General features: G+C 43.0%; 1 protein-coding gene across 1 annotated transcript; it reads left to right on the forward strand.

The window, feature by feature from the left end:
* The first annotated feature begins 1,282 nt into the window (after positions 1-1,282).
* LOC120941254 (carbonic anhydrase 2-like) lies at positions 1,283-58,696 on the forward strand. Its single transcript, XM_040354568.1, has 8 exons — positions 1,283-1,374; positions 3,355-3,547; positions 4,712-4,909; positions 43,549-43,667; positions 46,679-46,771; positions 52,491-52,553; positions 54,837-54,992; positions 57,981-58,696. Exons 2-8 carry the CDS (start codon positions 3,514-3,516, stop codon positions 58,098-58,100), a joined length of 783 nt encoding a protein of 260 aa, XP_040210502.1. The 5' UTR covers positions 1,283-1,374; positions 3,355-3,513; the 3' UTR covers positions 58,101-58,696.
* The last annotated feature ends 85,483 nt before the right edge of the window (positions 58,697-144,179 follow it).

Genomic DNA, 144,179 nt, shown 5'->3' on the forward strand with positions numbered 1-144,179 from the left:
TTATAATAATAATTTAAAACCTGTATAATAATAATAATATTATAATAATAATAATAATAATAATAATAATAATAATATTATTAATAATAATAATCCTATATTATATAAATAATAATATAAATCTTGTATAATAATAATAATAATAATAATAATAATAATAATAATACAAATCATGTATAATAATAATAATAATAATAATAATAATAATAATAATAATATAAATCCTGAATAATAATAATAATAATAATAATAATAATAATAATAATCATAATAATAATAATAATAATAATAATAATAATAATAATAATAATAATATAAATCCTGTATAATAATAATAATAATAATAATAATAATAATAATAATATAAATCCTGTATTATAATAATAATAATAATAATAATAATAATATACATCTTGTATAATAATAATAATATAAATCCTGTATTATAATAATAATATATATCCGGCATTATAATAATAATAATAATAATAATAATAATAATAATAATAATAATAATAATAATAATAATAATAATATAAATCCTGTATAATAATAATAATAATAATAATAATAATAATAATAATAATAATAATAATATATATCCGGCATTACAATAATAATAATAATAATAATAATAATAATAATAATAATAATAATAATAATAATATAAATCCTGTATTATTATAATAATAATAATAATAATATATATCCGGCATTATAATAATAATAATAATAATAATAATAATAATAATATAAATCCTGTATTATAATAATAATATAAATCCTGCATTACAATAATAATAATAATAATAATAATAATAATAATATAAATCCTGTATTATTATAATAATAATAATATAAATCCTGTATAATAATAATAATAATAATAATAATAATAATAATAATAATAATAATAATAATTATCATAATAATATTAATAATGAATTAAGCCTATTGTTTAAAAAAAAAAAAAAAAAACAAGGACGACCGTGGGAAAAAAAATGACCGTCCCATTTTAATAAAGCGTTCTGTTCTAACAGTCCAATCGAATACACAGAAGCTGTGATCACAGTTTATTGGAAGTAATGATCTGTGTAGTGTGGCTCCCATGAAGTGACTCTCTGTAGACGGTAGATGTAGACACTGAGCTACATACAGATGACATCTCAGAACACAACCAGGGGCCGCTATTCTACAATTTGCCCAGCAGGGGGCAGAAGACGACCAGCGATGGAATGTAATCCCATCCTAATTAATAATACAGATCACACAAACGCGGTTCCACGTCTCAGAGCAGCAAGGTCAATGTCTGATTTATGGCAATGCGTGAGATTTGGGATTATTTTTGGATCATGCCAAGCCAAGGGAGTAAAGGTAGGTGCATGGGAGAAGCTGGGGGTGATTAGGAGCTGGGGGGTGAGTTGTTTTGCTGCCTGTGGATGATGGTTTCATGCAAGTGTCTGAATGATTTCCCAATCCTAATGTGATCCGATGTTAACACGTTCTTGCAGTTATGTGATGGAGAGAGGAGAGGAGGAGCGCATGTTTACACAGTGGGTGAGACATGAGCTGTCAGATGCCATTGCTGTGTTAATTCTAGTGCCCATATGTAGCATGCAATCGTGTTGCTTCTAGGAAGTCTTACAACTCCTTGCTTTTTGGATGCAATGCATAGGACACCTTGTAACCCCTGCTCACTGGATGCAATGCATAGGACACCTTGTAACCCCTGCTCACTGGATGCAATGCATAGGGCACCTTGTAACCCCTGCTCACTGGATGCAATGCATAGGACACCTTGTAACCCCTGCTCACTGGATGCAATGCATAGGGCACCTTGTAACCCCTGCTCACTGGATGCAATGCATAGGACACCTTGTAACCCCTGCTCACTGGATGCAATGCATAGGGCACCTTGTAACCCATGCTCACTGGATGCAATGCTTAGGATACCTTATTGCCCCCTCTTCTTTGGATGTAATGCTTAGGATACCTTATTGCCCCCTCTTCTTTGGATGTAATGCTTAGGATACCTTATTGCCCCCTCTTCTTTGGATGTAATGCTTAGGATACCTTATTGCCCCCTCTTCTTTGGATGTAATGCTTAGGATACCTTATTGCCCCCTCTTCTTTGGATGTAATGATTAGGATACCTTCCTGCCCCCTCTTTTTTGGATGTAATGATTAGGATACCTTATTGCCCCTCTTCTTTGGATACAATGCCTAGGGCACCCCATACCCCCTGCTTTTTGGACAATAATGCTTAGAATACTTTTTAACCCCATTTTATTTTGATGGGATGCTTAAGATACCTTATAACCCCCTCTTCTTTTGATGGGATGCTTAGGATACCTTTTACCCCTCTGCTGAATCCATGCAATGCTTAGGGTACCTTATAACCCCTCTTGTTTGATGGGATGCTTAGGATACCTTATAACCCCCTCTTCTTTTGATGGGATACTTAGGATACCCTTTACCCCTCTGCTGAATCCATGCAATGCTTAGGATACCTTATAACCCCCTCTTCTTTTGATGGGATACTTAGGATACCCTCTTCTTTTGATGGGATACTTAGGATACATTTTACCCCTCTGCTGATCCCATGCAATGCTTAGGATACCTTACACCCCCTTTTCTTTGGATTCCTGCAAATGTCCTTCAAACACAGACTTCTGTAGCTCTTGAAGCCCACAAGGTGACCCTTGAGATCCGCTGCAGCTTTGTTTTTTTGGTGATCTTACAAAGTTGGTTGAGTATTCAAGAAGACCACATTAAATTACAAGGGACATCTCCATGATAAACCTACACTTGACCTTGAACATTCTACTTTATCTTGAGGGGGAAGAAGTGTTTCTGCATCTCCCAATGGAGTAGTCAACTCTAGATGCATGAAGGACTGAACAGTGCCAAGGTGGATCAGACCAAAGGACCAAGATTAGGATAATGTCTTGAATGAAGATTTAAATCTGGATCTGGATCTCCCAACCTTCTCTAATAAGACCTTCTTCTGTAAGTACTCTGTGTGTAAGGTTTGGATTTGCTGATAGTCTTCTTGCCTTACTGCAGTGTGCAAGGTGTAAGCATTATCCTTGGTGAGTTAGCTCTGCCGTTTGTAGCTTTATGTGTCACTGTTGACAGGATAAACTTGTCAGGTCTGGAGGAAGCTCAGTTTGTTATGGGTGCACGTGAATGGCCTCGCTGACTGTGTGTGGCGTGCATGTGTACTCTGTATACAGAAGTTAAAGATCACAAATGGGAGGAGTTCAGAAGAAGGGACAGTCAGTAGAGAACATCATCATCATCACCCTAAGGGAGACGAAGGGGTTATTTTTTATTCTCTCCGCCCTTTAACAGGCTGATCTCTGAGAGCCAAACCCACCTGCTGTGGTGTGTGTGAGATGGAGCTGGTGGGACCCTATAAAAGCCCTCAAGAAGAAGCCTGGTGGCTGACACTGACTCACCGGCATCCAGAAGAAGAACTTGACCAGCAGGAGCAGCAGAGAGCCTATAATCATGTCACACGCTTGGGGATATGGTCCTGACAATGGTGAGTGATGGGGACAGGTGGCCCCCCCTTTGCCTTGACACCTACTTACAAGCTCCTCTGGAATGGTCTTGGTATGCTAACTGGTGTCACGGTCACTTATTTAAACTAAACTATTTATACATAAACGAAAACACTTTTCCTTCTCGATATATAGGTCAAGAGCATTGGTGATTCCTGGAGAGATCACCCAGGGCTCTATTTTTGAATGTTGTACCTTCAGTATGGAATATCGTAGGATAGGAGTATCAGTTTCTCAGGCAGCCTCCTTGCCAGAAATAGAGTGCCCTGTTTTATTCATTATACTGGATTGCCTTTTCATTAACTTGTAGAGTCCCCTCTGGACTGCAGCAATAAGAAATTACACTAATTGCATCTGGAAATCTTTCAATGTAAAGATCACTTTATGTGACACTTAGGCTGGTAATTTGTTCTCCTACAAATAACGAGACACCGGACAGAATTTCTCATTACTTCCCTATATTATAGTATTAGGTGGAAAATATTTATCTTTCACAAAGAATATTTTTCCATGTTTTCTAAATATATAAATCACAATTAAACTAAAGAAAGAAAAAAATTCCAGTGTTTCATCGTGTTTGACCTTGACATCTCATCATAGGCAAGTTATTTTATAAATTCAAATTTATTAATAAAATGTCCCATTTACAGCATGATTTGGGCCAATTTTGGAACATTAATTGGTATTAATACGTGTAATCTTAGGCTTCCCCATTGAGGATTGTTTTTCCCATGCCGCAAAGTGCAGCAATGTCCTTTGAATGAGTTAATAATAGTGTGGACTGTCCGGTGTAGACTCTTGCAAATACAATATTAACTAAAACAGGTACTGATTAAACTTTGAATCCCGTTGCAACATGCTAACGTTTTCATTTAGTTTTGACCTTGAGAAACCTTGTCAGTTTTTATAGTACATTCCCGATCTCTCTTGGCCATTCGATCCCCAAGCTGATAGACCGAGGACCATTTCTACATAAATTCTATAAAATAAAGCTTTAAAGTAGTAGGATACCAATACGAGTTTATATTGTAAATCTTCCGTTACGTTCTTGTGCACTAAGAAAGAATGACGAGTTTGAAGATCTGAACATGAAATAACATTATTGTAAATTAACTTTCTTTTTTTCTTTTTTTTTTGGGATGTAGGACCCGACACTTGGCATCATTCCTTCCCTATCGCACTGGGTGAGACCCAGTCCCCTATTAACATTGTCACAAGCGAAGCCAAACATGACAGTTCACTTCATCCTTTGACCATTAACTATGATCCATCAACTGCCAAACTCATCATAAATAATGGCCATTCCTTCAACGTGGAGTTTGAGGATTCCGACGACAGATCAGGTCAGTTTTATTAGCAGGCAATGGGAATGTTATGGATCATTGACCTTTCTTGAGATTGCAATGGTTAGCATGAAATTGTAATGATGATAGGGCTGACATTCTGCATGTGATATTTAGGGTTTTAGCATGTACTAAATCTACACAAATAAAGAGGCTTATTTACTGGTGAGCTCCTGGTAGACTAGAAAAATTACATTTCACCCATTTATGTATTTTTACATAAAACTAATATAATTATCATAATTTATATCAGTCTTCTGCAATCCACTGCACTGCAGCACTCACAATAGGAGAAGAAGAGGCAGCACTCTGAGCCAGTCAGGGCTCTATAGCTTTATAATGCCGCGTACACACGCTCAGATTTTTCGCCAACAAATGTTCAATGTGAGCTTGTTGTCGGAAAAATCCAACCGTGTGTATGCATCGGACATTTGTTATTGGAAATTTCCAACAACAAATGTTTGAGAGCTGGTTCTCAAATTTTCCGACAACAAAAGTTGTGTGTAGCCAATTCCGACGCACAAAATTAGTACGAGACGGAATCGCTCGGTCTGGTAAAACTAGCGTTCGTAATGGAGATAACACATTCGTCACGCTGTTACGGACTGAAAAGCGACTACTAACACGACTGGTATTGAACTTCCCTTTAATAGTGCCGTCGTACGTGTTGTACGTGACCGCGTTCTTGGCGTTCTGAATTTCCGACAACATTTGTGCGACCGTGTGTATGCAAGACATGTTTGAGCCAACATCCCTTGGAAAAAAAATCCACGGTTTTGTTGTCGGAATTTCTAATCGTCTGTACGCAGCATAACAGTCAACAAGAGAGAAGAGTGATGACCTTATCAGTGTGCTGCATCTACTTCTTTGCCCATTCACAACATGTAAAGAAAAAAACGACTTACCTCCCCTTTGCTAAAGTTTTTAATCATATTACAGGTGTTGTTTTTTTAATCAAGCAAAGACTTTATGTAGAAAAGGTTTGTACAGGTTCAACATGGAATAGACATGTGCATGGCGAAAAAATGTTTTTAGTTTTGTTTAGATTCATTCATTTCATTAAATTGGGTTGATTTGTTCATTTCGTATTCGGAATTTTTTTTTTTTTTTTTTTTTTAATTTTCAAACTTACCGATTTTTTTTTAATTCAAAACGTTCAAACTGATAAATTTTTAATTGGTTGAAACTAAAATGTTATTACTTTTTTTCGATTTGAACGCGGCAAAGTGAACAAACAAAAGAAAAGTCTTCACCAAATGATTACAGAGACTCTATGGGGGTTATTTACCCAAGGCAAATCCACTTTGCACTGCAAGTGCCCTTGGAAGTGCAGTCGCTGTAGATCCGAGGGGGACATGCAACGAAAATAAAAAACAGCATTTTAGCTTGCACATGATTGGATGATAAAATCAGCAGAGCTTCCCCTAATTTCAGATCTTCCCCTCAGATCTACAGTCTTTTAGTGCAGAGTGGTATTGCCTTTAGTAAATCAACCCCTTTGAATCACCTTTGGCTTACCAAGAACAGCATTATTTCGAAATGGTACTCAAATAGCACACATAGGGGTAGATTTACTAAAGGCAAATAGGCTGTGCACCTTGCAAAGTGCAGTTGCTCCAGAGATTAATAAATGAGGTAAGGCTTCACTTTGCAAAAAGTACCCAATCAATTGCAAGGAAATAAAAATAAATATTATTTTTGCTTGCACATGATTGGATGTTGGAAGTCAGCAGGGCTTGTGCACATTTACCAAGCTCTGGAGCAACCGCACGTGAACAGTGCAACTGCACTTTGCAAAGGGCACAGGGGCAGATCCTCAAAGACATTACGCCGGCGTATCTGTTGATACGCCGCGTAATTTAAAATTTTGCGCGTCGTATCTTTTGGTTGGTATCCACCAAACAGATACGACGGCATCTGTGTTAGATCCGACAGGCGTACGCCTTAGTCGCATTTTGTTACGTCGTTTTTGTTCGGCTTTTTCCGGCGTATAGTTAAAGCTGCTATTTGGTGGCGTACTCAATGTTAAGTATGGCCGTCGTTTCCGCGTATAATTTTAAATATTCTACGTCGTTTGCGTAAGTCGTCCGTGAATGGGGCTGGACGCCTTTTACGTTCACGTCGAAAACACTGACGTCCTTGCGACGTCATTTGGAGCAATGCACCCTGGGAGTTTTGACGGACGGGGCATGCGCAGTTTGTTTGGCGCGGGGATGCGCTTCATTTAAATGAAACACGCCCCCTACTCGCCGCATTTGAATTCCGCGCCCTTACGCCGCGAGACATAGACTACGCCGCCGTAACTTACGGCGCAAATTTTTTCAGCATTCAAACCAAACCTGAATAAGTTACGGCGGCGTAGCGTATCTCCCATACGCTGCGCGGGTGCAGATCTTTGTGGATCTGCCCCACAGTCTTTTTGCCTTTAGACAATCAACCCTATACCTTTTCTGGATTTATGTTTATTTACATATTGGTTTCACCATCAAGATTGCCATCGTCATCATTGTTCCATGCTTCATATCTCACCTTACTGGCGAGGATTACACCTGATTGACGTCAGTAACCATTTACATGGACCCTTTTCTGAAGTGACTCATGACCACTTTTTATATTACTTTTTAGTATTGGAATACATTCATTGTCACTTGGTTTTTTCACGCATATTTTCTTGCTGCTGCAAGTATATTGTTTACACACCACTTTTCTTTATATATTTTGTGCACATTTGGTCGCACCACCATTTTTTGCACATGTCCACATCATGACCACACAGGTCTAGATTTATTCATTAGCGCAGCACAATTTTATATTTCAATCAACCCCATAGTCTTTGATTTCAGAAATATGTTTACAGTTCAAATTCAAATGGAATTCGATGTAAAATTCTAATTTGAATTAGAATTTTGGGAATTCAGACAAATTTCTACGCCCTAATTACACATGAGCTCTGAGGAAGGGGATGCGTCCGAAACTCGTCAACTTGCCGACATCGCCAACTGCTCGGTCATCCGTTGCCATGTTGATTGACCATCAGAGAGAGTCATGCGGAATTTCTTCTGTTTGTGAGTATTCATCTGGCTGTTTGGTTTCCTTTAATAAATCTTGCGTAATGCACCAGGCGTTTTTGCCCCCCTGTGAGTTCTTTTGCAGTTTCTAGTTGGATTCTCCTGTCTGGGGAGAGCTGCGCCGTTGAAGAATTTGCCTTTGAGATTGTATAGACTGTGCATCCATTCCTGACTGGTGACTAGCCTTTTGAGCGCTGGAGAAATAGTTTGTTCAGACATGAAATATGAACAAAGCATATCTCTCTATAGTGTGTACTTGTCTCTATCCAAAGCACTAAAGCCCTGTACACACGATCGGTTTGTCCGATGAAAACAGACCGATGGACTGTTTTCATCGGACAAACCGATCGTGTGTGGGCCCCATCGGTTTGTTTTCCATCGGTGAAAAAAAATAGAACATGTTTTAAATTGTTCCTATGGACAAAAAGCCGATAGAAAAAAACGATCGTCTGTGTGGAACTTCATCGGTCAAAAATCCACGCATGCTCAGAATCAAGTCGAGGCATGCTCGGAAGCATTGAACTTCATTTTTCTCAGCACGTCGTAGTGTTTTACGTCACCGCGTTGCACACGGTCGGATTTTTGACTGATGGTGTGTAGGCAAGACTGATAAAAGTCAGCTTCATCGGATATCCGACGAAAAAATCCATCGGATTAGATTCCATCAGATATCCGATCGTGTGTACGAGGCTTTATGTGTCTGCTGCCTGGTTCCACTTTATGTGTCTGCTGCCTGGTTCCTCTGCTATTTGCATGAGCAACTTCTGCCAAGTTTTCCTGAAACCAAGAGAAAAAAGGTGACAGGGGAGAGAGCTCCAGCAAACAGCCTGTGATTAGTGAGTTCAGCTGTCTGCCCCCTGCTTTCTGAAAGCTCAGATAAGCTGTATAAAGTCTGGACTTTGAATCCATGTAGAGGGCTGCCGGTAAACAGGTAAAACTTATGTAGGAGGATTTGTTTAATTTCTGCTCATCACTTTACTGGGTAAAAAGTTATGGTTTACAACCACTTTAAATAAAAAATACCACTGAGGGATTTTACTCTTTAGTCAAGTGTCTAGCAAGTAGTAATATATTAATGAGCCTGCCAGCTTGCTGTATATGCAGCAAAAAAAATAAAAATAAACAACAAAAAAAAACCATGCAGGGTCTGTGTTGTATCATCCATGTGAGTTAGCATGAGCTATCCAGAAAAATGTGAATGATTCTTGCTCTGTACCCTCTATACCTGTCAAATCTGGATCATGGAGTTACAGGTGCACACCTTTTCAAGGTCACTGCTGGCTTATCTGTAATAGATATGGTGTGCACACAAAAGTCATTCAAATCTGTATCCTGCTACCGTAATTTTACCTGCATTGTACACTACCTGTAGGGAAGCAAAACCTCGACACCGCAAATGACTTTCCATACTGCTTCGCCTGTTAAGTTCTCGCAGAGAAAACTGTTACCTGGAAAACATATTGCACAGGGATGTTTTAAGGTTTTACTGATGTTTTAATGAATACATGCCATTCATTTACTGTGTGTTTCTAGTACCCAGGGAATTTACAGGCTGAACAATGAATAAGCTAGATGCTCATAAAGTGTATTTGGATAGGAACTTCATTTGTGGGTGGATACTGTCACACTGGGGTTGATTTACTAAAGGCAAATGGACTGTGCGCTTTTGAAAGTGCAGTTGCACTCTGCAAGGGCAGTTGCTCCAGAGCTTAGTAAATGATGGAGAGCTCTGCTGACTTTCATCATCCAATCACGTGCAAGGAAAAATGCAAAAACAGCGTTTTTGCTGACACATGATTGGATGATGGAAGTCAGCAGAGCTCTCCATTATTTACTAAGCTCTGGAGCAAATGCCCTTGCTGAGTGCAACTGCACTTTCAAAATCTCACAGTGCATTTGCCTTTAGTAAATCAACCCCACTGAATCACATATTGGCAATGGAGACCTGGGCCAGTACTAGTAAGGTGTGTTGGGCTGGTGGCCCTTTGTGGAGATACTTCACCATTTAGAAATGGACCAGAGTAAGACCCACAGTCAGTAACGGCTGCTGGATGTTATCAATACCTGCCCATTTTTTTAACCTGATAACAACTTGTGGTCATAGGTGTGCGCACAGGGTTTGCCAGGTGTGCCCAGGCACACCATAATCACCCTGTGCAGCACACATTCCCTCTACTGCCCTGGCTCCCATCTTTCCCCCTGCAGCACTGCCAGCTTCCTCTCCTATCGGCTGTTGCTCGGATGTTTTATGAGTGGGGAAGGGGCCAGTAAATTTGTAATTTACCATCCCCTTCCCTTTCTGAATAAATATCGTGAGTGATCGGTAGCGTGTGTTTGTGCTTTGGGGTGCACACCCTAATGTAATAGGTTGCACACACCTATGCTTGTGGTATAGGGAAGTCTACCTGTGGCAACCTCCTTCCCAGCTCTGAGATGTCATGTGACTGAAGGATGAAAGTAGTAAAGAAAGCTGATGTTGGAAGATATAAAATGGTGTGTCACAAATAGGGATGAGTTTTGGTCCAAGCCATGTAGGAAGCTGTCAGTGCTGGGTCAATCAGATACAGGTGGGGTTTCCTCACAAAAGCCTCGTACACACGCTAAAGTAAAGTAAACCGAGCGTGTTTACGAGGCTTTGAGGTTTCTCGTCAAGAAAACTGCCCAGAATCTAGACGAGAAAAATAGAGAACCTGCTCTCTATTTTCTCGTCGTGAGATTCTCGGCAGTGTTTTCCTGCCGAGAAACCTTATCGTGTGTATACTTACCTTTGCATGGAAACCCGCGCATGCTCAAAATGACTTCAAAATAGCTTCCAAGGCATGGTGGCGACGGCATCGAATGTGACGAGCACGACAATGACGTCACCGCGTTCGTGCCATTCAAATAAACAACGGTTGTTTTGAATGGAGTGTGTGTAGCCGGCAAGAGATTCTTGCCAAGAATCTCGTCAGGAAAAACAACGTTTTTTCCTGACGAGATTCTGGGCCATGTGTACAGGGCTTAACTCATATAAAAATCCATTCGTAATAAGGAACTAACACACCCATTTTTCTGAGCTCTCCCCTTTTGGGGACTTAAAGTGGATGTAAACCCACTTTTGATGTCACAATGTAGAGAATAAGGCCCCGTACACACGTCCGAGGAACTCGACGGGCAAAACTCATTGTTTTGCTCGTCGAGTTCTGTGTGAAGCCGCCAAGGATCTCGGCGAGCCAACTTTCCTCATTGAACAACGAGGAAATAGAGAACATGTTCTCTATTTGGCTCGACGAGGAACTCGTCGGTTTCCTCGGCCGAAAGTGTACACACGCCGGGTTTCTCGGCAGAATTCAGCTCCGATCGAGTTTCTGGCTGAATTCTGCCGAGAAACTCGGTCGTGTGTACGGGGCCTCAGATTTCCTATCATCTGTGCCCAGTCTTGCCACACATAGTTAATCCAGTGAGCAATCCACTTGTATTGTTCAGTGAAAATGAACTGACTTCCAGATAAAAACCTGTCTAAATAAAAAGTCCTTTCCGTCCCCTTGCTTTGAGTGACAGGGTTTTTACATATCTCGTGCACTAGCTTGGACACATGCACATTCCTGGATGTTTATTATAATATGGGGGGTGATCCACTTCATTGTGAGAGGTAATGTATGTCACTCGAAGCAAGGGGACGGAAAGGACTTTTTATTTAGACAGGTTTTTATCTGGAAGTCTATTAATTTTCACTGAACAATAAAAGAGGATTGCTCAGAGCTGGATTAACTCTGTGTGGCAAGACTGGGCACAGATGATAGGAAATCTTATTCTCTACATTCTGACATAACAAAAAAAATACATCCACTTTAATATTGCGAATCTCCTTCCAAGATGTCGCTGTCTGGGACTTAAGTAATGTTTCCTTCTGGCAAAGAAAAAAACAATGTAGTTAGATTGGTAAACGTGTATCTCAGAACATTGCAGAGCGTCACACATCAGTGATAGACAAAACTGTAATTATAATAGAAACGGTGTATTTCTCACTGAACGCGATTGGTATGTGAAGCTTTTGTAATACGGCTTTTATAACAGCTTGATAGTTCCCCAGATAGATATAGTGGATGCAATAAAGCAAGAAGTAAATGATTGTGCTAATTGTTTTCCCTATGGTGGAGGGGAATTTAAACCTGGGCAAGTGTAAAAAAAAGTGAGCGTGTAGGAAACCCCCCTGCGTCAGATCACAGCGCTCAGACACAAGCATCTAGATGGTGAGGAATGGTGCTGCAATAAAACCAACTACCAGAGTGTTTCATTGCACAGCTTATTACAGTTAGTTATGTTCGCTGTACAGGATATGCTCCCGTTGAGAGGTTTTAATAAAAACATGTCATAAGAAGAGAGTTTACCATGTGAGTGATGTTGCCTATGTTAGTTAATGAGCGATCTTGCCAATGTAAAGTTTGTTTTATCTGAAATGTTCATTTTATGGGCCCTTGTAGATAGGGGTTGTTTGTCAAACGCTGCCTTTTGCATTAAAATGTATGCGTTCAAATGCAATTTGTAGCCAAAAGCTGCATTTGACCTTCTTTCAAAGGCATATTAATAGGACCTGCTGCCTCCAAAGAAGCGCAAAGGAAAGCAGGTCTAATGCAGAACTTTCCCTTTCCTCTGAACTTTCATCCACACTTCACCATTATGCGTGCCGGGACCCTTCGGGGTAAGACTGCGCTATATTAAGATACCTCTCAACTCAACTCAACCATTGAAGTACTGTATATGGAATACTGATTACCTGCATTTGACATGTTGTCAAATGCAGTAAAACAATGTTGTCTACATGACACATAGCTCCCAACTGATTCCAAGGGACTGTCCCTGATTTTGTCCCTCTCATTAGTCTCTCATTTTGGTCTGATTTATATAGTTGTATGTAAAATGCACTTTTTATCTTTCAAAAAGTGTTTCCCAGAGCTAAACCTTTCATCCAATTTCTAAATTGCTGCATTTGTAAATTTCAAAAGCCAATATAAAGGAATAGTAGTGGTAAAAAAAAAAGCACCTGTAGCTTTAATTAACCATTTTTGGGGGTTAATTCTTCTTTAAGAGGGTATGTCCAATGCCTACATATGTTTGCTAGTAGGTGTCCCTCATTCCTATCTCAAAATGTTGGGAGGTATGCATGACATGATCTGGAATGGATCTCTTCAAGCTCAGCAATGCTCAAATCTTATGCAAAAAGAAGAGAAGGTGCGCCAATCTAAGTGCAGCAGCATAAGAAGTTTAATGGAAATATATGTATCACACAGCCAAATGGCTACTCACATAATGTAAGAAATCAAAGGCATGTATAGGGCGATCTGGTCTGGTGTCACTGTGGAGTCCAGATATAAATGACAGCGATCTCTATCCCAGACAAAATCTTCGGCAAACAGATCTGATGAAACAGCGGATGCTGAGAAACGCAAGGATTTTATATGGGATAGAAATCGCTGTCATTTGCATCTGGACTCCACAGTGACACCGGACCACATCGCCCTATACATGCCTTTGATTTCTTACATTATGTGAGTAGCCATTTGGCTGTGTTATACATATATTTCTATTAAACTTCTTATGCTGCTGCACTTAGATTGGCGCACCTTCTCTTCTTTTTTCATACATTCCAGAGCCTGCTTCTGTATCTATGGTAGCTGCCGCTAGTGCTTTCTCTACCCGTGTACAATATTGGACTATTTATTGGACTATACAATTTATTGTATTGCCTATCCAGTTTATTTTAGTTATTGTTATTATTATTTATACCCTAATAATCTTGCGCTATCCTACGATTTTTACTGTCGATGCTCAAATCTTAAAGGGTCAGTAAAGGAAAAAATGTTTTACATTTAAAATAACAAACATGTTATACTTACCTCCGCTGTCCCAATCCACGTCTTCCCTCGGCGGCTGTCTCTGGTCCTCCCCGCAATTACTCACCACAGTCATGCGACAGCTTGCATGGTGGTCAGTAATTGCGGGCGCGCTCCCGTGATACAGCGAGCGGCCATAGCATAGATTGCATTAAGGTGAACATTTTTTTTTCTTAACAACTCCTTTAAGCTGGTCAAAGAGGGGCCAAAGGGTTGTTTGAAGAAAAAAAAACAGATTCCCCTATCCACACAAGCCAGGTGCTATTGTAGAATACACTGATCGAATGAAAATATCCCAACATCCCGTTCAACAAAAGTTGATTGTTAGATTGAGAAAAATTGAGTCTCCCAACGAGAAAAATAAGAGCATGTTCCACGACAGGTTTCTCAGCGAAAAACATACACACGACCGTTTTCCTCTGCAAAAAAGCTCTGCCAGCTCTGCCAGCACGAAAACGGTCGTGTGTACGAGGCATTATAAATGAAAAACATTTTTTTTTGGCTGCTTTTCACCTGTATTGATAAAGATTAATGTTTTCGTTGATTTTCATGGTGCCAGCCTTTCCCTTTTTTTCATCTACTTGACCAGCTTCAAGCAGATTTTGAATTCCCACAGGCCTGTATTAGAATGCAGAACCTGTTTGATGTGAACTAAATAGCCTGTTGGCACAGGCCCTAATGCAAGTGTATCTGCTAGAACAAAATGTGAGAAAGAATCAGACAGTGAAGTTTGTAAGTGTGTATTCATGGAAGACAACCTTCACTGCAGGTGATAGGGGCAGATTAAGGGAAACCAGAATAGAGAGAATATTGAGGCTGTTATTTCTTATCGGGTTTTCTTAAAATTCTAGTTCTTAGGTTGTCCTGCTGATTCAGAGCCAACAGGGCTTTCGGAGGCACTGTCCTGGAATGAATATGAAGCTCTGGAGTTCTGCATGATTGTTCTGGGTCAAAGACTTAGAAAGCCCCTGAGTTAGAGTGGGAGGCTGGCGACTGCAGATCCCTGTGCTTATCTACAGGTCCCCTTCAATAGCCGGATAGGTCCCCTTCGATAGCTGGATAGGTCCCCTGCAATAACTGGATAGGTCCCCTTCAATAGCTGGATAGGTCCCCTTCAATAGCTAGATAGGTCCCCTTCGATAGCTGGATAGGTCCCCTTCAATAGCTGGATAGGTCCCCTTCAATAGCTGGATAGGTCCCCTTCAATAGCTGGATAGGTCCCCTTTGATAGCTGGACAGGTCCCCTTCAATAGCCGGATAGGTCCCCTTTGATAGCTGGATAGGTCCCTTTCAATAGCTGGATAGGTCCCCTTCGATAGCTTGACAGGTTCCCTTCAATAGCTGGATAGGTCCCCTTCGATTGCTGGATAGGTCCCCTTCGATAGCTGGACAGGTCCCCTTCAATAGCTGGATAGGTCCCCTTCAATAGCTGGATAGGTCCCCTTTGATAGCTGGATAGGTCCCCTTCGATAGCTGGATAGGTCCCCTTCAATAGCTGGATAGGTCCCCTTCAATAGCTGGATAGGTCCCCTTCAATAGCTGGATAGGTCCCCTTCAATAGCTGGACAGGTCCTCTTCGATAGCTGGACAGGTCCTCTTCGATAGGATGTGATGGTTAGAATTCTCTAGGCCAAAGACTTTTTGCTTTGGTAATTGGGGTTTATAGGTTGGGAATTCTGTATACCTGTTCATTGGATACCTAACAAATTACAACTTCTTATCACTAATGTCGCTTGCTTGCCTTTCCATAATAGGTTCCTTGTGCGTCACCGGCCTGTAAGATTTATTTTACATTGAAGTAGCTTCTTCAGTAAATCAAAGAAAAACTCATCTCTCTCTATCTTTGTTTGCATTTCCCAGGATGGCTAAATTGTCATGGGAAATATATTACATGATGGATTATGATGAGTGTTGTGGATATGGTGGCCAAACTATGTGGGAAGTGACTGTAAATGAGTAGCTAGGCTGTGATGACTGCCAGGGGCGTGCGTTTTATAGTGATATTAGTGAATTATCTGGGTTATATTGATAAGATATCAAAGTAAGGGGCATGTATTCAATTAATTTAGCTAAAATGTTATTGAAAATTAATACCGTGTATACAGTTCTTAAATATCTGTCTTGGTCTGTGTAAGATGCCATGTTTTTCTAATCAGTTTGTATGCAACTGAATTATTTATTGCATGCACATTTAGATTAATGAATATAAAAGCCAAATGAAATAAAGAGTAAAGGCTGAGCTTCAGGCAGGTATCAAGAAGAATGAAATTATGCAGTTGTGTATTCCTTTAAAAATAGCTAGTTGTGTTTTTTTCTATAATGCTATCGCTAACATAGGGGGTTATGTCGTTCCAAGGTGCCCAAAAAATACCTGTTTTCTACACTGTACAGATTAACCACTTAACCCCCAGACCATATTGCTGCCCAAAGACCAGAGCACTTTTTGCGATTCAGCACTGCGTCGCTTTAACTGACAATTGCGCAGTCGTGCGACGGGGCTCCCAAACAAAATTGGCGTCCTTTTTTTCCCACAAATAAAGCTTTCTTTTAGTGGTATTTGATCACCTCTGCGGTTTTTAGTTTTTGCGCTATAAACAAAAATAGAGCGACAATTTTGAAAAAAAATTATATTTTTTACTTTTTGCTATAATAAATATCCCCCAAAAATATATAAAAAAACATTTTTTTTCTCAGTTTAGGCCGATACGTATTCTTCTACATATTTTTGGTAAAAAAAATCGCAATAAGCGTTTATTGATTGGTTTGCGCAAAAGTTATAGCGTTTACAAAATAGGGGGTATTTTTATGGCATTTTTATTAATATTTTTTTTACTAGTAATGGCGGCGATCAGCGTTCTTTCTTTTCTGTACTGCGACATTATGGCGGACACTTCGGACACTTTTGACACATTTTTGGGACCATTGGCATTTTTATAGCGATCAGTGCTATAAAAATGCATTGGATTACTATGAAAATGCCACTGGCAGTGAAGGGGTTAACCCTAGGGGGCGGGTAAGGGGTTAAGTATGTTCCCTGGGTGTGTTCTTACTGTAGGGGGGGTGGCCTCACTAGGGGAAATCACTGATCTTCTGTTCATACATTTTATGAACAGAAGATCAGCATTTCTCCCCCTGACAGGATCGTGAGCTGTGTGTTTACACACACAGCTCCCGTTCCCCGCTCTGTAACGAGCGATCGAGTGTGCCCGGCGGCGATCGAGCCTGCCAGGCACGGGAGGCGGGGGCGAGCGGGGGGTGCGCGCGCGTGCGCCCCTAGTGGCCTCCGCGAGAGCCGACGTTATACTACGTGCTCTCGCGCAGGGGAGCCGACTTGGCGGCGTAATATGACGGTGGGCGGTCTGCAAGCAGTTAAACTGCCCATGTGTATGAAGCCTAATGGGTTAATTTACTAAAGGCAAATTGCTATGCATTTCACTTTGCAAAGTGCAGTTGCTCCAGAGCTTAGTAAATGAGGTAAAGCTTCAATTGGATTGTACCCAATTACATACATGATTTCTTTTTTTAAAAACAGCATTTTTGCTTGCACATGATTGGATGATTTATTAAACCAACCTAAAAGTCTGTTTTTATGCCTGGTAGGTCTGTCCTAAACATTTAATTAGTGTCCTATTACTGAGTTTGGATTGAGTTTTACTTTTGTATTCAGTTTATGAGAAAATATAATTTATAGAAAACATTTATTATACAGTATTGCAGCTTACCAATTCTTTTTCCTTATTTTTATATCCATTTATTTTTGGCAAAGAGAATACAGGAACGATCAACAGAAAGTGCAATGACTGCATTAGCTTTATTTTTTGGAAATATTTCATTTATTTTCACCTAGTGATCCTGTCAGTAAGCCTGTGTTTTTTTAACAGAACAAGCTGCCCGGCAGATGTAGCAGTTACAGGGTTGAGACAAACCATTTAACACTGATAGGGGTGTTTAAAATGGACAGCTTTTCTTTATTCTTTTTTCTTTATGTAAAACCTTTATCCTGAAAGGAAAAAAACCCTGCTGTAACTGTCTATAAATTGTCAGATGGAGTCTGGCTTCAATTTGTCAGTGTATATAAATCTGTAGGGGCACACAGTGATCAGTAGTGCGCTGTCCCTGGGACACAGCGCATCACTGATCCCGGTAAAGAGCCAATGATGAGGCTCTCTACCCATGTGATCAGCTGTGTAGACAGCTAATCACATGTAAACAAGCAACTTCCGGTTATCGGCATTCCTTTTCTCACTTTGCCAGCGTGTGAGGAGAGCCAATCAGCAGCATTTCCTCACAGGGGAGATATGCACAGACAATCAGGGCACTGATTATCAGTGCAGCCCCAACAGTGCCCAGCAGTGATACCAATCAATGCCCATCAGTAATGCCAATCAGTGGCCATCAGTGATGTCAGTCAGTGCTGCCTTTAGTGCCTATTCATCAGTGCCCATAAGTGTCACCAATCAGTGCCCATAAGTGCCGCCTATCCATGCTACCTGTCAGTGTCCATAAGTGCCACCTACCAGTGACCATCAGTCTCCGTTAGTGCTGCTTATCAATGCTCATCAGTGCTGCTTATCAGTGCCCATAAGTGCCAAATATTAGTGCTGCTCATCAGTACTGCATATCAGTGCTGCATATTAGTACCTCCTCATCAGTGCCACCTGAGTGCCCTTTAGTGCCGTCTCATCAGTGCAGCCTGATGCAGCGTTTCTCAACTCCAGTCCTCAAGGCGCCCCAACAGGTCATGTTTTTAGGATTTCCCTCAGATGAAATGGCTGTGGTAATTACAAGGCAGTGAAACTGATCAAATCACCTGTGCAAAATAATGGAAAGCCTGAAAACATGACCTGTTGGGGCGCCTTGAGGACTGGAGTTGAGAAACACAGATCTAAATGCCCATTAGTGAAGGAGAAAAATTACTTATTTACTGCAACATTTTATAACAGAAACTAAGAAAACTATTTATTTATTTTCGGTCTTTTCAACAAATAAAAAACCCAGTGGTGATTAACCACTTAACCACCAGCCGCCGTCATATAACGGCGGCAAAGTGGTTGCTTAACTGGGGGTCGCCGTTATTTAACGGCGCCCACCAGAAGCAGTAATGCGCGCCGCCTCGGGCGCGCACACTGAAAATTCTGTGCGCGCCGGGTCTATGAGACCCGGCGCTACACAGATCTCGGTAATTGACCGACAACCGCGGTCTTTTACCATGTGATCGCGCCGTCCAATGACGGCGCGATCACAGGTAAACAAACCGGCGTCATTTGATGACGCCGGTTCCTCCCTCCTCTCGCTGTACCGATCGGTACAGTGTGAGAGGAGAGCGCGGATGGCAGCAGCAGTGTGGGATAGATCTGTGACTATTGCAGTCACAGATCCATCCATCCCTGCTCAGCCATCCCTGCAATACTCTGCCTTCCCTGTGCAATACTCTGCAATGCTCTGCCTTCCCTGCGCAATTACTCTGCAATACCCCCTGCGCAATAATCTGCAATACTCTGCAAAAACCCCGCGCAATACTCTGCAAAAACCCCGCGCAATACTCTGCAAAAACCCCGCGCAATACTCTGCAAAAACCCTGCGCAATACTCTGCAAAAACCCCGCGCAATACTCTGCAAAAACCCCGCGCAATACTCTGCAAAAACCCCGCGCAATACTCTGCAAAAACCCCGCGCAATACTCTGAAATACCCCCGCGCAATACTCTGCAATACCCCCGCGCAATACTCTGCAATACCCCCGCGCAATACTCTGCAGTACCCCCTGCCAGTACTCTGCAGTACCCCTTGCGCAATACTCTGCAGTACCCCCGCACAATACTCTGAAATACCCCCCGCGCAATACTCTGCAGTACCCCCGCGCAATACTCTGCAATACCCCCCGCGCAATACTCTGCAATACCCCCCGCGCAATACTCTGCAATACCCCCCGCGCAATACTCTGCAATACCCCCCGCGCAATACTCTGCAATACCCTCCACACAATACTCTGCAATACCCTCCACACAATACTCTGCAATACCCCCGCACCAATACTTTGCAATACCCCCCGCACAATACTCTGCAATACCTCCCGCACAATACTCTGCAATACCCCCGCACCAATACTCTGCAATACCCCCGCACCAATACTCTGCAATACCCCCGCACCAATACTCTGCAATACCCTCCGCACCATACTCTGCATTACCCTCCGCACCATACTCTGCAATACCCCCCACACAATACTCTGCAATACCCCCGCACCAATACTCTGCAATACCCCCGCACCAATACTCTGCAATACCCCCGCACCAATACTCTGCAATACCCCCGCACCAATACTCTGCAATACCCTCCGCACCATACTCTGCATTACCCTCCGCACCATACTCTGCAATACCCCCCACACAATACTCTGCAATACCCCCCACACAATACTCTGCAATACCCCCGCACCAATACTCTGCAATACCCTCCGCACCATACTCTGCAATACCCTCCGTACCATACTCTGCAATACCCCCCACACAATACTCTGCAATACCCCCGCACAATACTCTGCAATACCCCCCACACAATACTCTGCAATACCCCCCACACAATACTCTGCAATACCCCCCACACAATACTCTGCAATACCCCCGCACCAATACTTTGCAATACCCCGGCCAATACTTTGCAATACCCCGGCCAATACTTTGCAATACCCCCGCACCAATACTTTGCAATACCACCGCACCAATACTCTGCAATACCCCGGCCAATACTCTGCAATACCCAGAAAATACTCTGGGGGAAAAAAATGTGTTTTAACCACTTCCCGCCCACGTCATATGAGGTCCTTGACTTTGTGCAGGGATATCTAAATGATGCCTGCAGCTACAGGCATCATTCAGATATCATTTTTTTCAGCCAGCGATTCTCTACACCATAAGAACGATCATGGCGGCTGTTCCGCCTCTTGATCGTTCTTACGGGAGGCAAAAGTGGACGTCCCCACTCCCTTCGCCCTCCGGTGCTTCTTCTGACTCACCACTGCGATCGAAGCCAGGATCGTTTTTTTTTTTTTGTTTTTTTTCAGGCTTCCCAGCCTAGAGGTGAGATGTGGGGTCTTATTGACCCCACATCTCACTGTAAAGAGGACCTGTCATGCTATATTCCTATTACAAGGGATGTTTCCATTCCTTGTAATTGGAATAAAAGTGATCAAAACATTTATTTTTGGGGAAAAACGTGTCAAACTAAAATAAATAAAGTAAAATGAACAATAAAAATAAAAAATAAATATTTAAAGCGCCCCTGTTCCCGCGTGCGTATACAGAAGCGAATGTGCACGTAAGTCCCGCCCACATATGAAAACGGTGTTCAAACCACACATGTGGGGTATCGCTGCGAACGTTAGAGCGAGAGCAATCATTTTGGCCCCAGACCTCCTCTGTAACTAAAAACATGTAACCAGTAAAAACATTTAAAACGTCACCTATGGGGATTTTTAAGTAGCGAAGTTTGGCGCCATTCCACAAGCGTGTGCAATATTGAAGGGTGACATGTTGGGTATCTATTTACTCGGCGTAACTTCATCTTTCATATTATGCAAAAACATTGGGCTAACTTTAATGTTTTTTTTTTTAAAAAGCACAAAACTGTTTTATTTCCCAAAAAAATGCGTTCGAAAAATTGCTGTGCAAATGCCATGCGCGATAAAAAGTTGCAACGACCGCCATTGTATTCTCTAGGGTCTTTGCTAAAAAAGCATATATAATGTTTTGGGGTTCTATGTAATTTTCTATCAAATAAATGATGATTTTTACATGTAGGAGAGAAATGTCAGAACTGGTCTGGGTGCTCCAGAACGCCTGATGGTGCTCCCTGCATGTCGGGCCTCTGTATGTGGCCACGCTGTGTAAAAGTCTCACACATGTGGTATCGCCATACTCGGGAGGAATAGCAGAATGTGTTTTGGGGTGTATTTTGTGGTATGAATATGCTGTGTGCGAGAAATAACCTGCTAATATGAAACTTTTGTGGAAAAAAAATAAAAATAAAAAAAACCTTGATTTTGCAAAGAATTGTGGGAAAAAATTACAACTTCAAAAAACTCACCATGCCTCTTTCTAAATACCTTGGAATGTCTTCTTTCCAAAAAGGGGTCATTTGGGGGGTATTTGTACTTTTCTGGCATGTTAGGGTCTCAAGAAATGAGAAAGGCCGTCAGTACTTCAGATGTGATCAAATTGATCAATTTTCAGTAATTGGTACCATAGCTTGTAGACCCTATAACTTTCACCCAGACTAAATAATAACCCAATTTTTTTTTTTTTTAACCAAAGATATGTAGCAGTATACATTTTAGGCCAAATTTATGAAGAAAAATTCATTTTTTGCAAAATTTTATAATAGAAATGAAAAAAAAATCATTTTTTTTACAAAATTTTCGTTCTTTTTTCATTATTAGCGGAAAAAATAAAAACCGCAGAGGTGATCAAATACCACCAAAAGAAAGCTCTATTTGTGGGAAAAAAAGGACAAAAATTTCATTTGGTTACAGTGTTGTATGACTGAGTTATTGTCATTCAAAATGTGAGAGCACCGAAAGCTGAAAATTGGTCTGGTTATTAAGGGTGTTTAAGTGCCCAGTTGTCAAGTGGTTAAATACCACCAAAAGAAAGCTCTATGGGATTTGATTTACTAAAGGAAAATCGACTGTGCACTTTGTAAAGTGCAGTTGCATTCTGTAAGTGCAATTGCTACAGAGTTTAGTAAATGAGGTAAAACTTAATTTTGCAAAGAATACCCAATCACGTGCAAGGAAAATAAAAAAAAACTGAATTTTTGCTTGCACGTGATTGGATGATGACAGTCAGCGGAGCTTCTGCTCATTTATTAAGCTCTGAAGCAATTACACTTTCAGAGTACAATCCCTTTAGTAAATGAACCCCTATCTGTCTCAATTCTAAAAATGTAGTTTGGGTACATTGTCGCATGACCACGCAATTGCCATTCAAAGTGGGACAGCGCTAAAATCTGAAAATTGGCCTGGGCAGGATTGGAGGCAAGCACATTTCCAGCAGTTCTTTTTGTTTTTCACTTGCTCGTAATATTTTTAGTTTTGACAACTTTTATGAAAGTTCAGCTACTGTTCTCATTTCCTAGTTTATAGGAAAACAAAAATAAAACGAGTGCATGGCTTCAACAGTTTGGCTCCCTCTTGTTTCCTCCTCTTCTTTTTATATTTGCCTGTGACTTTTTCATCCCATAACAATGACGGCCTTGTCTGTGTTTATTTAACCATCCATTGTGTCTCTTCACATGTAGAACATTGTTAATCAGCTGTCAGATCTCGATTTGTCAAGTCACTAGGCTAGAACAAATGTCTGTGAATAATTCATAGAGCCTGATGTATGACATTTTGCTATTTTTGGCTGATGATATATTGTATCTTTTTATTTTATTTCATTAGTTGCCTTGTTGATGCTCTGAGCATACCAGTGACCTCATATACTGTACATCACAAATATCAGGGCTGTCTCCTTGTGATCATATGACAAAACCCCAATCCTTATTTTATTGGAGTTTTTTTATTTCATTCACTTGGGCTGAACAAACCGATTAAAGAAAATAAATAAAAAGAAAGTAACTGCACTTTTGTAATTAAGTGCGTGAATTAAAGGGGTATACTAGTATCAAAGAAATTGTGGGCATTCTTTATGCCATCATTTAGTCATAACTTGTAGGAACTGTGGGCAGGCCTGGATTTACTCCCTTTGCCGCACCAAGGCCGGGTCCTTCAATGCTGCCCCCGCCTGCGCAGTACAGGTGGCAACATTATCCGCCGGGGGACTTTTTCGGCAGGTCACTGGGAAGCAGGGGGGATGCTGCAGCCCAAAATTACATTGAGAACTGGGGGGGATGTTGCTGCCAAAAATGACATTGATCATTGGGGGGGGGGGGGGGGGGGGGGTGCTGCTGCCGAAAATTAAATTGAAAACCATCTCACCTCCTCTTCCCTCTGTTTTCTTTCCTCTCACCATCCGTGACATGACAGGGGGGGAAATGAAAGTGTCCTCTCCTGTCAGCTGCAGTGCCGCCCCTGCACCCACTGCCGCCCCAAGGCCTGGCCTTGTTGGCCTTGTCTGGAATCCGGCTCTAAATGTGGGCCAGATCCATGTGGCGGATCATATTTTTATGCAGGCGTAGCGTATCCTAGTAACGCTACGCCGCCGCAACTTTGAGAGGCAAATGCTGTATTCACAAAGCATTTGCCTCTAATGTTACGGTGGCGTAGCGTAATTCTCCCGGCGTCAGGGCGCGCAATTCAAATCTATGTGATGGTCGCGTGTTTTATGTTAATACGTCGTGACCCGACGTAAATTACGTTTTATTTTAACGGCGCCGTCCGTGGGGGTATCCCAGTGCGCATACTCGAAATTAAACCAGAACAAGCCAATGCTTACGACGGTGACGTCATTCTACGCAAATCCCTATTCGCGAAGGACTTACGCAAACGACGTAACATTTTCAAAATTCGACGCGGGAACGACGGCCATACTTAACATAGGATACGTATCGCCTCATATAGCAGGGGTAATTATACGCCGGAAAAAGCCGAATGCAAACGACATAAAAAAATGCGCCAGCCGGACGTACGTTCGTGGATCGCCGTATCTAGCTAATTTGCATACTCGACGCGGAATTTGACGGCCACCTAGCGGCCAGCAAACAAATGCACCTAAGATCCGACGGCATACTAAGACGTACTCCTGTCGGATCGAGCCCAGATTCCGTCGTATCTTGTTTTGTGGATACAAAACAGAGATACGACGCGGGGACTTTGAAATTACGCGGCGTATCCATAGATACGCCGGCGTAATTCGTTTGAGGATCTGGCCCTGTGCTTTTATATTTTGCTACTCATTTGAGGTAATTGGGGTTTATATGTTGTTGTTGTTGTTAGGGGGGCAGTGCACCCCCTAAAAACACAAACAATGTTTTTTAATGTGTAAAGAAATTAATTACTGCGCCACATATAAAAAGTGAGCTGCCAACACAACAATAAGACTGAACGTGAAAAGTGTATATAAAATAAAGTGTAGCGCTAATGATAAAAACCTGTAAAATGATTCCAGGAAGGTGGATCCAAACTTCTGGACAATGTGCGAAACCAATATATAGATACAAACTCATGAGCAGTGGACAAGATGAAAAGCAATATAAACTAATTGGCACCAGACGATCTAACTGATGTCAACTAGATACGTATATAAAGTGCACATAAAAGTGATGGTGTTTATATAGAAACAGGTTATAGTCAAACTGTATTAGGATATTACTATGATGTAATAATGAATGATCAGTTTACAAATAATAGACGTCAAACATGTAACATAATAGAATAAAACACAGTGATCAGTCCACAAGGTCAAATGATAACGAATGGTGATGGTAAGTCCATATGCATGGAACATCCCAACGAAATCACAATGATATCTTTAGATTAATGTCAGAATATTGGCGTATTTTAGTGACCAGACATTCAAGAGAATCTACGACACCCGGGATTCCAAGCCCAGTTGAAGTCCGATCGGACGAAACGCGTCGGTTTTTGCACTTGCAGAAGCTCCTTTTATTGCACATTCTTGCATGTTCATGTGATCACTTTTAATGTATGCATCTGCCATGATGTTAGTACCTTTTTTTTAAAATAAATTCCAGCTTTTTTTTGATCTATGCTATGTGGAGGCTTTTGTTTCTCTCTTTACCTGCATAAACCATCGTTTCCATTATAATCTGGAGAGTGGTGAGCGATTTCCAGCATTCCTGATTCCCACATCTGCTGATCGTTTGGAAAAAAGGTTGGAGTGTGTCTTCATCGATGTTCATTGGAGAGATTGCCTGCCTGCCATCCAGGCTCGTATCCACGCTTCTATCCATGCTTGTATGATTTACCGCCGCTGGCGTGTGGATCCACAACTCAGGGTAAGTGTACCAAATCCCCGGTGGAAGCACAATCCCGGGTGTCGTAGATTTTCTTGAATGTCTGGTCACTAAAATTCATCAATATTCTGTCATTAATCTAAAGATATCATTGTGATTTTGTTGGGACGTTCCATGCATATGGACTTACCATCACCATTCGTTGTCATTTGACCTTGTGGACTGATCACTGTGTTTTATTTTATTATGTTACATGTTTGACATCTATTATTTGTAAATTGATCATTCATTATTACATATCATATCCTAATACAGGTTGACTATCACCTGTTTGTGTTTCCTATATAAACACCATCACTTTTATGTGCACTTTAGATACATATTTTGTTGACATTGGTTAGATCGTCTGGTGCCAATTAGTTTATATTGCTTTTAATCTTGTCCACTGCTCATGAGTTTGTACCTATATATTGGATTCGCACATTGCCCAGAAGTTTGGATCCACCTTCATGGAATCCTTTTTCAGGTTTTTATCACTAGCACTACACTTTATTTTATATAATGTTTTTTTAATGGCAGAAGGCCATTCACTCCTGATGTTTTTAGAATCCTAGCAAAAGCATCTTCAGTACTGCTGCTAGATTTACCCAGAGGCACCCAAAGGTTTGATCGCATTTGCATAATGCACAATGATCTGTCTAAGTCAGGGGTCTCCAAACTGCGGCCCGAGGGCCAGATGTGGCCCTTTACTAGCCTTTATCCAGCCCTTGGGGCACTATTTCTCCCACTGTCACCAGCAATATGACACTATGTTTCCCACTAATACCAATGATGGGATTCTTTTCCTCCTACTAATACCAATAATGGGGCACTACTTCTACTGACCACCAACCCTGAGGCCTCGTACACACGACCGAGGAACTCGACCGGCTAAACACATAGTTTTGCTTGTCGAGTTCCTTGTTAGGCTGTCGAGGAACTCGACAAGCCAATTTTCTCCATTTCCGTCAAGGAAATAGAGAACATGCTCTTTTTTTGGCTCGATGAGTTCCTCGACAGTTTCCTCGTCGAAAAATGTACACACGACCAGTTTCCTCGGCAAAAAAAAAACCCAGCTAGTTTCTTGCTGGTTTTTGCCGAGAAACTCGGTCGTGTGTACGAGGCCTGAGGCCATATTTATTCTCACTGATGCTGGGCTTGGGACATTTTCTAACCCTGTTGGCCACAATCCAGCCCTCCTAAAGTCTGAAGGACAGTAGACTGGCCCTTTGTATGAAAAGTTTGGAGACCCCTGGTCTAAGTGATTATTGAAGCTACTGAACAGGGCTCCTGGGAATGACTGACTGGGAAGTCGAGGTGTCTTCTGGTCCAAGAGTATTCTGGCCATTCATTTTGGCTACTTGCTGTGAATAATCAATATACCAGTAAGATATTTTTTGGGTGCTTTAATAGGAAAGTATATATTTCTGCTAGTGGTGCAAATCCACATTTCCCAAAAATACCTATCCGGTTTACTACAAAAAGTAAGTTACAGCATCTCTTTAGTCACTCTATTCGTTTGACTGGAGTCTTTGAATATGATTTTTATTTATTTCATTTATTTATTTTGAGTTTGATTTGATTTTGAATTTGATTGAAGTCTTTGAATTTGATTGAAGTCTTTAAAGGTGATGGAATATAACAAAAATTAGAAAAGGCGAAAGTGGACATTAACGCCTAATAGTAATAGTAAAATAGTGAACTGATTGACTCCTGACCAAAACTACAGGTGGTGTTCCTGGAACCTACATTTAATATGCAAACTAGAATTATTTGAACTCGAGATGAGTCCACATCAAAAAACAAGCTTGTTCCTATACAGAGCCTCTTTTTTGATGTGGACTCATCTTGAGTTTTAAGATGGTGGACAAGCGCATTTTTAGATAGCAGGGTTGCACACAGATTTTTTTTTTAACTTAAATGGTTCATAATATTTTATTGAATAATGAAGCGCTGACATGGCAGCACGCTTTGCTGAGATTATGGGCTAATCACATCAGTCTCAGGCTATCACTAGTGACCTACAAAAGAACTAACAATCTAATATCTCTTGTACAGCCATACAAGGCCTAAGGTCAGTCTTGAGTGGAACTCACTGGTATGGTTTTTGGAAGTGGGAAAAAATGGATTACATAATATAATTTTACCTCAACTTAGCTTAACTGAAACTAGAAAATTGAATTATTGTCCCTTAGTACTATTATTGAACAGACTAATGGAATCTATGGAGAGACAGGGTTCTTGCTGCTTACAATGGAAAATAATATTGAAGATTTATTATCACACCAATTAGACTATATTTACTGCATGTGTTTAACTGTTTTCTTACTGCCTTATTGTTTGCATGGTATCTAATATAAATAATTATGATAGTTCTTATGTTTCCCAGTGGGGTATAGTACAATCACTCATTGGTTGATGGTGTGGCTGACCTTGCATCTGTTGAATTTTATTTAAGTGAGACAGTATAAAAGTCACTCTTTTAACCATTCTATGGTGCCTTCAAGGACTTTTTATTTCAGGACCGTGTCAATTTCTCAATGTTCATGGAATGTTTTACATCTGAATTAAAGCAGAGTTCCACCCAAAAGTGGAACTTCTGCTCATCGGATTCCCCCCCCCCCTCCGGTGCCACAATTAGCACTTTTCAGTGGGGGATGGGGGACAAGATACCCGTGACATCACCGGCTGCCGGGCCAGTAGGAGAGAGGATCGGGCCTCAAGCATGCGCAATAGGGTTCCCGGCGTGAAGCCGTAAGGCTACACTTCCGGGTACCCTTACCCGCAATGGCGGTGGCATCACCCGACAGCTGATGAAAACGTCAGCTGCGGGTGCTGACATTGCTGGACTCCAGGACGGGTAAGTGCCCTATTATTAAAAGTCAGGAGCTACAGTATGTGTAGCTGCTGGTTTTAATTTTTTTTTTTTTGGGGTAGAACACCGCTTTAACTTTTAAAAGTGCCTGCGCGGATGACTATTTAGGATTATTTTCAGCCAGGAGAAAATTCGATGATTAGAAATATATCCATTACCTTTACATATAGCAAGAACTTTACATCCTTGGCCTTCAATTTTTCTTGCTCACTCTGGTCGAAAACCGATTGTTGAAATGTACCCTTTAAAGTGGTAATAAACTCTGTTACACCACTTGTACCTACAGGAAAGCCTATAATAAGGCTTACTTGTAGGTACTGTGAATATCTCCTATACTTGCACAGTTTAGGAGATATTCAGAGTGCATGCAGTCGGTGGCATCACCGGCTTACAGTGCTGGAGCTTCAGAGCCAACGCCGGGTACGGCGGTTTCCACGCGCATGTGCAGGAGTGGTGTCATTGCGCAACCGACCACTCATGTAGCCAGAGGCCGCAAAAAAACGGAAAGAAGACAGAGGGAAGATGGAAGCCCTCTCAGCGGTGACATCGTGGCACTGGAGGGCCTCGTTCTAAGATACGTTTTTCATAATGTGCTAGTATGTGATGCATACTAGCACAATATTCCATTGCATTTCTTTAACTCCTAGTTGAACAAATGTTCTGAAAATTACATATTTCAAATGAAGCCCTACAGGTGTACGGCTAGCTTTAGAGCTCCCTAGAAGTGAGTTGTGTTAAGCCCCGATGGACTTTTTCCATCGGAAATTCCGACCGTGTGTATGCCCCATCTGACTTTTTTCCGAGGAATTCCATCGGAGTTTAGATAGAGAACATGTTCTCTTTGACTCCGATGGAGTAAATAAAGGGAATCTTTGCTTAGGAATCTGTGTAGACTTCTTCTTCTGGTCTCTTTATAGCAGGGGTGCCCAACCAGTGGCCCGCGGAGCCCTCTGATGTGGCCCGCGACCTCCTGTTCTGGGATGGCTGGTTGGCAAGCCCAGATTGCAGGTTGCCGACCTGCCAGCTCAGAGCATCAGTGTTGTGAATGAAGCCGGCAGTAGAGGCAGCAAGTGGCTTTTCAGAAAGTGCACCACACCTGCAGGATATAATAGAGGTCTATGGCAAAATGCAGCTAACTTTCAGTGTAAAAGCAGCATTAGGCCCCTTTCACACAAATGGTCCAACCCAATCGGACCCTCTATTCACCTCTATGGAGCAGAAGATGTAAGACTTTTTGTCCATTTACACCCTGCCTTCCTTGAATCCGATTTGCTAAAAAAACAGAAGTGGATCTGTCCCCTTCCATCTGATTGGATCAGATGGCCCAGAAAGTAGATTGGGCTGTGCCTGTGTCTGCTTTGCATATGCAGAGTGGACACAGACCTGTCATCTGCCCACTCCGCTCATTGTGGCCCGCGACTGGTTACTAAGTCGCTTAAGTGGCCCTCGGCCTTCAAAAGGTTGGGCACCCCTGCTTTATAGTGACCTAGAAAGGATTAGCATGATCCTTTTCCATGGAGAGTCTCCACTTTTAGTTGTCCCTGGAAAACATATGTCCCTGACACAGCCCCTGGCTACCAGTGGTGTAGCGTACATGTTTTACTGCACCAGTGCCAATCCATCGGTTTTACTGTGCAGATGACAATTTAAAATGAAGCTGTTGGAGCCATTTGCACCTTTTTTCCTAATGCCGTCAATACATTTCTCATAACTGTGCATGCATATTTTGGTGCCTCTGTCTTTACTCCTTGAATGTCTGCTCCTTGTTCCAAAAGTCTCAGGCCTCGTACACACGACCGAGTTTCTCGGCAAAAACCAGCAAGAAACTTGCTGGGAGATATTTTTTTGCCGAGGAAACCGGTCGTGTGTACATTTTCGTCGAGGAAACTGAAACTCGACGAGCCAAAAAGAGAGCAAGTTCTTTATTTCCTCGACGGGAATGGAGAAACTTGCCTTGTCGAGTTCCTCGACAGCCTAACAAGGAACTTGACGAGGGAAACTATGTGTTTCGCCCGTCAGGTTCCTTGGTTGTGTGTACGAGGCTTGAGACGAACTGTCTGAAGAAATTAAAACAGAGGGTGTGCGTTTGTGGGTGTGGCTACAAAGGAGGTGTGTGTTATTTAAGGGGGGGAAGTGGGTGTGGTCAATAAGGTGTCCTTGCATTTCGTTTTGAAAATCTGGTAACCTTTCCCAATTTTTGGCTTTTCAATTTAAAAAGTGAACAGTCTCTAGCCCTTAGCAAATATCATTCACACCTCAATTATATACACATCCAACCATCTACTATGGGCCTATTACATATCCAATATGACATCCAGGGTTGGTGAACAAACATGAATAAGAACGTCCAAAAAAACAGTGTGGAATCCATAGCAACCCAGAACAGCCAATCAGAACTCAGTTAGTAACTAATACATTCGTTTTGATTATTTGGAACAAGTATAACACGTTTGAATTGCTCTTTAGATTTTTAAATAGGCCAGACGTGGAGAAGTGTGCCTGGGTAGACAGAATTACTTGGTGCTCTCTAACAATATCAGTGCATTATGCTGTTGCATAACCCGTTTAACCTCTATTTTGTCAGATGGCCAAAACATTGTTCTTCAAAGTCCGGCTAAAATATTAGATAGATATTCATCAAGAATAATCCTGGCTGCTGCCTGCATTCTACATTGTCACTGTATAGGAAGGGCAATGAAAAGGATGGCTTATTTATCTGGCTGTGGAATTCATTCCCTTGCTGCATCTGCTCATGTGAACTATCAGGCCCCGTACACACGACCGAGTTTCTCGGCAGAATTCAGCCAGAAACTTGGTCAGAGCTGGATTCTGCCGAGAAACTCGGCCGTGTGTACACTTTTCAGCGAGGAACCCGTCGAGGAACTCGTCGGGCCGAAAAGAGAACATGTTCTCTATTTCCTCGTTGTTCAATGAGGAAAGTCGGCCCGCCAAGCTCCTCGGCGGCTTCCACAATGAACTCGCCGAGGAACTCGATGTGTTTGGCACGTCGAGTTCCTCGGTCGTGTGTACGGGGCACTTTAAAGGGTCACTAAAGGAAAAACATTTTTTAGCTGAAATGACTGTTTACAGGACATAGAGATATAATAGTTAACTGATTCCTTTTAAAAATGATTAAAAATAGATAAAAAACAATCATATAATGTGCCTGCAGTGTAGTTTCGTTTTTGCTGTTGTTTGCTGGTTCTCTGATGTACAGAGAGCCACTAGAGGGCAGTCAGCCAATAGAGAGCAGTGATACTTTGTCTAAAACTCCTCAGCACCAATCCAGTTTCGTTTTACACACAGCTCCTTGATTAGTGACCACCGTGAGAAATCTCCCAGTACTGTGGTTATCAGGAAACAGGCAACCAGGAAGTGTCCAGAACAGAGAGGATTTACAGCAACATCAAAGCAAAAACGAACAATGAGCACATGAAACCAGGACTGCAGTAAGGTAAAGGAAGCTATTTAGCTAAAAAAAAAAATTCCTTTAGTGACCCTTTAAAGTGGGCCATCAATTGGTCAAATTTTAGTTAGTCAGGGACTCATTTTTAGTTAGTCCTATTTAGGAAATAACACTACTTGACTAATAAAAATAAAAATAAAACATTTTAAGTAGTATTAAACCAAAAACAAACATGCAATATATTGCAGCTTACAAGTTCTTAGATGTGGCAGCTGTAATATTTTTTTTTTTTTATGCTTTCTTTTCAATTTTTATTGGGTACAGCCAGTAGTAGTTTTGGGTTTAAAGTGATAGTAAACTTTTTTTTTTTTAATTACTGTTCTCTGCAATGCTTTGAACAGAGCAGGCCCAATCCTCTTCTTCTAGGGTCCCCTGCCGACGCTCCATATCCCTTCTCTTCGGCGAGTGCCCCCATGGTAACCTCCTTCCCGTGGGGGCCATTGCGCGTGCTTGTTGCCGAGCTTTTCTGTCCACATCTATTGACACAGAGTGGGCGTCTCGGCCCCACCCCCACCACCTTCCTTGTCACATCATTTTATTGACAGCAGTGGGAGCCATTGTCTATTGGTGCTATAAGTGTGCCCAATGAGGAGGGAGGCAGCGGCGAGACCAACTGCTCTTGTGCACATTGCTGGATCAGATCGGGCTCAGGTAAGAAAAGGGGGGAGCTGGGGGGTTCCTGCAGCACAGAAGATTTTTTACCTTAAAGGAGAAGTACAGCCAAAGCTTGTTTTACTGTACTTCTGCTGAGGATCACAGGAGTGCAGTTAATTCTGCACTCCTGTAACTCATTTTCAGCAGACAGTGGGCTGAAGCCTGTTGTCGGCTGATGTTACAGAGCCGATTGTGACAGTAAAGTCGGGATCCACCCACATGCCTGGACCAGCACCTGGCTTAGTCTTTTAGTGAGCTGCTCCCGCCCCATCTACAGCCCATCACTCCAGTGAGCGGAGGGCACCAGCTCTTTGATCAGGGAGTGCTGAGAACCGAGCGATCATCGGTCATTGATCGCTCGGTTCTCAGTCTTAGAGCCAGCGCGGGACAGATGCAGCATCGGACCGATGCTGCTTTCACCTAGGTAAGTATCACTCTTAAAAAAACCAAAAACATACTTATCTTTTAAAGCATAGAATGCATTAAAGTAAAAAAAAAAAAAATTAAAGTAAGGCTTATTTTTTTTTTAAATAACAAACATATCATACTTACCTCGACTGTGCAGTTTGTTTTGCACAGAGTGGCCCTGATCCTCGACTTCTGGGGTCCCCCGGCGGTGCAGGTAGCTCCTCCCCACATAATCCCCTAGGCTAGGAGAAGCGCTTTCCCAGGGAATTACCTTGCATGCGCACTCCCGAGACCAGCATTTGCGTCCATAGACGCAGAATGCTGGACTCGGCGCCCACGTCATTGGATTTGATTGACAGCAGTGGGAGCCAATGGCTGCACTGCTATCAATTAATCCAATCAAGAGCCGAGACAACGGGCAGAGGAGAAGAACGTTTCTCCGGCGAAGGAATTACGGGACACGGGGGATTAAAATGGGGGTGCTGGGGGCTGATCACTGTCATAGGATGCATTAAGGTGAAAAAACATGAGGGTTTACAACCCCTTTAAGACTTTAGAACCTCTTTAATACCGCTTTAATTATGCATTATTGAATTAAACCCTGCATTCATTTGTGTTGTGCATATCTGCTTGTATACAAGAAGTATGGATTGCAGGCTGCACAGGAAAATTCTACCGATTTCTCTTTATCAGAGCTCTTGACAGCTAATTGAAAGTTCAAAGTGTATTATCCTTAAGCTAATTTTCAGATGAATGGTATCCTTGGAGAACCTTTGGTGGGCTCAACAGTGTGTTGTCAATACTAGAATGCTCACTTCCATTCCGTGTGCAGAGAACCATATGAACACTAATTACCATAATTGCTATTTATATATATTTTTTTGTTCCTCATTTTATTAAAATGTTATCAAAAAAATACGGTAACTATAGACATAGCACTAAATATAAAATGTAAGATTATAGATTTTAAAACTTAGATGGGCCGTAGTATTTGATTTTAGAAGAAAATCATTTCCACCTGGTTTGTTTTGCATGACAAGGAACAATAGGTACAAGCTTGTACGTGACTGCCGGTATCGGAGCAGCTTATTCAAACAATAAGGTGTTATCTGCTGGTACAGGCGGTGCACTGACACAAATAATAGTTCAGTTGTTGGGCTATCACCAGACAGACACATTTATGCCGAACCTAGCTTAGAGCTTTACATAAGCTCAGAAAAAAAAAGATTATTTCACATTTAGAATAGATAATTTCCACTAGCTATAATAAAGCTGTCATAAAATATATTGTACATTATAGATCACAACTACTAGACACAGCTTATACTTTGACGATTGACTGACAGAGGGCAAGAAAGTACAATTACAAAGCATTGCTTGGTATTTGTGATTGCCAGTCATCTGTAGGTGAAGGCTTTGGGTCACAACTTTTGCTTTAGATTATGACTTTTACACCAAGGAGACATCTTTCTATATTTGGGTCTTCTTTTGACACCAAGTTCTCCAAATACTAAAGATATTTAGTTATAGAAAACCAGGGCTTTTTTTCAGCGGGAACGCGGGGAAACGCAGTTCCGGCACCTCCAGAACTGAATGTATGTAATGGCAAGGGGTGCCGGTGGGTGCTGGAGGGTCAATTGATGATGGCTGCTATTGCTATTGTTGCTGGAGAGGATCTATTTTTGCTAAAGAAGAGGGCCTGGGGAGTTCTTCTGTTGCTCAAGGGGGATCTATGGTTGCTAGGATGGGTCTTATGTTGCAGTCGTTGCTGGGAGGGTTGTACTGTTGAGGGAGGGGTCTCTGTTGTTGGCTGCTGGAGGATCTATTTATGTTGGCTACTGGGGAATATATTGTTGCTAGAAAGCATCTGATTTTGCAGGGGGGGTCTATAGTTGCTGGGGATGTCCACTGTTGCTGATGGGGGATCTATTGTTGCTAGGGGTGGGTCTTATGCCGCAAGGAGGTCAATCTTTGCTGGGAGGATCTACTGTTAAAGGAGGGGTCTAATGTTGCTGGCTGCTGGAGGGACTGTTGATGCAGGCTGTTGGGAGTTCATTGTTGCTGTAGTGGATCTATTGTGCGCTGGGGTGTCCATTGTTGCTTGATCTATTTTATGTCTTTCTTGTTATCATTAACAGATTTCATACAACATACTTAACACCACAAAATGATACTTGGTTCTGTATTCTCTAAAAGGTGCATGTTGCTCAGAGGTGGGTAGGGGGTGGAGTCAAGGGGCAACTCAGACAGGTGGAGTTCCTGCACCTATTCTCTGAGAAAAAAAGCCCTGTAGAAAGCCATTATTAAAACTGAGAAATTGCCTTAAATATGTAATTGACATGTATAGGAACCAAAGGATAGGCAAAAACAGGTAAATGTCTCGCCACGCTAACAGATATTACTTATCACGAGCAGCCAAAACCAACACTAGTAGTTAGTGGTGCAGACAATGATGTCCTGACCTCAGCTCCCCTTACGCTGTTGCTCCAGATAACCTTAAAGCAGTTGTAAAGGAAATTTTTCTTCACCTTAATGCAATCTATGCATTAAGGCAAAAAAACATCTGATGTTGCCGCCCGAGCATCATCTCGTTGCATGTGGTTACAGATGGGGCAATTCCACAGGAGTAGACAGCCTTTTTGGTGATTGTGCCACTGGCCATCTATCACCCATGGCAGAATGGCCCATATAACATCTTCTTGTAAAGCTAGCTGTGCACATAAAGATTTCATCCATAGATTCTATTCCATAGTGCAGGGATATGCAATTAGCGGACCTCCAGCTGTTGCAGAACTACAAATCCCATGAGGCATTGCAAGACTCTGAGGCCCCGTACACACGACCAGTTTCCTCTGCAGAATTCAGCTTCCGACCGAGTTTCTGGCTGAATTCTGCCGAGAAACCCGGCCGTGTGTACACTTTCGGCCGAGGAAGCCGACGAGGAGCTCGACGAGGAAATAGAGAACATGTTCTCTATTTTCTCGTTGTTCTATGGGAGCTCTCGCCACGCCGAGCTCCTCAGCGGCTTCAGTGCTGAACTGGCCGAGGAACTCGATGTGTTTGGCACGTCGAGTTCCTCGGCCGTGTGTACGAGGCTTCACAGCCACAAGACTGGCACCCAGAGGCAGAGGCATGATGGGACTTGTAGTTTTGCAACAGCTGAAGGTCCGCTAATTGCATATCATATAGCCATAGTGGATGGACAACTCTCCTGCTGCTGGCTATTTTATTCTGACATCTGGTACCCTGGGCTGCAATAGTGACTGCAGCTGATTGGCTGCAGTCATTGTTTGGCCGGCCTGTTTAGAAAGTTTGGAGACCCCTACTCTAGAGTAACTGCACTTTGCAAAATCTATTTGCTTTTAGTAAATCAAGCCTTTTTTGTACTCCCAATCCTTACGCTACATTCGCCTCTGTGCCAGGATCCTTTGCACCAAAACTAGTCTTCCAGTGCCACAAGATACCATCACAGGTCGTAAAGTAAAGGTCCACTGTTATGTCTCACCCACGACATCTCATTTTTTGTCGAGAGATAAACCTGTAGCACAGCTAAAACTGGCATTGCAGTTCATACATGCATATTTAATGGTGTTTATTCTGCTAAGTCAACCTAGGCGGTAGCAAAACAGTAATCCTGCTATTATGCACCAGTGGGAACATTTATTTTATACTCTCAGAGGTTTTAAGACAAACTAATATGGTGGGTCTACCTTTAGAATTAATTACCGTATTTATCGGCGTATACCACGCACAGGCGTATAACACGCACCCTAACTTTAAGAGGGAAGTTTCAGGAATTTTATGTAAAACCTTTTCCAAAAAGGAAAAAAAAAACAGTTGCAGTAATTCCTCTCTGTCAATCCCTCCACTGGCTTCCGCTCACCCAACGAATTAAATTCAAAATACTAACAACTACCTACAAAGCCATCCACAACTCTACCCCCAGCTACATTACTGACCAAGTCTAAAAATACCAACCTAATCGTTCTCTTCGTTCTTCTCAAGACCTCCTGCTCTCTAGCTCTCTCATCATCTGCTCCCATGCTCACCTCCAGGACTTTTCCAGAGCCTCTCCAAGCCTTTGGAACTCCTTACCCTAATTTGTCCGTCTATCTCCTACTCTATTAGCTTTGAGGCCACGTACACACCACCGGATCTCCGCTGGAAATGATCCGCCGGATCGTTTCCAGCGGAGATTCCTCCTCCAGATTTGGATCCGATGGCGTGTACACACCATCGGATCCAAATCCGTGCGGAATTCATCCGCGGTGACGTGTCGCGCCGTCGCCGCGACGTGCGCGACGCTGGAAGGTAAGTACTTCCACGCATGCGTCGAATCATTACGGCGCATGCGAGGGAGGGGAGCGGACGGATTGATCCGGTGAGTCTGTACAGACCACCGGATCAATCCGCTGGAGCCGATTCAAGCGGATAGATTTCTTAGCATGCTAAGAAATTTATATCCGCTTGAAATCGATCGGCCCGAGGAATCTCCGCGGATAAATATCCGCTAGGCCGTACAGACGACCGGATTTGTCCGCTGGAACTGATCCGCGGATCAATCCCAGCGGATAGATCCGGTCGTGTGTACGGGGCCTCAGACAATCCCTGAAAACCCTCCTCTTCACAGAAGCCTTTCCTACCCACACCTAACAACTGTATTTTCATTTTGTCCATCTGATCATCCTCCACAGCTACAGATTTGTTCCACTTGACCCTCCCTTCTAGATTGTAAGCTCTAACAAGCACGACCCTCTGATCCCTCCTGTATTGAATTGTATTGTAACTGTACTGTCTTCCCTGGTGTTGTATAGCGCTGCGCAAACTGCTGGCGCTATATAAATTCTGTATTATAATAATAATAATAATAAAGTGTGAACTGGAGTTTGACTTCAATTTGTTAGTGTATTTAAATCTGCTAGTACATCTACCACTACACAACCCCCAGACTGACAATGTTGCTGTCCAAATGCGCCCCAAGTGCTCCTTCATTCAGAGTAAGAAAACTCAAATACAGGAGATGCGTCACTGGCCAGATCACCAGGTAAAAACATAGGTAAAAGCCTAAGAAAAGTAATGCAGCCACCACATCTATTGATTGGTAAGCTCTCATATATATATAACATTTTTGGTTTCGGGTTTAATATCGCTTTAAGTAAAATACAAACAATACAAACAATTTTTTGGGGCTTAAAAAAACACTAGTTTCCTTGGCAGAAAAAAAAACCTCATATAGAGCGTTTTTGTACAGGAGAGCTCAGGAGCTTTTCCACGCGTTTAGGACCATTCAACGTTGTTTTCTGCCAGAAAAAAAATGCTTTAAAAAGCGCAAAACAAACGTTTTGAGCTTAAAATATGCCTCTAAGGCTGCTTTCACATTGCAGCGTGGAGCCGCGGTGACGGTATAGCCGCGCTATTTGTAGCGCGGCTATACCGTCGTGTTTACCGCGATGTTCGGGCGCTAGCGGTGAGGTTTTAACCCCCGCTAGCGGCCGAAAAAGGGCGGTATTATCGCGGTATTACCGCGCTTTCCCATTGATTTCAATGGGAAGGCGCGGTATAGGAGCGGTGAACACACCGCTCCTATACCGCGGTAAAGATGCGGCTAGCAGGACTTTTGGAGCGCTCCTGCTAGCGCACCGCTTCAGTGTGAAAGCCTTCAGGCTTTCACATTGAACACTACGGGGCATGATTTTTCATGCGGTATAGCAGCGCTATTTTTAGCGCTGTACCGCATGAAAAACGCCCCAATGTGAAAGGGGCCTAAACGCCCTAATGTGGACACACAGGGGTTGACTTACTAAAGGCAAATAGACTGTGCACTCTGCAAGTGCAGTTGCCCCAGATCTTAGTAAATGATCAAAAACTCTGCTGACTTCCACCATCCAATCATGTGCAAGCAAAAATTCTTTTTTTTTTGTTTACTTGCATGTAATTGGGTATTATTTGCAAAGTGATGATTTACTTCATTTACTAAGCTTTGGAGCAACGTTGCAAAGTGCAGAGTCTGTTTGCCTTTAGTAAATCAACCCCATAGGATAACATTGAGCGGCTTCTACATGTAAAATGAAAACTCCTATAGAAGCAATGTTTTTTTTAAGCCCAGGGCGCATGGACTCTTAATATAAATTGATGTGATCCTGAAATGTGTGTTCCGTACCGATATGCTGTTTTCTTGGTGTGGCTGGGTAGGACTTGTGTCTGTCATGTTAATGCACTACAAAGATACAGTAATCTTTTAAATATTCACTACTCATTGCTGGGAGTAGCACCTTACGCCATAAACAAGCAGCTTACTACTCTGTAGAACACACGAGGCACAAAGTATTATTGTGATTGCCCCATTCATTTTTGACTTGTGTAAGTATTCAGTAGCAACCAGTCATAACTCACCTAATAAAACTTCAATAAACAAAAGGAACATTGTGAATCTTGGCATTTGCTGCACGTTATTGTGGCAGTTTGCTTTGGCTTACTATACTGTACAGCCAAATATTTGGGAACTACTGACCATCAAACTCATATGAGCTTGTAGGATAGGGTGACCAGACATCCCCAGTTTCAGGGGACAGTCCCCTGATTGAGGACACTGTCCCCGGACCAAGTCTGTCCCTGGTTTTGTCCCCGGATTGGATTTAATAGGGGCAGGGGCAATTTCAAAGACAGACAGTGTAGAATTAAAATAAAAAAATTAGAATTACACACCCCGCTCCGCCGTGCCTACTAGCATAGGGGGGTTGTATTTTTCCCATTATCTGTGCCCCCTTCTGATGATCATGTGCTGGTCGGAGCGGAGGGAAAATTTCTTTAGTTTCGGGTGCATGCCCATCCAGCTCCGCTCGCATGTTCTTCTGCCTTGGCTTAAATCCTGGCCAGCCACCCGCCTATCTCCTTGCCTTCCCTGGCGGAGTGATCTTCCTCCGCTCCCCATCCAGTAGTAGCCGGGGCCCGAAGAGTAAGACTTGAGAGGCTGTGAGGCAGGCGGCGACGGGCAGAGAGTCGCTGATTGCCGCTATTACTAGTAAAGAAAAAATATGTCCCCGGATTTCATTTTAAAATCTGGTCACCTTATTGTAGGACATCCCATTCCCATGGGCATTAATCGGGGGTTGGCCTGCAGCGGTAACAAGCTCCACTAGTGGGAAGGATACAATTTTTGAGAGCGTCTGTGAGAATTTGTGCCTATTTTGCCAAAAGTGCATTTGGGAGGTCAGCTACGGATGTTGGATGAGAACACCTGGATTACAATTGGTGTTCGAATTCATCCCAAAGTTGAGGGTTCTATACAGGCCATTGAGTTCTATTTCACTAAATGGGTAAAACCAGCGCTGGCTAAGTACACTGGAGCACAGGTATGCTGAACCACACACTGGGGGTTATTTACGAAAGGCCAGTCCACTTTGTACTACAAGTGCAAAGTGCAGTCGCTGTAGATCCGAAGGGGACATGCAAGGAAGATAAAAAACAGCATTTTAGCTTGCACATGATTGGATGATAAAATCAGAAGAGCTTCCCCTCATTTCAGATCTACCCACTCAGATCTAAAGCGACTGTACTTCCAAGTACACTTTCAGTGCAATTTCAAGTGCACTTTGCACTTGTAGTGCAAAGTGGATTTGCCTTTCATAAATAACCCCCATTGGGTCTTCTCCAAACTGTCGCTACAAAGTTGAGAGCACGCAGGAGGAGGATACTTTGTATGCTGTGGCATTGAAAGTACCCTTTATTAGATACACCTAAACTCAACAAAAAGGGTTGTTCACATTCGTTTTGACAGACTTTAGTATAAATAATACTGAATGGTTTCATCTCTGTGCTTCTAAGCAGTAAATCCATTTTTATAACACATACAATATTTTATGACACAATATTTAAAAAAAAAAATCGAAAGTCTATTAGGCCCATTTCACACGGGCGACATGCACCACCAACACCTGCTATACAGAGGGTGTACATGTACCACCAACATCTGCTATACAGAGGGTGTACATGAGCCACCAACACCTGCTATACGGAGGTTGTACATGAGCCACCAACACCTGCTATATAGAGGGTGTACATGAGCCACCAACACCTGCTATACAGAGGGTGTACATGAGCCACCAACACCTGCTATACACAGGGTGTACATGCACCAACACCTGCTATACAGAGGGTGTACATGTACCACCAACACCTGCTATACGGAGGTTGTACATGAGCCACCAACACCTGCTATACAGAGGGTGTACATGAGCCACCAACACCTGCTATACAGAGGGTGTACATGAGCCACCAACACCTGCTATACACAGGGTGTACATGCACCAACACCTGCTATATAGAGGGTGTACATGTACCACCAACACCTGCTATTCACAGGGTGTACATGAGCCACCAACACCTGCTATACAGAGGGTGTACATGAGCCACCAACACCTGCTATACAGAGGGTGTACATGTACCACCAACACCTGCTATACACAGGGTGTACATGCACCAACACCTGCTATACAGAGGGTGTACATGCACCACCAACACCTGCTATAAAGAGGATGTACATAAGCCACCAACACCTGCTATATAGAGGGTGTACATGTACCACCAACACCTGCTATACAGAGGGCGTACATGTACCACCAACACCTGCTATACAGAGGGTGTACATGTACCACCAACACCTGCTATACAGAGGGCGTACATGTACCACCAACACCTGCTATACAGAGGGTGTACATGTACCACCAACACCTGCTATACAGAGGATGTACATGTACCACCAACACCTGCTATACAGAGGGTGTATATGAGCCACCAACACCTGCTATATAGAGGGTGTACATGAGCCACCAACACCTGCTATACAGAGGGTGTACATGAGCCACCAACACCTGCTATATAGAGGGTGTACATGAGCCACCAACACCTGCTATACAGAGGGTGTATATGCACCATAAACACCTGCTATACAGAGGGTGTACATGCACCACCAACACCTTCTATACAGAGGGTGTACATGCACCAACACCTGCTATACAGAGGATGTACATGTACCACCAACACCTGCTATACAGAGGGTGTACATGAGCCACCAACACCTGCTATACAGAGGGTGTACATGTACCACCAACACCTGCTATACAGAGGGTGTATATGAGCCACCAACACCTGCTATACAGAGGGTGTACATGAGCCACCAACACCTGCTATACAGAGGGTGTACATGCACCACCAACACCTGCTATACAGAGGGTGTATATGAGCCACCAACACCTGCTATACAGAGGGTGTATATGAGCCACCAACACCTGCTATACAGAGGGTGTACATTTGCTATACAGAGGGTGTACATAAGCCACCAACACCTGCTATACAGAGGATTTTAAAAGGGATAGAATGGCACATGGTGGTAAATTGGTAATGCAGAATAACACACATTCTCAAAGCAGTAAACAATAAAACGCAGATACATGCAGATGTATACAGTCGATGTGAACCAAACCTTGAACTCCTGCTTTAAGCAGTTTGGTAATTTTTGAGACACACCCTGGGGGGGCATTTGTACTTCATATTCATAGCTGCTTATTACCCCAGTCTGACCTGCCTATGATATACAGTATTCATAGGGAGATATTCTGAGTATTGCTAGGTATGTGAATTTGGAAGCACAGGCCGACTCTTCACCTCCTCCCCAAGGAAAAACCCTAACAATGTATTTAAGAAGATTGCCTAGAGACTCGTGTCACAATTCATTTGACTAATTGGGAACGACTCATTAGCCAGCAGTCAACTTGAAAGGTATAGACGCTTATTGGGTCAATGGTCTCTTAAAGCGGTTGTAAACCGCATAAACTTTTTTTTTTTCCCCCCAAACCTGCAATGCAAAAGGCATAATAGGCTAGTATGCATCGCATACTAGCCTATTATGAAATACTTACCTCGGAACGAGGTGTGTACCACTTACCTGGTCCACGCCGAGCAGGATGTCATCTTGCTCCGGCGTGTCTTCCGGGTATCGCCGCTCCAGCGCTGTGATTGGCTGGAGCGGCGATGACGTCACTCCCGCGCGTGCGCGCGGGAGATTTAAAATCGGCAGGGTCCGGCGATGCCGGTCCTTCAGCCGTGGAGTCCCCCCTGCGCATGCGCCGCCCGCATTGCGGGGGTAATATCTCCTAAACCGTGCAGGTTTAGGAGATATTATCCTTACCTACAGGTAAGCCATGTTGTAGGCTTACCTGTAGGTAAAAGTCCAAATAGTGGGTTTACAACCACTTTAAGTGTTTATTAAAAGAACTTGAGGATATGGATTTCCTTTGGCACAGATAAGTAGGCACTAATCTGTTGTTTGTTCTGAAATTACAGTGCTAAAAGGTGGGGCTCTGCATGGCACCTACAGACTGAAACAATTCCACTTTCACTGGGGATCCTGCGACGGGCAAGGCTCTGAGCATACTGTGGATGGAGTGAAATATGAGGCAGAGGTAAGCTAGCATTGTCATTTCTCAGCTGACTGCAAACTGTCAATGAATGATGGGAATGCTTTAGCATTAATGTGATAAAACACACACTATGTATATCCTTTTAAAGTTAAGGTATGGCCTACAGCTTACAGAATACATTAGTTCAAAATGCAATTTGAGATAATTGGGTGACTGCATCCACAGGTTTTAGTTTTAGACAATATTGGCATTGGTTAGAACCCGCATCAGGTTGATTTTTCTTTGTCTGTAGTCATTAAAAAATATTTTCCCTCACTTCCTGTGTGGTCACCGAAACAGGAAGCTTAACAAATCTCTCCAATGGAGCACAGACAGTAATAAATCATTGTTAAAGGCATGGTCCACCTTTTAAGCCACATTTCTTTTTACATCTCAGTAGATAACTAATATGTAAATGTCACATTTCCCAACCCCCTACATACCTGAATTGCGAAATGCTATCCCTGGCACATCCATACGGACCTGGGGCTATGGAACAGTTTGCAGGAGTCCTGCGCCCATGATGCACTGGTCTTGGTTGCAATGCTCTGCAGGCTTCATTTTAAAATTTGAATAAATGCATGTTTTAATAACGTGCATGCATTTATTACATGTTTTGGCTGGAGTTGGGATTTAAGGCTTTAAGAGGAACTGACGTCTGCTTACATCATTTAAAAAAAAAAAAATCATCTTTGGCATTCTGAAGCTTCCCTCCAACCACTTTGCATATAATTTTATATATATATTGTGATTCTGTACTTGCCAAATATGCTGCAGAAATCTCCCTCCACTAAGTCTGGCTGCAGCCATTTTAACTGTGGGCAGCTGAAGCTGCTGCCTGTTCACTTCCTGGATTTACACAGACACATATAGAGGCACACCTCCAGCTCTGCAGCCCTGCAGCTCTTATTGGCAGCTCTATTGGCCCTATATATGACCCACCCCCCCCCCCCTCCTGGCAGTAGCCTCGTACACACGCACGGTTTTCTCGGCAAGAACCAGCAAGAAATCTGCTGGCAGAGCTTTCTTGCCGAGTAAACCGTGCGTGTGTACGAGGCTTTGAGGTTTCTCGTCAAGAAAACTGCCCAGAATCTACATGAGAAAAATAGAGAACCTGCTTTCTATTTTCTCGTCGTGATTCTTGGCAGTGTTTTCCTGTCGAGAAACCCGAGCGTCTGTATACTTACCTGTCGCCGTGGAAACCCACGCATGCTCGAAATGACTTTGACGCATGCGCGGTAGCTTCCAAGGCATGGGTAGGGTGAAGCAAGATGGTGACGACGGCATCGAATGTGACGAGCGCGTGCTAGTCGTAGTCGATGACGTCACCGCGTTTGTGCCATTCAAGAGAAAGGCGGTTCTTTTGAATGGAGTGTCTATACACTCGGCCGGCAAGAGATTCTTGCCAGGAATCTCATCAGGAAAAACTTTTTTCCTGACGATAATCTGGGCCGTGTGTACAGAGCTTGACTCTCACGAGAGTGAGAGGGAGAAATGTGCATGATGTCATAAGCCTAGGCCAGTGATGGCGAACCTTGGCACCCCAGATGTTTTGGAACTACATTTCCCATGATGCTCCACTACACTACAGAGTGCATGAGAATCATGGTAAATGTAGTCACTGGCCTAGGCTAATGACCAGACAAGAAACAGGAAGTGGGCTGAATAAGGTATTTACTGGCAGAAAACATTTTTTTGCTATCCAAAGTTAAAACAAGGGCAGAGGATTTAAAAGATGGAAAGTTGAAAAAAATACTGAAGAGCCACTTTAACCCAAAAAGTGCACCCAAACTGGGGATAGGTATAAATGGAATATTCCACAGAATTACCTTTGATATTTTTTTCCAAGCCCACTTCATCCCAAGCTGATATTTCAGAATTAAGAAAGCCACAGTTATCTCACCCTTCCGATCCAAGAGAAATCAGGAGCCATCACTTGATTCAGCTTTTTGGTTGTGTATTTCGGTGGGTCTTTTCTTTGTTTTTATAGCTTGCAAATACCTCTTCATGACAGAAAAAGTACTTGCAAATGTTGGGCCAGATTCACATAGATCTCCGGCGGCGTAACGTATCTCATTTACGTTACACCGCCACAAGTTTTACGGGCAAGTGCTTGATTTACAAAGCACTTGCCTGTAAAGTTGCAGCGGCGTAGCGTAAAGTCCACCGGCGCAAGCCCGCCTAATTCAAATGATGTAGGGGGCGTGGATCATTTAAATTAGGCGCGTTCCTGCGCCGATCGTACTGCGCATGCTCCGTCTCGAAATTTCCCGCCGTGCTTTGCGCGAAATTACGTCGCAGCGACGTCGTTTTTAGAACCTTGACGTGACTTACGTCCATTCCTATTCACGGACGACTTACGCGAAAAAAAAATTTCACATTTCGACGCGGGAACGATGGCCATACTTTAACATGGCATGTCTATCTATACGCCACAAATTAGCAGCTTTAACTTTACGCCGGAAAAAGCCGACTACAGACGACGAATGCGACGACCGCGCGTACGTTCGTGGATCGACGGAAATAGCTAATTTGCATACCCGACGCTGAAAACGACGCGAACTCCACCCAGCGGGCGCCAAAGTATTGCATCTAAGATCCGAAGGCGTACGAAGCCATATGCCTGTCGGATCTTACCCAAATGCCGTCGTATCTTGGTTTGAGAATACAAACTAAAGATACGACGCGGATAATTTGAAAGTACACCGGCGTATCAGTAGATACGCCGGCGTACTTCTTCTGTGGATCTGCCCTGTTATGTCCATCATGTGAAATAAAGGCCTGGGGAATCATTTCTGCAAACTGCCCAGATTTAGCAATGTGAGATTTAGGATTTTCGGGGCTAATGAACTAAAGCTCCCAGGAGGCCCTCTAGCAATTATTATGTGTGATTATTATGTATGGTTTGTTAGCAGTCTACAGGTTGCCAATACACGTTTTAATCTTCCTTTTATCCGTATTAGTGCTAATGATTTTCTAAAATGGTGTCTCATTTATTTATCCCTTATTGGCAGCTTCACTTGGTGCACTGGAATACTAAATATGACAGTTTTGGTGAAGCCGTTAAGCACTGCGATGGTCTCGCCGTAGTTGGTGTCTTTCTAAGTGTAAGTAATACGTTTGGGTTTATTTATTTAAATACAACATTTGACTTACTTGAAGAGGTGCCCATGGCTTCCTTTTGCTCCATTGTACTTCCTAAACTGGCCATACATATACAGATTTATGCAGGGGGAACTTGGGGGAACTCAGTTCCACCACCTCTGGCTCAGACCCTTTGGTGCCTGCTCACCACAATCACTTGTAAAACACAGAAGTCTGGTTTCTGTGTTTACAAGTGACAACTCTACACTCTGTGTGTAACCACCTGAACTCTACACTCTGGCCCAGATTCTTGTAGAATGGCGTATCTCCTGCGGCGGCGTAACGTATCCGATTTACGTTATGCCGCCGCAACTTACACGGGCAAGTGCTGTATGCTCAAAGCACTTGCTCCGTAAGTTGCGGCGGCGTAGCGTAAATTGGCCGGCGTAAGCCCGCCTAATTCAAATGTGGAAGGGGGGGCGTGTTTTATGCTAAACTACTGTGACCCGACGTGATTGACATTTTTCACAGACGGCGCATGCGCCGTCCGTGGAAATCTCCCAGTGTGCATTGCTCCTAATACGCCGCAATGGCGTATTAAGCCCCGTACACACGGCCGAGGAACTCGACGTGCCAAACACATCGAGTTCCTCGGCGTGTTCAGTCCTGGAGCCGCCGAGGAGCTTGGCGGGCCGAGTTCTCCCATAGAACAACGAGGAAATAGAGAACATGTTCTCTAATTCCTCGCCGAGGTCCTCGTCGGCTTCCTCGGCCGAAAGTGTGCACACGGCCGGGTTTCTCGGCAGAATTCAGCTCTGAACCGAGTTTCTGGCTGAATTCTGCCGAGAAACTCGGTTGTGTGTACGGGGCCTTAGTTTTGACGTGGACGTAAATTACGTCCAGCTCCATTCACGGACGAGTTACGCAAACGACGTAACTTTTTTAAATTTCGACGCGGGAACGACGGCCATACTTGCGCCTCATATAGCAGGGGCAACTATACGCCGGGAAAAGCCTAACGTAAACGTCGTAACTTTACTGCGTCGGCCGCGCGTACATTCGGGAATTCGCGTATCTAGCTAATTTGCATACTCGACGCGGAAATCGACAGAAGCGCCACCTAGCGGGCAAAAAAAAAATTGCAGTTTAGATCCGACGGCGTAAGAGACTTACGCCTGTCGGATCTAATGGATATCTATGCGTAACTGATTCTAAGAATCAATCGCATAGATACGACGGGCCAGATTAGGACTTACGACGGCGTACATGGCGCTGCGCCGTCGTAAGTCCTTTGAGAATCTGGGCCTCTGTATGTAATGCAATCCTGGTATTTAATGCCCCTTTGAATGGGGTCGTGGTTGAGTTCCTGCACCTATTTTTTGAGGAAAAAAGCTCTGTTATTTATGTATTTTTAGTCCCAGCTTTACACTGTATACATACTTTGTGTTAATGTAACAGAATGCCCCTCCACTGTGATATCTGGGAGGCATGTAAGGAATGTGGTTGTATTCCCGACCCATTTCTGCCATAATAAAATCAAGTTGAGTTTGTGTAATATGTATACGGCTTGCATATTTTATAAACAGTAGTGGAGGAAATCATAGTTGTAAACCGCAGTTCTATGCCAATTCACTGCTGCATAACAGTTTACAGTACACTCCAGTTAATGTAGGTATACACAGTAGTTGTATTGTAAATAAATCATTGCAGAAATACATACATCAGTGTCCTGGTCAGGGGTCAGGCTCGGAGACCAGTAGCTATAGCAGTAGATGGGCTTCCACCAACCAACTGAATAAGCACGCAAACAGGTCATCCTGGCGGATGGCGCAGGCTCATCCGAGGTGCAGGGTCTAAGTATTTACCGGTATTTACCAGAGCTTCTGATGATGGAGATTGGTTTTGCTGCATTAGTACCAGGTCAAAGTCCTCATGCTCGCCCCCACCTGGAGGTCAGCAGACTGGGTCTAATAGCAGACATAGCAGGTAAGGATCAAGCAGAAACGTAGTCAGTAAACAAGCCAGAGGTCGGTAACAAGTGGTTGCAGGTTGGAATCAAGTGGAAGCATACTGGAGAAATGTGGTAGTGGAGATAAGGACAGCTGCAAGCTCGCAAAGAATCAGGCCCCGTACACACGACCGAGTTTCTCGGCAGAATTCAGCCAGAAACTCGGTCGGAGCTGAATTCTGGCGAGAAACTCGGTCGTGTGTACACTTTTCAGCGAGGAAGCCGACAAGGAATTTGTCGGGCCGAAAAGAGAACATGTTCTCTATTTTCTCGTTAGTCAATGGGAAAAGTCGGCCCGCCGAGTTCCTCGGCGGCTTCCACACTGAACTCGACGCGGAACTCGATGTGTTTGGCACGTCGAGTTCCTCGGTCGTGTGTACAGGGCCTCAAGATATCAGCTGGAGAGAGCACAATATTCCGGCAAACATTGCCAAAGGTAGTTGAAGGTCATAGGTGTGCGCAGGGGTGTGCCAGGTGTGCCTGGGCACACCCTAATCCTGGGGTTGGCAACCCGTCAATCGTGATCTACCTACTGATCGTGGGCAGGTGACAGGTAAACCGCGATCCTTCCTTGCCGATCCCCAGAATCTGGACAAGAAGGGCAGCAGGGCTGGGATACAGTGGAACCGATCTGTAATTTCCTCCTGCAGCAGCTGAAAGTAGGCTTCTCCTCCTCTCCCTCTCCCCATCATTCAGCTGCTACAGGAAAATACAGGGGATCGGTACCAATATATGCCACCTCCGCCACCCCTTTTGCCCCTGTTCATCTTCTTTCTGCTGCCCGGATTCCCCTTGCTCCACTCCAATGTTTGAGGTGCACACCTTAATGCAATAGGCTGCGCACGTCTATGGCCCCGTACACACGTCCAAGGAACTCGACGGGCAAAACACATCGTTTTGCCCGTCAAGTTCCTTGTGAAGCCGCCGAGGATCTCGGCGAGCCGAAATTTGCCATTGAACAACGAGGAAATAGAGAACATGTTCTCTATTTCCTCGCCGAGGTCCTCGTCGGCTTCCTCGGCCGAAAGTGTACACACGGCCGGGTTTCTCGGCAGAATTCAGCTCTGAACCGAGTTTCTGGCTGAATTCTGCCGAGAAACTCGGTCGTGTGTACGGGGCCTATGTTGAAGGTATATTCAGTTCCTAACTTTTCCTGTATTTACACCCATCATTTTGCTCATTTATTAGTTAGTGGATCTGTTCCTCGTATTAAAGGAGCCGTAGGTTTGCGTGAAAGGGGCCGTGCGTGACTTTTAAAGGAAAATGTAAGATTTGCTTATACGTTTGGCTTTTTAGATCTCTGGATCTAATGATCACTTTGATATACAGTTTCTACTGAAGGTAACCTCTGTTTTAATTTTTTTATATCATACGCTCAGATTGAATTGCCCAGGTTAACTTAAAATACAAGTGTCATATTATCAGGGGAAAGGTACAATGCCAATCAAATGAAAATCGAATTTTTATTCTTAAAGTATCATTTGCTACATGTTAACTGTTTGTCTCTTATGAAGTATGTATAATAAAAAGGCAGGTGTACATTGACCTTCCCTTTTCATTGTATAGTATGTGTACAGTGCAAGCAGTAAGCAATTCTACTGAGTAGTGTGTAAGCAGATCTTGGTTTTTCTTGTGTAGACTAAATTGGTGTCACCTTCCCTGGTGTTTGTAGACTAAACAGTCCAGCAGCAATCCCTGCCCCTCCCGATCTGTTCCTGCCATGGGAGAAACACATTAACTTTCTATGAATGCTTAAGAAGCTATTTATACCTTGTTAATCTCTGCTTTTTAAGGTTAGTGAGGCATTATGCCAGTGGTTCTCAACCTTCTAGTGCTGTGACCCCTTGATAACATTTCCCAAGTTGTGGGGACCCCTAACGGTAAAATCATTTTTGTAGCATGCTTTTTTGGGCACCCAAGGCAAGACAAGTAATTTGCGCCCCTAACCCACAGACATTTAACGCTACCTGAGTCCTTTTTCTTGGCAACTATAATCACAGGTAGTGTTACTTACTGTGTCTCCGGCTTCACTGTGTCTCTGTGGTGTCTCGTAGCAGTGACACCTATGCCGAAATCAGGGGATAGGGTCTCCTCCAGCTCCTCCCACTTCACTTTCCTCACTAGTCAGCTGACCTCTAGTCTTTGCCCCCCAGCCATGCCGTGAGCGGGCAGCCACGGGCTCCAGCAACAGCCCAGCTGGGCGGCCACAGAATCCAGGGATAGCCCTGCTGGGTGGCGGCTGGGAGAGTGGTGTGGGCTTCAGGAACAGCCCAGGATTCGGTGACCCCTGGGAAATCATTATTTCGACCCCCCAGGGGGTCCCGACCCCCAGGTTGAGAACCACTGCATTATGCAATACATTACTGTGCAGTTACCTGTAGAATATGTAGAATGTCGAGCCATAGATGGACAGATCACTTCCTAAGAATGCTGGCTAGGGAGAGATCTCTCCATTCTTGATGGTAGTGCATGTATAGTGGGTGATGGTGGTGCATGTACACCCTCTGTATAGTGGGTGATTGTGGCGCATGTACACCCTCTATATAGCAGATATTGGTGGTGCATGTACACCCTCTGTATAGTGGGTGATTGTGGCGCATGTACACCCTCTATATAGCAGATATTGGTGGTGCATGTACACCCTCTGTATAGCAGGTGATGGTGGTGCATGTACACCCTCTGTATAGTGGGTGATGGTGGTGCATGTACACTTCTGTATTGCAACCTCTGTATAGTGGGTGTTGGTGATGCATTTACACCCTCTGTATAGCAGATATTGGTGGTGCATGTACGCCTTCTATATAGCAGGTATGGGTAGTGCATGCATGTACACCCTCTGTATAGCAGGTGTTGGTGGTGAATGTACACCCTCTGTATAGCAGGTGTTTATGGTGCATGTGCACCCTCTGTATATCAGGTGTTGGTGGTGCATGTGCACCCTCTGTATATCAGGTGTTGGTGGTGCATGTGCACCCTCTGTATAGCAGGTGTTGGTGGTGCATGTACACCCTCTGTATAGCAGGTGTTGGTGGTGCATGTACACCCTCTGTATAGCAGGTGTTGGTGGCGCATGTACACCCTCTGTATAGCAGGTGTTGGCAGAGCCTGTACGCGGTGATGCTATTGTTGGCAGTGCATGAATGTACAGCAGGTGTTGATGGTGACTATATACTGTCTGTATAGAAATCATTGGTGGTGCATGTATAATCTATTCATAGCAGGTGTTAGTGATACATGTATACCCTAGACATAGTAGGTGGTAATGGTGCTTGTTCAACACCCTTATATCAGGTATTGGTGGGGCATGCACGCCCTCTGTATGCTTGTGGTGCATGTTTAACCTCTTTTTAGCAGACATTGGTGGTGCGTGTACATACTCTATATAGCAACCATTGGTGGTGCATGCACAACCTCTTAGTAGCAGATGTTGTTTGTACATGTACACCCTTGTTATAGCAGTTGTTGGTGTTGTATGTATGCTCTCACTATAATTCCTAGAAATCCTATAGCACATCCTATAGCACATTTAGTTTATATTAACATTTACGATGATCTAACAAGGATGCCAATAATTTTGATCACTTGATATGTCTTAATCAATATGCAAACTGTTTCACCCATGTGCAAAAGACATTATAATTATTTCTTTACTGAGAAGTTCATAAAATGTGTAGACTGTAAACTCTATATCAGCTTTTCTTACCACAGTCCTCATTCGTCTCTTCTTTATTCAGGTGGGAGAGGCCAGGCCACAGTTGCAAGCAGTGATTGATGCCTTACAATTAATTCCAACAAAGGTAATATCTACTGAGCTTTTCAAACATTGTTTAAGACAACAAGTGCCACCTGAATTCACATAGTTCCATGGTGACTTATATCATCTTATCTTACACTGCTACATGAACTATGCATAGTCATTGGAAATGGAATGGCAGTATAGGTTTCATGTCTATTGACAGTTTCTAAATAAAGTCAGTGTTTTCCAATCTGTAATTATGCATTTCAATTTCTTGACTCACAAGTGTATCAAGAGGCACCTGTGTTAAGCTACCAGTATAACAGTCCAATTGTAAGGAAACTCCCATTAAAGGGGTGGTTCCCCTAAAAATAAACTTTTTACATTGCATTTCCCACATTAATGCCAATTAGAATCGGCTGGTTTTATTAAAAAAAAACGTCCGTAAGTACCCTTTTGCTATAGACGTTCTCACCGCCACTTCCGGGTACGGTGGTGGGGATGGGCGTTCCTAATTGATGGACAGGCATCCGACCAACGCATACATTGCGTCACGAAATGCCGAAAGAAGCCGAACGTCGGTGCGCATGCGCCGTATAGAGCCGAACCGACGTTCGCCTTTTTTCGGCATCTCGTGACGCGATGTATGCGTCGGTCGGATGCCTGTCCATCAATTAGGAACGCCCATCCCCACCATCGTACCCGGAAGTGGCGGTGAGAACGCCTATAGCAAAACGGTACTTACGGACGTTTTTTTAAAATAAAACCAGCCGATTCTAATTGGCATTAATGTGGGAAATGCAATGTAAAAAGTTTATTTTTAGGGGAACCACCCATAAATTGAATAAATTATTAACTTTTTTGCCTCTGTTGGCAGACAACAGTTCATACCCTGCATTGCCCCTTTCCTCCCAATGAGGGTGTACAGTTGTAGGGACCAGCCATGTCACACTTACCACAAAGGATGGGGCTGAGCCTGAGGCCCCGTACACACGACCGAGTTTCTCGGCAGAATTCAGCCAGAAACTCGGTTCAGAGCTGAATTCTGCAGAGAAACCCGGCCGTGTGTACACTTTCGGCCGAGGAAGCCGACGAGGACCTCGGTGGGGAAATAGAGAACATGTTCTCTATTTCCTCGTTGTTCAATGGCAAAAGTCGGCCCGCCGAGTTCCTCGGCGGCTTCCACACTGAACTCGACGAGGAACTCGATGTGTTTGGCACGTCGAGTTCCTCGGTCGTGTGTACGGGGCCTTAGTGTTAATAAACCCAGGACCCTGCATTTACTATATCTGGTCTCCCACAGTACACAGAACATGGAAATGCAATTATTTTAGTAAATATGAACTGCTAAATACCTTTTCTCATCAGCAGTATATAGCAGTCTTGTGACTTCCATCAGTGTCCGGCCCAGCACTGGTTAAAGCTTGTAGAAGGAGCTTTTATTCTTCTCTGACAGTCCTATGAGGCCGCATGACCCCTGACTTTCTGCCTGGACAGTGCTGATTGGCCCTCTGATGATCACATACACGCTCCCAAAAAAAAAAAAAAATCTCTAGCAATGCACACCAAACTCTGTACTATTAGCAAATGGATTGGGGACATTAAAAGAAGGAGAGGATCAGAGAAGACAGGATTAAATATCATTTTTAATCAGTGAAGAGGATTAACCCCTTAGGTCCAATGGTGAGTATAACAAGCATGCTTTGCTGCCTATACAGACTGATTTTACTGTTGTGGGTTTAGTAACACTTTAACATCACTACAGCACATTTATGAAATGTCTCGTTACATTTCATATTTTCTTGGGATGGGCTTCCACTTAGAGGTGGGCGATTTTCTCCCCTAAAAAAATCAGCGATTTAAAAAAAAAAACTTGATTCACGATTTGAATCAAGTTGTTTTTTATGATGGACACCGCGCTGTGTCAGTGCCGATCCTGGGGTTCTGTCAAAGCTTAACTGAACAAGCTGAAGTTAGAAGCTGATTGGTTATCATGCACAGCTGCACCAGTTTTTGCACTCTCCCATTTTAGTAAATCAACCCCTATATTTTCTCTGTGTTGCCTATATTACAAATACTTCTGGATAGGACCTGCGGTGTCCAGCAAATACAGCTCAAAGCAAGGCAAGTCAAACACAGTCTCAATCAAATGTTATCTACACAGAAGATATGGGCTTCACATGTGCTTCAAATGCACATCCAACAACATAGGTTCACCAGTGTGAACCCTAAGAAGAGAAATACCTTAGGCTTCCACCCCTACACTGTATCGGTCTGACACCAATTCTATGTTTATGTTAAAAAAAAACAACAATAAAATACCAATAAACTTATTTTATTTCAGGGAAAAGAGGCTCCTTTCCATGACTTTGATCCTTCAGGGTTGCTTCCAAACTCTCGGGATTTTTGGACTTATCAAGGATCTCTGACGACTCCGCCACTGCTGCAGTGTGTAGTCTGGAATGTTCTAAGAGATCCAATCACTGTGAGCAGTGAACAGGTAGGTCTAGACCAACATTTTGGAGTTTAAAGTGATACTAAAGCTTCCTTTTTTTAATATAAAAATGACAAAGAGGAGATTAAGGGAGATCAACATGTACAAATATATAAGGTGTCTATATAGTGAACTTGGTGTTGAGTTAATAACTTTACGGTCAACACAAAAGAAAAGGGGGCACTTTTTACGTCTGGAGAAAAAGAGATTTCATCTCCAAATATGGAAAGGTTTCTTTACAGTAAGAGCTGTGAAGATGTGGAATAGACTCTCTCCAGAGATGGTTCTGGCAAGCTCAGTAGATTGCTTTAACAAAGGCCTGAATTATACAATATAATTGGGTACTAAGTTAATCCAGGGAAAATCCGATTGTCTTTGGAGGGATCAGGAAGGAATTTTTCCCCTGCTGTAGCAAATTGGAGCATGCTCTGATGGGGTTTTTCGCCTTCCTATGGATTAACCGTGGTTGTAGAATTGGGTATATTGGATTGTGCGATATTTTTTTATTTATTTACTTTATGGTTGAACTGGATGGACTTGTGTATTTTTTCAACCTGACTAACTATGTAACAAACATATCATACTTACCTCCACTGTGCAGCTCGTTTTGCACAGAGTGGCCCCGAACATCCTCTATTGGAGTCCCTCGGCAGCTCCCGTGGCTCCTCCCCGCATTAGATAACCCCCTAGGAGAAGCGCTCTCCCGAGGGGGTTACCTTGTGGGTGCGCTCCTGAATCATTCATTCTGCGTCCATAGACGCAGAGTATATGACTTGGCCCCGCCCCCTTGCTCCCGCGTCATTGGATTTGATGGACAGCAGTGGGAGCCAATAGCTGCGCTACTATCAATCTATCCAATCAAAGCCGGGACTCCGTGGAGAAAAGGACAGCGGGAACGCGCCGAGGAGATGATGGGGCTCAGGTAAGTAAAATGGGGGCAGGTGACTGCCAGGTGTTTTTTCACCCTATTGCATAGGATGCATTAAGGTGAAAAAACACAAACCTTTACAACGCCATTAAAGCTATCACAATGCAAAAAATGATCAGAGAATCTCAAATGCATCCAGTAACACTTTGTTGTCCAGATTTGGTGTTTTGCAGTTGTTTGTACAGTATATGTGACTAAAATTGTGGTGGGTTGGAAAATCAAATTTCTTAAAGACCTGTCCAAACGGAGGCAATTCAAACAGGACATATCCAGAAAATACATAAGCTTATGCATTGTGGTTACATCCTAGTGAGGTCTATCCGCTATAATAAGGATTATCTGTGAACTCCGCAAAGCCTTTGGAAAAAGGCAAAACTGATCTATCTCTGCCCTACCCCCCTACCGAGTACAGTTACTTAAGCTGGTGTTTATCCATTAAAAGTTCACAAACCACCGATATACCAATGTGAGAGTTTAAAATTTCATATCTGCCATGACTGTCAGTTTTCATGCAGAAGGGCCTCCTTTATCTTATAGCAACATCAGTATTTTTTAACCACCAGCATAGTCTGATTACAGTGTACATTTTTCTCTTGCATCAATGCAGATTAGACAGCTTTCATAACATTTTAAAATGAACCTGTCACATTTGTCAGTGCCCCATGCTTTACAGCCTGTTAAATCAGACCCTCCTAACAGGGGCCCTGATGTAAGAGGGGAATCTGATGGGGACCCTGATGTAAGAGGGAACTCTGATGGGGTCCCTGATCTAAAGGGGCACCGATCCAGGCCCTGATGTAAGGGGGACTCCAAAAATTGACTCTTATGTAAGCAGGGCACTGCTGGGTACCCTCATATATGGATGGCTTTGATATAAAGAGGGGCTCTGATGGGGACCCTCATGTAGGGAGGGGGGGTGGAATTCCTTAGACTGATTATGCTGTTACAGGGATACTGATGGGTACCTTGGTGCAGGGGGGGTTCTGATGCGGATCCTATTGCATGGGAGCTCTGATGGGGACCCTGGTATATTGTTAGGCCCCGTTCACACTGAGGCACTTCTAAACTGCCAGTAAAAACACTGAGCGCTTTTGAAGAGCTTTTCAGGTGCTTTTGAAGAACTTTCCATTCATTTCAATGGAGTTTTTCACCGCCCTGCCAGCACACTGCCCCAGTGTGAAAGCATTTATTGATTTTAATGGAAATAGGTTTTCGTTTTTTAGAGTGAAAGCGCATGAAAATCACCTCAGCGTGAAAGTAGTCTTATACTCTGATGTAATTGGGGGGGAGCACGACTTTGTTTTACTGAAGTTCTTTCTCTGTTTTGTGCCGATTCCTAAAAAGAGCCAAGTAAAACATAATTCATTTCTTCTGCCTTATAGATCTGATTTATTTCGACCTGCAAATATTTGTAAAATATGTGGCCCCTCATAGTCAAAAGTTTGGAGACCCCTTAGCCTTTTTATATTGTAGTACCAAATGTCAGTGTGAGGACACCAGCTGTCATTATACTCTTTTAATAGAGCCCCTGTTCATAATATTTCAATAGAATCAAACTTATATTCAGGGGCGGACTGACCATTGAGGCCCCCATGCCACTAGGGGGCCCCATCAGGGTTGCCAGGCTCAATAAAACCAGGGACAGTATGTAAAAATCTGTGTTTTTTTTTTTTACATCTGTCCCTGATATGTCCGAAACCGACATGCTTTTGATGTGAAAATCCTGAGATTTTAGCTGCCCTGCCTCTGCACTGCCATCTGTAAGCCCGGGGGGCCCCATAATCTTCTATTGCCTGGGGGCCCCATGAGTTGTCAGTCCGCCCCTGCTTATATTATATCTACTAATATGGGTACCCCAATAACCTATAATTATTTGATTTTGTTTGGGGTCCTAAACCTTGGAATTGGATGATATTTTGAAACTCCAGAATTTTTTGTGCTTTGTATATATGTGGCAACTATTAATAGCATGATCTTATTTTCATTTGATTTTCATAATACATGTTGCAGGTTTCTTATAACATCTCATTGCATTTAATCTCTCATGTTCTTCTTGCTCCGTCTAGCTGTCAGCACTCCGAGGCCTTTACTTTGACGATGAGCATGACAGTCCTTGCCACATGGTTGACAACTATCGCCCACCACAGCCACTGAAGGGTCGTCCCGTTCGAGCATCATTCCAATAGAAGGACAACCGCCCATCTGTATTGCAAATCTGCTTGCTAATGTTTAATTATCTCTCACTGTGTGCAAACTGGAAGCCCTTTCTTGCTCTATGCTGAAACTCTAATCCGCTGGCAAGTATTAGGATCTGATTAATGAAATGTGAAAGTCGAATGACAAAGGCAAATCATTTCTAATGTGAGGCGTTGCTTACAGCTTCACAGAGCCTAGCTTCTGCTTGTTTTCTTCTGAACAATGCTGCAATTACTATAGGAGAGGGGAACTAGTGTTCTGTAGATTCTTCTAGAATTATGTCTTAAAATGCAGATAAAAACTTGAATGAAGTACGTACATACACTGATATGTATTTTATAACGTGCACTAATGTGTGTTTTAAATTTTACCTATTCCAGAGAAAAATATATTGCTTTTAATAGAGTGTAAATATTTTAAAAATATATATATATATATAAAGAACAAATATATGACAGATATATATATATATATAAGAGAGAGTCTTATTGGTGCTAATTTTGCACAGTCTTAAATTTCCAAAATGAACTGAAAGAAACATGGAATTATAATTGTATTTTGGATACCATAATAAATACTAAAACTGCAAACTTGTGTAAAGTGGCTTTATTTTTCTAAAGTGATTGTAAATCTATTTTTTTTTTTTTAAATAATAAACATGTTATACTTACCTGTGACTTTGCACAGAGATACAAAAAATGTAAAGGGCACAAGGGCCTAGTGTGTTACTTTATTAAAGAACAAATTATCAGTACATACTCACAATGTCCAAAGGCTAAGACAGTATTATAGCCCGGGCTCAGGTGTTGTTTTCCACTAAGACCCCCCTAAGTGTCACTGTTTAACCAGCACTATGTTTGGTAGGGGAAAACCCATAGCAACCAATTAGATATCATTTCCTCTGGTCTTCATGACTGTGCTCTTCGCCGGCTCACATCCTACTTATCCCACCGCACCTCACAATGCTCCAATCCTCTTCCTTTCTCTGCTGGGGTCCCCCAAGGTTCTGTTCTTGGACCTCTCTTATTCTCCATCTACACCTCCTCTCTGGGTCAATTGATAGCCTCCCATGGCTTCCAATACCATTTCTATGCTGATGACACCCACATCTATCTCTCTACCCCCTCAGTTCAGCTCATCCTCACGCATCACTAATTTACTAACAGACACATCAGCTTGGATGTCACACCAGTTCCTCAAATTTAATATATCCAAAACAGAGCTCATAATATTTCCTCCCCCACTTGCTAGGTCCCCTGACTTCTCTGTGAGATTCCCCTCACGTGACCCCTACTTCCACCTTGATCTTCCCCCAAGGGATCATTAATTTACGGTGACGCATATGGCTTGTCACACTGTTTGTATTGCTTCTTATTGTCTATGTTGTTTTTGATGTCTCTTTAATTTTTTTGATACTATGTTAATAAATATATAATATTTATCATAATTGCTCTTTCTGAGTTTACCTACTCATCTTGTACCGCAACAGACCTACTTCTTCCCCCAGCTTTTTCTTTTGGATTTTGGGGTCCCTTAAGCCCCACTTCTATTCAAAATTTTTTTTTAGGATGATGGTACTACTAACAACAAGGCTAGACACTTTTTATTATGAGGTTAATAATTAATTCTCTGTCAAGATCGATGGCACAACTATCAACCTGTTTCTGCATGCCAAGGTGCTAGGTGTTGTTTATTCGGGACTCTGAACTCTCCTTTTGGCTCCGCATCCAATCACTGTTCAAAGCTTGCCTCCTCAACCTCCACAACATCTCCAAAATACGCCCGTTCCTAACCAGTGGCACTATAAAGCTTCTAATTCACATCCTGGTCATCTCTAGCCTTGAATACTGCAACTCCCTCCTCGCTGGCTAACCTTTACATTGGCTATCCCCTCATTTATTCCATTATAAATGCTGCCAGACTCATCCACGTTACCAACCATTTAGTGTCTGCTACTCCTCTTTGCTGATCCCTCCACTGGCCTCTGCTCACCCAACAAATTAAATTCAAAACTTACAAAGCCATCCACAACTCAGCCCCCAGTTACATCACTAACCTAGTCCTAAAATACCAACCAAATCATTATCTTTGTTCCTCCCAAGACCTCCTGCTCTCTAACTCCCACTAATCACCACCACTCATGCTCATCTCCAGGACTTTTTCTGAGCCTCTCCTAACCTATAGAACCACAACAAATACAGTCACTTCCAGCGCTAATAGGTCTTCCAAGGTGTGGCGTAAAAGATATATAAAATGGTGGTGTAAAAGGTATATATGGTATGCTAAAGCTAGGTGGATGCTGCCTTCCTTAGATGGGGTAATCTGAAGGGAACTACAAGAAAAACAGAAATAGAAGGCGTGCACACCTAGTGCATTACCAGCGCTAACGTGTTTCGGGGGCGCACACACTAGCCTAGCTCTGAGGGAAGGGGTGCACCCCCGAAACGCGTTAGCTGTACCCCGTGTTCTGTGCATGTCAATGCACTGTGTTTATGGCCTTTTGTCAGTTGCATTTTGTGAGTACCCACTTTTATACATTTTTTTTTTTATTATTAAATTATCTCTGGTAATGCACTAGGTGTGCTCACCTTCTATTTTTGTTTTTCTTGTAACATATAGAACCCCCTACCCCAATCTGTTTGACTATCTCCTACTCTGTCCACTTTTAGACAATCCCTGAAAAATCTTCTCAACAGAGAAGCCTATCCTGCCTCCATCTAACAACTGTATTTCAACTTCCTCCATCAGTTCATCCCCCACAATTATTACCTTTTGTATCACTTGACCCTCCCTCTTAGATTGTAAGCTCTAACTAGCAGGGCCCTCTGATTTCTCCCACATTAAATTGTATTGTAACTGCACTGTCTGCCCTCATGTTGTAAAGTGCTGCACAAACTGTTGGTGCTATATACTGTAAATCCTGTATAATAATAATTTCCTTTGCATTATACTGGTAGAAGCTAAAAATCTAATTGATTGGCATTACTATTCTTTATTTGTGATTTTTTACTTTACTGTGTTGCACTAACCCCACCTACCCTATAAAATTCTACTTATTACTTGAAGTGAATGTCATCTCCAGTATGTACAAAATATTCCCCATGTACATTCCAACTTCAACAAAGTTTTTAAAATGATTGTTATGCCTATTTTTCCAGATTGGCACCTTAAAGTGGGTGTAAACTTGATTCATGAAATTTGAGTTGGGCACACATATCTGCAGCTTTTTCTTATCTCTCTTTAAAAACCCTATGTCCCGTGTCTTTCTCCTGCCCCGCTCTTCTGTTTTCAGCATGAGAACGTCGGACAAGTTCTCTGACACAGGAGATAAATCAGCCTGAGTTTTGTGTTGAGGAGGATACTATAAAAAGATTAGCAGAGTGCTGAACGATTCAACAAACGGATCTGAAAGTCTCTACCTATGAGAAGAAGGTGTGTGTGCCCTTCCTCCAATCAGCTGTATTGGCTGAATGCCCAGGCTTCACTGCAGTGCTAACCAGAAAGAGAAAATCTAGTAACACGATCTGAACTCTCTAGAATATATAAAGCTGAAGACAGCAGATATACATTTAAAATATATGTAGGGAAATTTGTTTAATCTCTGTGTATCATCTGAGGCTGTTCACTTCACTGGGTATATGTGAGGGTTTACATCCACTTTAACTATAAATTCTAGAAGGCTAGGGGCATTGTAAAGCCCAATACTGATGGGCATCACAAAGGCTCATGGCCACCAGGGTCCATGCATTAAATACTGAAAATTACTCTACCCAGCATACTAAAGAAGAGAAGTTGTACTGTGTATGCATAATGTGCATACACACATATGTGTTCTTGTATCCATAAATACAGAATAAGAATGTGTACTAAGAATTACAATCAGTATACAGAATAAAGAGGGGTCTTTCTGTACAGCATCCATATATCCAGAATAATAAAAGCTCATAATATCACCTTGCGTACAGAACATAAGTGGTACTGCGAACCATCCTACATACATAATAAGGACAGATACTAAGCAGTTATATTTAAAAATTAAATAAAATAAAAAAAATACTAATAGTGGACATAAAAATAGAGGGCATAAATAATGTCTTTGTTTGAATGTTGAATATATTGTATAATGATGGTAAAAAAAAAAAATGAATTCGGGGAGTTAATAGCACACATAGGGGGAGATTATTATATTATATTATGGGAGACAAGTGAGGAGTACAAAATCCGGAGAAGCTGTGCATGGTAGCCAATCAGCTTCTAACTTCAGCTTGCTCAGTTAAGCTTTTAAAAATAAAAATAAAACAGGAAGTTAACTTTTTTCTGTAGAGTTGCACCAGATTTAGCACTCTCCCGCTTTAGTAAATCAACCCCATGTTGTGCTATGGCAGTGGTCATCAACCCTGTCCTCAGGGCCCACTAACAGGCCAGGTTTTATGTATTACCTTGGGGAGATGCAGACTGGAATACTGCAATCACTGAGCAGCAAATGATATCACCTGTGATGTATTTCAGTTATCTTGCAAACCTGGCCTTTTAGTGATCCCTGAGGACAGGGTTGATGACCATTGTGCTATGGTGAAACATGGGGAGAATATCAGTTATGTAGAGATAATAGTTGTCCCCTATACAGGGGGGACTAGAGAAAAATAAATTGCAAACCTTACAATACATGGGACACAAATGGTTAACTCTAACAATTGACAGTTTATTGCCTGTGCATTGTATACAATATTCAGGTAGCAAAGGGCCAGTTATGAAAATACATGGGCAACAAAGGGCTAATTATGGCAATATATGGATAAAAAATAGCCAAAAATTCCTCCTGTTACATCATAATTTCTCCAGGTATACAGAGCAAGAGATGCGGTATTGTGCAGAATTTATGCACGGAGTATCAATTGTACAAATTGTATCCAGTATATAGAAGAATAGGGGAAAACGAAAACCGCGCTACTACACAGATGATCCAAAGGCAGCAGCTAACGTGCGATACACACAATAGACAATAAGAAACAAAAAAGCTGCGCGGCTTTTTTGTTTCATATAGAAGAATAGATCTGTTTCTGTGCAAGAAGTGATACTGTGCAGGGACCATGTATCAAGAATAATTACAGGAAAATAGGATTACGCCAGTAGGAGGTTCCCCAGTGTTTGGGTTGTTCAGTTACTGCAGTTCGCAGAGCTTCAGGGGCCTCTTAGCAGTTTTAGCAGCTTTACAGGCACAGTGTGCCAAACCACCAGCCTGTCCCACTAGTTTCCTATAAAGTGTTGGTTCAGTGTGCAGGCCCTAGACCTGGATAGCAGCATTACACACTTTCTACAGAGACATTTTACTATGGTTGTCCAGATGTAATTAACATTCAGTCATGACTACAGCTTGGGGAAGTGCATCACAGGTGCGCAGGCACTTTAGTTGGTGCATTGGGCAAACTACCCGATCTCCCCTTCCAACTGACCCATGTTATTGATCACCACTTCTACCCTCAAACCAGCTGCTCACAGGACGCCCCCAGATATAGAACAAGCCTGAGTGTTAGTGAATCACCATGGGGCTTTACTATTATACCCAACCGGCTATGGTCTTCAAGCAATTGAATCCATTCTGTTGCAATTGATTACACTTAGTACTATGTGGAGGCAAATTATCTTTCTTCAATTCATTGATTGTGCAGAATGTTTCATCAACAGTAAACACAGTAGATCACTTCAGTGAAACATTCTGTTCAACTAGTAAAGTACTGTCCTAAAATCTCTAAGGCCCCGTACACACAAGAGGATATCCGCTGGAAACGGTCCGCTGGACCGTTTCCGGCGGATTTGGATCTGATGGCTGTACTCACCATCAGATCGAAATCCGCGAGGAATCCATCCGCGGTGACGTGTCGCGCCGTCGCTGCGACGATAACGCGGCGACATGCGCGACGCTGGAAGGTAAAGACTTCCACGCATGCGTCGAATCATTACGACGCATGCGAGGGAGGGGAGCGGACGGATTGATCCGGTGAGTCTGTACAGACCACCGGATCAATCCGTTGGACAGGATTCAAGCGGATAGATTTCTTAGCATGCTAAGAAATATTTATCCGCTTGAAATCCGTCGGCTGGATTTTTTTCCGCCGATAAATGTCCGCTCGGACGTACACACGACCGGATCTATCCGCTGGAACTGATCTGCGGATAAATCCCAGCGGATAGATCTGGTCGTGTGTACAAGGCCTAATAGTATTGATCCCACATACTGTATATGGATGGAACCCACAGCTATGGAAGAACAACTCACAGTTTGTAACTGGGCCCATCTAAGGATAGTCATAAAAAGAGGGGGTTTGCCGTTTGTGCCCACAATTATGTTCCCCATTCCTCTAAGGCCAAAGGCCTACCATTTGCTTCACTAGAGGTCTGAACTCTCCTCCATCTTGCTTTCTCCTTCACATTCAGACTCCTCCCTCTGATTCTGCATGGAACAAAGAAAATACTCATGGACATATCCCCCTCTTGCATGCCCATTGTACAGAACCAGAAAATCTTCTGTAGCCAGGAGCTGGCTATTATGCCTGCTATTCAAGGACAGTGTACAGCGTTGTTAATGTGCAGTTGTCTCCCTCTCGTGTTGGCTAAAGCCTCATACACACAGTCAGACTTCAAACAAACTTTTCCGTGGATTTTTGTTTGAAGGGCGTTGGCTGTGAATTTGGTATGCATACAGAAGGCAGGACTTTTTCAGCAAACTTTCCCAAAATCACATGTTTTTTCTGCTCTTTTCTGCTCTTTACCGCCACCCTTTGGTCAACTTCTGCTATTGTTGGTTGATTTTAACATTGGTTCTGAGCATGAATGTTTGTACTTTGGACTAAAGTCGGATGGACTTCTGTACACACAATAGGATTTTGCACCGTAGGACTTTTGTTGCCGAAAAGTTTGTCCGTTTGCAGACCGAACATTTGTCAGATGAAAACTGAAAAAGTTTGTCCGATCGAGCGTACACACGGTCGGATTTTTTTGAAAACCAGCTAATTTTAAAGTTTGTTGTCAAAAAGTCCGACCGTGTGTATGGGCCTTTAGACTCTCAGTGTCATTTCCTTTTAGACAAAACTTAGAGCAGAGCAAAGCATCGTGAGATGTGCAGTTCTGAATGCTGACGTTTTAATTCCAACAGGACTGGTCTGAACTACCACTACCAGATAGCTGAGGTGAGGAGAACAGAATGCTGGCAGAGGATATAAAAAGAAGGGTTTTTTTTTTTTAATTCCTTTTTATTGAATTTTTTTTCAAAGACATAACATACAAGACATACATTTCTTGGCACAACACCAAGTAAAACCTTCGGTCAACATGACCGGCAAAAACATGCTAACATAGTATCCTTGCCATCAACTGACAGCAGCCATACCAAAAGTGACCCCCTCCCCCCCCCCCCCCCCCATAAAAAGAAGGTTTGAGGCCTAGATCGCTCTCTTGGGATGCCAGCTTGGATCTGCCAGCAGGAGCTCTGTGTCAGTGTGAGCTGCTGCAAGTTTTGGCCTGCACAGCGGGGCATCCAGAGCGACCTCTGCAGGCAGCATCCCTTTTCACCTACAGCAGACCGGAGTCTGTTCCAGATCCTCCAGCAACACCTGCATTTCAGATACGAATAGGCCATGGCGTGGTGTGACAGGGTCAGACGCCATTCCCAGAGCCAGGGTTCAGAGGGAATTCCTGAAAGAGTCTTCATCATCACCTGCATTGCTGCCAGCAGCTTTTGTAACCAGTGTGGTGAGCGGGCATTTGCCCATTTAGATTCTGTAAGACACTGCATATAGACATCCCTTATTCAACTCAGTTTTCTGGTACTCTTGGTGCCAATGGAAGTTAGTTCACATGCTCTAACAAATACTGTATGCAGAAATCTATATCCTGTTCACACCAGCAATCTCATTGGATATAATAATATTCCAGCCATATAGAAAGAGTGTGAAGTAAAATAAAGATACACCATGTATCAGTCAAATTTGCTATACCCTATCATCAAGGAATACCCTATTCTTAATACGTCAAGGCTAGCTGAAGATTGCCGGATTCCCAGGAGTAACACTTCAACCCTTGTATTCTATCTTTATTTGTTCAAGTGACTAAAGTTGTTATTAGCACAAAGGGTCTGCTCTCACTTTCTCTGGAACTCTAGTTAAAGGATAAGAAAGGGGATGGTCGACACTCAGGATGACATCCAACATATTATTCCTTTATTAAATACTTGTACATAACTGTAAAATAGCATACATGTTTCGGACGTTAGTCCTTAGTCATAGCTAATGTGAGAAGGTTGCAGCACCTATACACTTGTATTCCTCTATTTAAAGGAGCCAACCAATTTAAACACAATAGTTTGTATAATGTTTGTCATATTGTTCTGATGTTAATGGCCTGTGGGTTTAGGAAACAGAAGGGAGTGAACCTGACAAAGTAAATTAAGTGTCAGTTCTCTACCCTTCTGCTGACCTGTTGGCATAGGTGACAGAAGCAGGGTCTGGCACAATTTGGATTATTTTGTATACTTTGCATCTCTCTTTACTACCAAAAGGGTACCAATTGCAAATAGTTTTCATAAACAGTAATATATCGTTAAAATAAAAATTCCTTTGTGATTTACAGTGTTATGTTTTACACTTTTATGTGTCCCTTTTACCACAGTAAACAAACTTGAACTGTTTCACTGGTATTGTGTAAGTTTCTTATTATTGGTGACAGTTGGTAAAAAAATGACTGAACCCAGGGTGTCAAAGGTGACGGAGGATTTGCAGGGTCGGGGGAACCAGTGGGGTATAGATTCTATACAAGGGTAGCTCTACACTTCCATACATACAGAAGAAAATAAGAACTGACATAAGGAAATTACCCCTATTGCACGGGGTAACAAGAAAAGGGATATGATTCTATTACCATAAATGCAGAGTATGAACTTATGCTGAGAATTACAAATACCAAGAGAAGCATATGTTGAATAGTGAAAGAAGTATACTTTGAATAATGAAAGAAACATACTTTGAATAGCAAACCAGTGATTCCAGTTATGTATAACAAGAAAAATGCCACTAAAAATAAACATGAAGAAAAAAAAGGGGGTGTTAGACCAAAAACAAAAATTTAATATATTGCAACTTAAGAGTCCTTAGATATGGTGCAATAGTTTTCTTTTCTTTTTTTTGGCTTTTTTTCCTTTTTTTTAATCTGGTGTTCTGGCCAGTAGTGCACCTGTTGTCTTAAGGTGTCCCCTAAGCAGCAGAAACATTTTTTTTGGCAGCAGCATTGTCAGTCTGAGGGCTCTGCATGAGTTCAAGAGGCAAAAGAATAGACCTGAACGGCCGCACACCGATACACCTTTATTGGCAGTTAAAATCTAAACAGTCAGTCTATACTGTGCAGAAGAAGGGATAAACAGCTTACGCGTTTCACATTATAGATTGGTGCTTAATCATAGCTAGTGTGGCATTGTTTGACTGTGTATATAAATAGCCAATCAAAAATGAATTTCCATTGAGATTACTTCCCCATACACAATCAAAACAAAATGGAGAACACATGGGGAGAGAGAGTTCAGAGGCCAGCACAGCAGGGGTCAAGTCCTGGGGAAAAAAGTGTGGGAACTCCCACCCAAGATCCACTCCCCCACCAAAAAAAAAAATGATGCGCTCATATGCATAATTACTAAACCACATGTTTTTTTTTTTTTTTCGAGTTATCGCGGGATTGAGAAAGAACTTTCTTTCTAAATCCCACGATGACTCGCGGCAGAGCTCTGTAATGTCTCCTAGGAACAATGACAAAAGCTCCCAGGAGACATTGCGGCATCGAGGAAGTGACACTACCCGATGAATCCATATACAGGAAGCGGCCAGTAACATAAAGGATTACTAAGGTTCGCCTGCCCCTGACAGTGACTCGAGCTGGGCATCGCCGCTTAGTGAAGGATTGGCTCGGGCCGCTCGGCTGCTCTAGTCCTGCAAAGGGAACTGCGTTCCTGCTGTGAAAGAAGTGCAGGGACTCCGTTCCCACACGTTCCCGCAGGACTTGAGCCCTGCAGCACAGGCATGCAAAATCTTATCAAAGGATGTTCACAGACTGCTGCCCTCCAAGAACATCTCCCACCCAGAGTTTTCAAACATATAGAATACTTTTATAATCACCTTAAACCATATGTAGATGAAAGCAGAAACCAAGTACATTTCATAGAATAAATTGAACTGATAATTTCACATATTTCCACAAATAATTGGTATGCAAATCTAGAACTGGTTAATACATAAATCATGAACCACAATTTTTTGGAAAGATGTATATATTCTAATGCATAATGAACGTCACGTACAATCACCATGGTTATATAAATATATATCCTATATTGAACCTGCAAAAATATACATACATATAAATGTCAATATAATAGTCCCCGCAATAAATGCAGGGTGCTAAAAGAAAAAAGAAAAACAAGGGGTGACTTCCGATCAATCCACATATAGATGAAAAGGCAGACTCTCAAACAGATGTAAAAAGAAGAAAAAGAGATCAGAAATAAGGTGAGAAATTCATGGGAGATGTAGAATGTGTGCATTTAAACCTATCTATAGTAGAAACTATCAATGCATTATTGCCTCTTCTATGTATTTTAGAATATTCAAGGAGTTCAAAGGATACAAAGATGCAATGAAAAAAATAAGAGAATAAATAAATAAAATAGATAAATAATAGAAAAGAGAAAAGATGGAAATGCCAAGAGATGTATTGGTCAAGTATAAATAATCTGTGTCTGCTAGCAAGCATGTTAAACTTGTCATTCGACAGATGGACTCTCAAGCAGCCAGGTTCACTTTTGCTGGACAGGTTTGTCTGCTAAAGGAAGCTAAAAAAAAACAAATGAATTTACTAGATCACAAAGCAGAAATAAAGGGAAAAAAAAAGCCTAAAAGAAGACATCACATCTTAGAATTGGTAATCTAAATAAGAGTATATTACATTATTGTTTTTTTGGGTTTAATATTTGGCTTTAATGTAACAAATTCCCCATTTTTGAAAATGTAACGTAAAAGATGTATATAAAGGAGACATGGCAATGAATCCATAGATTTCAGTTGTTGATAGTACTTCATCTTTTATTCTTAAGACACCCATGGTCTATTATTAGCCCAATCTTGCCCTTTGAGGGCTCAACTGGTCACTTCTTTAATCTTACTCTGATAGGGTTCTGTCCTTGTTTTTGGCTGACCTTATCTGGATAATTATTACTAATCCACATACATAGATTCCCCGTGTGACACTCTCTGTACCAAGGAAATAGCTTTTGGTTCCACGAAGCCTGTCTGCACACAGACTGTGCTGGGTCCATGGCTCAGTGTGACCTGTGAGAGATGCTGGTGAATCTATGGAGACTGATAATGTGCTGCAATTGCAAAGAGATGAGATATTGGATGGAATCCTGATTGGTGTTGGGCAATTGGCACAGCTGCATCTATGCTTTTAACAAGCAGTGACATGGGTCAAATTCATTTGAAAAGGACCTGTAAAATGGTATTTGTATTTAACTGTTCACAGAATTAAACCCAACTCCAGGAAATTACTCCCAACCTTTCCCATTCCCCTTAATCCGCTGAAAAATAAAACCTCTCCGAATGTCTATTTTTCTTACCAGAAGCCATGGTCAAGTGACAATCCTTCTCTCTTTTTTACTTTACTTTTTGTGGTCCTTCCGGGCATCCACATCACTGCCTGCATGATGTGGACACCTCCTATCAGTGGAGGTAACACTTCTAGTGACCAGATCCTCGCTCATAGGCTGCAGACTGAGGTAGCAATTCACAAAGGCAATTGGGGGACCAGTGCCTGAGGCCTCGTACACACAAAAAACAGCAAGAACCTTGTTGGGAGATATTTTTTTGCCGAGGAAACTGGTCGTGTGTACATTTTCGTTGAGGAAACTGTCGAGAACCTCATCAAGCCAAAAAGAGAGCAAGTTCTCTATTTTCTCGACGGGGTGTCTCAATTTGGCTCGTCGAGTTCCTCGACGGGCTGGTTTTCGACGAGAAACTCGAACATCTGTATGCTAAGAAACCCGCGCTTGCTCAGATTAAAGTATGAGACGGGAGTAAAAGTAGCATTTGTAATGGAGATAACACATTTTTCACGCTGTAACAGACTGAAAAGTGCAAATCGTCTCTTACCAAACTTTTATTTAACACGCAAATACATGAAATTAGCAAAAGCAGTCCCAAGAGTTTAGCCAGTGGAATCGAACTTCCCCTGCCGTTGTATGTGTTGTATGTCACCGCGTTTGAGAACAAGGAGATTTTGGCTTGACAGTGGGCCGGATTCAAGAAGCAATTGCGCCTGTCTAACCATAGGTTACACAGCGCAATTGCTTACTTGCCCCGGCGTAACGAGTGCTCCTGATTCAGGAACCGCGTTACGCCGACTGCAGCCTAAGATCTGCGCGGCATAAGGCTCTTATGCCCGCATATCTTATGCTGCATTCTTGCGGTGGACGCTAGGTGGCGTTCACGTTGTGCTCAGTGTATAGTATGCAAATTGCATACTAACACCAATTCACAACGTTGCGCGAGCCCTGCGTACGCAATTTACGTCGCTTACGTACGGCGGTTTTCGCGCAAGGCTGCCCCTGCTATTAGCAGGGGCAGCCCATGTTACGTATACCCGTCGTTCCCGCGTCGCGAAATTCGAATTTTACGTACTTTGCGTAAGTGAATCGTGAATGGCGCTGGACGCCATTCACGTTCACTTTGAAGCAAATGACGTCCTTGCGACGTCATTTGCGGCAATGCACGTCGGGAAAGTTTCCCGACGGAGCATGCGCGCTACGATCGGCGCAGGAACGCGCCTAATTTAAAGGATTCCCGCCCCCTACGGGATCATTTAAATTGCGTGCTCTAGCGCCGGGCATTTTGCCGGCGCGCCCGCGCAATTCACGGAGCTTCTGCTCCGTGAATCAAGGGGGCAAAAACGTTGCCCTGCGCCTCCGTAAATAATGGGCAATTCTACCTGAATCCGGCCCAGTGTGTACGCAAAGCAAGCTTGTCGAGTTCCTCGACAAGCCTAAGGCCTCGTACACACGACCGAACATGTCCGCTGAAACTGGTCTGTCGGACCAGTTTCAGCAGACATGTTCGGTCATGTGTAGGGCCGACCGGACAATTTTCTGGCCGACCGGACAGGTTTCCAGCGGACAACTGTTTCTTAGCATGCTAAGAAACATGTCCGCTGGAAGCCTGTCCGCCGGACATGTCCGATGGTCAGTACGACTCATCGGACATGTCCGCTGGCCCAAGAACCCGCGCATCGCGTCAAAGTGATTCGACGCATGCGTGGAAGCATTGAATTTCTGGGTTCGCGCACGTCGCAGTGACGTCGCCGCGTCGTCACCGCGTATTCTGTCCACGTGGAATTTGGTCTGATGGTGTGTACAGCCATCAGACCAAATGATCCCAGCAGACATGTCCGATGAAAACGGTCCGCGAACCGTTTTTATTGGACATGTTGGGTCGTCTTTACGAGGCCTAACAAGGAACTCGACGAGGAAAACTATGTGTTTCGCCCGTCGAGTTTCTCGGTCGTATGTACGAGGCCTGAGAAGTAACAAGCAGGATAAAATGCCCGGTCCCCAGGGCAGGAAATTAGCTGGGCTCATAGAGAAAACAGTGACTTTGATCCATTACACCGAGGGATGGCGTAGGAAGAGTGTTTAGAATCAAGACTGAGAAGTAAGGTAATTAATGCACAATTCACTATTAAAGCAGAGGTCCAGCCAAAAATGGAACTTCCGCTTTAGGGGAAGGTGACCCCCTGACATGCCACATTTGTTTTTAAGATACATACATCCAAAACAATTAAATCAAGAAAGATATAATGGATCAATTACCAATCTATAAATATATACTACACAAATAATATGTAATCATATGAACGAAAAAAGTATTATCTACCTGGCTGGATGCCCCTGGAACAAGGATTTCACTGCCTTGGAGCCTGGAGTCACGTTTATACAGAGGCTTTACTTGACCTGTAGGGGCCTTTGTCTAAGGTGAGAGGCTGGGGCAAACCACTGGCGCACTACGGATGATGGAAGCATTTGGATTTACTGGATTCCATTTTTGCACAAACACTTTATTTATGAACTTTGAGATTAGACAGTTTCATCACATTTATTCACTTTGGAATTGTTGCACTTTATTGTATATGAAGAAAACATGATGTATTAATTTATTGGTTGAGTTTAGTTGCACATTAAGCATTTGTTCATTTGATATATTACTGTGTTTGAAGATACATCACATTACACATTGAGTAAGCGCCGCATTATTCATTATATTACTAGTTGTTGCTGGAAAAGATTGTTGAGGGAAGGGGTCTATTGTTGCTGATGAGATCTAAGGTTGATGGTGGGGGAACCTACTGTTGCTGGGGTGGCTCTTATATTGTTGGGAGGGTCAGTTGTTGCTGGGAGAGATCTACTGTTGAGAGAGGGGTCCATTGTTGCTGAGGAGGTCTATTGTTGCTGGTGGGGGACCTACTGTTGCCAGGGATGGGTCTTATAATGCTGGGGGGGGGGGGGTCAGTTAGTGCTGGAAAAGATCTATTGATGCTGGAAGGGTACCTACTGTTGCTGGTGGATCAGTTGTTGCTGGAAGAAACCTACTGTTGAGGGAGGTGTCCATTGTTGCTAATGAGGTCTATTGTTGCTGGGGGTGGACAATATATTGCTGGGGGGGGGGGGGTCAGTTGTTGCTGGGAGAGATCTGCTGCTGAGGGAGAGGTCTATTGATGCTGGCTGTGGTGAGATCTTTTGTTGCTAGGGGGGACATTTTGTTGTGGGTGGTACATTGTTGTTAGGTAAATCTATTGTTTATGGTGGTAGAGGGGGGGGGGTATTGTTACTGGCTGTAGGGGATCTATTTTACTGCTTTTCTTGTCACCATTACCAAATTCCATACACATTACTTTGCACCACAAAATTATATGTATTTCTGTATTCTGTAAAAGGGCACTACTGAGAGGTGGGTAAGGGGTGGAACCAATGGATGGTGCTCGGAGGTGGGTAAGGGCAGAGAAAAGGGTTGACTCAGAAAGGGGTAGTTCCTGCACCTATTCTCTGAGAACAAAATCCCTGGGTATGACAGTTTATACATGTAGCACATTTTCATTTATTATTCTATGAACGGACTGCTGAGGGTACTTGCTGAAATAACCCACCTCAGTGACTGATCTTTATTGTTTGAAGTCTCGGGACGTCAGGCTTCACACAAGTGCTATGAAAACTAGATTTGATGTGTTAGCCATGCATGCTGAAAAACTGTCAGTTCAGACTTCCAGAAGACAGCCGTGATGAGCAAAACCCACTATAAGGCAGTGTTTATTTATGGAAATTCCACGTGTCCATTACTGTCCACAGCTGATAAGCCCCGGCTGTCTGAATAGGCTAATGACTTACTCATTGTTTTTGCCCATGGCACACAGTCATCTCGTGTATATAATGAACTCATTACTGTGCATACAGTATAGATCTGTAATATACAGGGAGTAAAGACAATCTATATCACTGCTCATAGAAAGTAGGGCAGATTTCAGTAAAATGGAGCATGACAACTGTATAGGAACTAACGTGGTGTTAAACCCAAAAGCAAACATTCATTATATTGCAGCCAATTCTTAGATGTAATGGCTCCATTAATTTCCTTTTATAGGTTTCTTGCACACCCTTCTACATTTACCACGGCCGCAGAAAAATGCAAAACGCAGCAAAATTGCGTTCCAATTTTGGTTTTCCTGTGCTTTGTGTTTTTCCACGACCGGCAGTCAAAGCGTTCCTATCCAGAATGACCGCCATTCGTCCACATTCAGGAGAGGGGGGTTGAACTCACCTAACCGTAGCAGCTCCTAAACTCTGCTAACGTGTTTTATTTTTGGGGTAGGGCTTGCAATTTAATCCCCAGTATGAACAGCGTAAAAGTGTTTGCAAACTAACCGTGTCACATACCTTCTCACAGCGCCGCTCTGCGCTTCCATGTCCCGCCTGATCGGTCTTCCCTGACACAAACACTGCAGAGGGAGGGGGGCCCGAGATCCCCTGATGACAGCTGGCAGAAGAGGAGAGCAGTGGGGATCAGCTGAGCGTGGCTCGGTGCTTCTATGACCCACCTGAGCTCTTCTACCAGCTCTGAGCTTTGCAGGGGTGGGGCTGAAATCCCCCGCTGATAGCTGGGAGAGGGGGGGACTCCAGCAGCAATATAAAGGACTCCAGCAGCCCACAGACAGCCTAAACTAGGGCTTATTTTCAGGGTAGGGCTTCTATTGCAGCCCTCCTGGAAATTTGGGGTAAGTCTTATTTTCAGGTAGGTCTTACTTTCGGGGAAACACGGTAGAAGCCTATACAAGGTTTTTTACCCTTTCATGCCTAAGCCTATTTCTGACATTTGTTGCTTACCAGTTTAAGTGGCTGTAAACCCCTTTAACCCAATTTAACTTACAGGTAAGCCTAGATTAAGGCTTACCTGTAGGTGCAACAAATATCTCCCAAACCTAAAAGGTTTAGGAAATATTTGCAGAAAAGACAGGCACCGATGTCTACGGCGCAGGCGCCGTAGACATCGGGCGCAGGCTCACTGAGCGCACTCATGGCATTAGTGGTGGCACCCGCGTGCATGACATCATCGCTGCTCTGGCCAATCACATCGCCGGAGCAGTGATACCCGGAAGTCACTCCGGGTATCAAGGAGGAGGAGGTGTCCGAGGACGGCTGCGGGAGCTTTCATCTCAGGTAAGTGATTCAAAATGAGTTAGTATGCTATGCATACTAGCTCATTATGCCTTTGTCTTGCAGGGTTTTTTTTTTTAAAGAGGGTTTACTTCCTCTTTAAAATCTGTATTTTTTTGCTAGAAAATTACTTAGAACCCCCAAACTATATATATATATATATATATATATATATATATATATATATATATATATATATATATATATATTAGCAGAGAGTCTAAAACAGGGCTGCCCAACCTTTTGAAGAGCAAGGGCCACTTGGTAACTGGTCACGGGCCACAATTAGCGGAGGGGGTGGATAGCAGGTCCATGTCCACTCTGCATATGCCGGATCGGATTGGAGGTAGGACACAAGTTGGTTTACGTCTGCCACTCCTTGGAGGTGAATGGAGCGTCCAATTGGGTCAGACTGACCGTGTGAAAGGGGCCCATGGCTGCTTTCACAATGATGCGCTGTGGTTTACCCACACTGTGGGGGCAACGCAGTGTACCTTTGGCTTTTCTGCACTTTGCAATTGACTTCTATTATATTCTGCAGGTTTGGTGCACTTTCAGAAAGCTCACCAAACTTGCAGGTAATAACAGAAGTCTATGGCTCAGTGCATGTAACCCACAGTTTCGCTGCTCTGCATCTGCCAATTAGTATGAAAGAAGCTCAGTAACCACTGCAGAACAGATATGCCCATATACACTGATTTTAGTAATAAACTGACCTTTAATAACAGTATTCTATTCCATCCAAGAGCAGAAGGTCGCGGGCCACATCAGAGGGCTCCGCGGGCCACTGGTTGGGCATCCCTGGTCTAGAGAATAAATGGTGATCGTTGCAATAGTTTATGTCACACTGTATTTGCGTAGCGGTCTTTCAAACGCAATTTTTTGGGAAAACGCTTTCATGAATTAAAAGAAAAGGAAACAGTAACGTTAGTCTAATTTTGTTGTATAATGTGAAAGATGATGTTATGCAGAGTAAATAGATACCTAACATGTCATGCTTTGAAATTGCGCACACTCATGGAATGGCCGCAAACTACGGTAACTAAAAATCTCCATAGGCGGCGCTTTAAAAAAAATTAACTATTACCAGGTTAAAGTTACAGAGAATGTGTAGTGCTAAAATTACTGCTCTTGCTCTGACGATCGCGGCAATACCTCACATGTGTGATTTGAACACTGTTAACACATGCGGACGTGACTTATGTGTGTGTTTTCTTTGCAGCGTGAGCTCGCGGGGACGGGGGCACTTTAAACTTTTTGTCACTTTAAATTTTTAAAAAATGTGATCTATTTTATTGCTGTCTCAAGGAATGTAAACATCCCTTGTGACAGTAATAGGTGGTAACAGGTACTCTTTATGGAGGGATCGGGGTCTAAAAGACCTCAAATTCTTCCTTTGCACTTCAAAGTATTCAGATCGTCAAAAACTGTGATTCTGAAAACTGTATTTTTTTTTTAAACGGCGCCATTGGCAGCCGAGTAAACCGGAAGTGACATTGTGACATTGCTTCCGTGTTTACAGAAAGAAGACTGGGACAAAATCATTTCTGGCTTCCTTTCAGTCTCACTATAGCCGTCGGAAGTGCCGGATCGTGTCTACCGGTGGGATGGGAGGCCCTGGAAGAGCAGCGGAAGGTGGCGGGAGGTCCCCTCTTGCTCCTTTAGGATAACAGCCGAGCGGCTTTAAGCATCATTGGTTGGTATCCCTGAATAGCTGACCGCTGTTCAAAAAAACAGGACCGGGCTGATGCATGCAGCTGCATGCATCATCCCGGTATAACCCCTTAAAGCTGAGGCCGCATATGTGCGTACAGTTGGTGCTAAGGGGATAAAGACTCCTCCTCAACCTTCCTCCTGCACACACTTTGCTCCTCTCTTGCTCAGCATCTGTTGGTTCACTCCTGAGGGAACGTGACAGACTCCTTGTCAGTTCAGTAGCAGCACATCATAGGCAGGAACTCACAGTCCCTTAAAGCGGAGTTCCCCCCTACAAATGAACTTCATATTAACAGCTTGCCTTTAAAGGGGTTGTAAAGGTACAATTTTTTATTCTTCTAAATAGCTTCCTTTACCTTAGTGCAGTCCTCCTTCATATACCTCATCCTTCGGTTTTGCTTTTAAATGTCCTTATTTCTTCTTAGAAATCCTCACTTCCTGTTCTTCTGTCTGTAACTCCACACAGTAATGCGAGGCTTTCTCCCTGGTGTGGAGTGTCGTGCTCACCCCCTCCCTTGGACTACAGGAGATCAGGACGCTCTCTACGTTGCAGATAGAGAAAGGAGCTGTGTGTTAGTCGGCGTCCTGACTCTCCTGTAATCCAAGGGAGGGGGCGAGCATAACACTCCACACCAGGGAGAAAGCCTCGCATTACTGTGTGGAGTTACAGACAGAAGAACCGGAAGTGAGGATTTCTCAGAAGAAATAAGGACATTTAAATGCAAAATCGAAGGATGAGGTAAGTGAAGGTGGACGGCACTAAGGTAAAGGAAGCTATTTAGGGAAAAAAATGTACCTTTACAACCGCTTTAATGTAAAAAAAAAAATGTTTTACTCACTTCTATCTGGCTGTTACCAGGCAGATTTCGTAATCTGCCTAGTTCCTGGTCCTAGGTGGTTCAACTTCCTGTCCTAAGACCCCATTGCCTCCTGGGAAATGATGACACTCATTTCCCAGGAGTCTCTGGGAATTACTGTGCCTAAAAATCGCCCAGCATGCACATCTCCCTGAAAACCAGGAAGAAAAAGGAACTGGCTTCACATGCCCACACATATGATGGATACGGCCACAACATGAGCTGGAGGATATAAGGCAAGTGTTTGCAATGATTTCTGGAATGATTGGGGAGCTGTTAATATGTTTTAGGGACTATTTAATGTGATTAATTTTAGCTTGCAAAAAAATAAAAAATTATGCCCGGAACCCCGCTTTAACAGTGGCGTGACAGAGCATGTAACTTCCTTTGTGGTCACTGATCCCAGCACCACTTCTTCAGGCAATACCAGTCCACCAGCACCAGCCCTCCTAGCTGTCTCTCTCTCTCTCTCTACACCAGTCTGCCTGACAGACTCTTCACCAGCCCACCCAGATGACTCTCTGGAGATCTCTCATAGGAAAAGGTAGAAAACTTAAGCCTACCTCTGTCTTCAAGGGAGACTGGCTAAATGCGGCAGTCTTTGGAACTGTAATATAATACAAACAAGGAGGGTGCACCGACCTAGTGCATTACCAAATATTTTTTTTTAATCCAAGTAAAAACAGCAATGGTTGTACTCACTTACAGACGTGGTAAATAAACATATCACGACAAAAGCAATTGTGGACAGTCTCTCTCAGGTCTGCTGTAGAACTGGTGATGCCGGAACACCAGATGGTATTTGTAGTGGCTAGCACATTTCGACGGAGGACCCTCTTTCCTCACAGCCATGTGGCAATCTCCCCTCTTTGTTGCTCCCCACCAGTGTTGAACTACTTACTCTGTCCTCTCTTTGCTCCTGTGCCTCCAGAAAAGCTTCCTCCCTTGCGTCTTTGGCAGGATCCTTCCAGCACCCGAGTCCTGGCCTGAAGCAAGACACCCCTCCCCAACATCGGGGGTACCCCTCAGGGCCACCAACAAATTTCTCAACACTGTATCTCCATCTTCCACCCAACTGCCCTGCTGGCATGGCCCATGTCTACTTATGGGGTGATCTCTGCCCCCTGCCAGCCCACTTCTGGGTATTGGCCGATGCACCACAGATATTCATGGCAGCCCCTCTAGACCAGTGGAGGCACCAGATAGCGCAGCCAAGATGAGTCATCCAGCCCTTGCCCCTGCTTGGCTACTTCGGTAGCGGCGACGACTCCCTAGCAGGAGAGATGTTCGTCCATCGGCCCCATAGATTCTTTATTATGTAAGCCATCCATGTAAGTAGTCTATGTCTGTCTTTGCCCATCTCTTTTCTCCCCCTCCCTCCTCTTCCTCATGTGTACTCCATGTTTTTCCCCTTATATATATCTCTCTCCCTTTTGTCATCAGCGATCACTTTATTGAGGACTATGATGTGCAGTGGGTGCATTTGTAGTCCTCATCGTCGGATCTACAGTACACCTTCCCCACCTTGTGCATCTTATCAGCACTTCACCGTCACTATAAATAGTGATGGTTGAGTATTACCATATACTTTTTTATATTTTTTTATATATCTCTATATATATATATTTTTTATGTATTTCATTCAACCTTATACATCTTTCCTTTAGTATCATTACTACTATCATTACTACTATTGTTGCTGTGCACATTCATCCTCGGCTTCATTAGCAAAACTTCCAGCTACCACCATCATCATTTTATTTTTATTTCTATTTATTTTATTTTGATTTATTGTTATTTTTATTTTTATTGTTGTTTTTATTTTTATTTTTATCTTTATTTTTGCTTGTTTGGGGGTGGAGTCTGGACGGCCCCTGGGAGTGTTTCTGTGGTCGGTGGTGGGCGGTGCCTGGGCCTACATGTTTTCCTATTTAATCGGTGTAAGTGGATGGTTATGCACTGCTGGGCTCTGAGGAAGAGGTCTCTGTCACCTCGAAACGCGTCAGCCAGCAGCAACGCACCTTGCCACCCCCCCTACATTCTGGAGTGTGGTTTGAGGGGTATTTCAATTATCGTTTGACAAGCATTTTATCATTCTTTGTTTGTGAGTAGTTTTCATTATTTTATTATTCCATTAAAATTTGCCAAACGGTAGTACACGAGGCTGGTGCGCCTTTCTTTCTCCCTTTTTGTCTTCTATCAGAATTCCCCCATCCATGAAGGGCAGCAAGGCCTCTGTTACTACGTTTTTTTTTTTTTTTTTTGACATTTAAGGAGAACTGTATGTAGACATCTGACTAATTATCAAGGATCCCACTTGTGCGCAGGAGTTTGTGTTTTTTGTCAGTACTTGCCTCTAATAACCCTGACCCAGATTATTCCTGGCCAGAATATACTTTGTCTTTGAGGAGCCACATTCGGGTCGGCTGTCAACAAGCAGAACCTCAGACCTGATCGAGCGAGTGTGCCAAATGTTGGCACAAGATCGGCGACTGACTCTACGATTAATGATGGAGGAATTGGGCATTAGCAAGGACAACATCCACAAAGATTTTGGTAAGCGGATGATCTGTTCCCGGTTTGTGCCTCACAAGCTGATAGATAAACAGAAAGTAAAAACGGACAGAGACCTCTGGAGATTTTATTACCATGTGTGACCAGGATCCATCCTTTCTACGAACCATCGTCTCAGGGGAAGAAACTAGGGTTGCCACCTGTTCAGTATTCACCCGGACAGTTCGGGTTTGGAATCATGCGTCCGGGTTTTAGACTGTCTGAGACCCGGACACATTATTCAGACGGGACTAAGTCTCTCCCCTCCCCCCTTCTCTCTCTCCTGTCTCTAAGTGAGTACGCTAAGGTAAATCAGGGTTCTCAGAGCACTCATTACATCAGAGATCCCCTTAACACCAGAGGTCACAGTGTTCCCCCTTACATCCGAGTCCTCTTTGTACACCAGAGCATCCCTTATGTTAGAGTCCTCAGAGTTCTCCCTTACATAAGAGTCTGCAGAGTCCTCCCTTACAGTGAAAGGGAACTCTGCGAGTTCAGATGTAAAAGGGGAGCTCTGCAGATTCAGATGTAAAGGGGGAACTCTTGTTAATAACTTCATATGATTAGAAATGTTATTTACTAGCAACATCTATGCATTATTTATCTCTGCATACTATGAAAAAAATTGCTGTGCGACGCTGAAGTGTTTGGGTTTGACTTGAAGAAAAGGTGGCAACCCTAGATAAAACCTGGTGCTACCATTTTGAGCCAGAATCCAAGCGGCAATCCGAAGGGTGTTCATCTTCATTTTGCAGCCCCCACATTGGCTCCGCCCCTGACTCCACCCCCTTCACCCTGGCCATGTATACAGTGGAGGTGGAGACCGGACATCACGCAGCACATTTTAACGAACAAAAAAGAACGCATATCAACGCGGATAGCTTACAGCAGTACACAGTGTGAAGAGAGGAGCTCCCACGACTACAGATCCCAGCATGCCCTGGCTGCTATGACATTGTCAGCCATGGTCACCCCAGGATGGTGCTGGAAATGAATGGAAGGAAGGTTCCCGGCTGTCATGTACTGTACAGGGAGGCTCACCTTGTCCCATTCCTCAACAGCCTGGTACAGCCCCGCGTCCTCCTGCTCCGCCCTGTACTCTTTACGCCTGTCTCTGCCAACACCGACCACTGCTGCCGGGAACAACAAGCACATCCAGGGAGTTGACAGAGGACCAGCGACATGTAAGGGGCTCACACAAAATTAATTCTTTTCTTGTTCTTTGTTTGAGTGCTATCGCTGTGATCTTTGAGCCTTCATTTGTGGGATTGGAGCAGCAGGCTGGCTGTGGGACACGCACTCCTAGCCTAATCAACACTACTATAGGCTTATTACAAGCCTCTTTAAGGTAAGGGGCTTGCAGAAACACTTATCTATACATCTACACTGTGGAAATCTTGGCGTTTCTTCTTTGTTTGCAAGCACGTGTGCACGTTTGTCATCATGCACTGAAGCATCATTTGTGGACTATGGATATTAGTGGAGCACATATGCACTTTGGAAATCAGTGATTGAAACTTTCTTTTTGAACATTGGATTTGTTTTATTCTGCACGACCGTGCACTTGACACGTTTTTTAATTGGCATGTTTTAATATTTATGTCACTTTATTGTGTTTGATCCCGTGGTGGATTAATTTTGTGGGACACCTTCACTGCAGAAATTTTATGGATTGGGTCTTTTTCACCCATGCATGAGATTGAACATTTCATTATCAAGGAATTAACTTACAAGACCATTTTCACTGGACTTCATTTACTATTTATTTCACATATTATTGCACAATGCACTGTTAGTGGATTTAGCACTTTATGTATTTTATTGCTTATTCACATTTAATATCATTTATTCTATTTTTATTTATGGTTAATGAAGAATTATTGCTGTAATGATCATATCCTTCATGACTATTTAGAGTTACTGTTTATTCTCACCTCATCAGCACTGTGCTCTTGTTGGCACGTTTGTTTACCTCAACAGGTAATCTTTATTATTATTTCACTCCCATCACCATCCACATTAATTGATTGATGTTGGGCGGTTTTGATTACATTTGGAGTGGAACACATTTAGATACACAGGTATTGTTGTATTTGCCCACTAGAAATTGGTGTATATTTGTTCGCATTACTATTTTTGGAAACATTTTCTTTTTATTAACAGGAATTGTTTTTATGATTATATAGAATTCCTCATTGTATTATCAGCAAGCGCCACTACACCCCCCTATTCTTAATCTGTATCAGTGTGTGAGCACTATTAGTCGTGGCTGCTGCTTAGCAGATTCATTATTTGATATTTGTTTTATTTATTGGTTTAGTTCTCTGTGCCCTTGTTAGGTTGGTTTGCGCATTAGTTCCACCCATCTTTATGTAAGGGGCTCGCCTCTGTCTATTTCCGCACAGCACTGCCACCTGGTGGTGTAATAGGAGAAGTGGCGGACGGTGCAGTGATATTGAGGGAGTTCTATCACAAAACAGTGTAATGACCGAACATCCTGTACATTACAACGTCTAAGTGCAGCGGCTGTGAGGCACCACGCTGTGTCAGGTAGCTCGTTTTCACTGAGCCTGCACTCAGTTTGGGTTGCACCGCACTGTTTACAGGTGGCGCTGTGGCGCCGCCCCCGACTGATGTGTGCTCTAGGCCAGTGACTACCTTGCCTATTTGTAGTGCCGGCCCTGATAAACCTCATTACCTCTGATCACATTGGAACTGTTTCCACATATCTGTGCTGAGCCATGGAAAAAAAGCAGCTGATTTCTCGAAGGTTTCATTTTTAAGGTGGCAGGGGTGAATAACAGGAGATTCCTGAGAAATAGCGTGGGGTTACAGCATCATCATATACACATTTTTCTGCAGTCCTTTCATTTGTTTCATTTGTTAATATATGTATTTCTCAAGAAGTTAGCTGGGAAATTAAAAAGAGGAAGTTTCTCAGAAAGTGTGGGTTTTAAATCAAGATAAAATATGATCAGTTCGTCCTCAAGGTATTTATTATAACAGAGTTTGTATGAAGGTATTTTAAATAGAAACTGCACTCTCCGCTATAAAACAACATTTAAGGTTCATTTACATTGCAATGCAAATTGCTTTTTGTAGGTCATTTGACAAGCGGTCAGGAGACGATATACAGGTATATGAAAAATATGATACTACCGCGCTAAATTAAATAATCAAAATTATACCATTAAAAAAATCACCAAATAGTAAACGCAGCAAAAATTGTGTTGTGGGTCAAACAGAGTGAAAAGTATAAATATAATATTTGTGCTGAATACTAACTTAAATAATGCCAACCGTGCTTATAAGTGATTTGAGCTCTAAGTGATACTATAATATACACAGTGAAATCAATATATAAAGCAAATCCACAATAAATGTCCAATTGTGCTTAAAGGGGAGTTCCACCCACAATTTCACTTTTTAAATATAAATACCCCTGTAATACACAAGCTTAATGTATTCTAGTAAAGTTAGTCTGTAAACTAAGGTCCGTTTTGTTAGGTTGTTACAGCATTTAGATTTAGTTTATAATCTAGAAATAGACCGTGGCCATCTTAAGAGTGGGCATCATGAAGCCAGACTGTATGACTTCCTGGATTTCAGCTTTGCATATCTCGCACATGCTCAGTGCACAAGCAATGTAATAGGTTTCAGTCAGGTTTGCAAGGACTACTGGGAAACATGATGCCTATCCCAGAAACCCTTGCAAATAGCCTAGGCAAATAAGGAGGAGGAAGTAATGAAGGACTACAAAATAAAGGTATTTACAAGCAACACATTAAATAAAAATTGTCCATTCTGAACACTATGAGATTAGGGTATGCAGCACAGACAAACATAAAAAAATGGGTGGGACTCCACTTTAAGATGTACACCAGTGGTTCAAATGGGAACAACACCCAGTTCAGTGTAGTGATAGGAAATGCGATGTGATCACAGACAAACTCCTGCTTCACAGGTAAAGGGATCTCCTCCACACAGACACTGCTCATGGAAAAAAAGAGAGACAACTCATAGCGCAGATGGTAGAGCACCAGATATACACAAGACACTGATCTCTAGCAATAACACACTCACGATACCGCCGTTCAAACAATGCATAAATCCACAGTGCACCGATCCTCCATAGAGCCGCTCAGCTGATGTTTCCTCTCCTCATTCGGATCCACTATCCGTCCCGCTCGTAACTCCTCCCCTATCCGTCCCGCTCGTAACTCCTCCCCTAGGGGAGGAGTTACAAGCGGGACGGATAGTGGATCCGAATGAGGAGAGGAAACATCAGCTGAGTGGCTCTATGGAGGATCGGTGCACTGTGAATTTATGCATTGTTGATCACGATGTAAACAGGAAGAGCCGTCGATGGCTCTTCCTCACTCGCGTCTGACAGACGCGAGTAGAGGATAGCCGATCGGCGGCTCTCCTGACAGGGGGGGTTAGCGCTGATTGTTTATCAGCGCAGCCCCCCCTCGGATCGCCACACTGGACCACCAGGGATGCCCACCCTGGAGCACCAGGGTGGGCAAAAAAAAAAAAAATGCCAGAAAAAAAAAAAAAGTCTAAAAAAAAAAAAAGCATAAAGAAAAAAGATGCCAGTCAGTGCCCACAAATGGGCACTGACTGGCAACCTGGCAAAAATCAGTGCTGCCACCCCAGTGTCCATCAGCGCCACCCCAGTGTCCATCAGCGCCACCCCAGTGTCCATCAGTGCCACCCCACAGTGCCCATCCATGCCCAGTGCCCACCTATCAGTGCCCATCTGTGCCACCCATAAGTATCCATCAGTGCCGCCCATGAGTGCCCATCTGTGCCGCCTATGAGTGCCCAGTGCCGCCTATGTGTGCCCATCAGTGCCGCCTATGTGTGCCCATCAGTGCTGCCTATGTGTGCCCATCAGTGCCGCCTATGTGTGCCCATCAGTGCCGCCTATGTGTGCCCATCAGTGCCGCCTATGTGTGCCCATCAGTGCCGCATACCAGCGCCGCCAATCAGTGCCACCTCATCTGTGCCCGTCAGTACTACCTCATCGATGTCCATCAGTGCCATCTCATCGGTGCCCATTAGTGCCGCCATATCAGTGCCCGTAATTGAAAGAGAAAACTTATTTACAAAAAAATTAACAGAAAAAAATAAAAACGTATTTTTTTTCCAAATTTTCAGCCTTTTTTTAGTTGTTGCGCAAAAAAAAAAATCGCAGAGGTGATCGAATACCACCAAAAGAAAGCTCTATTTGTGGGGAAAAAAGGACGCCAATTTTGTTTGGGTACAGTGTAGCATGACCACGCAATTGCCATTCAAAGTGTGACAGTGCTGAAAGCTGAAAATTGGCTTGGGCGGGAAGCTGCGTAAGTACCTGGTATGGAAGTGGTTAAGCACAATTGGACATTTATTGTGGATTTGCTTTATATATTGATTTCACTGTGTATATTATAGTATCACTTAGAGCTCAAATCACTTATAAGCACGGTTGGCATTATTTAAGTTGATATACAGGTATACTATATTGTGACGCCTGCCCTAACATGCATATGAACTTTAAAGTGGAGTTCCGGCCACAATTTCACTTTTTAAATATAAATACCCCTGTAATACACAAGCTTAATGTATTCTAGTAAAGTTAGTCTGTAAACTAAGGTCCGTTTTGTTAGGTTGTTACAGCATTTAGACACTTTATAAAATAGAAATTGACTGGGGCCATCTTAAGTGTGGGCATCATGAAGCCAGTCTGTATGACTTCCTGGATTTCAACCTTGCAGATCTCGCACATGCTCGGTGTCAGATCAGGTTTCAGCACCTGTGCTGTCCAAGTCACATGATTCTTTGAGACTGGGGAGTGCACAGACTCCTGGAAAGTTACACCCACTACATTCCCAGGAGTCTGTGCGGTGTAGGTTAGGAAGCATTAAGCACCTAGGTGCAGGAAGTGGGAAGATTAACTATTCTGCCTAGCAACAACACTTTGAAGGCATCTAAAAAAAAAAAAAAAAATTCGTAAAGGACTAATGACATTTTTTTAAAACTACTGATTTAATGTTATATTTATGGGTGGAACTCCACTTTAATGGCATCCTAAGCTTAGTCCGTAGGGTTAAATATTGAGTTGGCCCACCCTTTGCAGCTTTAACAGCTTCAACTCTTCCGGGAAGGCTGTCCACAAGGTTTAGGAGTGTGTCCATGGGAATGTTTGACCATTCTTCCAGAAGCGCATTTTATTCCCATAGAAACACCCCTAAACCTTGTGGACAGCCTTCCCAGAAGAGTTGAAGCTGTTATAACTGCAAAGGGTGGGCCAACTCAATATTTAACCCTTCGGACCAAAACTGGAATGCCATTAAAGTTTATGGGCTAGCTTCAGGTAGGGCGACGTAACTTTGTGCGGGCGTAGCGTATGTTATTTATGCTACGCCGCCGCAATTTAGAGAGGCAAGTGCAGTATTCACAAAGCACTTGCTCCGTAAGTTGCGGCGACGTAGCGTAAATCTGCCGGCGTAAGCACGCCGAATTCAAATTGTCAAGAGGTGGGGATGTTTTATGTAAATAAAACATGATCCCACGTAAATGACGTCTCTAACGAACGGCGCATGCGCCGTCCGTGAACGTATCCCAGTGCGCATGCTCCTAATCACGTCGCAAATAGTCAATGCTTTCGACGTGAACGTAATTTACGCAAAGCCCTATTCGCGAACGACTTACGCAAACGACATAAACTACGCGAAATTCGACGCTGTCCCGATGTCCATACTTAACATTGGATGCGCCTCATATAGCAGGAGTAACCTGCTATATGAGGCGGATGTACGTTTCTGAATCAGCGTATCTAGCTCATTTGCATATTCTACGCTGAAATCGACAGAAGCGCCACCTAGCGGACAGCGTAAATATGCACCCTAAGATAGACGGCGTAGGAGACTTACGCCGCTCGTATCTTAGCCTAATTTAAGTGTATCTGGTTTCCAGAATACGCTTAAATTTACGACGGCGTAGATTCAGAGTTACGACGGCGTATCTACTGATACGCCAGCGTAACTCTCTCTGAATCTAGCCCTATGTGCGTGTAAAGGTAGGTGTCTCATCTGTTCAAGATTGTCCAAAGCCTGGTTGGAAGCCTGAAATGAGAAGGATGGAAGAGCTGACTTCTTTATCAAAAAGGTATTTAGGGGGAAAAAGGAAGGCAGTGAGCTTCCAAAGTATCAGAGGGATCTCATTGTTAAAAGATAACAGTCAGCAGAAGGGTACAAAATAATTTCCAAGGCATTAGATATACCATGGAACACAGTGAAGACAGTCATCAAGTAGAGAAAATATGGCACAACAATGACATTACCAAGAATTGGACATCCCTCCGAAAGTGATGAAAAGACGAGAAGAAAACTGGTCAGGGAGGCTGCCAAGAGGGCTAAAGCAACATTAAAGGAATATCTGGCAAGTACTGGCTGTGTGGTACATGTGACAACAATCTCCTATATTCTTCATATGTCTGGGATATGGGGTAGAGTGGCAAGACAGAAGCCTTTTCTAATCAAGTAAAACATCCAAGCCCAGATACATTTTGCAAAAAACACATCTGAAGTCTCCCAAAAGCATGTGGGAAAATGTGTTATGGTCTGATGAAACCAAGGTTGAACTTTTTGCCCAGAATTCCAAAAGATATGTTTGGTGCAAAAACAACACTGCACATCACCAAAAGAACACCATACCCACCGTGAAGCATGGTGGTGGCAGAATCTACTTTGGGGTTGTTTTTCTTCAGCTGGAACAGGTGCCTTAGTCAAGGTAGAGGGAATTATGGACAATTCCAAGTACCAGTCAATATTGGCACAAAACCTTCAGGCTTCAGCTAGAAAGATAAACGTGAAGAGGAACTTCATCTTTCAGCATGACAACAACCCAAAGCATACATCCAAATCAACAAAGGAATGGCTTCACCAGAAGAAGATTAAAGTCAGAGACCAGACCTGAATCCGATTGAAAATCTGGGGGGTGATCTGAAGACGGCTGTGCACAGGAGATGCACTGGCAATCTGACAGGTTTGGAGTGTTTTTGCAAAGAAGAGTGGGCAAATATTGCCAAGTCAAGATGTGCCATGCTAATAGACTCATACCCCTAAAATCAAAAGGTGCTCAAACAAAATATTAGTTTAACCACTTAAGGACCCCTTCACGCCGATATACGTCGGCAGAATGGCACGGCTGGGCACATCCACGTACATGTACGTGGCTCTTTAAGCACAGCCGTGAATGTGACCTGGTCCGAAGCTCCGTGACCGTGGGCACGGGACTCGCAGACCCGATTGCCGCTGGAGTCCCAGGATCGGTCCCCGGAGCTGTAGCGCTGTCATCGATCGTGTGTTCCCTTTTATAGGGAAACACAATCGATGACGTCACACCTACAGCCACACCCCCCTACAGTTAGAAACACAAATGAGGTCACACATAACCCCTTCAGCACCCCCTTGTGGTTAACTCCCAAACTGCAATTGTCATTTTCACAGTAAACAATGCATTTTTAATGCATTTTTTGCTGTGAAAATGACAATGGTCCCAAAAATGTGTCAAAATTGGCCGAAGTGTCCGCCATAATGTCACAGTCACGAAAAAAATCACAGATCGCCGCCATTAGTAGTAAAAAAAAAAAATATTAATAAAAATGCAATAAAACTATCCCCTTTTTTGTAAACTCTAAAAATTTTGCGCAAACCAATCGATAAACGCTTATTGCGATTTTTTTTATCAAAAATAGGTAGAATACGTATCGGCCTAAACTGAGGGAAAAAATAATGTTTTATACATTTTTGGGGGATATTTATTATAGAAAAAAGTTAAAAATATTGAATTTTATTCAAAATTGGCGCTCTATTTTTGTTTATAGCGCAAAAAATAAAAACCGCAGAGGTGATCAAATACCACCAAAAGAAAGCTCTATTTGTGGGAAAAAAAGGACGCCAATTTTGTTTGGGAGCCACGTCGCACGACCGCGCAATTGTCAGTTAAAGCGACACAGTGCCGAATCGCAAAAACTGGCCGGGTCCTTTAGCTGCCTAAAGGTCCGGGTCTTAAGTGGTTAAGGGTGTGGACACTTATGCAACTACATTATTATTTTTTTTACTTCCCTCCACCTAAATGATTTCAGTATGTTGTTCAACTGAGTTGTACAATTTATAGGTCACATCAAAGGTGGAACAAGTTCTGAAACTGTTTATCTTTGCTACACTAAGGCCTCGTACACACCACCGGATCTATCCGCAGGAAATTGATCCGCGGATCAGTTCCAGCGGATAAATCCGGTCGTCTGTACGGCCTAGCGGATATTTATCCGCGGACATTTCTCGGCCCGATCGATTTCAAGCGGATATAAATTTCTTAGCATGCTAAGAAATGTATCCGCTTGAATCGGGTCCAGCGGATTGATCCGGTGGTCTGTACAGACTCACCGGATCAATCCGTCCGCTCCCCTCCCTCGCATGCGTCGCAATGATTCGACGCATGCGTGGAAGTACTTACCTTCCAGCGTCGCGCACGTCGCCGCGTCATCATCGCGGTGACGGCGCGACACATCACCGCGGATGAATTCCGCGCGGATCTTGATCCGATGGTGAGTACAAGCCATCGGATCCAAATCCGGAGGAGGAATCTCCGCTGGAAACGGTCCGGCGGACCGTTTCCACCGGAGATCCCCTCGTGTGTACGGGGCCTTAGAGGCACCTCTCTTCTCTTTTATACTCAGTTGTGACATGACGCTACTCTTATATCAAGACATTGCTTTTATATCAAGGGAAAATGTATTAAAACATTTTGCTTGTCTTGCAAAACGCTCTCAAACCAAGGTTTTACTGTATACTACTCACAACTACTGTATATTAGCATATAACAAATAGGGGTCACGCTACTTAAAGAGGAAAAAAAGTATTATTTTTTAATTGCACCTTCCGGTAAGCCTATAATAAGGCTTACCTGTAGGTACTTGCACAGTTTAGGAGCATGCGCTTTAAAGGTCCAGCTTACCATGCCGGACCTTCAGAGCCATGCTGTAAACCATGGATCTTCAAACTACGGCCCTCCAGTTGTTCAGGAACTACAATTCCCATCATGCCTAGTCATGTCTGTGAATGTCAGTGTGTTATGCACTATGCACTATGCAATGCATACTAGCTCATTATGCCTCTGTCTTACATTTTTTTTATGTTTGTTTTCTCTGGTTTTACAACCTCTTTAATTGTAAATAAAGAATGTATATTGTCAGAAGGCAAAATAAATGGCAAGTCCAGTTGAATGTGGCTAACTACTACTACTAACGGTTATACCATTAACTTCACAGACAGAAGGGAAGTAAGACTTTAATCAGAATGGATCTAACACAAAAATATTTTTACATTATGACAGTAATGAGAAATCTTCTAATCAAGACACTGACAGCATTAGCATCTTAACCAAGGTTCTCACCCTCCCACATCACAAGTGTTTTTATTCCAATGGTTGCAAAAAATAAAAAAAGGATGGGACTTTGAGTGAGGAAGGCTGAAACACAATATGGGAGTAAAGATTTATTGGCATAAGTGCCAAAATACGCAACATTGTGCATGAAAAGTAAATGCTCAAAGCATATACAAACACCCTAAAATAATGAGTGTAATGCATTACATACAGTGGGGATCGAAAGTTTGGGCACCCCAGGTAAAAATTTGTATTAATGTGCATAATGAAGCCAAGGAAAGATGGAAAAATCTAAAAAAGGCATCAGATTACAGATTAGACATTCTTATATGTCAAAAAAAGTTTGATTTTATTTCCATCATTTATACTTTCAAAATTACAGAAAACAAAAAAATGGTGTCTGCAAAAGTTTGGGCACCCTGCAGAGTTAATATCTTGTACTGCCCCCTTTGGCACGTATCACAGCTTGTAAACGCTTTTTGTAGCCAGCCAAGAGTCTTTCAATTCTTGTTTGAGGTATCTTTGCCCATTCTTCCTTACAGAAGTCTTCCAGTTCTTTGAGATTTCTGGGCTGTCTGTCACACACTGCTCTTTTAAGGTCTATCCATAGATTTTCAATTATGTTGAGGTCAGGAGATTGTGAAGGCCATGGCAAAACCTTCAGTTTACGCCTCTTAATGTAATCCCCCATGGATTTTGAGGTGTGTTTAGGATCATTATCCATTTGTAGAAGCCATCCTCTCTTTAACTTCAGCTTTTTCATGGATGGCATCAAGTTACCATCCAAAATTTGCTGAAATTGTATTAAAATGCATTTTTCCTTCTACTCGTGAAATGTTCCCTGTGCCACTGGCTGCAATACAACCCCAAAGCATTATTGATCCACCCCCATGCTTAACAGTTGGACAGAGGTTCTTTTCATTAAATTATGTGCCCTTTCTTCTCCAAACGTACCTTTGCTCATTGCGGCCAAAAAGTTCTATTTTAACCTCATCGGTCCACAGAACTTGTTTCCAAAATGCATCAGGCTTGTCTATATGTCCATTTGCAAAGTTCAAATGCTGATTTTTGTGGTGAGGACGTAGAAGAGGTTTTCTTCTGATGACTCTTCCATGAAGACCATATTTGTACAAGTATCTCTTTATAGTGGAATAGTGTACCACAACTCCTGTGTCTGCCAGATCTTTCTGGAGGGATCGTGCCGTCAAACGTGGGGTTTGAATTGCTTTTCTCACAATCCTGCGAGCTGTTCTGTCTGATATTTTTCTTGGTCTTCCAGATCTTGCTTTAACTTCCACTGTTCCTGATGACTGCCATTTCTCTTTACTTTAAAAAGATTTTTATTTTCACAAGATGAAAAATACAATATGACATAAAAATGAAAATGTGGCATAGAAGACACAGTATTGTTCTTACATCTTATTACCTCAGTGAACATGATGATATTAAAGAAAAAAATCTTATTACCTCAGTGAACATGATGATATTAAAGAAAAAAAAAAAAACAGAATAAACAAAATTATACATGCCAAAGTCCCCGTGTCCTCCAAAGAAAAATTCAGTGACCTGGATTCATACAATAGTACGGTTACTGTATACAAACAAACTGTTCGTTTAGTTTACTGAGATCAAAAAATGACTGCCATTTCTTAATTACATTCCGAACAGAGGATATTGACATCTGAAAACGCTTTGCTATCTTCTTATAGCCTTCTCCAGCTTTGTGAGCGTCAACTATTTTCAGTTTTTTAGTTTTCTAGACAACTGCTTAGAAGAACCCATGGTGCTGATTGTTGGGGCAAGGTCAGATGAGTCTGGGCATTTAAAACCTTTGAGATTTGACATCACCTGGTCTTCCCAGATGATGATTGAGAACAATCCATGACACTGGCAGGTCTCAGCTTTGCAAAGGGGGCAGTGCATGCTATAAATTCTGCAGGGTGCCCAAACTTTTCCAGACGCCATTTTTTTGTTTTCTGTAATTTTGAAAGTGTAAATGATGGAAATAAAATCTAACTTTTATTGACATATTATAAGAATGTCTAATCTGTAATTTGATGCCTTTTGGAGATGTTTCCATCTTTCCTTGGCTTTGTTATACACATTAATACACATTTTTACCTGGGGTGCCTAAACTTTCGATCGCCACTGTACATATAACTATGATGTAAAAGGTGATTACCATAACAGGGAAGCAAGTATACATAGTACATGCGTATGATGGAATAAACCTTGTGATGTACAAATAATTGACCATAAAAACAATGATGGAAATGGGGACTGCATCCAAAAAGTTTGACGCGTTTCGTCGGTATTCTGACTCATCGGGAGCGGATGCTGGAATATCTGTGAATAAATTCCAGTGGTTGTCACTATTTTCACCTCTATACAAAACATTTTGCCTCTAATTACAGTAGTGTTTAGGAGAGCTCAATGGAACAGATATTGCAGTAGGATTCTGGAAATAAGCTAGTGTCAGGAATATGAAGGCAATTAGAAAGTAGGAGGAAACAAAATATGACTAATAAGTATACATAATATAATTAATAATCTATACAGGGCAATGGTACCCACAAGGAGTTCTCAGCAACAAGAGAGCTCAAAGATGTTAATTATTCTGAAGAGTTCATCTGTAAACTACAAATGATCAATTAACTGATTTTTTCCATTCCTGCCCATTCTGTTCTTCCAGCTACAAAACCTGTCTGTTGGGACATTCAGAAGGCTGGCACTATGATCTCCACTGCCAATTACTGCAATCAGTGTGAAGGACTCATTCAAATTCCTATAACTAAACTTTGTCCCAATTTGGCAGCCTTGCTTATCTGCAGCTTGCCAGTGATGGCATTGATAATTGTCTCCTTTATATTCTATTACTGTTCAGTACCCTGGATGACTTCCTCTTCTCCATTCTCACATACCATACCACTAGAATTTATGGAGACACAGGGCCAGATCCACGTACAGTGGAGCATCTCTCCGCCGGGCGCAGCGTATCTAAGATACACTACGCCGCCAAAACTTTTTTTTTCTTCAAATCCTCAAAGAATTTGCGCCGTAAGTTACGGCGGCGTAGTGTATCTTTGGCAGCGTAATGGCGCGGCATTCAAATCTCTGTGATGGGGGCGTGTTTTATGTAAATACGTTGTGACCCGACGTAAACAACTTTTTTTTTTAACTGCGCATGCGCCGTCCGTGGGGGTATCCCAGTGTGCATGCTCGAAATTAACCCGGAACAAGCCAATGCTCACGACGGTGATGTCATTCTACGCAAATCCCTATTCGCGAACGACTTACGCAAACGACGTAAAAAATTCAAAATGCGAGGCGGGAACGACGGCCATACTTAACATTGAGTACGCCACCATATAGCAGATTTAACTATACACCGGAAAAAGCCGAACGCAAAAGACGTTAAAAAATGCCCCGGCCGGACGTACGTTTGTGGATCGCCGTAGCTAGCTAATTTGCATACTCGACACGGAATTCAAAGGAAACACCACCTAGCGGCCTGCCGAAAAATTGCATCTAAGATCCGACGGCGTACTAAGACGTACGCCTGTCGGATCGATCCGAGATGCAGTCGTATCTTGTTTTGTAGATACGCCAGCGTAATTCTTTCGTGGATCTGCCCCACAGTCTTTTTTTCCAAATATTTATTGACACACATAAAAACCAGAACCTTATTATGCACATGAATTCATAAATCTTTTAAGGATTAAAGAATCACCCAGTAAAAAGCAAAAAAAATCTTCTGATTTTCTCATATGTAATGTCATGGTTTACTACCCTTTCAATAACATTAACCATTTAATTACTTTTTGTTGTCTTCTAAGACAATTTTCTAATTTATGCAATAGAGAGAGAGAGATCTTAGGCCTCGTACACACGGCCGAGGAACTCGACGTGCCAAACACATCGAGTTCCTCGGCCAGTTCAGCCCTGAAGCCGCCGAGGAGCTCGGCGGGCCGAGAGCTCCCATAGAACAACGAGAAAATAGAGAACATGTTCTCTATTTTCTCAACGAGTTCCTCGGCGGCTCCATCGGGCTGAAAGTGTACACACGACAGAGTTTCTCGGCAGAATCCGGCTCTGACCGAGTTTCTCGCCGAATTCCGCCGAGAAACTCTGTCGTGTGTACGAGGCCTAAGACTTTTCTTCTTTTTTTTTTTTTATGTATTCCTTTGCTAATCATTCTTTCTGAAAATGCTAGGTGCCTGGCTAACACTCAAACCTTTTTATTGGGCCTGAAAGCATACACACAAATACTTGGATGTTTCTCATTATTTTCTTAAGCCTCATACACACAATCCAACTTTATGGCCATAATTGTCTGATGGACGTGTTGTGTCGGATAATCCGACCGTGTGTATGCCCCATCAGACAATTGTTGGCTGAATTAACGTCCAACTTAAATCCAAAGTACAAACATGCATGCTCGGAACCAATGCTAAACATCAGACAACAATAGCAGAAGTTGCCCAAAGGGTGGCGGTAATGAGCTGAAAAAACACATGGTTTGGTGAATGTTGGCTGAAAATTTTGGGCCGTATGTATGCAGAACAAGTTCTAGGCCAATGCCCTTCGGACCAAAATCCACGGAAAAGTCAGATGGAAGTTCGATCGTGTGTGTGAGGCTTTATCTAGATCCCTGTTTTAGTTTTAGTCACTGTTTTAGTTACTGACTAAGAAATAATTGAAGCTAATGGGTCAGCACAAAAGCTAGGCAAGAAGCATTTTTTAAGAAAAAGGTCAGCAATGCCGGTTCCTAGAAAGGCACCTTAGTATTTAATGAGGGGCCACATATGATGGCTCACTGGATTACTATAGTGTAGCACTACCCCATAGGAGCTGCTGGTTTACATTTGGGCCTGCCGTTACCTTACTGTTCCTTGCGCTCGTCTCAGGGGTTCTCCTTGAAGAGGTGGTTAAAGAAAGAAATGTCTGCGCCAAACACCCAGTCTCTTTTTCTCCCTCCTGCAGAGAGGATTTTTATTAAAGTAAACTTCAGAAAAGAGGGATGTAGGTTTAGGGGAGATTCTGGAATCTTACTTGTGAATCACGAATATTCTCCTAGGTCCAGAGGAACAACTGTCTCCACGCTGGACTCAGCGACCACCGCATAGGCTCACTCTCACTGGCCTAGCAGCCGGTGCGAAGCTCGATCAAAAGATAGTCTCTGCCACAGACTTGATGAAAGTAGAATTGGTTCAATAGTCTCTGCCACAGACTTGTGTAACCACGAACTGGGTTAACTTATGAAGAAAATAACAAAGCTCACAGTGCCAGGATCTCTCAGCCGATCCGGCAGCACTGTGAGGTAATTTTTGATCCAGATGTAACCTCCAATTGAGTCCTTAATTGCTCGGTCCCTTACAGCAGGCAAGGCGACACAGGATCATCCCTGGATCAGTAGGCCCCAGAAGCTCCTGGGCCTACATCTCAGTAACGGAGCCTCAGGCCAACGTGGCCCCGAGGCGGGAACCGCCAATACATCCCTGAGGCCAGGAGGGCCCTCAGGTCCAGATCAGGCAAAACCGACCCCACAAAATGGTGTCTGTCCCTTAAGTACCCTCTCCCAGAATGCACAGCGGGCTGACCACGTCCCCTGAGTCTCTTCTGAAAATGGAATAATTGCAAATACAAAACACAAAATACATTCAACCTGTTGCATTTCCAACCTTGACCAGTGGTGACAGTGACACCTACTGTCAAGTGGAAAAACATGCAACCCAGCCGAACTGAAACAGAACCACAATTTGAATACAATTTTTCTGAGCCAAACTATTGCTCAGATAACTATAATTTTAACATATAGCACCCACTCATTGGGTGCAGGGTGCTACAATAGTAATGGCATTTAAAGGGGTGGGAGGGTTAGGGTTTCAACCAAATGTTTTGTGTTACGACAGGTACCTGGTGAGCAACAAAGTTATGATTGGTCAACAATCTGGTCAATCAGATATCTGATCAATGCCAGAGTTTTTTTACTTCTAATTGGGCAGCCCTTGCTAGATCATTTGGAGCCTTAGGACATGTACATTGTAACTGTCATTACTATGCCTCCTGTGGAATACAACGGCAGAGGAGCCTCCCTCCCACCCATTATGCAATGTGTCTGTCACAGTTTTGTTAGTGGGGATGACCACTTTGCTTAAAGCAGAAGGGACCCAGGTTATGGTGCTTATTTATTTATTATGCTTCCATAGGTGGGCTTGTTACTTAGGTACCATATTTATCGGCATATAACACGCACAGGCGTATAACACGCACCCTAACTTTAAGAGGGAAGTTTCAGGAAAAAACATTCCACAGCCCCCTGCGTATAACACGCAGGCACAGTTTACCCTCTATTTTCAGGGTAAAAAAGTGAGTGTTATACGCCAATAAATACAGTAATTTTAATATATTCTGTTACTCTAAACAAGACACCCCTTAATAAATACAGCAGCCTTTATTTATCCAAAGAATGGTGTCTATCCTTTTAATGCAATATAGTTTATATATATATATGTGTAGGGATCTGCTGCCCTCTACTGTTAGCTGCTAATATGACAATGTTATGTATAATTATGTATTAACACTTCCTGTCTCAGAGAGGGGCTTTAAAAATCCCAGAAGGATAAAGTGAAGCAAGAGCAATAGTTTAACTGCCCATAGCTTCTTGGGTGTATTTCTGAATCCCAGTGACAGAGAGAGTATTTCTGTCCTATTGTTATTTTCTCATATGCAAAATGCTAGATAGCTAGGTCTGTGCTATTGTATGTGTGTAGTGATCACCTTTCAGTATATTAGTAGATGAACCTGTTTATTGCAATATAGTTTAAATGCAGCTCCTGTTATTCTAGTTAGACCCTGTCCTCATAGGTGTGTGTAGCCTATTGAAATAGGGTGTGCACCCCAAAGCTCAAAACACACATACGTGTATGTAAATATATATAGGGCAGTAGGGCAATGGTCAGTGTCATTAGGGCAGAGATTGGTGTCAGTAGTTTATTTTTATTATTTAAAAAAAAAAAATGTTTACAATAATTTTATTAATTTTTTCAGTTTTCTCGAAGGCCCATTGGAAGGCCTGGATGAAATAATAGGAGCCTAAACAGATGCCTGATATCTAATTTTAGAGACAGAGAAAGGGACTGAGGACAGAGGTTTTCTAGTCTCTTTCTCCTTTCTCTGCAGCCAAGCAGCAGGTGGAATCTGCACAGCACAGGGTGATTAGGGTGTGCCCAGGCACACCTGGCACACCCTGTGCGCACACCTATACCTGTCCTATATGGTAAGGCATTATATAGATAGCTTTAGTTCAGGGCTCAATAACCAGCCTAGGCTAAAGCCAGGTAAGGTATTCAATGGCCACATCTGGTAGTTAGAGTTCCAGTTGCATGTAAGATTAGAAACTAATATTGAGGGACTAAAGTGCAGAGTAGATAGGCTGACTCTGAGTTCCAGGGACACACCATAGTTTCTGTCAATGAGAAGCTCCATTCCAGGTTGATTGGACAAAAGTTGGAGGATACCCCCATGACTGCTGATCTTGTCTTCTGGTCTCTGACACAAAGACAGGCACCATATCATCCTCAGGAGCCCCTGCAACTTGACTTTGCTGCAACATTCATCTAAAGTTATTAATAACTATATATCCCTGGGTATATGTGCACAATTCCAATAGGACTCCTGTCGGGCCCTTTGCTAATCAACCTGAACTATTTTGAAGTAATTAATACCATAGTGTCAACTGAAGTCCATATATTGTCTCTATTTTGTACTGGGTATTACGTGTGGCAAGGTTATTAAACATTGTTTGCAAAAACTTATGACTGAACCTAGAGTGTCAGCAGGATTGAAATGTTTAGGGCCATTCCAGAGGACCCACATCACTCAACAGCTTATACGTGGTTAGCGCTACATAAAGGACATTTCTAAACACAAAGGAGAGCAGTACCATCATAGTGCAGCAGTGGTAAAACATTTTTATTCCAAGGTAGACAATTGGGAACTCACAAGATTGTGGAGATAACAGAGCATGTAGAATGATTTAAGAGGTTCATCCACTCCTGAGGGAAGGCGGTAGGCTCGCAGATCAAAGATTGCCTGATGAAGGAGCACGCATGCTTCAAACGCACGCTCGTCCATACTCCTTCTCAACCCGGAAGTGACGTGTACAGCCACCACAAATCCGTTTCTGACTGTCGGGAAGCGCTGGGAGCCACCAGCGTGGCCAGGATCTTCTGCGAGCCTGCCGCCTTCCCCCAGGAGTGGATGAACCTCTTAATTCATTCTACAATTTTCATTCCCAATTTTCTGGAATACAAATGTTTTACCACTGCTGCACTTAGATGGCTCTGCTCTTGTTTGTGTTTCACATTCTACAGAGCCCCTTCTAGCTTGTCACGAGCCAGCAGCCATCCACAGTCAACCCACCTGAGACCACCATTACATCTTGTGTAATTGCCCACTCTCTCCATCCAGCTGATAGAGCCCACATGAATATATGTATTTTCCTGTAAAGGACATTTTTTTGCTTGTGATCATGTGTGGTGATGGGGATTGAGGGTAACCATTTACATACCTCCCAACATTTAGATATGGGAATGAGGGACACCTATTGGAAAATGTATGTAGGCTTTGGACACACCCCCCTAAAGGAGAATTATACCCCAAAAAAAACTGGTAGTTAGTCCCACAAGTGCTTTTTTTTACCATTACTATTCCATTATACTGGCTTTTTGTATTTACAAATGCAGACATTGGATGAAAGGATCAGCACTGGGAAACACTTTTTAAAAGATAAAAAGTGAATTTCATATACAACTATATAGATCAGACCAAAATGAGGAGGAAAGAGGGACAGAAGGACTTTGTTCCAAATCAAGGACAGTCCCTCAAAATCGGGGACAGACCCTCATAATCAGGGACAGTTAGGAGCTTTGCATTCATCTTATAGTATATCCAAAAACTCAAGTCACCCTTTTTCATGCCACAGACTGGAACAACAGTTCCAAAACTGCATATGCTGGTCAGCCAAATTATGAAGTTATTATACACGAAGGTATTGGATGATAGCATTGTTCTAAAGGAAAAGCATCCAATCAGATGATGGTATTTTTCAAGTGCAGTTTAAAAAAAAATGTCAGTAAAGAAACATATGTATCACTTATCAGACAATATAAATGATAGCTGGCAGAGAACAAATAAATAATTGTTCTATGTGGATCAAGTGATGTCATATTTCTAGTACACTTCTAAAAATGTCAGCATATTACAGATGAAACTCAAAGAATTTGAATATCGTGCAAAAGTTCATTTATTTTACTAATGCAACTTAAAAGGTGAAACTAATATATGAGATAGACTCATTACATGCAAAGCCGTGATTTGTCATAATTGTGATGATTATGGCTTACAGCTCATGAAAACCCCAAATCCACAATCTCAGAAAATTTGAATATTGTGAAAAGGTGCAATATTCTAGGCCAGGGATATGCAATTGGCGGACCTCCAGCTGTTGCAAAACTACAAGTCCCATCATGCCTCTGCCTCTGGGTGTCAAGCTTGTGGTCTTGCTATGCCTCATGGGACTTGTAGTTCTGCAACAGCTGGAGGTCCGCTAATTGCATATCCCTGTTCTAGGCTCAAAGTGTCCCACTCTAATCAGCTAATTAAGCCATAACACCTGCAAAAGGGTTCCTGAGCCTTTAAATGGTCTCTCAGTCTGGTTCAGTAGAAATCACAATCATGGGAAAGACTGCTGACCTAACAGTTGTGCAGAAAACCATCATTGACATCCTCCATAAGGAGGGAAAGCCTCAAAAGGTAATTGCAAAAGAAGTTGGATGTTCCCAAAGTGCTGTATCAAAGCACATTAATAGAAAGTTATGTTGAAGGGAAAAGTGTGGAACAAAAAGGTGCACAAGCAGCAGGGATGAGCGCAGCCTGGAGAGGATTGTCAGGAAAAGGTCATTCAAAAGTGTTGGGGACTTTCACAAGGAGTGGACTGAGGCTGGAGTCAGTGCATCAAGAGCCAACACACACAGACGGATCCTGGACATGGGCTTCAAATGTCGTATTCCTCTTGTCAAGCCACTCCTGAACAACAAACAACGTCAGAAGTATCTTACCTGGGATAAAGAAAAACACTCCTGGTCTGGTGCTCAGTGATCCAAAGTCCTCTTTTCTGATGAGAGCAAATTTTGCATCTCATTTGGAAACCAAGGACCCAAAGTATGGATGAAGAATGGAGAGGCACACACTGCAAGATGCCTGAAGTCCAGTGTGAAGTTTCCACAGTCTGTGTTGATTTGGGGAGCCATGTCATCTGCTGGTGTTGGTCCACTGTGCTTCATTAAGTCCGGGGTCACCGCAGCCGTCTACCAGGAGATTTTGGAGTCCTTCATGCTTTCTTCCGTAGACAAGCTCTATGGGGATGCTGGCTTAATGTTACAGCAGGACTTGGCACCTGTCCACACTGCCAAAAGCACCAAAACCTGGTTCAATACTGTGGGATTACAGTGCTTGATTGGCCAGCAAACTCGCCTGACTTGAACAACATAGAGAATCTATGGGGCATTGCCAAGAGAAAGATGAGAGACATGAGACCGAACAATGCAGAAGAGCTGAAGGTGGCTATTGAAGCATCCTGATCTTCCATAACATCTGAGCAGTGCCACAGGCTGATAAGTTTCATGCCACGCCGCATTGAGGCAGAAATTGCTGCAAAAGGGGCCCAAACCAAGTACTAAGTACATATGCATGCTTATACTTTTCAGAGGTCTGATATTGTTCTATGTACAATCCTTGTTTTATTGATTGCATGTAATATTCTAATTTTCTGAGATTGTGGATTTGGGGTTTTCATGAGCTGTAAGCCATAATCATCACAATTATGACAAATCACGGAATGTAATAAGTCTCTCTCATATACAGTCCTGATCAAAAGTTTAAGACCACTTGAAAAATGGCAAAAAATCATATTTGACATTGTTGGATCTTAACAAGGTTCCAAGTAGAGCTTCAACATGCAACAAGAAGAAATGAGAGTGAGACAAAACATTTTTTGAGCATTCAATTTAATGAAAACAACGAATAAACTGAAACAGGTTGTTTTTCAGCTGATCAAAAGTTAAGGACCACATGCCTATAAAAGGCTAAATCTGTGCAAAGATGTGGATTCATTGTCATTTTCTGTCAGGTAGTCACACGTTGTGATGGCAAAGGCAAAAAAACTCTCCCTTTTTGAACGTGGTCGGGTTGGTGAACTGCATAAGCAGGGTCTCTCATCAAGACACTGGACGATCCTCGACCCAAATTAAGGCCCTTACTGGTGCTGACTGCAGCCCCATAACCATCAGACGGCATCTGAGACTGAAGGGCTTCAAAAACAAAAAACGTCTTCAAAAACCTTGTCTCCTTGAATGCCACAGAACTGCTCGCTTGGACTTTGCAAGAGAGCACTAAACATGGGACATTCAAAGGTGGAAGAAAGTTTTATTCTCTGATGAGAAAAAATGTAACCTTGATGGTCCTGATGGTTTCCAACGTTACTGGCATGACAAGCAGATTCCACCTGAGATGTTTTCTACGCGCCACAGTGGAGGGGGCGCCATAATGGTCTGGGGTGCTTTTTCCTTCAGTGGATCAATGAAGCTTCAGGAAGTGCAGGGGCGTCAAACGGCCGCTGGCTGTGTCCAGATTGTTGCAGAGAGCATTCCTCATGACTGAGGGCCCTCGTCTGTGTGGTAACGACTGGGTTTTTCAACAGGACAACGCTACAGTACACAATGCCTACAGGACAAAGGACTTCTTCCAGGAGAATAACATCACTCCCCTGATCTAAATCCAATTGAGAACCTTTAGGTTCAAAAATGGACACCAGTTCCAGACAGTAGATGGCCTTTGTGCGGCTGTCTTCACCACTTGGAGAAATGTTCCCACTCACCTGATGGAAACGCTTGCATCAAGCATGCCGAAACACATTTTTGAAGTAATCAACAATAACGGCGAAGCTACTCATTACTGAGTTCATGTTTGGAAGTTGGATTTCTATTTTGGGGGGGTTTAGGTTTTTTTTGGAGGTGTGGTCCTAAACTTTTGATCACCAAAAAAACAACCTGTTTCAGTTTATTTCGTTGTTTTCATTAAATCGAATGCTCAAAAAATGTTTTGTCTCACTCTCATTTCTTCTTGTTGCATGTTGAAGCTCTACTTGGAACCTTGTTAAGATCCAACCAACGATGTCAAATATGATTTTTTGCCATTTTTCAAGTGGTCTTAAACTTTTGATCAGGACTGTATTAGTTTCACCTTTTAAGTTGCATTAGTGAAATAAATGAACTTTTGCACGATATTCAAATTTTGGGCGTTTCACCTGTAAATATATTGCAGTTTTTCCACAAGTTCTCTTCCAGTCATTCAGTAAGTGTGTCCTTTTTTATGCTTATATAATTTTTCAAATATCTGTGTATCCCTGCCAATGATAAATTGCTTTGCTTGTTATACTGATGTGTTCCTATTCCCCCACGCTTTTCTTTTTATGTACTGTAGTTGCACCTTATTCTTTCTGGTATGCGCTCCTACGGGGAATTCTGTGCCGCTGCCATTAGAATGTAAATGGATTTGTTCCTACTTTCTGCTGCTGTGCCACATCAATTTCCTCCACTCCACTTTCCTATCAATAGATGTGAACTCTCTGCCAGGTAGCACGCCATAGTGCGTTTGTGAAGTATTGGCTTTTACAATGTAGTGTTCCCAACCTACACTTCATCTGCCAACACAGCGGCACAAAGCTAACCCTACTGAGCCATTATTTCTTAGCAATTATGCTAACTCCAAGCTGGCTGAGATAGCTAAATGAGATTGTTTTTCTCATTTTTTAATTGATGTTGTTTTCCTTTTAGTGGAGCATTAAAAGTCAAATTAAGTTTTTAGGAAAAATACAAACTGTGTTGGTTTATAAAATAATTTATCTTCCCCCATGCCGCATGGGTCAAAAGAAATCTTGTTTGAGGCTACATGCCGCCAATCTTTTATGACCTTACTGTATTAGGCCAGCTTTTACTTCCGTTCTTTCCGTTCTTTCAAATTACAAAATTGCTTTGTACAAATATAGTGTTTAGTGTGAGTGCTCTGCAGAACAGAACAAATGCAGTGGTAAAAGAATATTAATATTAACCAGCTTTTGAAGTAAGTCATGTACTGTCATGTAGCAACAGTAATAGTAGAGGTAGCAATTGATGCCAGGGAGGAATCACAGGGCTCCCCGTACTACATCATACTTCAGGCGCTTACCCACGATATTGGTATTATATGGCAAGACCATATAAACTTTTTGTTGTAGCAACTCAAGCTTTGTGACAATTTTGTTGACAATTTGTATTAAAATTAAAGGTGAAACCTGTTAATTGCAACATTAGCAATGGGAGGAAGGAATCCCAAATGGGGACCCTCTATACATTAGACATCTAGTGTCTGATACGACATCCTGATACCACATCCTGAGAAAAATACAGTGGAACCTCGGAGTGCGAGTAACGCAGTTAACAAGCGTTTTTCAATACGAGCACTGTATTTAAAAAAATCCTAACTCGGTTTGTGAGTGCTGTCTCACAAAACTAGCAGGCTTCAGGCCAAAGCGGTGTGCAGTACCGCGTTTGGCCAGAGGTGGGGGGCACCGGAGCCGAGCGGAGCCAAATGGCGCCGATCGCAGCCGATTGGCGCTGTTTGGTAATGCACGGAAAGACTTGGAAAGACACAGAAATACTCAGTTTCTTTCCGAGGTTTGCCGAGGTCAGCCAAGGTGTCCTCGGGCCTTTCCGGCAGTTTCCGAGTCTCTCCGGCGCCCCCCACCTCTGGCAGCATGTGGTATTTCATGCCAATGAAGTCAATGCGGAACAAACTATTTTTGTTTCTATTGACGTCAATGGGGAAACTCGCTTTGGATTATGAGCATTCTCCTGCAACAGATTATGCTCATAATCCAAGTTTCCTTTGTATGTGCAAACAAACACCCTAACCAAATAATAAAGGAAGAACTTTGAAGGTACCACAAAAGATATGTAAAAAAAGAGCAACATTTTGTTATACATATGTTAAAAAGCTTCTTAGAACATTTACAAAGACAAGCATCAGTGTATATCGTCATATAGTTACATGGGTTGTTATATCATTAAATAGTTCACTCAACATCCCCGTCAAACTTGGGCGATGAGTCGTTTGCTGTAACTTTGACGTGTTTCATGGGTCGTTGCCCGCTTCATCAGGAAGAGCTGAAGTCAAGCGCAATAATAAAAAGTATATTTATCCGAACAACAATTTCATAGAATTACATCCAATAAAAGTATGCCACCCCCCCCCCCCCCACACTCCTGGGGAACAGCAGTATTACATACCTGTGTTATATATGTGCAAAATTCATAATCACACCAACACATACAACCACCAATTGCACTTTTCTGGAAGGAAATAAATCAGGAAGAGGACTATTTGTCCCTTAGGGGTCCCGCACCAAGGACCAGGCTTCTGTCATAGCTGGTTGGGATTACTAAAATTTGAAAGAAAGGACATGATGGTAGTGGTGGATATATAGGTGAAAAACCATTTACATTTATAACATATGTATTCCCTACTAGTGGGGGTCATTACCCCGTCACCCCAGTAATTATGTGTCAACTGCAATATCGGTGGCACACAAATTCCCAACTACACCCCTATTCCACAAACTGAGACTGTTAATTGCAAACCCCCTGCTCAATATTAGCCTCCCGGTCTATATCCCCTGTCATAAAGGGTCAATGTAAGTAGCCTGGTAATCACTTCTATAGCTATAGTCCCATTGTACAAAAATACCCAGCCATTAATAATATGACTCAGAATGTATAAAGGATGTAGGTGAACTGTAATGGGTACAATCCTAAAACACGTAGCAGAGTGACATCAATGGCAGACATCTGATGATTGATTTTCCATTCTGTGTAGATGGTAGGTGATTATTATGTGATACATAAAAATGTTTTATTTTTTCCCATGCTGAGCTGGCATTAGAGTCTTCTTTATAGGAGGCAAAGACTTCAGACAAACCTTTTATGACCTATCAGAGGTCTACCTGCTGTTTTTTTCTTTTCCAGCAAAGTACAAAATTGCTCTGTATAATTATAGTCTCTTTTCCTTCTCAGGAGGTGGGTGTTCTGAGCCGCAGACACATATATCATTGTTCTGAGCTGTATTTATAAACCAGCAGATCTGAACCCATTTGTATAAATGCTGATATGAAAAAGTGTGCATGTGCGTTTTAAAGAAATGTGACTGCAAAGATGAAACATAAGCCATTCTATGTCTGAGCAGGATAAATAGTTTTAGTTGCTGAAACTTGTCATCTTTCATTGTAGAGCTGTCACTTTAAAGTGGTTGTAAACATACATATCCCTCTATAGTGTGTACTTGTTTCAATTAAGAGCACTAAGTGTCATTTCTGTCTAGTGCTTTGTTCCTCCGCTAACAGCATGAATCACATCTGAAATTTTTTCCTGATACCAAGGAAAAGGTGACAGGGGAGGGAGCTCCATCTGATTGACAGCCTCAGCTCTGTTCCTGTGTGCTGTGTAAAGGGGGTGTGTCTCTTCCCTCCAATCAGCTCCCAGAGCTCTCCTTACTGAGCTCTGCAGAGTGTAACTGCAGCTCTCCTCCCCTTTTTTTGACAGCTCAGACAAACTTTGTAAATTCTGGATTTTGAACGGATATAGAGAAGAGGGGGCTGCAGATAAACAGTCACTTCACTGTGTATATGTAGGGATTTACAACCACTTTAGACTTAAAGAGAACACGCCACTGTACAAAGCTGTTATTTAAATACACATTCTCAAATTTAGGCAGCCACATAGATCTCAAGCTTGGCCTTCAAAGTACTGCAATGCCTTGTACACACGACCAGTTTTCACGACGAGAAAACTGCCATTTTTTATGTCGTGTGTATGCTCCCTAGCAGTTTTCTCGACGACAAAACTGCCCGCAAAAAAATTGAAACCAGCTCTCTTTTTTCACATCGTGTTTCCCATCAGTTTTTTTCTCGTTGCGAAAAACGGTCGAGTGTATGCTTTTCCGAGGGGAAAAAAAAAACGTGCATGCTCAGAATCAAGTGTGCAGCCCAAAAGCAGCCCAAAGGCTAGCGCCATTTGAAAGGAACTTCCCCTTTATAGTCCCGTCGTACGTGTTGTACGTCCCGCGCTTTGGTCGGATGTTTTTTTTTGCATGAACGTGTGTATGCAAGTCAGGCTGGAGAGGAATCACGTTGGGAAAAAATTATTTTTTTTTCCTGCCGAGAAAAATGGTTGTGTATACGAGGCATAATCCTAAACAAGACAAACATATATAAGACATTTGCTTATTACATAGCGTGTTGTCATAAGACATTTCTAATACATCTTTTCAATTCAGTATACAAAGTAAAACATATATTCACCATGAATATAAGAAGAAGGATGGACTAAATCTTACACATTTGTGGTCAGTAACTTGATATCAATCAAGAATATGTAATATAATCAATTGCTTAATCTGGGTCAGTAATTTGCCAGTTGAAAATAATTATCTGTAAAAGAAGTATGTGCAGAACCGATATTAGATAGCCTGCCATGCACATGGGGAACGGCACCAAATCCTCCAACGCTACCTTGTACAGTAAAAGGGGGTACGCGAAAGCGACAATCTGAATATTAGGATGTCAATTATATATCAAAATTACATTCTTGGGGGGGGGGGGGGGGGGTGTTGAGGAGGAAAGGGGAAAGAAAAAGGGAAAGGAAAAAAAGGGAGAAGGGGGAGGAAAAATAAAAGGTAGAGTGGAGGTGATGAGAGGAAGGAAAGGAAATGTGGGCAGGGCAGGGGAGTGAGAAGGGGGAGAAAGGGAGGTGCTAAATGGGATCCCCATTAAATTCTTACAACAACTCCAAAGTGTCGGGATCTACAAACAAACTTTCATATATTACATAAAAGAGAGAAGGACCCAGAACCAGGGCGGGCTTGGTTACTACAAGAAAATGTACCTCCTACAGATTGGAGCTAGAGTGAATGGTACCGGTGTCCTTATGAGAGAAAGATAGAGCAAACATGTATCATAATAAAATATGCACCTCCAGATTTTCGAAGATGGCTTCAACTAATTTTGTTAATAGCCTCCCAAACCCACACATTTAGACTCTTAACCTGGTGGAACACATCTGGGCCCTCCAAAGGTTTATCATGGTTGTAGAAACAGCTTCTTGCAGTAACATTTCACGGTTCACTGATAAAACCATATTGGAAAATATTATCAACTTAAAAGTTCCCCACTATGGCTTTCTCAGGACCAATGGACACTCTTATGCACACTGGCCCATATTCTCTGTAAAAATCCGTGGGCTGCACTTAAGGCACTTACACTCCGCTGTCCCAACTTACAGGAGCAAGTGTTGTATTCCCCAAACACTTGCTCCGTAAGTTGGGATGGCGGAGTGTAAATGATTCTAATGAACTGCGCATGCGCCGGGCTTCAAAAAGCCCAGTGCGCATGCTCCAGTTCTCGGCGGAAAACGTCAATGACGCCGACGTGTGCGTCATTGACGTAAAGTCGTATTCAAGAACGACTTACGGAAACGACGTACCCGACGAAAAAACACGACGCGGACCCGACGCCATCCGTAACATGGCCTACGTGGGACTTGCGGAAATTTAATCCTCATATAGCAGGACTAAATTTCCGCTTACGCAAACGACGTTAGCGACGGTTACACGACGCGAACTCGTTCGGGAATCGGCGTAGAAGGATCATTTGCATACGCAAATTAGTCCTTCACGTAAATGCCATCTAGCGGCGGCCGGCGTCATTACATTTAAGATCCGCCAGTGTAAGTGACTTACAGATGGCGGATCTTAAGTGTATCTATGCGAAAATGATTCTAAGAATCAGTCGCATAGATACACAGGCCAAAAAAGGGAGATACGATGGAGTATCCTGAGATACTCCATCGTAACTTCTATGAGAATATGGCCCACTATACTTATGTCTGTTTCAAAAATCTACGAAATCATAGATATCTTACTTCCTTAATGCAGCCAAGAGCCTGTTTCCAAATACTGGAGAGCCTCTATTTGACAAATATGCACGGACTCCAAGAAAATCAGTTTTATAAATGAATGCATACATTTAAATGAATGAATAAACACATATAAGTAATAACTTCATATGAGAAGCACCATATCATATCAAATGTCTCGCCTTCACATTAAAAAGCCTCCCCATCACATCAGAGTCCCTCTTCACATCAGAAGCCCTCCCCCATCACTTCATAGTCCCCTTATATATCAGAAGACCTCCCCCCATCACTTCATAGTCCCCTTATATACCAGAAGCCCCCCCCCCCCATCACTTCATAGTCCCCTTATATACCAGAAGCCCTCCCCCCATCACTTCGTAGTCCCCTTATATACCAGAAGCCATCCCCCCATCACTTCATAGTATCTTTATATACCAGAAGCCCTCCCCCCATCACTTCATAGTCCCCTTATATACCAGAAGCCCTCCTCCCATCACTTCATAGTATCTTTATATACCAGAAGCCCTCCCCCCATCACTTCATAGTCCCCTTATATACCAGAAGCCATCCCCCCATCACTTCATAGTATCTTTATATACCAGAAGCCCTCCCCCCATCACTTCATAGTCCCCTTATATACCAGAAGCCCTCCCCCCATCACTTCATAGTCCCCTTATATACCAGAAGCCCTCCTCCCATCACTTCATAGTCCCCTTATATACCAGAAGCCCTCCTCCCGTCACTTCATAGTTCCCTTATATACCAGAAGCCCTCCCCCCATCACTTCATAGTCCCCTTATATACCAGAAGCCCTCCCCCATCACTTCATAGTCCCCTTATATACCAGAAGCCATCCCCCCATCACTTCATAGTATCTTTATATACCAGAAGCCCTCCCCCCATCACTTCATAGTCCCCTTTTATACCAGAAGCCATCCCCCCATCACCTTATAGTATCTTTATATACCAGAAACCATCCCCCCATCACTTCATAGTCCCCTTATATACCAGAAGCCCTCCTCCCATCACTTCATAGTCCCCTTATATACCAGAAGCCATCCCCCCATCACTTCATAGTACCTTTATATATCAGAAGCCCTCCCCCCATCACTTCATAGTCCTCTTATATACCAGAGCCTTTGCTTACATCAGGGTCACCATCAGAAGTGGAGACCAGCCAACCTGAGACTGAGGTTGAACCACTGCGGGACAAATAAAATCTCATAGTGGGCAAGATGTGGCCCGCGGAACATAGGTTGGAGATCCCTGCTCTAAATCACCACTGGTGGTTGATTGGATATATGAGTAGATAGGCTACATTGGAAGGAAGAGATTGCTATTCCTAAAAAAAATGCTGACTGCATGCTGATGCATTACAATACAAGGGTGAGATGGCTACATTTTAAAAACTCTAATTCCTGTAGTCTCAGATTTTATTTTATAATAGAACATATTATCATAAATACTTACCAGCATAAGAGAATTCCCACTAAATGAAGCACACCAAGGTGGCGTTTTTACTAGAACAAAAATACACCCCCTCTCACCCCATGATTCTTTTGTCTTTGTGTTCTCTATTTGAAGATATTGTTTCTCTGTTGTCCTTGGGTGCTTAGTAATGTTATCCTTTTAGATCATACTTCCCAGTAATCCTTAGCCCACATAGATCTATGCCATACATGTAGGCTATACCAAATGAAGACTGTAACATTTGTAATGGAAATCAAAAAGCATTTTTTTTTACATTTTGGTTTGGGGTTCACCTTAATATTCATACCAGATCCAAAGGGCCTGGTAATGGACTGAGAGGGGGGTCCCCATGCCGGTTTTTTCAATGACTTTTATCTGTATTGCTGGGACCCGACAATTCATTATAGCCACGAGTAGTTTTAAATGACTTTTTTTGTGCAGGGACTGTTCTAAACAGGGGGAAAATGCACCACTTTACAGGCATACTATAGACACCCCCAGGTATGAAATTTAAAGGAATATTTCACTTTTATTGTTTCACTTTAAGCATTATTAAAATCACTGCTCCTGAAAAAACTACCGTTTATAAAACTTTTTTGCATTGATACATGTCCCCTGGGGCAGGACCCAGGTCCCCAAACACTTTTCATGACAATAACTTGCATATTAACCTTTAAAATTAGCACCTCTGGTTTTTCATGTTCGTGTCCCATAGACTTTAACGGTGTTCGTGTGTTCAAACAAATTTTTTGCCTGTTTGTATGTTCTGCGGCGAACCAAACCGGGGGGTGTTCGCCTCATCCCTACCCTTGATATATGTTTTGGTACCACTTGGTGCAGTATCCAGCCACAGTCTGCCATAAATGTTGACAGTCTTCCTGCAGTGGAGTTGGACGTTGCACCTGTCCTTCCCAGGAACTTGAAAATTCCCGGGAGGGAAGCACGGCTCCTAGATGGCCCTGTGTGCAAGAGGATAAAAAGTCAGTTAATCTTTATTAACACATTTTGTTATTCACCTCTGCCTGCACTCTATGTAGTCAAAAGTGATGAGAAAGACAAAGGCAATTGGTTTTCCTTTCATCTCTTTTAAGGAGCTATAAATAAAGACATTACTGCAGGTTGTGCTTTTTAGCATTAGATGCATCAGGAAGGGCCTATTTGGGGAAGAATGTCAATTTACCTGAAGATTCATGTAGTCGCTTCCTGAGTTTCTTCATAGTTGAAAGCTGAAGATTTACATCCTTCAGTATACAGTTTTCTCTTATATACAATGCCTTGAAAAAGTATTCACACCCCTTGAAATTATCCATATTTTGTCATGTTACAACCAAAAAAGCTGACTTTCATCATTCTTGCATACACACTATGGCCCCGTACACATGACCGAGTTTCTCGACAAAAATCAGCCAGAAACTCGATGGGAGACGTATTCTGCCGAGAAACTCGGTCGTGTGTACGGGGCCTATCAGACTGAATTCCGACCGTGCCAAAACGTGGTGACATACAACACTAAGACGAGCCGGAAAAAATTAAGTTCAATGCTTCCGAGCATGCGTCGACATCCACACAGACGATCGTAATTTACTATCGTTTTTTTATCCATCGGAAAAATTTAAAACATGTTCAATTTTTTTACACCGATGGTAAAAAGACCGATTGGGGACCACACACGATTGGTTTGTCTGATGAAAAAAGTCCATCGGACTGTTTTCATCAGATAAACCGATCGTGTGTACACGGCATTACAGGTTTTCTTCTAAAGATTGCCCTGTATTTGGCTCCATCCATCTTCCCATCAACTCTGACCAGCTTCCCTGTCCCTGCTGAAGAAAAGCATCCCCACAACATGAAGCTGCCGCCACCATGTTTCATGGTGGGGATGGTATGTTCAAGGTGTCGTGCAGTGTTAGGTTTCCACCACACAGCGTTTTCCTTTTAAGGCCAAAAAGTTAATTTTGGTCTCATCTCACCAGAACACTTTCTTCCACATGTTTGCTGTGTCCCCCACATGGCTTCTCGCAAACTGCAAATGGGACTTCTTATGGCTTTCTTTCAACAATGGCTTCCTTCGTGCCACTCTTCCATAAAGGCCAGATTTGTGGAGTGCACAACTAATAGTTGTCCTGTGGACAGATTCTCTCAGCTGAGCTGTGGATCTCTGCAGCTCCTCCAGAGTTACCATGGGCCTCTTGGCTGCTTCTCTGATTAATGCTCTCCTTGTCTGGCCTGTCAGTTTAAGTAGACAGACATGTCTTGCTAGGTTTGCAGTTGTGCCATACTTTTTCCATTTTGAGATAATGAATTAAACAGTACGCCATAAGATGTTCAAAGTTTGGGATATTTTTTACATCCTAATCCTGCTTTAAACGTTTCCACAACTTTATTCATAAACTGTCTGGTGTGTTCCTCTTGGCCTTCATGCTGTTTGTTCACTAAGGCTCTCTAACTAACCCCTGAGGACTTCACCGAACAGCTGTATTTATACTGAGATTAAAGCGGTGGTTCCCCCTAAAACACATTTCTAACAATAGATTCGTAAGACCCGTTACACTGCGGGTAGGCTGGCTTTTTTTTTTTTTTTTCGTACATACCGACATCTCGGCGTCTCGTCCCTTGGCGGTGGGCGTTCCTATTTGATTGACGTTCCTCGGACGGGCGAATACGTGACGTCACGACTTTCCGACAGAAGCCGAACGTCATTGCGCATGCGCCGTATAGAGTCGGCTCTATACGGCACCTGCGCAGCGACGTTCGGCTTCTTTCGGAAAGCTGTAATACACCTGTGTGAACAAGGTCTTATCCATAGAGATCAGTTTTTACCGATATTACCTTTATGATATATGCAAAAAAAAAAAGAAGCAAGCTGGTATTTTGCAGTTTACTTTATTACTTTATTAAAACATTAAAAAAAATTCAAGTATCAATATATTAAACATTATGGATTCACTGGACCTTAAAGTGTGGGGTTCCGCTTGTAACTTCTTCAATGTTTATCATGTTTTGTTTTTTTCAATATTTATAAAATAAAATTATATGTGTAGAGATTATTTAGGATTACTTTTGTATGGGCAATAACTGACAGTTAATCAATATTGTCTGTTTCTTGTGGTTTTAATATAAACAGTAGATTCAATAAAATGATATCATTTGAACAAATTGGTTTGGTAGACTATAAAAGCCTTCTGCAACTTGTTCCAAAATACATTGGGCCAGATTCAGGTATAATCGCGGCCGCGTAACGTATCGTTACACCGCCGCAATTTCTCATCGCAAGTGCCTGATTCACCAAGCACTTGCTTGAAAAATTACGCCGGCGACCTCCGGCGTAAGCCCGCGTAATTTAAATGGGCGCGTGCCATTTAAATTAGGCGCGCTCCCGCGCCGGACCTACTGCGCATGCTCCGTTTCGAAATTTCCGCCGTGCTTTGCGCGCAGTGACGTCATTTTTTCGAACAGCGACGCGCGTAGCGTAATTCTGTATTCCCGGACGGCTTACGCAAACGACGTGAATTTTTAAATTTCGACGCGGGAACGACGGCCATACTTTATACAGCAATACGTTTGCTGTGTAAAGTTAAGGCACCAAAAACGACGACTAACTTTGCGACGGGAAACTAAACTAGCGGCGACGTAGCGAACGCGAAAATCCGTCGTGGATCGTCGTAACTCATAATTTGCATACCCGACTCTGGTTTACGACGCGAACTGCCCCCAGCGGCGGCCGAGGTATTGCATCTTAAGAAAAAACAATTACACCTGTCGGATCTTAGGGATATCTCTGCGTAACTGATTCTATGAATCAGTCGCATAGATACTCTAAAAGATACGACGGAGTATCTGAGATACTCCGCCGTATCTCCGCTGTGAATCTGGCCCATTGTATTTATGAAGGTAAACCCAAAACTAGAGAAAAGTCGGACTATGTAGGCCAAAACCTGGAGTCTTATATAAAATCATACATTTTATTATACATTGTTTTTAAAAACAAAGAGATTCTATAAAAACAATTATGGTGCTGATCAGATCAACAGTACATGTAGGACAATTGTTAAAATCTTGCTTGATATTCCAATGATATAAAACGTCTTCATGTGTCAACGAGTTTCGGCAAGATATAGCTTCATCAGGACGCATGAACACATTGGCCCGGATTCACAGAGTGCGGGCGCACATTACGCCGCCGTAGCGCAAATAATATACACTACGCCGATGCAGCGCAGCGAGGAAAGCATGGAATTCACAAAGCCAGTGCTGCCAAAACTGCGCTGGGTTTCGAAGGCGTACGTCCACGGAGGTGGAAGTGGGCGTGAGCCATGCAAATGAGGCGTGACCCCATGCAAATGATGGGCCGAGCGCCAGACAGATACGTATCACCAACTGTGCATGCGCCAAGACGAGGACGCATCCCTCTGCGCATGCTCACAACCACGTCGGAACAACTGCCTAAAATACGCCGGATCACTGCCTACGCCGTGAACGTAACCTATGCCCAGCCACACACACGTCCAATGTAAACTCCGTAAAATACGCCGGCTTGTGTTCCTTGGTGCAGACCTTTGCATGTCTGCTGCTGGGTTACACCTCCTTTATGGGGCTTAACTTTACGCCGGACGCACATCGCGTAGCCTGCGTCGGGCGCACCTACGTTCGTGAATCGCCTTATTTCCCTCATTTGCATATTTGAATAAAAAATCAATGGGAGCGCCACATGCGTCCAGCCTAAATATGCGCCCACGCTACGCCGGCGTAGGCAAGTTACGTTGGCGGGATGAAGCCTGTTTTTAGGCGTATCTTAGTTTGTGGGTCCGGCGCATAGATACGACGGCGCACATTTGCACTTACGTGGCGTATCTTGAGATACGTCGGCGCAAGTGCTTTGTGAATCCGGGCCAATATAGTAATCCGCTATAGAAAAGTATTGATGATTAGAATATATCCCTACTTATCATATACTTAACTAATATTACTATTTTTGTAACTATTTATTACTAATTGTAACTGTCTTTATTATTTAATATTCAATAAAAACAAACTAGCACCAAATGCGCATAATCCCCAGGCGGGCACCGGAGCAATAGAGGGAGGCACAATAGGGCATCACAGCAATGGCAAAAAAAAATTAAATTTCCATAAGGTCTAGCATTGTCTTTGACAGGTATCCTGTCCCCCCTCCCCCCGAAAGGTGCCAATTGGGGCACCGGAGGGGGGGAGGAATCTGATGAGCGGAAGTTCCACTTTAGGGTGCTAGAGTCAAGTTCCGCTTTAAATCAAATAAAAGTCCAAAGAACCTCAAAGTGGGGGATGGTAGTTACCTTGATGATACTTCCCGGGTGGTATACTATATATATTTGGAATGAAAGGAATCACAGAATCGCATATAAGAGCTGGGCCTCAAAGAAAGGGGAAGATGGGACAAAATAAACTACACTATCACCAAAGAGAATCATGACTATATTAGGTTAATCACTTGTTCAACATAATATATTACCTAATAAGATAAGCTCATAAGTGAGAAGGTCCAAATAGGAAGTTACTATGTTCTCATATAAATATCCATATAAGGGAACCTCTAAAACAAACAGATACAGTATAACATCACTGGTAAGTCTATCTATATGTATCTCCCATGCAGCCATGGTTGTTTCATAGGCTGGATTTTACACATACCTGGGGTAGATTCACATACTTTTTGCGGCGGCGTATCTCCAGATACGCCGCCGTAATTTGAATTCCGCGCCCGCGTAGTGTTACGCCGATTCTCAAAGGCAGTTACGCTGAAAAAATAGGCTTCCTCCACCGACGTAACTTGATTGCGGCGGCGTAGAATTGTGTGCAATATAACTTTGGCCGCTAGGGGCGCTTCCGTTGTTGTCGGCATAGAATATGCTAATTTCCTAGATACGCCAATTCACAAACGTACGTGCGCCCGGCGTTCGTTTTTTACGTCGTTTGCGTTAAGGCTTTTTCGGCGTAAGGCTGCTCCTGCTATTAGGAGGCGCAGCCAATGTTAAGTATGGACGTTGTTCCCGCTTCGAAATTTGAATTATTTACGTTGTTTGCGTAAGTCGTTCGCGAATAGGGCTGGACGTAATTTACGTTGACGTCGAAACCAATACGTCGTTACGCCGTACTTGGAAGCAATGCACACTGGGATATGTACACGGACGGCGCATGCGCCGTTCGTAAATCACGTCAATCACGTCAGGTCATCACATATTACCATAAAACACGCCCCCTTTCCCCATTTGAATTACGCTCGCTTACGCCGGCCCCATTTACGCTACGCCACCGCGACTTACAGAGCAAGTGCTTTGTGAATACTGCACTTGCTCCTGTAAGTTGCGGAAGCGTAGCGTAAATACACTACGCTGCGCCGCCGTAAATTATAGCGTAGCTACCTGAATTTACCCCACCTGTCTTTTTATTTACACATATACACAAGATTTTCTTTGTTTCAAAAGCTGTAAATAATACAGCCACAATGCTTCAATCTGCTTTTCTCTCCAAGAAGGGAGGCTTCTTGAGATGCAATATGCAGCCTATGGCTAGATAATGAAGTCATTTTACAGAAAATACTGAATCTTTCCTATGCTGATACCAGATAATACCTTAACAAAAGGGCCATCTTTTCCATTGGGAACGCTGGGCAGTTGCCCGGGGGCCCCGCTTGCCTAGGCGGCCCCACCGGCTGCCCAGCAACCCCAGTAAAAAATTGTGGAGAGTGATGGGTTAGAACTGCCCATGCCCAGTTTGCGGAAATCACAGAGAAGATCCGGTCCTCCACGAGTGCAGGGGGTTGCTGATGTAAGGGGGGAGTGAATGCAAAAATGTAAGGGGGCACTGATATAAAGGTTCCCCCTCATATATTAGTGACCCCCCCTTACCTTAATGTATTTACTCTACGGAAGGTGGTCTCTGGTCACCAGAGTGCCCCCCCACATCAGAGTTCCCCTTTACATCAGAGTCTGCAGGATTCCCCCTTACAATGCAAGGGGGAACTCAGTCTGCGGACCCTGATGTAAGTGGGAAAGAGAAAGCAGTGGACTCTGATATAAGGTGGTCTCTGGTCACCAGAGCCCCCCTCCACATCAGAGTTCCCTCCTTAGATCATGATCTGCAGCGTTCCCCTTTACATAAGAGTTACTTTCACTGTAAGGGGGAATCCTGCAGACTCTGATGTAAGTGGAAACTCTGTGCTGGCTGGGTTATAGTAACCTGACCTTCATGTCAATGAAGAATTTTTATTTATTTTTTTACTTTTGTTTAACTTAAACACATTGGGCCAGATCCTCAAAAGAGATACTCCGACTTAACTGCTGTTCAGTCTGTGTGTAACTTTGGAAACGATCCTCAAAAGGCTTTTTCCAAAGTTAGACAGAAGATCCGGCATGTGTAATTGAATTACACTGCCTAATTTTAGGATGCAGTACCGCATCCGCCGCTGGGGGCATTTCGAGTCGAAATGCCGTTGCTAGTATGCAAATTAGCACTTAAGGCGATCCACAAAGCTTTCTAGCTTCCTTTTTGCGCCGTAAGTGTTATTTTGCAAGTGTAAAATTAGGGCTCGTTCTACAAAGTGTAAACTAGTTACACCTTGTAAAAGGCCCATTCCAGCGACGGCATTTGGTATGCTTTCCCGAGGGAGAACTCCACGGCAATTTGTAAAAACAAAACCGGCATGGGTTCCCCCCCAGGAGCATACCAGGCCCTTAGGTCTGTTATGGGTTGTAAGGAGACCCCCCCACGCCGAAAAATTGACGTAGGGGGTCCCCCTACAATCCATACCAGACCCGTATCCAAAGCACGCTACCCGGCCGGCCAGGAAGGGAGTGGGGACGAGCGAGCGCCCCCCCCCCTCCTGAGCCGTGCCAGGCCGCGTGCCCTCAACATGGGGGGGTTGGGTGCTCTGGGGCAGGGGGGCGCACTGCGGGCCCCCCCACCCCAGAGCACCCTGTCCCCATGTTGATGATGTTGCCATTGGTTGTCGGGGTCTGCGGGCGGAGGCTTATCGGAATCTGGGAGTCCCCTTTAATAAGGGGGCCCCCAGATACCGGCCCCCCACCCTAAGTGAATGGATATGGGGTACATCGTACCCCTATCCATTCACCTAGAGGCAAAAAGTAAAAGTTAATAAACACACAACACAAGGCTTTTTATGGCCCCAAGTGATTGAATAATGACCAAAAAAAAAAAATACAAAACGTTGTCACTAAATGATATATTTCTCACATATGCCATGGGCATATGTGGAATTGCACCCCAAAATACATTCTGCTGCTTCTCCTGAGTACGGGGATACCACATGTGTGGGACTTTTTGGGAGCCTAGCCGCGTACGGGACCCCGAAAACCAATCACCGCCTTCAGGATTTCTAAGGGCATAAATTTTTGATTTCACTCCTCACTACCTATCACAGTTTCGAAGGCAATAAAATGCCAAAACAGCACAAAACCCCCCCAAATGACCCCATTTTGGAAAGTAGACACCCCAAGCTATTTGCTGAGAGGCATGTTGAGTCCATGGAATATTTAATTTTTTTGCCCCAAGTCACTGAATAATGACCAAAAAAAAAAAAATACAAAACGTTGTCACTAAATGATATATTTCTCACACATGCCACGGTTATATGTGGAATTGCACCCCAAAATACATTCTGCTGCTTCTCCTGAGTACGGGGATACCACATGTGTGGGACTTTTTGGGAGCCTAGCCGCGTACGGGGCCCCGAAAACCAAGCACTGCCTTCAAGATTTGTGTGAGTGAAATCAAAAATTTATGTCCTTAGAAATCTTGAAGGCGGTGCTTGGTTTTCGGGGTCTCATACGCGGCTAGGCTCCCAAAAAGTCCCACACATGTGGTATCCCCGTACTCAGGAGAAGTAGCAGAATGTATTTTGGGGTGCAATTCCACATATAACCATGGCATGTGTGAGAAATATATCATTTAGTGACAATGTTTTGTACATTTTTTTATTTTAATTTTTTTTGGTCATGATTCAATCACTTGGGGCAAAAAAATTAAATATTCCATGGACTCAACATGCCTCTCAGCAAATAGCTTGGGGTGTCTACTTTCCAAAATGGGGTCATTTGGGGTTTTTTTGTGCTATTTTGGCATTTTATGGCCTTCGAAACTGTGATAGGTAGTGAGGAGTGAAATCAAAAATTTGCGCCCTTAGAAATGCTGAAGGCGGTGCTTGGTTTTCGGGGTCCTGTACGCGGCTAGGCTCCCAAAAAGTCCCACACATGTGGTATCCCCGTACTCAGGAGAAGCAGCAGAATGTATTTTAGGGTGCAACTCCACATATAACCATGGCATGTGTGAGCAATATATCATTTAGTGACACATTTTTTTTTTTTTTTTTTATTCAATCACTTTGGACAAAAAAAAAAAAAAATCAATGGACTCAACATGCCTCTCAGCAGTTTCCTTGGGGTGTCTTCTTTCCAAAATGGGGTCATTTGGGTTTTTTTTGTGCTATTTTGGCATTTTATGGCCTTCGAAACTGTGATAGGTAGTTAGGAGTGAAATCAAAAATTTACACCCTTAGAAAGCCTGAAGGCGGTGATTGGTTTTTGGGGTCCCGTACGCGGCTAGGCTCCCAAAAAGTCTCACACATGTGGTATCCCCGTACTCAGGAGAAGCAGCAGAATGCATTTTGGGGTGTAATTCCACATATGCCCATGGCATGTTTGAGCAATATATCATTTAGTGACAACTTTGCGTAAAAAAAAAAATATATATATATATATATTTATATTTCCCGCAACTTGGGTCAAAATCTAAAATATTCCATGGACTTAAGATGCCTCTCAGCAAATAGCTTGGGGTGTCTACTTTCCAAAATGGGGTCATTTGGGGGGGTTTTCAATTGTCCTGGCATTTTATGCACAACAATTAGAAGCTTATGTCACACATCACCCACTCTTCTAACCACTTGAAGAAAAAGCCCTTTCTGACACTGTTTGTTTACATAAAAACATATTATTTTTTTGCAAGAAAGTAAAGTTGAACCCCCAAACATTATATATTTTTTTAAAGCAAAGGCCCTACAGATTAAAATGGTGGGTGTTGCAAAAAAAATTTCCACACAGTATTTGCGCAGCGTTTTTTCAAACGCATTTTTTGGGGAAAAAATACACTTTTTTTTATTTTAAAGCACTAAAACACACTATATTGCCCAAATTATTGATGAAATAAAAATTATGATCTTAGGCCGAGTACATGGATACCAAACACGACATACTTTAAAATTGCGCACAAACGCGCAGTGGCGACAAACTACATACATTTTTAAAAGCCTTTAAAAGCCTTTACAGGTTACCACATTAGATTTACAGAGTAGGTCTACTGCTAAAATGACTGCCCTCGATCTGCCCTTCGCGGTGATACCTCACATGCATGGTGCAATTGCTGTTTACATATGACTCCAGACCGACGCTTGCGTTCGTCTTTGCGCAAGAGCAGGGGGGGACAGGGATGCTTTTTTTTATTTTTTTATTTTTTTATATATTTATTTCGCTTTTTTTATTTTATTTGTTAACTGTTCTTTCCATTTATTTATTTTTTTACCATTTTTATTGTTATCTCAGGGAATGTAAATATCCCTTATGATAGCAATAGTTAGTGACAGGTACTCTTTTTTTTTTTTAAATGGGGTCTATTAGACCCTAGATCTTCCCTCTGCCCTCAAAGCATCTGACCACACCAAGATCGGTGTGATAAAATGCTTTCCCATATTCTCAATGGCGCCGTTTATATCTGGGGGGGGGGACATTCCCTCCCACTGAATGTAAAAGCAGTCTAGAGGCTAATTAGCCGCTAGGACTGCTTTTACATGAAAGCCGACCGCTGGCTGAAAAGAATGATACCAAGATGATGCCTAAACCCGCAGGCATCATTCTGGTATAACCATTCAAAGTCCTGCAACATACCAGTACGTTGATGGTTCTTGTTGGACATGTATTGTAATCTTTTTTTTTTTCATGCAGCCTGTTGGCTGAACAAAAAAAAGATTGATCGGTGGGTATGCCCACCATTAGAATACCTCCCTTCATCCACCCACTTCTAATGATGGGCATACATGCACCATTTATATATGCCGAAGCATGGGGGCATCCTCCCGCAAAAAAGTTATGCCGCGTACGGTCGGACTTTTCTATGCCGCGTACACACGGTCGGACTTTTCTATGCCGTGTACACATGGTCAGACTTTTCCACAGGAAAGCCTCCGTAGGAATGTCAACCGTATGTACGCGGCATTAGGAGCAAAATCGCTCCTCCGCCCCTAATGCCCCCATGCTCCGGCATATATGCTCTTTTTTGAACTGTAGTGGTGAAATCACCTCCTACAGCATTGGAGTCGCGGCTTTATATATCGTGGGAGCAAACGCTGTTGCTGTCACGCTAAATAAATCCGCACTGCAACTGAATGGCGTACCTGCTAAACAAATGATGGTTAACATTAAAACAAAGTAACATTCCAGTATAACAGTAAGATCATACCATACCTGCAAAGCAAATACCTATAAAAAAACATAGTAAAAAATAAAACATTTTTTAACGCAACCTGTGCCTAAAATATATATATGCCAAAGCATGGGGGCATCCTCCCGCAAAAAAGTTATGCCGCGTACGGTCGGACTTTTCTATGCCGCGTACACACGGTCGGACTTTTCTATGCCGTGTACACATGGTCAGACTTTTCCACGGGAAAGCCTCCGTAGGAATGTCAACCGTATGTACGCGGCATTAGGAGCAAAATCGCTCCTCCGCCCCTGCTGCCCGCATGCTTCGGCATATATGCTCTTTTTTTTAACTGTGGTGGTGAAATCACCTCCTACAGCACTGGAGTCGCGGCTTTATATATCGTGGGAGCAAACGCTGTTGCTGTCAAGATAAATAAGTCCGCGCAACAGCTGAATGGCGTACCTGAAAACAGTAAAATAAATTACATACCTGAAAAGCAAGCATGAAAAAACATAACAACAATAAAACTTTGCAGAATAGAATACAGTAAAAAAGAGCAGAACAATAGAGAGAGAATAGAGAGGGAGAGAACAATAAAACTACAACTATTTTTGGTTTTTTTATTTTATATTTTTTTGTGTGTTTTTATTTTTTACTTTTTTTTTTTTTTTTTTTAACACTTTTTTTTGTAACTGTGAACTGTAACTTCAACTTTTCGGTTCCAGGTTTGGGTCTCTCAAAATGCGATGGCATCTTGGGAGACCCTGTGTGAGTGTGCCTAGCCTGTGAAATGTTTCACCCTACACTAATAATTAACGTGTGTGTGGAAGCGTTCAAAACATTCACCAATACAAAGACCAGGATTGCCAGGACATTTGGGACAAAAATAACGGGTGTCACGCCTAAATCCGCGCTTGGTACAGACACGACATTTTCTTTGGGGGGCTCGTTGGGTAGGGGTACTCGGGAGGACATAAGAAAAATGCCTCTCATGCAGTCGGCTTACTGCATTTGGTAGGAGATGGTGAGGTACAATACCGCCTGGATACAGGAGTTCTGTGATGATATCCCTCTGGAATTGAAGGAAGGATTCATTCCGTCCTGAAGCTCTGTATACGACATGAGCATTCAGTAGAGCCAATTGAAATAAATGTAGAGACACTTTTTTGTACCAGCGTCTCGTCTTACGGGCAATATGATACGGCGCCATTAACTGGTCGTTGAGGTCCACCCCTCCCATATTAAGGTTATATTCGTGGACACAGAGGGGTTTCTCCACAACACCAGTCGCCGTACGAATTTGGACTGTCGTGTCTGCGTGAAGGGTGGTAAGAACGAAAACATTCCTATTGTCCCGCCACTTCACAGCGAGCAAATTTTTACATCTGCAGCAGGCTCTCGCCCCCGGCCTAACACGGGCATCTACAAGCCGCTGGGGGAAGCCCCGGCGATTAGGTCGCACGGTGCCACATGCTCCAATCTGTTGATCAAATAAGTGGCTAAAAAGTGGCACGCTGCTGTAAAAATTGTCCACATACAAATGGTACCCCTTTCCGAATAAGGGTGACACCAAGTCCCAAACAATCTTGCCAGCGCTCCCCATGTAATCTGGGCATCCTTCCGGCTCTACCTGACTATCTTTTCCCTCGTAAACCCTAAAGCTCCATGTGTAGCCTGTGGCCCTGTCACCGAGCTTATAGAGCTTGACCCCGTATCTGGCACGCTTGCTGGGAAGGAACTGTTTGAAAGACAATCGGCCAGCAAATTTAATCAGGGACTCATCAACGCATACAACCTGCTGGGGATTAAACAAGGCTGCAAAACGTTCGTTGAAATGGTTTACGAGGGGCCGAATTTTGTAGAGCCGGTCAAATTCAGGGTCTCCACGTGGACGACAAAGTGCATTGTCACTGAAATGCAGGAACCGCAGGATCGCCTCGTATCGTCTCCTGGCCATGTGAGCAGAGAAAATGTACATATGGTCAATGGGATGTGTGGACCAATACATCCGCAATGACGGAAATTTGTGTATGCCCATGTTGAGGGTAAGGCCCAGAAAGGTCTTAAATTCGGAAACCTCGAGAGGTTTCCATTCTTTGGCAAGGCGAGACTGGGGGTTAGCGGCGATGTAAGTACCAGCATATAAATTAGTCTGGTCCACAATAGATCTATAGAGATCTTCCGTGAAATACAGCGAATAAAAATCAAGTGACATAAAGTTCGCTGTATCCACCTGAATACCGGGTTGGCCAGTGAATGGGGGAAGTACAGGTGCTGTAGAAGTGGTGGGGACCCAATCAGGATAGGCAAATTCTACAGGAAGGGCACTATGGGCACGACGGGCCTGTCTCTGTCTTCTTCTTGGTTGCAGCGGGACACTACTTGTGCTTGCCACATCGCCAGCTTCAACTGCACTTATGGGACTCGCCACGTCACCAAGTGTTACTGCAGTGCTGGATAAACGACCAGGGTGTACTAGGCCGCTGGTGCTTGCCAATTCACCAGAAGGAATAGCGGCGCTAGTACTGGATCTCTGCTCCATACGGGGGGCCTGCGGTTCTTGCTGCTCAACAACATCAGAATGGGATCGGGTACGCCTGGCCTTAGCAGGGACCTCAACTTCGTCGTGCGAGCTATCTGACATGGAGCCGCTGTCGTAAATGGGTTCATATTCTGAGCCAGAATCTGTCAGATGCGTGACCTCCTCCTCTTCACTATCTGACATGCACATGAACTCCAAGGCCTGCTTATCATTGTACCTTCGGTTTGCCATTTTGGACTCTAAATTTAGTGGTACAATGGTAAGGATTCACAGGTAAAAAAAGCACCTGACTATAGAAAAGCAAATGTAGAAAACGCTTAAAAAAAAACTGTAAGCGATCGCAGGGATCAGGCCTGTCTCTGCGAACGCTGCAGTTATGTGTCTTGTGTTTTGTAAGTGACAGTGATCGATCGATACTGCACTTGGGTGGGTTGGGCTGGGCAGAGGGGGAAAACGCAGGTGCTAGCGGGTATCTGGGCTGATTCCGCTAACAATGCGTTTTTGGGTACCCTAAACTGCTGGGTACGCTAGTATAGATCTGATCAGATCAGGTATCGATCCGTTCAGATCCTATACCACTAAGGGGGGTGTATGCTTAGCGAGTGGGTGTAAGCGGTACTGGCTCTAACCTAACGCTGCCTGGGGCGACGCAGACCCTGACTGGCGCTAAAATTAAATTTATATCACCCGCCGGGTGATCAGGGGGTTAAACCTATTGGGTTATATACGGCGGGTGCTCTGATGCTATAAACAGCAAACTAACCAACCAGCGTCAACCGTAACACTTATACGGTGATCACTGGTGAAAGGGTTAACTAGGGGGCAATCAGGGGGTTAAAACCTTTATTCGGTAATATATGGGGGTACCTAACGCTTTCTAAAAACCTGGTGGCGAACCTAAAATAACTAAATAACTAACTGGCTAACCACGTCACCAGTGACACTTATACAGTGATCAGTGGTGAAAGGGTTAACTCTAGGGGCAATCAGGGGTTAAAACCTTTATTTATGGGGGTACCTAACGCTATATAAACCTGGCGGCGAACCTCAAAAAAAACTAACTGCCTAGCGGCAACAGTGACACTAATACAGCGATCAGAAACCGATCGCTTAGTGACACTGGCAATAGGGGTGAAAGGGTTAACTCTAGGGGCAATCAGGGGTTAAAACCTTTATTTATGGGGGTACCTAACGCTATATAAACCTGGCGGCGAACCTCAAAAAAAAACTAACTGCCTAGCGGCAACAGTGACACTAATACAGCGATCAGAAACCGATCGCTTAGTGACACTGGCAATAGGGGTGAAAGGGTTAACTCTAGGGGCAATCAGGGGTTAAAACCTTTATTTATGGGGGTACCTAACGCTATATAAACCTGGCGGCGAACCTAAAAAAAAACTAACTGCCTAGCGGCAACAGTGACACTAATACAGCGATCAGAAACCGATCGCTTAGTGACACTGGCAATAGGGGTGAAAGGGTTAACTTTAGGGGCAATCAGGGGTTAAACCTTTATTGGGGGGGGGGGGGGTAGGGGGCTACCCTGGACCTAAAGGGGCCTAAACCTAACTGCCCTGACACTTTTTTCTGTCACACTGACACTAAAAGCAGTGATCAGAAAATAAATGATCACTGCAATCAGTGACACTGTGACAGGGGGTGATCTGGGGGTGCTGGGGGGGTGATCGGGGGGGGTTATGTGCCTATGTGTGCTGTGTCAGTGTGCTGTTGGTGCAACTCACAGTACTGACGTCTTCTCTCCTCTGGAATCAAACGAAAAGACCGCCAGAGGGGAGAAAACGTCACTTCCTCCCTGCCTGTGTTTACAGTTACACAGGCAGGGAGGGCTCAGGTGCAATCTCATTCGCCGAGGGAGATCGAGAGGGGACGGCTGGAAACCAATAGCCGCCCCCTCCTCCCGGACCTCCCGTACACCGTTCCCGGCCGTCGCATGTACCGGAGGGGGTCCCGATCGGACCCCCGAACCGAGGTAAGGCGGGGACGTACCTATACGCCCATGTGCCTGTACGTGCCATATTGTGGACGTATATGTACATGCGGTGGTCGGGAACTGGTTAAATACTGACATTTGCATTGTTCGGCACTGAAAACTGTAATTTTAGGTACTTTTTTTGCAGTGGCAGTAAAAAATGTTGTTCTGCCAGTAAATTTTATGATTTCTCGTGCGTGATTGTGTAGACAGGGCCCCAGTGCACTGCATTGCCTGGGGGCCTATAATGCTCTTAAGATGACGCTGCTTAACAAATATGATTCTATCTTTCCGGAGGGACTATTTTTTATCAATAAACTTTATTCCTTAGATGACCAGGATTTGCCTTTATTATATACATGTACCAAGAGGCTGTTTAAGAGACAACACATGTGGGATATGACAATATCCTTTAGATTGCACGCTGGAATCACAATCTGAGGTTCAGAGGGCCATATTCTGAGTATAGTTACGATGGAGTATCTCAGGATACTCCATCGTATCTCTCTTTTTTGGCCCGCCTATCTATGCGAGTTATTCTTAGAATCATTTTCGCATAGATACGCTTAAGATCCGACATGTGTAAGTCACTTACACTGTCGGATCTTAAATGTAATTACCCAGCCGGCCGCTAGGTGGCGTTTACGTTCAGGTCTCATTTGTTTATGCAAATGAGCCTGATACGCCGGCGCATGCACGAGGTGTCAAAATGTCGCCTCGGGTATGCAAATTAGCACTTACGGAGATCCACAAAGCTTTTACGCTTTGTTTTTTCTCCGTAAGTTTTAGTTTGCAAACGCAAAATTAGGGCTGCTTTTACAAAGTGTAAACTGTTTACACCATGTAAAAGCAGACCCTTCTGTCCAGCGACGCGATTTTTTTTTTTTCGCCGTATCTTTTTTTTTTTCCGACGCAACTTTATTGACCCAACGCGATCCACAAAACTCGGCGTAACGTAATTTCGCGATATGCACGTCTGGAAAATGACGTCACGAGCATGCGCAGTACGGCCGGCGCAGGAGCGTGCCTAATTTAAATAGGAATCGCCCCCATTTGAAGAGGAACGCCTTGCGCCGGCGGAATTTAAGTTACACAGCCGAAAATTTCTAGGTAAGTGCTTTGTGGATCGGGCACTTAGGTAGAAATTTTAAGGCAGTGTAACTTAAATGGGAAAATTTACGTTACGCCGGCTCTTTGTGGATCTGGCCCATAGTAACTTCCTAATTGGACCTTCTCACTTATGAGCTTATCTTATTGGGTATCATATTATGTTGAACAAGTAATTAAAGTGGAGGTTCACCCGGAAATAACAATTTTTAACCTTAGAGTGAAGCTCATTTTGTTAAGGGGAATCGGCTATTTTTTTTAAAATCGAAAGTGTACTTACCGTTTTAGAGAGCGATCTTCTCTGCCGCTTCCGGGTATGGGCTGCGGGACTGGGCGTTCCTACTTGATTGACAGTCTTCCGACAGGCTTCCGACGGTCGCATTCCATCGCGTCACGATTTTCCGAAAGTAGCCGAACTTCGGTGCGCAGGCGCCGTATAGAGCCGCACCGACGTTCGGCTTCTTTCGGCTACTCGTGACGCAATGGATGCGACCGTAGGAAGCCTTTCGGAAGACTGTCAATCAAAATAGGAACGCCCAGTCCCGAAGACCATACCCGGAAGTGGTGGAGAAGATCGCTCTCTAAAACGGTAAGTACGGCTTCGATTTGAAAAAAACTACCCGATTCCCCTAGACAAAATGAGCATCCATCTACGGTTAAAAAAAATTTTTTAGGGTGAACTCCCGCTTTAAGCTGACTAGCTGCGGGGGTATATAGGGGGACGGCCCGAATGTGGCTACTGTGGCAATTGTTTGCCTGGACGTTTGCGGACACTGGATGTTTTCTTGGTAGGTTGTTATCTGAGACGATGATGGATGCTTGGCTTGCCTCTGAAGTGAGTTACTTACAGCCAGGGGCGGACTGACAACTCATGGGGCCCCCGGGCAATAGAAGATTGGCCACCACACCAGGAGGCAGTGCAGAGGCGGGGCAGCTAAAATCTTGGGATTTTCACATCAAAAGCATGTCGGTTTCGGACATATCAGGGACAGATCTAAAAAAAAAAAAAAAAACACAGATTTTTACATACTGTCCCTGGTTTTACTGAGTCTGGCAAACCTGATGGGGCCCCCTAGTGGCATGGGGCCCTCGGGCAGTGCCCGAGTGACTTAATGGTCAGTCCGCCCCTGCTTACAGCTTGATATTTTCTTTTATGTGATTGGAAGGGAAGACATGGCTGGCCTTGTATATAGAGTGACAGCCTTCTGCATGGGAGATACATATAGGTAGACTTACCAGTGATGTTGTATCTGTTTGTTTTAGAGGTTCCCTTATATGGATATTTCTATGTGAACATAGTAACTTCCTATTTGGACATTCCGTGATTAAACTGATACAGTGGTGAAAATAATTATGACCCCATGCAGATTTTGTAAGTTTGCCTATTTACAAAGTAATGAAGGGTCTAACATTTTTATCATAGGTGTAAGTTTAATGCTAAAGACAGACTATCAACCAAAACACATAAAACAAATGCTATAAATTAAGTTGCAGTTCAGTGAGTAAATTAAGTATTTGATCCCCAAGCAAAAGATAACTTAGTACTTAATGAACATAGTAACTTCCAACACGTGTTGTTGTGCGTTTATAGAACTGTTCTCCTCTCTTTGCCCAGCCCAGCAAACAAACACCCAAAGCTTGATGCACATGCAGAAACACTTGCTCAATTCAGGTAAAACATCTGTACAACTGCAGAAAAAAAATGCTTCAAAATCCCTAGGACTACCTTCTGCTCATATGTGAAAGCAAGCTTACTTAAAAAAATATAAAATAAATAAATATAAAAAAAAAGCTGATATTCCTATTAAATGTGAATATGGCATATGCTTGGCTAATGGATTCGTTAACCTAGTCCTAAAATAAAGACACCGACTGCAGGACATGCGTTTTAATACGGCCACAGCAGCCAATTTATTAACACTGAATAAATAACATAACAATGAAAATACCATTCAACAATGTAATTATAACAATGTAAACAAGGGGTCTTTGGGTGTCCATAAGGCACAATTTAACTGAAATCACCCATGTCATCCATGCAGGTGGGAGGGAAGTTTCTTCTCTGCCTAAACACTTCCAGAAGGCCTGATCTGCCTTCCTGCCACATACCACCTACAGCAGAACCCCACCCCCTGGCCTGCTACCTCCAATCAGGTAAGTCCAGAGCTTTTTTTCTCAGAAAATAGGTGCAGGAACTCAACCACGACCTGTTCAGATTTCACAAACAGCAGAAGGGTCTTAAAGTGGCATTAAATACCAGAATTGCATTACATACAGAGTGCAGAGTTCAGGGGGTTACACACAGAGTGCAGAGCTGTCACTTGTATACACAGAAACCAGACTTCTGTGTTTACAAGTGATTGTGGTGAGCAGGCACCAAAGGGTCTGAGCCAGAGGTGGTGGAACTGAGTTCCCCCAAGTTCCCCCTGAAAAAAAGCCCTGGGTAAGTCTATACCCGCCCCCCAGGGGCGGACTGACTATTCGGGCACTCGGGCACTGCCCGAGGGCCCCATGCCACTAGGAGGCCCCATCAGGATTGTTTCAGTAAAACCAGGGACAGTATGTAAAAATCTGTGTTTTAAAAAAAATACCAAGATTATAGCTGCCCCGCCTCTCCAGTACCTTTTCAGTGTGCGTATGTGTATTCTGTGTGTATGTATACTGTGTGTGTATATTGTGTGTCTATGTGTGTATACTGTGTATGTATACTGTATGAGTGTGTGTGTGTATACTGTGTGGCCCCATAATCTATTGCCTGGGGGCCCCATAATCTCTTATTGCCCGGGGGCCCCATAATCTCCTATTGCCTGGGGCCCCATAATCTCCTATTGCCCGGGGCCCCATGAGTTGTCAGTTCGCCCCTGCCGCCCCAACACCCCCCCCCCCCCTGCCCGACTGACCTAGCTGACCCTTTCCTGCCCCAGTTGCTCCCCTAGTCATGCAGACCCTTCGGCCATTTTCTTCTCCGGGTCTCACTTCCCTAGAGTACCGTGTTTCCCCGAAAATAAGACCGGGTCTTATATTAATTCTGGCTACAAAAAACACACTAGGGCTTATTTTCAGGGGATGTCTTATTTATTTATGGTATGTACAAAAAAGTTTCTCCCCCTGTCAGCTCTGGAGTCAGCATTGTGAAATTCTGTAATCCCAAAAATAAACCTTTGTTTAAAGACCCTATGAAATGATGTAATCCGTTCTGTAAAAAGATGATATCATGTGCAGTGTGTCTCCTTGTGTAACATTATTGTGGAACATACCTTATTTACAGTGCCGCTTGCCGCTCACATGAGCCGCTGGATCTCTTCTTCCCTACTCCAAATACTGCAGAGGGAGGGGCCAAGATCCCCAATGACGTCAACCCCACTCTGAGTACTGCAGTGGGTAGGGGGTTAATAAAGTTTTATTGAAAAAAACAGCTGACATCAGCCGGGAGGAGAGGAGAAGAGCTGCGGCGGGTCACGTGTGCGCCCAGCAGTGCTGTAAATAAGGTATTTTCCACAATAAAGTTACAAAAGGGAGACACACTGCACATTATATAATCTTTTTACAGAACGGATTACATGTTTTTACAAGGACTTTAACTAGGGCTTATTTTTGGGGTAGGGCTTATATTGCAGCCATCCCAGAAACTCACACTAGGTCTTATTTTCAGGGTAGGGCTTATTTTCAGAGAAACAGGGTATATCTTGCACAGACTCCAGTATTGAGATCTCTTTAGGTGTGTATACCTGCTGTGGCGGTCACACACTTGTACATTATAATATGGATGATTTATTAGAACATCTGCATTCTATCCTTTTTATAAGGACTCATTCATATGGGCGTACCTATGCGTATACCCCTGTGAAGGGCTATCTTTGCCTGTACCGTATGCACTAAATAGTTCTTAAAGGGAATTTCAGAAGTATCCAGGAAAGGAAAACTAAGAACGATACTTCTTTTTGACACAAAAAATAATGGCCTAAATATAGATATTGGTTTCCTTACCCATTATACCACAGTTTCATGACTCCCTCTTTGACTATCATGCCCCCCCCCCCCCCTCCAGTGTATAGCTCTCCCTCTGTCTTATCTCACTTTCTGCGGCCTTTATTATAATTCCCATACACATTGATTTGTATGTGTTTGTTTTTCTCTTTTTTCCTTTCCCTCAGAGATTGTGTTTTTTTTGTTTGTTTTTTAACATTTTAACATTCTGCTAAAACTTTTGTGAATCAATATTGCTTGGACCTTGAAGAAGGGGACACACCCCGAAAGCTTGTACGGAAAAACTATATGCTAGTGCAAATAAAAAAAGTATCACGGACAGTACTCAATTTTCTATGTCTATTGGGATACACAGTGGGCCAGATCCACATATAATTGGATAGGCGCAGCGTATCAGAGATACGCTACGCCGCCGTATCTTACCTGGCTTTAAGTCAAATCCAGGAAGATTTCGCACCGTAAGTTACGGTGGCGTAGTGTATTTCTGGCGGCTGAATTCAAATCGGCGGCTAGGGGGCATGATCCATTTAAATGAAGCGCGTCCCCGCGCCGATTGAACTGCGCATGCTCCGTTTCGAAATTTCCCGCCGTGCTTTGAACTTAGACGTGACTTACGTCCATCCCTATTCACGGACGACTTGAGCAAAAAAAATAATAATTCAAATTTCGACGCGGGAACGACGGCCATACTTTAACATGGCAAGTCTATCTATACGCCGCAAAATAGCAGCTTTAACTATACGCCGGAAAAAGCCGACTAGAGACGACGTAAGAGAATGCGACGGCCGCGCGTACGTTTGTGGATCGTCGGAAAAAGCTAATTCGCATACCCAACGCGGAAAACGATGCGGACTCCACCCAGCGGGCGCCGAAGTATTGCACCTACAACCCGAAGGTGTACGAAGCCGTACGCCTGTCGGATCGAACCCAGAAGCCGTTGTATCTTGGTTTGAGGATTCAAACTAAAGATACGACGAGGGTAATTTGAAAGTAAGCCGGCGTGTCTGTATTTGGGGACATACACCCACAAAACTGTCAAATTGGGACCAGCATCCATACACATAAATGGGCTTGCCTGTATGCAGCTGCATGGAACACCTGTACATACCATGCGAGTAAAGACGGCCCTTCGCAGGGGTGTGTGCATAGGTAAGCCCATGTGAATGAGGCCTAAAGCAGTAAAACTTCAAAGTGTCCAAAACTGAATAATATGGTGGAGAATCTCATCATGTGATTTAAAAAGCCAAATATTTATTCTGCAAACTAGTCCTTATATCTAATTGAAATACCTCTCTGGGGTGGAGTGACCCTTTAATTCTAGCCAAGCTGCCTATGTCTATAAGCTTATAAAACATCAAACATTAAAAATATTTCTGCCCAGATATAAGGGAAATGTTGGGTTCCCTTTAGCTTTACAGTTTCCTGATGAAAGGTTTAGGTTTAACCCAGCTGTGGCTGATGAGGGAATTAACATTCTTCTGTTCTTTCTCAACAAAATGAGAGAAAAGGAAAATAAACACAAATAAATTCACATGCTGTAATTTGCATAGAGAGGAAGTGCAACGCTGGTTCATCAACAGGAAACACAGTTCCTCTTATCTCAATAGACTGGCATATCATAGACTGGTATGACATGTGCAAGTAGGTCACGGTGATGATCGCTTGTGATCATAATACCAGATTGTCTTTCCCCACACAGAGGGCAAGAGATGTTTGCAGGAGTTGCATCGGGAACATAGGTACCACTTTATACATCACCTGCAGGAGTATATATTTGAATGTATGAGAGGAGCATATGATTGTCTGATTCCAGTATTGCTAAATCCGGTCAGCTAAAATAAAAAGAGAAAATAGTCTGGGTTATTTGTAGCATGTTTTTACAATTTTGAATAGGGATGGGTGAACAGTTTGCCCCGAGCAATGAAGTTTAGCCGAACTTTGGCTGTTCGGATGTTCTCTAAACAACTAAATTATAGGGTTGTTTGTTCGGCCTGCCGAACGACCATAATGCACTGTGCCGCTACACAGTGCATTGAAAGCCCTGATTGGTTGAAGAAATTAACGCTTTGCACAATCAGGGCACAGAGCCCCGTCAGAGCCATGATTGGACGCTGTCATGATGACTGTATCCAATCATGGCTCATTGCTCTTAATGCTGCCCACACTATAAAAGTATTATTTCCATAGCGGCCAAATATAACGCCATATAATTCTGTGCGTTACTGCAAGTTTAACACTGTATAGTTCTGTGCATTACTGCAAGTTTAACACTGTATAGTTCTGTGCGTTACTGCAAGTTTAACACTGTATAGTTCTGTGCGTTACTGCAAGTTTAACACTGTATAGTTCTGTGCATTACTGCAGGTTTAACACTGTATAGTTCTGTGCATTACTGCAAGTTTAACACTGTATAGTTCTGTGCATTACTGCAAGTTTAACACTGTATATTTCTGTGCATTACTGCAAGTTTCACACTGTATAGTTCATTGCGTTACTACAAGTTTAATGCCATAAAATTCTGCAGGGGAGGTGGTGGACTGGCTTACTAAATCGTCCTTCTCATTCTCCATCTCCCAAGCAGAGACTAGTGCACAGTCTCCTGCAGCTGCCAGGGTGGCAAAACCTGCCTCCATGCCCACAGCTATTCCTGCCATAGCTCCAGCATCAGGCATGGAGGTGTCAGCTGAGTTATTTGAACACAGCGTCTGCCACTTGCTCCTTGATGATGTACAGACGTTACTCAATTCAGATGTTGGTTCTGAGGTTGAGGAAGGCAAGGAGCCTACAGAGAGGAAGGAACACAGGTACACAAATTGGAAAGGCAGAAGTTGTAGAGCCAGCAGCTTTGACAAGCTTGCATTTAGATGCTGGGCATGTACTGTCAAACAATTGTTATGCACCTGTTTGACAGGTGCATATCATTGCAATTTTTGACAAGACCAATTCTTGCTTTTATCAAGAGTACCTCTATAGGGTAACGGTGTGAAGGCGCCACTGATACCTAAAGAAAAATCTTTCTGCACCTGTTTGACAGGTACATATCATTGCAATTTTTGACAAGACCAATTCCTGCTTTTATCATGGGTATCTCTATAGGGTTATGGTGTGAAGGCGCCACGGACACCCAAAGAACAATTTCTCCACACCCTTTACAGAAGTAGAAATTCAAAGTCTGTGGTACAGACACCATAATTTATCCAAAAAAACTCTAATCTTGTTCCCAGTGCACTACATTGTGGCTTCATCATACAGACTGGCTCCCCAAGCCGTTGCTTAAAAAATAAAGAAAGCTTGCAGGGAAAATGTCATTTTTTCGTCTTTACAAATGCAATTATTTAGCTGCAGCAGCTTCTATACACAGTACAGATGTGTTACTTTACAGATGGACTAAGGGGACCCCCCCCCAGGCACTACGTTGAAAGGAATTTTTCATTTTTTATACTTTCACTTTAGACATCAATAAATCACTGCTCATTTAAAAATTATGTTTTTTTTTTACAAACTTTTTTTTCATTGATACATGTCCCCCAAGATAGTACCCAGACGTCCATAACCATTGTATGCCCAATTACTTGCAAATAGGCCTTCAAAATGGGCACTTTTGGTTTTCACGTTCGGGTCCCACAGACTTCAATGGGGTTGGGGGTTGTTATTAGGTTCCGAACTTTCCCGATGTTCGAAAGTTCTGGTGCGAACCGAACAGGGGGGTCGTTCGGCCCATCCTTAATTTTGAGCATATAGGGCATTGTGCATGGTAAAGGTCCAGTTTTGCATACAGGGTAAGAGCTGCTATTATTTATGGTTGCTTTAACATAATATATGTACTGTAAAAGCATAATTCTATACTAAAATATAACAGGTCAGCTCTAAATAATTTTTCTGTATTTTTAGATCTAATAGAAAGCTCAGTTGCAGTGTTAAAGTAGATGCAAACCCCCAACTAAATGACATTTATTTGATAAAGCACTGTGTACAATAATCAGTTGTTATTTTGTTTTATTTTAAAATTATAGTAAAAAGGTTTGACTTATCAGCAAAATAAGTGTGAAGCCTCGTACACACGCACGGTTTTCTTGGCAAAAAAGCTGCTGGCAGAGCAAACACGACCGAGGAACACGTCGTAAATGAAACTTCGTTTTCCTCGACGAGTTCCTTGTTAGACTTGTCGAGAAACTTGACAAGCTTGCCTTGCGTACACACAGTCAAGACCAAATCTCCTCGTTCTCAAACGCGGTGACGTACAACACATACAATGGCAGGGGAAGTTTGATTCCACTGGCACAACCCTTGGGGCTACTTTTACTAATCTCATGTTACTGTGTGTTAAAGCGGAGGTTCACCCTAAAAAACTACTTTCTACCATGCCATGCAGCATACTAGCGTCAGCTATAGTATGCCTTTATTTATTTGTTTTGCGTTGTACTCACAGTGTAATCCAATAGTTTCGTTTTAGACACCCGCGGGGAATAGGCGTTCCTATCAAGAGGGGAACATGATTGACGGCCGGCTATGGCGCGCCACGCTTCCCGAAAATAGCCGGAGTAGGTCTCGGCTCTTCACTGCGCTATACGGCGCCTGCGCACAGACTAGGAGCTGACTGCGCAGGCGCCATGAAGAGCCAAGTCCTATTTCGGCTATTTTCGGGAAGCGTGACGCGCCATAGCTGGCCGTCAATCATGTTCCCGTCTTGATAGGAACGCCTACTCCCCCAGGGAGTCTGAAACGGATTACACTGTGAGTACAGCGGAAAAAAATAAAATAAATGCATACTGTAGCTGACGCTAGTATGCTGCATGGCATGATAGACAAAAAAATATTTTTTTTTTAGGGTGAACCCCCGCTTTAAGTAAAAGTTTGGTAAGAAACGATTTGCACTTTTCAGACTGTTACAGCGTGACGAATGTGCTATCTCCATTACAAATGCTACTTTTACCGAAGGTGCGCTCCCGTCTCATACTTTATTCTGAGCATGCACAGGTTTCCAAGCATACACACGAATGTGTTTCTCGCCGAAATCCAGCCCGAAGAGGAAATTGAGACTCCCGTCGAGGAAAAAGAGAACTTGTTCTCTTTTTTTCTCGTCGAGTTCCTCAACAGTTTCCTCGATGAAAAGCATACACACGACCGTTTTCCTCTGCAAAAAAGCTCTGCCACCAAGTTTCTTGATGGATTCTGTCGAGGAAAACGGTCGTGTGTACGAGGCCTATGAGTCTTTGAGATTTCTAGTCAAGAAAACTTCCCAGAATCTCGACGAGAAAAATAGAGAACCTGCTCTCTATTTTCTCAATGTGATTCTCAGCAGTGTTTTCCTGCCGAGAAACCAGAGCGTGTGTATACTTACCTGTCGCCGCGGAAACCCGCGCATGCTTGAAATGACTTTGACGCATGCGCGGTAGCTTCCAAGGAATAGGTAGGGTGAAGCAAGATGGCGGCGACGGCATTGAATGTGAAGAGCACATGATCATCGTACTTGATGACGTCACCGTGTTCGTGCCATTCAAAAGAACGGTGGTTCTTTTGAATGGAGTGTGTGTACACTCGCCGGCAAGAGAATTTTGCCAAGAATCTCGTCAGGAAAAACAACAATTTTTTCCTGACGAGATTCTGGGCCGTGTGTAAAGGGCTTCAGTTTTGAAACCATGTTCTAGAAATAATAGTCAATACTTGTTTGAGGCATTGTTGAGATATTCAGTGTTTTGGCTCGAGGGCTCATTTATTTTTCATGTTCTGTGGTTTACTTCATACTTTTCCTTTGTGAAGTTTCAAAACTTGTAAAGAATTTACAATGAGTTTTTTTTCTACTCTTATACAGTTATGAACTCACGGAAATGTTATTTTAGATATGTCGGACTGAACTCTGAAATCTTACATAATCTAAACTGTACAAGTTCAATGCACTTTGCCGTAGCCTTGCAAAAGTGATTAAAAAAATAAATAAATAGCTGGGCTTATTTAAAGCTGTTTTAGCTGATGGAGGATTGGTGCATCTGTCCATCCTCTCCTGAGATTTACACAGTTCTGCCAGCAAAGCACAGTTGGGTTGATGACCTGACTTTTCTCTACTGCAGTTAAGTAATAGGGTGATGCCCCGTACACATGTTCGGAAATTCCCTCGGAAAAACCTTGGATGGTTTTTCCAACGGAATTCCGCTCAAGCTTGGCTTGCATACACACGGTCAAACAAATATTAAGTGCAATGCTTCCGAGCATGCGTCAAATTGTTTCCGAGCATGCGTCGGAATTTTGCTCGTCGAAATTGCTACAGACGATCGGATTTTCCGATAGGAATTTTTTCCGGCTGGAAATTTGAGAACCAGCTCTCAATCTTTTGCTGGTGGAAATTGCGACAGCAAAAGTCCGATGGAGCCTACCCACAGTCAGAATTTCTGTTCAAAAGCTCACATCGGACTTTTGTTGTCTCAATTTCCGATCGTGTATACGGGGCATTAGACTGTTTCTCAGCTTTTTACTGGACAGTGGAAGAGCAGCAGCAGGCTGATATGAACCTTCCTGCTCTCCTCTGCAGTCAGCATGCGCCTTGTTAGTATAATGCCACGCACACACAATCGGAAATTCCGACAAGAAAACCGTGGATTACTTTCCGACTGAAATTTATTTCAAACTTGTGTTGCATACACACATCACACAAATGTTGTCTGAAATTCCGACCATCAAGAATGCGGTGACGTACAACACTACAACGAGCCGAGAACATTGAAGTTCAATGATTCCGAGCATGCGTGTTTTTTTGTGCGTCAGAATTGCATACAGACGATCAGAATTTCCAACAAGAACTTTTCCTGTCGGAAAATTTGAGAACCAGCTTTTCCGAAATTCCGACAGAAAATCTCCGATGGAGCCTACACACGGTCAGAATTTCCGACCAAAAGCTCACATAGAACTTTTCTTGACGGAAATTCCGATAGTGTGTACCGCACACCTGATACGGGTTTCCTTAACCACTGTAGGCTGCCTAAAGCAAAGTTCTGTTTGGTTGTCATAGATTACCATCGATTACAGATTACAGATTTGCTTTGGCTAAAACATGGATGCTGTCATTGCTGACTTCTCTTTCTGTAAATTCTAGTTGCCTGCTATTCCTGCTGAGCCTATGGCTTCAATAATTTGAGTTAGTAACCCAAAATATGTATGCAGATTATAAATTTAGATGTTCACAATTTGCATACTTGTAAATCAGTCTTCTGTAATATGCCATTGGACAGTCTACTGTAATGTAGGTGTAGCACCCTCTAGTGTGCTAGAAGTGTAAATAGTTGTTTTTGTTAGTGTAGGTAAATTTGGCTTGGCTGGGAGCTAGGCTGGGTTCAATCTGAATCAGGGTGAGTGACCCAGGGAGGCTGGATGACTCATCAGGCAGCACCTCTGGTACCTCCCCCTACTTGCTGGAACCTTGGAGAAGCTTCCAGAAGAATGGGAGGGAGGTTGGAAGGAGCTGCCTGGAGTATAGAAGAGGGCCCCAGCCAATGGGCTGGCAGAGGGTAGGCCCTCTTAAATACTCAGCGTTAGGCCAGCAGATGCAGTGTGGAGTTCAGGTGGAGGCTGGAGATGGTGTGCTGAGGAGGCTGTTGGTGGCCATTGAGGGCAGCCCCCTAGTCTCGGGGGGGGGGGGGGGGTTGGACCTCGGGCCTGGGGCTCGGGTGCTGGAGGGATCCTCTTTGGACACACGGAGGAGTCCTGTACAGAGGAGCAAGAGTGAGGACAGCAGGAGCCAGCTAGTACATCCAATAGATCTCGAGGGAGAAGAGAACTGGGTGTCTGTTGAGTGAGACAGTCTGGGAGAACTGTGGGAAGTAGCCAGGAGGGCTAGTGAAAGGGACAGCTGCAGCCAGGTGGGCTGGCAGTGCCTGAAGAGGTGGTGCTAGGATCAGTAGCCACAGGAATGTAGCTGGACACTGGATTTTCTCTTCAAAACCAAATCCCATCCCCATCCAAGTTTATTAATCCCTAATATAACACAAAAACAAAGCTGCTGGATTGTTTCCTGTCTCAAGTGAGCCTGTGGAAATTCAGTGTGCCTGGCTGTGCAGGATGAGGAAACACATTTTCACCAGTGGTTCCTACGTGGAGTGCGTTACATAACATTTGGTCGCTCAGTCTCATACAGTATAACATGAAAATAAAACCTACCCCTAAAATAAGACCTAGCGTAATTTTCCAGGAGGGCTGCAATATAAGCCCTACCCTGAAAATAAGCCCTAGTTTAAAATCCTATAACCCACTCTATTACAGTAGTACACAATGTACAATGTGTGTGTTTCTGTAACATAAATGCAGGGAAGAGAGCTCCGGCAGGTCACAAAAGCACAGAGTGGTGCTATAATGAAGGTATTTGGCACAATTATATTACAGAAATACACACATTGTACATTATATACTACAGTAATAGAGTGGATTACAAGATTTTACAAGCATTTTAACTAAGTTCATACTGGGGATTCCTAACAGGCAGATCGAGAGAGGGGAAGAGAAGACAGCACATTACATGATAAGACCTACCCCAAAAATAAGCCCTACTGTGTCTTTTGTTGCCAAAATTAATGTAAGACTCGGGCTTATTTTCGGGAAACACGGTATCTCATATAGTATCTTGTGACATAGCAGATGTAATCCAGTGTCTATTAACATAGCAGCAGTCATTCCCAGTTAGCAATCATCGTCCTCAACTGAGAAGTAGCTCATCATTTATGTAGTGATGACTTGCTAGGGAGTTACTGGAAATAATTGGGTTCTCCCACCTGTTCCATTGCTACCTACAATGTATCTGGATAAAACAGCTCACTGACAAACCTGTGACAATAATCAGCCTCCAATGACTAGGGTCTTTTTACCATTTATTGTGGTTACCAAACTGGAGTTAGGGTTTAGGGGTGCAGGATCCCCAAAAAGTACAAAATGAGAGAACAGATGAGCAGATATTCTGAAACAGCAGTAGGTCCTATGAGGGTGATCCCTAAAATAGATGCTGATTGATAGAGGATACCAGGTAAATCTGACCTTTGTAGAGTTGACAAAATGTTTCCTTGCTCCTGCATCTGATTCTATCCTTCTATAAGCAAACAAACATACCTGAGTACATGGGCAACAATCCTTCTTCTGAGATTCAGAAGGCGGCACCTCGGCAACCCTATTCAGTATCTGTTCTGTCTAGCAGCACCCTTTAGGCATGCACTTCAGTGAATGGTTTGGTATCCAGGGCCCTCAGCACAGGCTAAGACCAGGCCCCTGCCATTTTAAATGTATTAGAGACACAACTGGACAGGGAGGGTTTGCTACATTTACAACAACTTTTTCAGCTTATATTATATGTATAAGAGGAAAGGCGTTCCACTTAATGACTATTAAGGCCATAAGTGCAAACCACTTAGCGAAACCCACTTTGTACCATGACATACTTTATATCCCCTTTATATATCTCACCTAAATTTTGAGTGTGTTTTATACATGGGCCAAAGAGTCTCTAGTATTTACCCAGCCTGGCAGGTATGAATTGGATTTGTTATTAGGAAGGAAGAGATCATAGGACCAGTATTTGCTACCCCAGTTATTTAGCAATGCCCTACAGCATCATTAGTGAGAAATTAAAATTACTTTAAATTACACAAGACAATAAATTACAGACAAGACTTTTAAAATGTATTGATTAATATTCCTACATTGAGTGCCATTTAAAGTAACCCTTTACTTTTCCCTTAATTGTCAAATTAATATTTTTGATGAAGCCTGAGTAATACCCAGTATTTCTAAAAAGTACATTCTCCCTGCCTTCCCAAAGTTCCAGAGCAGTCGATTGCTAGGCCTGAATGTTATCACATGGGGAAGGGAGGAGCTTGCAGCTCTGTGCAGTATTTCGTTTTTTTTGTGTTTTTTTTATGTTTATCAAAGCGGAGGTCCACCAAATTTTATAGATTTTTTAAAGTCAGCAGTTACAAATACTGCAGCTGCTGACTTTTAAAATATGGACACCTACCTGTCCAGGGCGCCCGCGAGCCGATCTCTCCCTCGGCTCTCGGAGGGACAGCCGAGGGAGCCTTGCGGCTTCACTTCCTGGTTCCCTACTGTGCATGTGCGAGTCGCGCTGCGCGATCCGAATGGCCCTGCTCTCTTCTGGGACCTGTGTGTCTCCCAGAAAACAGTGGGGGAGACAGAGGAGGCGCAGGACATGGCGTAGATATTCACAGATAATGCGGCTATCTATGCCCGGAAGTGGGAGAAAATACCTGTATTAGACAGGTATCTGCTCCCCCCTCCCCCTGAAAGATTCCAATTGTGGCACCGGAGGGGGGGAGGAATCCGATGAGCGGAAGTCCCACTTTTGGATGGAACTCCGCTTTAACTAGTTGCCGACCAGCCGCCGTCGTTTTACGGCGACAGGTTGGCTCCCCTGCGCGAGAGCCCGTACTATAACGTGCGCGTGCCCGACGGGCGTTACCGAGCGAGGACCGGGAGCTGTGTGTGTAAACACACAGCTCCCGGTCCTGTCAGGGAGAGAAATGCTGATCTTCTGTTCATACAATGTATGAACAGAAGATCAGTCATTTCCCCATGCCAGTCCACCCCCCCTACAGTTAGAACACACCCAGGGAACATACATAACCCCTTCCCCGCCCCCTAGTGTTAACCCCTTCACTGCTAGTGGCATTTTTATAGTAATCCAATGCATTTTTATAGCACTGATCGCTTCATTTAAATGATAAAACAAACATAAAAATTGTGAAGTCCATATATAGATCCCACACGTGAATAACGTCCTCGGTGAGTATAGGAAAAGTTCCTCTCCACCCGAATGCAGACACACAATGCACTCACCAGACTTGATTGACCCCTATTACAGGGAGTCAAATTACGCATATGGGAAAATCCAAGCTGTCATACATGAGGTCACAGGAATGACTCCAAACCGCTGCTCTCATCCATTCAGTATATATGTAGATAACGTATTCAAAGCTCAAGTTTTGCCATATAGAGAGGGAGAGGAAAGAACGCTCTCATGGTGCAGTAATTCAAATACTTTATTTAAAAAAAGGTTGTATTGCACTTACATCAAAGGAGACAAGGATCAGCATGTATTGTATATGTATGCAGGTATTGTAATGTCGTTTAGCGCTTCACCTGCGTTCCAGCTGACTGGAAATTACATATCTCAAACACCACCCAATGCCGTTTCGTCAGCCTACTTCTGCCGATTCCTATACAATACATGCTGATCACTGTCTTCTTTGATGTAAGTGCAATACAACCTTTTTTTAAATAAATGATTTGAATTACTGCACCCTGAGACTATTCTTTCCTCTCCCTCTCTATATGGCAAAACTGGAGCTTTGAATACGTTATCTACATATAGATTGAATGGATGACAGCAGCGGTTTGGATTCATTTCTGTGATCCCATGTATGACATCTCGGATTTTCCCATATGCGTAATTTGACTCCCTTTAATAAGGGTCAGTTAAGTCTGGTGAGTGCTTAGTGTGTCTGCATGCGGGTGGAAAGGAACCCTTTTCTATACTCACTGAGGACGTTACATTCATGTGTGGGATCTATATATGGACTTCACTTTATGTATTTTTTTATAATTTAAATAAAGATGTATTTATTTATTTGTTAGTCACTATGGTGATATGTAATTTATGATATAAGAGCGTGGTTCCTTTGTTTCTTTGCCCCCCTTCCTATCCCTCCCAAATTTCTTGTGAAGAGCTTGTCTCAGCCAAGTGTGTGAAAACAGAGACAAATTCTGTCTGTCAAAGCAGATATCTCCTTGCTAGCTGCATTGTCGGATGGCCAGAGAGAGAGGGTATAGCGTCATGTCTGACCTCACAGCTAGTCTTATGCCTCGTACACATAATGAGAATATCGAAGAAATGATTGTCTTTTTTTTTTTGCATGCTAGTCTTATGTCTCATGAAGAGGTTACTAATAGAGTTGAGCGGACACCTGGATGTTCGGGTTCGGACCCGAACCCGGACTTTGAAAAAAAAGTTCGGGTTCGGGACCGAACCCGAACCTGGACTTTGACCCGGACCCGAACCCCATTGAAGTCAATGGGGACCCGGACTTTTGACTACAAAAATGTCTCTAAAAAACTAAGGGAAAGGGCTGGAGGGCTGCAAATGGCAGCAAAATGTCGGGAAGAGCATGGCAAGTACTCTGGAAATAAATGTGGATAGGGAAATAACTTAAAATTACATAAAAAAATAAAATAAAAAATATAATGATTTTTGACCTTTGAGGACGAGGTCCATACAGTTTTGTTCAAAATTATTGAACCCTCCAATGCTGTAATGGGTTTTAGGGAATTTAGTGTACATTTGTAATTGTATTCAGAATGAAATCCTACAAGAACTTCATAAAGAACCATATGCAACTAATAGGAAAAATATTTCAGGAAACTCTCCCTGACTATGTACTTGACAGAAACACAGTATATAACAGGTGCACAGGTGGTGTGGCAGGTGTATTGTTGTTGAAATACTCAGTCACCTATAGAGTGCTGACTGCCCCTATAGGAAAAATATTTCAGGAAACTCTCCCTGACTATGTACTTGACAGAAACACAGTATATCACAGGTGTACAGGTGGTGTGGCAGGTGTACTGCTGTTAAAATATTCAGAGTCAGCTATAGATTGCAAGCTGCCCCTATAGCTGAACAAAATTCCTAAACTATATGAAGCACAGCAGATGTCACAGGAATAGAGTGCTTGTTGATATTTCTGGAGCAACATACACCTACAACTGTCCCTAAGCAGATTCAGCAGCCTTTCCCTCACATAAGTGAAGCAGTGACAACGAGCCAGATGCCATAAGATGATGCAGATATCAAAGAAATAAAGTGTGCTTCTTGATATTTCTGGAGCAGCATACCAGCATACACCTAAAACTGTCCCTAAGCAGATTCAGCAGCCTTTCCCTCACATAAGTGAAGCAGTGACAACGAGCCAGATGCCATAAGATGATGCAGATATCAAAGAAATAATGTGTGCTTCTTGATATTTCTGGAGCAGCATACCAGCATAGACCTAACACTGTCCCTGAGCAGATTCAGCAGCCTTTCCCTCACCTAAGTGAAATA

This window comes from Rana temporaria, chromosome 5, assembly GCF_905171775.1.
Source record: "Rana temporaria chromosome 5, aRanTem1.1, whole genome shotgun sequence".
NCBI classification, from domain to species: domain Eukaryota; kingdom Metazoa; phylum Chordata; class Amphibia; order Anura; family Ranidae; genus Rana; species Rana temporaria.

Excerpts from the sequence above, each read along its gene's own strand:
- LOC120941254 (XM_040354568.1), top strand. The coding sequence starts at position 3,514 with ATGTCACACGCTTGGGGATATGGTCCTGACAATG. Across the intron at positions 3,548-4,711 it reads GGGATATGGTCCTGACAATG|GACCCGACACTTGGCATCAT; the intron begins GTGAGTGATGGG and ends TTTGGGATGTAG. Across the intron at positions 46,772-52,490 it reads TAGTTGGTGTCTTTCTAAGT|GTGGGAGAGGCCAGGCCACA; the intron begins GTAAGTAATACG and ends TTCTTTATTCAG.